This window comes from Leucopleurus acutus, assembly GCF_964270905.1.
Source record: "Leucopleurus acutus genome assembly, chromosome: 8".
Taxonomy (NCBI): Eukaryota; Metazoa; Chordata; class Mammalia; order Artiodactyla; family Delphinidae; genus Leucopleurus; species Leucopleurus acutus.
The window spans coordinates 102,706,517-102,839,727 of NC_139151.1; the positions used below are offsets into that span (position 1 = coordinate 102,706,517).

Here is a 133,211-nt window from a genome sequence, read left to right on the forward strand (position 1 = left end):
ATAAATTTCCCTCTAAGCACTGCTTTGGCTGCATCCCATAAGTTTTGATATGTTTTGTCTTCATTTTTTTTTTTTATTAATTTATTTTTTAGTTTTGGCTGTGTTGGGTCTTCGTTTCTGTGCGAGGGCTTTCTCTAGTTGTGGCAAGTGGGGGCCACTCTTAATCGTGGTGCACGGGCCTCTCACTAACGCGGCCTCTCTTGTTGCGGAGCACAGGCTCCAGACGCGCAGGCTCAGTAGTTGTGGCTCACGGGCCTAGTCGCTCTGCGGCATGTGGGATCTTCCCAGACCAGGGCTCGAACCCATGTCCCCTGCATTAGCAGGCAGATTCTCAACTACTGCACCACCAGGGAAGCCCTGTCTTCATTTTTATTCATCTCAAAATATTTTCTAGTTTCCCTTTTGATTCTTCCTTATTTAGGAGTTTGTTAGTTTTAATTTCCACATATTTAAGTTTCCAAAAGTTCTCTCTGTAACTCATTTCTAATTTCATTTGATTGTGTTCAGAGAACACACTTTATTTTTTTTATTTTATTTTTTCAGAGAACACACTTTATATTATTTACATACTTTTAAATTTATCGAGGCTTATTTTTCAGCCTAGCATATACTTTATTCTGAACACTGTGCCATGTATGTTTGAGAAGAATATATATTCTGCTGCATTGTATTTCTTTAATTTCAAAGACTCTTGTGATTACACTGGGCCCACCAGGAAAATCTAGCATAATCTATCCTTTTTTTTTTTTTTAACATCTTTATTGGGGTATAATTGCTTTACAATGGTGGGTTAGTTTCTGCTTTATAACAAAGTGAATCAGTTATACATATACATATGTTCCCATATCTCTTCCCTCTTGCGTCTCCCTCCCTCCCACCCTCCCTATCCCACCCCTCCAGGCGGATATCCCTGTGCCATGCAGCTGCTTCCCACTAGCTATCCACCTTACTAGCATAATCTATCTTAAGGTCAGGTGATTAGTAAGCTTAATTCCATCTACAACCTTAATTCCCCCTTGGTCAAGTAACATATTCACAGGTTTTGAGGATTAGGATATGGACATTTTTAGGGGGTCATTATTCTGCCTGCCACAACAGGCCAGAATCATGAACAGCTTCTTTTTTTAAAGCATTGTATTTACTAAACAAACAAGCATAAAAACAAAACAAAAACCAGAGAACAATTTTTTGAAATGTAATAGTAATGAAGGCAAAGTAACTTTTACCTTAAAGTTATTCTCATACAATTTTGCAGACTTTTAAATTTTTACTTTTTTTTTTTTTTTTGACCACATCACGCAGCTTGCAGGATCTTTAGTTCCTCAACCAAGGATTGAACCCCAGCCCACAGCAGTGAAAGCGCCAAGTCCTAACCACTGGACCACCAGGGAATTCCCTAAATGTTTCTTTAATTATCAATTTTTAGACTTAGACTTAATTCTAAAATTAAATTTGGGTAACTGCCACATAAGATCCACCATTGTTTAATAGCAGTTTTTCTGTTTTCACGACTAAATCTCCTAAAATAAGTAGAAAAAACACAACTGATCATTTTATCCAGTGGTAAGTCATCAAGAAACAAAGCATGGACCACTAGCAAGTGGCTTTCAGAATCTTGCAGTGAGTTGAACAAGAAATATTTTTCCCTGAAGTCTTTGGAGCCCTGATAGCTAAAGTTAAAGTTTTTATTTTATTGTAGGGAAATATACCTCAACTGGCAAAAGACAGGTGGAGGGGGGATTTTCCAAAGCATTCATACATGCATACATAATATGTACATTTATATTATATATATGTTTTTATAATGAAAAATATATAATTACACATATATAATGCAATTACACATATACATATGTATGTGTGTAAGTATATATATACATATATATTTTCCTGTTTACAAAAGGAATTCACTTATTGTGAAAACTTCAAACATCACATCAAAGAAATAAATATTATGTTGAACTGTATGAATTTACCAATATTTCGCTATTTTTGACATATAAAGACAGCAATTTCATACTGTTCAATCTAATAATACAGCAAGGAGAACTCCCTGTAATCCCCATGTCCTTGAGGAAACCACTGCCGTTCGGTATGTATTCCTTCATGCTGGAGAGTATGTCTGTGCATATTTATGGTTAGTGGAGTTATTACCACAATGACATAACATGGATAATTTTGCAATCGGCTTTCTAAGCACTTTGTAGAGCAAAGCAAATCCTAGCACTGGTTGTGCTGCTTCCCCTCTACGGAGCCTCAGTTTTCTCACCTGCAAAAGTGAAACTAATGATTCTGTGCCAGTTATTAATTTATTGACTCTCAGCTCCAAATTCATCATGTTTGCCCGCTTTGTGAATATGAATCCGGGCCCTTTAAATAATTTTCCTTTGCCAGATGGCACAATGTTAAATTTTACCAGTAGAGGGCGCTAACAGACACTGCTTGATGAAGGTTTTACTTCCGGGTTTGAAGGCGTTCCTCTCGGCGGGCTTCTGCAGCGCGGCCAATTTCTCGACTCACCTCCCCAGGGCAGCTTTTCTAGCAACGGGTTCCTGCAGCGCAGGTGGCCAGCAGCCCTCAGTCCCCACCGTAGAAGTGGACCGCTTCTAGTGAGTCACTTCCCCATGAACAGCTTTCCCCAGCACCCTAGAGGGTGGTTTTCCAGCAAGTTCCATGGGGTGTGCACAGCACTTGAGCAACTTCTCTACTATCCACTGAGCCCCAGCCATTCCCTCTCCAGCCAAATCTGGATCTCAGACTTGGGGCAGGAGGCGGGCTCTATCTCAGCCCTAGGGTTGGGGGCTGCTCCGTATACTTGTTATTCCTGTATTCTTAGAGTTCTGTCTCTCTCTCTCTCTCTTTTTTTTTTTTTATACATCTTCTTCTTTTCTTTAAAAAATTTTTATTTATTTATTTTTATACAGCAGGTTCTTATTCGTTATCTATTTTATACATACTGGTGTATATATGTCAATCCCAATCTCCCAATCTTTTTTTCTTTTTTTTTTTTGTTTTTTCTCTTTTGGCCTCGCCATGGGGCATGCGGGACCTTAGTTCCCTGACCAGGGTTGGAATGCGTGCCCCCTACAATGGAAGTGTGGAGTCTTAACCACTGGACCACCAGGGAAGCCCCTAGAGTTCTCTGTACTTCTTACTAGCCAATTCCTTGTTATTCCAATCCTGTTACAGTTAATAATTCTTTACATTAGACTTTCCTTGTTCAAATCACTTTGTGGTTTCTCTCTGACTGGCGCAGAGCCCCCATATTGTTATGAAGATCAGACAAGATCCTGTAGGGAGAGCACCTAGCTCAGTGCCTGCCATGCAGGGGGCACTCAGAAAACAGCTGTGGTATCTCTACCATAATCATCATTTCTCCATGTCAGAAGCTGTAGAGAAGCCTCTTTCTTACCAACTGTTGTTGTGGTTCCATAGTATGGATGGAATTTTGAATCACTCCATTCCTGATGGACATTTGGATTTTTCTAGTTTTCCATGATTATGAACAGCCCTACGATCCACAGAAGAGATGTCATTTATTGAACACTTGCTGCATCCTAGGCACTGAAGCAATTACATATACTAACTCACGAGTCCTCGCAACATGCCTAGTGTATTAGCTCCTACGGCTGCTCTAACAAGTTGCCACAAACTTTGTGGCTTAAAACAACACACATTCGTTACCTTACAGGCTGGATGTCAGAAGTCGAAAACGAAGGTGGCAGCAGGGCTGTGTCCTTCTGGAGGCTGCAGGGGAGAAGCTGTTTCCTTGTCTTTTTCAGCTTCTAGAGGCCACCTGCATTCCTTGGCTCATGACCCCTTCCTCCCATCATTCCACCCTCTTGCTCCCATTGTCCACCTCCTACTACTCACTGTGATCTTCCTGTCTTCCTCTTACAAGGACCCTTGTAACTACATCAGGCCCATCCAGATAATCCAGGATAATCTCCCCATTTCAAGACCCTTAATTTAATCAAAACAGTAAAGACCCTTTTACTATGTAAGGTAACATAGTCACAGGTTCCAGGGATTAGGATGTGGATATCTTTGAGCATACCACACCTATGAACTAGATACTATTATTCCACCCATTTTACAGGTAAGAAAACTGAGGCACAAAGAGAGTAAGTAACTTGCCCAAAGTCACACAGCTCATAAGCAGAGAGCTAGGATACAGGAGGTCTGGCTTGATAATCCAGGCTCTAACAATTACATTGCTTTGTATAAATCTTTGCATACCTGAATGAGGGTTTGTGTAGGATACATTTCTAGAAGTGGAATGACTGGGGGAAACTGCTTAACAGGTATTGCCAACTTGTCCTTCACTACAGCTGTGCCAATTAATTCCCAGCAGCAGTGCCTGAAATCCCAAATTCTTCCTCATCCCAACTCTTGATGCTCTGAGGGCAGAATGTTACGTGAATACAAAGGATTTGTATTCAGAACCAAAGGATTTTTACTGCTTATCAACGTAGGAACTGAAAAATGTTTCTCTTCGTGAAATGAGAGGAACATTACTTACCTAATAATAAACAAAAAATTACAGTTGTAATAAAGAGCCATCAGTTTCCTGGAGAAAATAAAATCATTTCATTACCTTAATGTACTGCAAGACTGAAAACACTGGCCTAGCACTGACCGTGATTCCAGCTTCCTTTCCTCACCGAGACTTGTTGTCGGAGGCAACACTTCTGAGAGTTTTATTGATATTTTCCGCCTCCATGGGTTGTTTTCATCTCCCATGTCATCTCCTGAAGATCTCTGGTTAATAAATCACTTCCATCTTTGAGCCTTTCCAATCACCCTCTCTTCTTCTTGCATCCATGCCACAATTGTTGTTTACAGCTTCCTTTTCAAGGCTTTCCATTTCCCTTCCCAGTGTGCTATTTATATGGGGCCGAATACTTCTACTCACCACAGTGGCAAACACTTACATAGTTACTTTTATAATCTTCATTTTACACATGAGGAAAAGAAGTGAAGTGACTGGCCCAAGATCTCACAGATATGGGATTCGAACTGAGGCATCTGCCTACAGGTTCTCCTGCTTGACATCCTACTGTATCTCCTCTGGAGCAACGGGCCTCCTGATGCACCCGTGAACCCCAGGCCTGCCTGCCCTGGGGCCTCCTAGGGTCATGGCAGGGCTGCAGGGCTGTGTGCGCTCGTCCTGGCAGGTGAGGGAAGCAGCCAGCAGCACTCAGGCACTGCCACTTCCTACTGCGTAAGCCTTCAGAGCCTCAGTTTCCTCATCTGTAAGGTGGGAACAACATTGGTCCCCCACATAGGGCAGTGATGAGGAACTGGTATTATCCTCATTTTCTAGTTGATGAAATGGAGGGCTCACAATGTGAGGACAGGCTCAAAGTGAGAACTTGGGAAAGGGATGCTGTTCCTTCCTAGGCTGCCAGCCTCTCTGCGCCAAGCTTTGCTGGAGAAGCAGGCTACTTAGAGAATCTGGGAGGCAAATCCCTTTCTGGCTCTTCATTTGTAACTATGCTTCCTGTTGTCTTCTGCCCAGTCTGTTTTACCTCCTCGCTGTTCTTCTGTGCACTGGGACTCCACGATCTCCCCCCAGCCCAGTGGCCCTGCCCTTCCTGCACTGGTTTCCTCTCCAGATGAGGCGCCCTGCATGGCACAGGCCTAACATTTGGCAGGTGCATAGAGAATGTGCCACTAACTAAACACTACCACGTGAACCCTGTGTTCTTAAACCCTCCCCTCCAACCGTGATCTCTACCCCAAAGCATCACCCCGCCCCAGCCTGCCATGTTCCATCATTCCACACTCACAAACTCATAGCTCAGCCTTCGGTAGGGTAAAGTTCCAAACTCTGGGACTTCCCTGGCGGCCCGGTGGTTAAGACTCCACGCTTCCAGTACAGGGGGCACGGGTTCAATCCCTGGTCGGGGAACTAAGATCCCACAGGCCACGCGGTGAGGCCAAAAAGTAAAAAAAACCAGAAAAACAGTTTCAGACTCTGTATTCTGGCATTCAAGCCCTCTGCTTGCCCCCCTCCCATGACAAGATGCTCCCCACGCTCCAACCTTGCAAATTCCATATTCACAGTGTTGGCAGCATCTTCCTAGCGAAGCCGCAGAAGAACCTCTAGTTACTATTTCTATTTGGCCCCGAGCAGCCAACACTGTGTCTGATCCTCCCTCTGAGTGTCCTGCACAGGTACTTGGACAAGAAAAGGGAGACTAAGTCTCCGCTGAGCAGCTGTTTTATCTTAGGTGAGGCACCCCAATTTATAGATGGAGGAACTGAGGCTCCCAGGTAAGGTGAGTTCTCACAGCTGGTGAGGGGGGCTGGGCTGGGATTCAAACCCAGCTCTACTGACTTTGGCATCCCTGCCCTTGAATCCACTCCCAAAGGCATCCCCACCAGACGTTTCATAATCAGTCCCAGAATCTATCCATGCTCCGTAGGGTGTGGTTGCGGGTCTGTCCCCAACCCTGGGTCCCCTGAGACCTTACCTGCAGAGGAGCCATTGCCAGCCCAGCCGCTTCTGGACATTGGGCTCTGTCCAGCTAAGGGGCTGGGTCTCCATCAGTAGGAATGGCATTTGAGCTTCTGACACCACTTTGCCACAGACAGCCCCTATCTGCACAGGCAACTGGGGGACCTGGAGGAGATTCTGGCCCTGAAGACCAGACAGCCAAGTCTGCTGGGCCCAGGAGAGCAGGGGCCCCTCCTGGCCCCCTGGCTTCTTCTAGACTTGCTGGGCTGTTCCTCCTCTATCCTTCTCCTTTCCTGGGGTCACTGCTTTTTCCCTCCCCCAGGTCCCCTCCTCCATCCCAGGGTTCCTAGACTTTCCCAGGGCCTTTGCTTCACTCTCTGCTCCCCAACCACGCTCATTTTCCGGGGCTCTGCTTCCTTGTGCCTCTCTCCCCTGGTCACTTCCTCATTCCACCAACACGATGCCTCATCGGATCCTGGAGGTGCCCACTGGCTGGTGGGACAGAGAGTCTGGCTTGGGTACAATCGCCCTCCCTAAGCCTTTTCCCCACTGAACAGTGCACCCCCTTCATGTCTGTCTGTCGACTTCGTCTTCCAGCTGTCTCCCTATCTCTCAGCTTCCTTGCCTCGGTTTCCCCATCCTCAGCCCCTTCTCAAGCTCTAATCCTTATATAACGCTGGGAGGTGGACTCTATTACCACCCACATTTTAGATTTAAGGACACAGAGGCGCTGAGAGTTTGGGTGACCTGCCAGGGCGCCAAAGCTGGTAACTGGCGGCTCCCAGCCAGCGCGCTCTATCTAGGCCCGGTGGCCAGCCGAGGGGTGGTCTCCCGGCTCCCCTCCGCCCCTGCTTCGCCCATAGGCTCCGCCCCCACCGACCGTAGCCCCGCCCCGCCCCGGCCCCGCCCTCGCCCCGCCCCGCCCCGGCTCGGGCCGCCGGAGGACCAGGAGCTGAGGACCCCGATCCCGCGGCGGCGGCGGGGACGATGTGGTTCTTTGCTCGGGACCCGGTCCGGGATTTCCCGTTTGAGCTCAGCCCGGAACTCCCCGAGGGCGGCCCTCCCGGGCCCTGGGTCCTGCACCGCGGCCGTAAGAAGGTAAGAGCGACCCCGCTCCGCAGGCCGCAGCGGACCTCGGTCTCGCCTAGTCAGCGCCGCCGGCTCCGCCGCGTCGCGCCCGCCTGACGTGGCTGCGGAGCCTCTAGGGCTACGGGCCGGGCGGGGGGACGGGCAGTGCCGACGTGGCGGGCGGAAGGACCGAGGGACCGACAGGCGGACCCAACCAGGGTTACGTGGGCCCGACTCTGTCCCCAAGGGTTGACTTGGGGAGAGACCAGGCCGGCGGCCCTTCCTTTCCGGCACTGGACCAGCTCCGAGGACCATCTCGGAGGTGGAGTGGTCTGCCCAGGACCCGGCCCACACACCTGAGGCCGCTCCGCCCTCCCACAGGCCACAGGCAGCCCGGTGTCCATCTTCGTGTATGACGTGAAGCCCGGCGTCGAAGAGCAGACCCAGGTGGCCAAAGCTGCCTTCAAGCGCCTCAAAACTCTCCGGCACCCCAACATCCTGGCCTACATCGATGGGCTGGAGGTACCTACCTGCTGCTCAGTCTGCCCCGTCTCTGCCCCTCACCTTTTCCCAGTCTCCCACTCCTGGCTTCTGCCTTCCTGCCAGTTTCCAGCCCTTCTGCCCCAGCGCCCCCCAGATTTGACTTCCTCTTCTCCACCCCTCTCCCCATCATGTCTCTCATCTCGCCTTCCTCTCGCCCCATGCCTCCCTGATCCCCCGTGTCCCCTTCAGACAGACAGATGCCTCCACATAGTGACAGAGGCTGTGACTCCGCTGGGAGCGTACCTCAAGGCGCGAGCAGAGGCTGGTGACCTGAGGGAACTGGAGCTCTCCTGGGGGCTACACCAGATTGTGGTGAGGTGGGGGGCAGTGGTGATGAGAGCAGGGATGGGGGGCTGCAGCTACTGGGCTGTGATGGCTCCTTCTGCCCCCAGAAAGCCCTCAGCTTCCTGGTCAACGACTGCAGCCTCATCCACAACAATGTCTGCATGGCCGCTGTGTTCGTGGACCGCGCTGGCGAGTGGAAGCTTGGGGGCCTGGACTACATGTATTCCGCCCAGGGCAATGGCGGGGGACCTCCCCGCAAGGGGATCCCCGAGCTTGAGCAGTACGATCCCCCGGAGTTGGCCGATGGCAGTGGCAGAGCGGTCAGAGAGAAGTGGTGGGTGACTGCGGGGGGGTGGTGGTGGCATGCCCCACCCTGCCCTATTCTGGAAGCCCCTGCAGCCTCAGGACCCCTAGATTAGCTGGTACTCCCCTATCCCCTGCCACCTGACTGAGGAGGAAACTAGGGTCCTCAGGATGGGGCCCACTCCTTGCTCCCAGGATCCTCGGGGAGGTAGGGCAGGATAAACACAGGCTTTGGGGTCAGGTGGTTCTGAATTTTAAAGTTGTGTGACCTGGGGTGGATGTCCTTGCTCTTCTGAGCCTCAGTTTCCTTATCTGTCAAATGGGGCTAATGAAACGTGCTTCTCGGGGCTGATGGGAGGATTAGCTGAGGAACACAGCCCAGGGTTTGCCATGCAGTGAGTGCCTAGTGCCCAGGGTAGATTGGAGGCCTATGCTGGCAGGTGGCAGGGCCTTGAGCAGCTCTGGTCACTGCCTCAGGTCAGCTGACATGTGGCGCTTGGGCTGCCTCATCTGGGAAGTCTTCAACGGGCCCCTACCTCGTGCAGCCGCCCTACGAAACCCTGGGAAGGTGAGTGTCTGACCCCACCCGGCCCCTCTCCACCAGCCAGCCAGCCCCTGCCCTGACCCTGACGCTTCTCCCACAGATCCCCAAGTCACTGGTGCCCCATTACTGTGAGCTGGTTGGAGCCAACCCCAAGGTACGTCCCAACCCAGCCCGCTTCCTGCAGAACTGCCGGGCACCTGGTGGCTTCATGAACAACCGCTTTGTGGAGACCAACCTCTTCCTGGAAGAGATTCAGGTGAGTCCCCTGCCCCACCCTGGGCTCTGGCCCTACCTTCCTCACCCCTGTGTCCCGTCCCCACTTTATAGGCTCCCTGATCATTAGACCCCAGGAGACAAGCACAGACTGTGGAGCTAGGCTGTCTGGGTTCAAACCCTGCCTCCAACTGTCATTTATGTGTGACTTCTCTTGGCTGAAGTTCAGTCCTAATAACAGAACCTACTTCAAAGGAGCAGGGTGAGGAGTCAGTGAGTTTGACTTGCACAGTGTAGTTTCTGGCACATAGTGGGGCTTAGTGACTGCTCCGGGCACTCTGTTAACGGGCACTGGCCCTGAATGTTGGGCTGTGGTGTGGGTAGCAGGGTGGGGAGGGAGAGTCAGACCCAGATCCCTGCTCTCAAGGATCTAGTGGGGGGTAAATGGACCAGGCCCCCAGCCTTGGGGACTCTCACTGGGGGAAAGGGACAGAAAAACCCATAAATGAGGAAAGCTGTGCTTCCTGGAATGTGGATAAGTGCCGGGAAGGAAAACACTGAGGGTTGGGTGTTTAGGGAAGGGCTCTCTCAAGGGTGATGTTTGAGCTGTGACCTGAAGGGTGTGAAGGTGGGAGTCATGGGGATGGTAACTGGTGAAGAATGTTCCAGGCAGAGGGAACAGCAAATGGAAAGATGGTAAGGAGGGACCCCTCAGCTTAACCTCATTGAACCTCAGTTTCCATATCTGCCCAGTGAGAATAACTATAGTATCTGCTGACCCATAGCACTGTTGTAGGGAATGAAGGAGGGAGGCTCTGCCCTGGACACCCGTTCTGACCCGGCCTTGTGTGGGGCACACAGAGAGGTGACTGAGAATCCGGAATGGGGGAGGAGTGACAGACACTTCCACAGACCTCGATGGTCTGTGGAATCTTGACTCAGATAGGGGCTGGGAGGCCTTCCGAGGATGGGAACATGAGCTGAAGAAGGTGCTGGAAACGCTGAGCCCTGTTGCCTCCTGGGCAGTGTAGGGACAGCAGGAGCTCTGTTACGTGGAGTTCTTCTTCTCACATGGCTGGCTCTGCCGGGCTGCCCTTCTCCGTAATATGTGCCCCACAGGAAATAGGCTGTTTCTGGCAGGTCCCGATGAGAGCGTGGGAGGGCAGTGTCCAGTGGCCCCTCTTCCCATCATTGAGCGCAGCGGTGGAGAGAGCCCGGCTGTGACTCTCAGTGTGCGACCTTGGATGCGGTTTGGCCTCTCTCTGGGCCTTTGCTCCCCTGAACCCTGTCGTCAGAGCACCAAGCCTGCCTCCCACACTAGATTGAGCTGCTCAAGGGCCAACCAGGTCCTCCCCAACCCCAGTTAGAGATCACCTCTTCTGGCCCAGGCAGCAGCTCTGGCGGTGCGGGTACAGCAGAGAGCACAGGGACTTTGGAAGCGTACAGGACAGGGTTATAATCCATGCCCTACCATTCCTGCCTGGTGACCTTGAGCCTCAGTCTCCTCCTTTGTAAATGGGGGAATGACAGCACTTCTTCACAGCCTGTAGCACAGCAGAGGTGCCACACCACCGGGTCATACCCTTCCTTGACGGCTTCTTAGCTGTGTAACTTTGGACAGGCTCCTTGCCCTCTCTGTGCCTCAGCTTCCTCATTGGATTATTTCATCTGAGTAAAGGTTTTAGCATGTAACCTGCCTGGCACGTAGTTTGTGCTCAGGAAGTGTGAGTTGTGGGTATTACAGCCTCGGGGAGGTTAGGAGGACTGAAGGAGACCATCGAGCTGACAGCCTGGCCTGTTTGGGCCCAGTGGGAGGACGAGCTCTGGGGGTACACTGCACCTCATCCCTGCCTTTCCACAGCCTGCCACGACCTCCACCCACGGAGCTGCAGGTGTGCCCAACCCAGCCAGGCCCAGGGTGCCAGAGTGAGCCCCTTGGCCTCACTAAGCCTGTTTTCTCGTCTGTGCTTTGGGGTTAATGGTACTCACACCTTGTGTCGTCCTGAGGAGCAGAGGCAACGCTGATAAAGGGCTTGATCCCCCTAGTGGCTGCTTTCACAGCAGCAGGCCAGGTGGCAGTGACAATAATGACGGTCACTGACTGAGCGCCCCCAGTGTGCCGGGCAGCTTTCATGTGCGTTTTCTGGTTGAATCCTCGGCACAGTTCTGTGAGACAGTACAGTTACTACCCCATTTTACAGGTGGGGGAACTCGCCTAAGGTCACACGGCTAATAAATGGGAGAGTTGGGATTTGAACCCAGCCCATCTGGCACCCCAAGCTTAAGTTTACCTTCGGGTTGGAGGTGACCCCCGTCCTTGCCCGTGGCTGAGAGACCGTGACCAGGCTGATTTCCCATTCCCTGCATCCTGTCCCTGCTCCAGATCAAAGAGCCAGCCGAGAAGCAAAAGTTCTTCCAAGAGCTGAGCAAGAGCCTAGACTCGTTCCCTGAGGATTTCTGCCGCCACAAGGTGCTGCCCCAGCTGTTGACCGCCTTCGAGTTTGGCAGCGCAGGGGCTGTTGTCCTCACGCCCCTGTTCAAGGTGAGTGGGGCCTGGAGCCTCAGGAACTGTGGGCCCAGAGACTGGCTGAGTAGGTCTGAAGGGCAGAAGAGAGGCCAAGGGCGTGGCCAGCCTCGCTGGTGTCCTGGCAGGGGCAGCCTGGTCAGGGAGATCCAAGCCCACGTGACGGGGAGCTTTTTTTTAATATATGTACTTTTTTTTTTTAAATTTTATTTATTTTGGCTGTGTTGGGTCTTTGCTGCTGCGCGCGGGCTTTCTCTAGTTGCGGTGAGCGGGGGCTACTCTTCGTTGCGGTGCGCGGGCTTCTCACTGTGGTGTCTTCTCTTGTTGGGGAGCACGGGCTCTAGGCACACGGGCTTCAGTGGTGTGGCTCGCGGGCTCTAGAGCGCAGGCTCAGTAGTTGTGGTGCACACGGGCTCTAGAGCGCAGGCTCAGTAGTTGTGGCGCACGGGCTTAGTTGCTCCACGGTATGTGGGATCCTCCCGGACAGGGCTCGAACCCATGTCCCCTGTATTGGCAGGCGGATTCTTAACTGCTTCCCACCAGGGAGGTCCGAGGAGGAGCTTTGACATCCAGTGGTTCAGCAAGTCAGGGTCACCTGACCAGCTGTCAGGGAGGTGGTGGGGACTTCTTGTCCCTGGGGAAGGGACACCCTGTGCCTCCAAAATTCTTTTTCCAAACACTCCTTCCTTCAGAGCCTATAGCCCTTCCTCCATTTCCTCAAGACAGCCTCCCTGGTCTGACCTGGGCACTCTGGCTCCCAGGGCCCAGGGGATCACCTGCTCACCACCTCACTTTCCTTCCTCCTTCCTGACCACTCAGCGCTTAGCTCTCTTGCTTCTAGGGGCTGGATCCTCTCCCCCTCCTCAGACCCCAGCCCACTGTTACTGGGGCGCCTGCCATTTCCCGCTCGGTGGGAGAACCCTTTCCCCAAACGAACTTGGAATGCGGGAAGCGGGGAAGACGGCAAGTGAATCTTGTGGAGCTGAGAACCCCCAGAAATCACAGGCAGAATTCTGTGTGCATGTGGTGTCTAGGTGCTTGATTATACGGAAGGGCACAGAGCCTTTGTGAGCCTCCTAAGAAAGGCCTTGACGCAGAAGGGTTAAGGGCAGCGCTGACTGAGACGGAGTACGGGCAGAGGGGCTGCTGGGGATGTGCCTGCCCCACCCCACCGCCCTCACCCCGTTCCCACCCTGGGAAATCAGCAGGGAGCCTGAGGGAGTTAAATGAGCCCAGTGAAGTCATCTCAGTCCTGTGGACGGAGCTGAGCCCCTCTTCCCGCGCCTTCTCTCAGGTGGGTAAGTTCCTCGGCGCTGCGGAATATCAGCGGAAGATCATCCCTGTCGTGGTCAAGATGTTCTCATCGACTGACCGGGCCATGCGTATCCGCCTCTTACAACAGGTAGGGGCCATGGCACACCCTGCCTGCTTCCACCCCACCCGGACCCCACCCTGGCTGCACGGGAGGCCCCCTCCTCACCTCCAGCCCCAGGCAGGTAGCTCAAGCCCCTGCGCCGGCTACACAGGGACCCCAGAAACCCCTCCCTGAAACATACACACCGGTGAGGAACAAGCGGGGCTGTGCTCTTAGGAAGTCAAGATAATCACAGGGCTCGTTGGCAGCTTTGGGAATGCCCCGTCCGCCCGGGCTGCAGGGCTTAAATGCCTCCCCCTGCGCCGCCCAATCTCCTGGCTCGGTCCCCTCTAGAGTGGGGATAATGTCTCTCTTGCCAACCCCAGGGCAGCTGGGAGCATCATACAGGACTGATGGGATCGAGGGTGGGGGCCACCCGTGCTTCCAGGCAACATTCCCTCTCCGGTGCTCAACACACCAGCCTTCCTCACAGCGCTTCTCTGGGCGGGGGTTGCACTCCTTTTTATAGACAGGTGGTGGAGGCTCTAAGAGGGGGTGTGACCAGTTAGCCTGCTGAGCAGGACCAGAGGCCAGGCCCTCCACCTCCCATTCCCAGGCTCTTCTCAGCACCCTCCTTGCAGCCTCACCAGTCCACGTGGGCCTGAGGCCAGATGCGAGGTGGGGGCCTCAGGAGACTCCCCTGGCCAGCCAGTGCCTGCCAGGTGGAGAAACCATGTTAAGGCTGATCCCATGTCTCTGGTGAGGGGTAGAAGGGCTGACTGCCTTCTCATGCCCCAACCCGGACCACAGATGGAGCAGTTCATCCAGTACCTTGATGAGCCAACAGTCAACACCCAGATCTTTCCCCATGTCGTGCATGGCTTCCTGGACACCAACCCTGCCATCCGGGAGCAGACAGTCAAGGTGGGTGTAACCAGGCCCAGAGGGGCCACCCCTGGTTTTCTGAGGCTTAGAGGGGGCTCATCAGAGGACACACAGGCCTTGGTTTTGGCCTGTGGGTCGAGCAGGTTATGGGAGGGGCAAGCACTGTTCTGCATGTAGTTCCAGGCTGTGGGTACAGCTCGGCAGGTGGTGGGGGCAACAGGATGGGCATGACCAATAGTCCTCCATTCAGCAGACACGCTTTGTGCCCGGCCCTGTGTCCCATGCTGGGGTGCAGTATGCACAGGCAGACCAAGCTCCCTGCCTTCTTGGAGCTTCTTTTCGAGGAGAGGGGGAGGGGGCTTGGCAGACAATAAACAGAATTAGAAAAAAGTATATTATGTTAGAAAGCGATGGAGAGTGTGAAGAGTTTGCAGTTCTAAAAACAGTGATCAGGGAAGACCTTGCAGAGGAGATGTTGTTTAAGGAAAAAAGGTGAAAAGGGGTGAAGGAGGAGATTTGGAGGAAATATGTTGCCTGCAGAAGGAACAACATGTGCAAAGGTCCTGAGGCTGGCGTGTACCTGGAGTGTAGGAGTAGCAGCAAGAGGTTCAGCATGGCTGAAGGGGCATGATTGTGGGCAGTGTAGTCTGAGAGGTCATGGTAGGGCCAGGGCCTCGTAGGGCATGGCAGGGACCTGTTGCATTCATGGGAGTGAGACAGGAACCCTGGGGGATTGAGCAGAGCACTGACCTGATCTGACCTGTTGCAAAACACTGTGTTGCTGTGTGGAGAACTAACTGTCAGGGCAAGGGTGGAAGCTGGGACACTGTTAAGTGCTATTACAGTGGCCCAAATGAAAGATGACAGTAGCTCAGACCTGAGTGGTAGCAGCAGGTGGAGAGAAGGGGCAGCATTGTGAAGGTGGAGCTGACAGTATTTGGTGATGGGTAGATATGGAGTCAAGGATGGCTCCAAGGTTTCTGGCCTGAGCAACTGGAAGGTTCAGTTGCCATTTACTGAGAAGACTGGGAGGAACAGTTTTTTTGTTTTGTTTCGTTTCGTTTTCTAAATACTTATTTATTTGGCTGTGTCGGGTCTTAGTTGTAGCATGTGGGATCTTTCGTTGCGGCGCGTGGGCTTCTCTCTAGCTGTGGTGCGCGGGCTCCAGAGTTCACAGGCTCAGTAGTTGTGGCTTTCGGGCTTAGTTGCCCTGCGGCATGTGGGATCTTAGTTCTCCGACCAGTGATGGAACCCGCGTCCCCTGCATTGGAAGGCAGATTCTTAACCACTGGACCACCAGGGAAGTCCCTGGGAGGAACAGTTTTGCGGGAGGAGGTCAGGCCCAGTCTTGGCATGTCTGTTAGCCAGGTGGACATGCACTGGTTATGTGTGTGTGAGGTTTAGGGGAGAAGTCTGGGCTGCAGGTGCGCATCTGGGCACGGTCAGCTAACAAGGGCATTCGAAGCCGTGAGATGGGTGAGCTCGCCTAGGCTGAGGTGTAAAAGATACGAGGCTTGAGGAGTAGCTCTGGGGTGTCTGAACAGTAAGATCTCAGCAAAAGGAGACTGAGAAGCAGCAGTAGGTGAGGTCAGAGAACCAGGAGAGGGCGGTGTCCTGGAAGAACAAGAGACCAAAGTTGCGAGGAGGAGGGAGAATTCGGGGCTGTCAAAGCTGCTGAGGGGTCAAGTTTGGTGAGGATGGAGAATTGTCCTTTGGATTTAGCAACATGGAGATCATTGGTGACCTCAACCCAAGCTAATTGGTAGAGAGTGTATGTGGAGGTGTTTTTGTGAAAGTCTGAGTAGAGTGCACGCAACAGAGAGCTGACGGAGAGGGATGGGAGACAGGAGTGCAAAGCAGTGGGGGTCACCTTCCTCAGCATTCTGGGTAGGGGCCAGGACCAGGTTGGGGGTCGGTTGGGGAGGGCTTTGGCGGGCTTTGTCTCCTCAGTGCCCAGGGCCACTGGTGGCCTCCAGAGTATGCCCGCTCCAGCCCACACTTTCCGCCGTCTCCCGCCCTGCAGTCCATGCTGCTCCTGGCCCCGAAGCTGAACGAGACCAACCTCAACGTGGAGCTGATGAAGCACTTCGCGCGGCTGCAGGCTAAGGATGAGCAGGGCCCCATCCGCTGCAACACCACCGTCTGCCTGGGCAAAATCGGCTCCTACCTCAGTGCCGGCGTGAGTGCCCTGCACAAGTGCCGGGAGCTCTGTCACCGTCACGGGACCACAGCCAGGTCCCCCAGAGCCAGGTCTCCTTGTGTGGGGCCTGTCATCCTCCCAGAGACCTAGGCCCTGGGTGCTCCAGCCCAGTGTCTGAGGGTGGAGTGAGTTGAACCGGGTCACACCGCCAGTAGGTGGTGGGTCTGGGAACCAAACCCAGGCCTGCTTGCCTCCACGGCCTTGCATCCCCTCCCCTCAGCCAGGGCCTGTGAATGCAGACGCCTGCAGCTCCCAAGCCCTTAACAGGAATGAATGAGTCGGTCTGCGGTGCAGGTGGGGAGGGAGGCACTGGCCTCAGCCCTGAGGCAGCTGCTGCTCTGGCCCCTGTCACTCTGAGGCAGCGTGAGCCCAGTGATTTGGGAGGAGAAGCCAAGGTCTAGAGTTTTAAGTAAATTCTCCCCATTTGTTAGTGATTAACTCCCATTTCTTAGACTCTGGAGACCCCGTGGATGGCCTCTGTTCTGGGAAGTAAGGCCTGTCAGTTCTGGGCCCCGCACTGATCCTATACTCAGGAGCCCTCTTCCCGCCCCACCCCAGACCAGACACAGGGTCCTCACCTCCGCCTTTAGCCGGGCCACTAAGGACCCGTTTGCACCATCCCGGGTCGCGGGTGTTTTGGGCTTCGCCGCTACCCACAACCTCTACTCGATGACTGATTGCGCCCACAAGATCCTGCCTGTGCTCTGCAGCCTCACCGTGGATCCTGAGAGATCCGTGCGGGACCAGGTAGGGCACAGCTGGGGCTGGGCCCTGGAGCTGGGGCTCTGGGGGATACCTGGGCCCTAGCTGGCCTGGCAGGCTCACGGGAACCTTGGAGGCCCCAGCTCTGCCCCTTGCTACCCCACAGGCCTTCAAGGCCATTCGAAGCTTCCTGTCCAAACTGGAGTCTGTGTCGGAGGACCCCACCCAGCTGGCTGAAGCCGGTGAGTGGCCCACACTCGTGTTCCCTGTGACTCTTGCCACATTCTTAACTGTCACCCGTCATGGTCCCCTTCTACCTCATTGGAGCGTCCGAAAGCTGGAAGAACCCTAGAGGACAGACTGTACATCACTCCCCCACCCCCATCTCACAGTTGGGAGAACACAGTACCTGGAGAAGGGGGACGCCCACTGCAGGTTGCTCTGTTTCAGTTCTTGCCCTCCTACCACCCTCCCCATGGAAGCCTGAGGTGTCCATACCTGTCTCTCCTGTCACTGCCCAGAGAAGGACGTCCATGCAGCCTCCAGCCCTGGAATGGGAGGAGCCGCAGCCAGCTGGGCAGGCTGGGCCGTGACAGGGGTCTCCTCACTCACCTCTAAGCTGATCCGTGCACACCCCACGGCTGCCCCAGCTGAGACCAACGTTCCCCAGAGACCCGTGCCTGAGGGTGAGTGTCCCAGATCGGCTGTATCGGTGACTGAGAGGGCCTGGGGTTGCTGGCACCTAGGACCTGTTACTGATCGACTTCCCCCCGGGATGGTGATGGGGACATAGGAGACGGTACGGTCTAGTCCCCTTGTGAGCTTCCACTCTACACACCCCCAGCAACCTCGGCCCTGCTCTGAGACCTTCCTGGGGCCCAGTGTGTGGCAACTCAGTGAGACTCTGCTCCCCAGGACTTCCTGCCCCAGCCCCAGCCCCTGTCCCTGCCACACCCACGACCTCAGACCACTGGGAGACACAAGAGGAGAGCAAGGACGCAGAAGAGGACAGCACTGCTGCCGACAGATGGGATGATGAAGACTGGGGTAGCTTGGAGGTAAGTGGGGCTGAGGAGGCCTACCCGGGCGACCCCAGCTTCAAGGTCACAGGCTCCCCTGCCATTCAAGGAACTCATGTGGGCTTGGCTGGAGTCAGACCTGTCCTCATCTGCACAGCATCCTGGGCAAGTAGGTGTCATGGAGCAGCCGTTGCGGGTTAGAGCTGACAGCTGAGCCCCCACTCAACTCCAGAGGCCAGGCTGCTGGTGATTGGCTCAGCCCACTGACCCTCCTTCCTCTCCTCCACTCCCCGTCCCTCCTATACCTGTTCTAGGGCCCACCCCACCCTGTGACCAGCAAGGAGAAGTCACTCCCAGGCCTGCAACCAACCAGTCCTCCCTGGGGCTGGGCTCAGCATGGGCTGAGGTTGGAGTGGGGCTGTTCTGAAGGGAATGGGGGCAGAGCTCTGGGTGAGACCCCTGAGGCCACAGGCAGGGGTGTGGAACTCTAGATCTCATTACCCAGCTTCATAGAGGAGTGATGACAGGCCAGGTTCAGCGTGTCCACTTTACTGATGGGAGACAGGGCCTAAGGAGAAAACGAGAGGGAAGGCAAAAGAAGAAAGGGTGGAGCCCATGGCTGGGCAGGGGCTAGGGGGCTTCCTTGCCCTTTTGGGTGGAGTACAGGGGGCCCTATGGTCATGCTCTCCTCCCCACACTGCAGCAGGAGGCCGAATCTGTGTTGGCCCAGCAGGACAACTGGAGTACTGGGGGCCAAGCCAGCTGGGCTGGGCAGGTGAGCTGGGTGGGACAGGGTACATGTATGTGGGGTGGAGCCCTGCCCCTCCCTCCCTGCCCCTCCCTCCCTTTCTCTGGCACTATCTCCTCTTTCTCTTTGCAGACCAGCAACCCTGGTCACAAATCCCAGGAGTCAGACTGGAGCAGCTGGGAAGCCGAGGACGCATGGGAGCAGGGCTGGCAGGAGCCAAGCCCCCCGGAGCCACCCCCTGAGGGCACACGGCTGGCCAGCGAGTATAACTGGGGTGGACCGGAGCCTAGTGACAAAGGCGACCCCTTTGCTGCCCTGTCAGTGCGTCGGGAGGCTGGTGCCCAGGTACTCGGCACCTGTCCAGTGGGAGGGTGCAGGCCTGGGGTGGACCTCAACTGAGAGTAGGCCTCCACTCCAGCCCACACTTCCCTTTCCAGCCGAGGCGGGACTCGTGGGGTGATGACAACTGGGAGGGCCTGGAGGCCGAGAGCCGTAAGTGCTTCCCCTGGGCTGGCTGGCTGATGGGCTAGGGCTACCCTCCTCTGGGGCAGGCATGGGCTGGGAAGCTGAGACTCAGGTTGTCCTGACGCCGTAGCCCTCCTCCCCTTCTTGTTCCCAGGACAGGCCAAGGCAGAGCTAGCCCGGAAGAAGCGCGAGGAGCGTAGGCGGGAGATGGAGGCGAAACGCGCTGAGAAAAAGACAGCCAAGGGCCCCATGAAGCTGGGAACCCGGAAGCTGGACTGAACCGCGGGTGTGGGCGCTTCCCAGCCTCGGAGAGCAGGCCCCGCAGATGTATTTATTGTACAAACCCTGGGAGCCCGGCCAGCCTGGCCAGGCACATTTCACATATACATAATCAGAGCCACAATAAATTCTATTTCGCACCCCCTGTGCTGGGCTCAGTCTAGCCCCTCCAAGGAGGCTGGGGTCTGGTGCTGCCCTTCGGAGACTGCGCCCACCACGGACATGAACATCAATTTACTTCGAAAACCCAGAGTAAAGAGGCACGATCTGATTTATCAGTTTCTGGGAAACGCCCTCTGGAAGGAAGGCCGGCAGCGCCAGAGAGACCCAACATCTGCCTATGAACCGGGTGGAGCTGGTATGGGCACCCTTGGAACACGGGGCTCGGGGAAGGGGTCTGCGGGCCCCGAAGGGTCCCTGGGTCCGAGCCCCGAGTCAGGGCACAAGCGAGAGGCGGAGCTCGCCCCAAGTGTCGGTCAGAAACTCGTCGGTGATTGCCGAGGTCCAGACCGAGGGTGGTGTCAGCGGCGGCGCTGGGGCACGCAAGCTCCATGTGGGCGGCTGCGCGCGAAGCCAGCTTTGCAGACGCAGCGGAAGGAACCGCTCGTGTTCACGCAGCGCTCGCTCTTGCATAGTAGCCCGCGCTGGTTCAGCTCTCGGCACTCGTCGATGTCTGGGTGTGGGGGTTAACAGGTGCGGACTTCGCGACGGAGCCGGAGCCGCGCGGCGCGCTGGGCTTCCGGTCCAGGCGGGGTTCTGCAGGGCCCCGCCCCGCCCGCCCGCCTCTGGCCCCGCCCCTCCGCTGCCCCGCCTCTCGGCCCAGCTCACCGACGCAGCGCGCGCGGGAGGCGTCTAGCTGGAAGCCACCAGGACATTCGCACACTGCGCCGCCCGGCCGAGGCACACAGCGGCCGCTCACGCAGCGGCACTCGTCTGAATCCTCCTCCGAGCTGTCCTCTTCTGCGCCGGGAGAATGCAGACGTCAACACCAATCCCAGCGATGGCCGCGGACCCCGCCTCTGTCCCTCCCTTTACACTCACCTCGCGGGGGCTTTCCCAGCAGCAGGGGACTCGCGTCCCAGAAGGAATTGCTCTCACTCTGCGACGTCGGGCAGTGGGACCCTGAGAGGGCAGGGGGCGGTCAGACGTCTGCGGCGTCGATTCACCCCGGCTCCCGCCCCAAACTCCGTCCCGGGCAACCCCTCCCGGGCCGGCTCACCGGCGCCGCGCGGCGGGCACGGGCGGCACTGGGCTCCCCAACCTCGGCCCTGGCGACAGCAGCAGTCGTCGAAGGTGAGGGCGGGCCCGGCCAGGGGGCCCGCACACATGCCGTCCTCTCCGCGCTGGCTCCAGCACACGTCCCGCCGCTCCGGGGCACGCTCTGCGGAGGGGGACCCGGCGTCAGGGAGGAGCGCCCTCCCCCGCTCCAACCCACCCTCGGGGGAACCGCTGCCCCGGGTCTCCAGGCGGCGGACAGGGCTCTGGAGAGCCCAAGATGACCCTTGCCCTCACCGGCCGGGCTCTCGGGGAGCTGGCAGTCGCGGCCAGAGGGCCCGGGCACCCAGGGCGGGCGGCACTCGCAGCGGTAGGAGCCCGGCAGGTTGACGCAGCGGCCAGGGCGGCAGGCTGCGGGGTCCTGGCACTCGTCCACGTCTACGGGCAGCGAGGGGATGATGGGTGTGTAGGGGTGGAAGTCACAGCTCGGCTCGGCCAGCCTCCCTCCTGTTTCCCCAGCTGGCCGACCCGAGCCTCACCCATCTCCTCTGGGCTCAGACACTGGCGCTGCGCCGGGCTGTACTCGGCCGGGGGCGTGCAGGCGCAGCGGTAGCCACCGCGCGTGTTCTCACACACTCCATTCCGGCAGTTAGACTCGTCCAAGCACTCGTCCACGTCTGAGGGGAGGAAAAGCGCGAGTGGTAGGAACCGGCCCCGAGTCGGGTGGTTGTGCGTGTCTCCCGGCTGCTTTCCCGCGGCCACGGGGGCCGGCTGCACTCACCCACGCATTCCAGCAGGTTCCCGTCGTAGTAGAAGCCTTGCTTGCAATAGCACTCGTAGCCGGGCTGCGTGTTCACGCACTTGCCCTCCTTGCAGATCTCCGCCCCAAACAATATGCATTCGTCGATGTCTGCGGAGAGACAGGCCGTGGGCGCCCTCGCCCTCTACCTGCGGGGCCACTTAGGCCCCGCAGCAGAGAACGTGTGGGTGGGGCTTACGGTGGAAGGGACGAAAACTCTGTACGAGGGGCTTTTCCGAACGCTGACGTAAGAGTGGTGGGGCGGGGCTTTGTGGAGGGGCGGGGCAGTCGGTGAGGGAGTGGACGGGCCTTACCCCACTACCCGCCACTGACAAGCACTGGCGGGATCGGGGCAGTCCAAACCTCGGCGGGCGGAGCAGGGCATGCCAGGTGGGCGGAGCCGTGTTGGGGCTTACCGCGGTGGGTTGGGATGCCGTAGTTGACAATGTTGTTGTCCTGGGTGTAGCCCTTCCCGTCCGGGCAAAGGCTGTGGAACTCAGCTACAGCGAGATAGTGGCCGTGGGGAAGGAAGGAGGCAGGATTGAGCGCGTGTGTGCTGGCTGTCGGGCACAGGTCAGAGCTCTCGCCTCATTTCCCACCTACCCAGGGAGGGGCTCTCTCCCCCAGTCCGTTTCCAAATGAAGAAACTAAGGCTCAGAAAAAGGAAAGGGCCTGCCCGGCTCCTGACCTGAGCTGTAGACTGGGCAGGGATAGATCTCGCAGTGGTCTCCCCAGCCAGCCCCCAGGGAGCAGCAGCACTCCTGCTGGGTGACATTGGTGGCCAGTACACTGTCGCAGAACACGGTGTCATCGAAGTTAAGGTAGCACTCCTTCTTGTGGTGGGGCTGCTCCACCTCTGAGGGGAGGGGAGAGCAGAATGTCTTTGCCTGTCCATGCTGCCCACCAACCTCATCCCTCTATTCCCCCACATCCCCTGGCTCCCCTTAGCTGCACTGTGAAAGCCAAGCTCCATCCTCAATGTGGCATTCAGGGCCCTCCTGCGAGGTCTGGCCCCACCGGGCTCTCCCAGGCAAAAAGAGATTTCTTCCTGTTCACCACATTCCAGAGGGTGGGACCAGGATGCAACTCTGAGCCCCAGCTGCAGCTCAAGGGAGTTGTCTAGATTGAGGAGGAATCCGAGAGGGCACTCACCCTCACAGCCGTGCTGGTCCTGGGTGGGCATGAAGCCTTCATCGCAGACGCAAACGTAGGAGCCCTGCAGGTTCTCACAGGCCCCATGGGGAAGGCACAGACCCGGGTCCTGGCTGCACTCATCTATGTCTTCAGGGAGTGAGGTGAGCAGAAAGAATCACTCAGAGGGAAATGAGCCCCTCTTTCCCCGGGAGTATGCCTCAAGGGCCTCACACAAGATCAGAACCTGAATTTCCACTGTGACTTCAAAGTACACATGACAGGAAATCCACTCGCCTCTGTCTGTGCATGTGGGTAGTTGTGTGCACGCTCGATGTATTTTTCTTCATAAAACCTAACAGAATGAAGTCCTAACTCTCAGCTCAGCATTTGGGGACTTTCAGTTTGGTCTCCCAATATCTTTAAGTCTCATCACCCTTTACTCTAAACCACCAACACCCTCAGCTCTGTGTTTAGGGCATAGGTGTCTACTCTCCCTTAAAACACAACTAGTTTCTTCCGGATCTCTGTGCTTTGCAAATACTGTTCTTTGGGCCTGGAATACCATCCCATGCTTTTCTCTGCTTAGGGAATCTATTTATGCTTTAGGAAACCCTATTTATGCTTCAAGTTCCAATTCAACTGTTGGAATAAATCACTAGTCCAGACCTCTTTTGGCATCCAGCACCCTGAACTGTAAGAATCAATTTACGTGTCAGTCTCCCCTAGCTGGGAGCCCTGGGTCATTGCTCAATACCTAGGATATAGCACAGAACCTGGAAAATATTAGCTGCTCAGTAAACTCTTGTTGGATGAATGCATATAGAGGTGATTTGGCACATAGTAATAAGCACCGTTAATTACTGTCGTTATCACTGTTGTTATTTTCAGTGAAAGAGTAGAAGGATGAGTGAGTGGATGGATGGATGGAAAGACAGATCAATAGTGTGTCTAGGAGATTACTGCTGCCTGCCATGGCTCCTCGGGAGCTCTCAGCCAATCCCCCCATACCTTGGCACTTCCGGCCGCCTACCAGCCGATGCCCCTGGGGACAGAGACATCGATAGGAGCCATTGGTGTTGATGCAATCACCCCCAATGCAGGCTGCGGGAAAGTCACACTCATCAATGTCTGTAGGGAATCAAAGAGGGGGAGAATCTCAGGGGCTAAGCCCAATCACACACAGCCTGAGGCTTCCAAGGCTTCCCAAAGAGCCCTGGGTAGGGCCCACACCCCAGGCCTCATCTTGCATCTGGATGGGGGCTGGCCATGGGAGTGCCTGGCTTGTTTACAGGTAGCCCCTGGGCTTGGGGCCTGGGCAGTGGAGGTCTTGGGGTAGGGAGGAACAGGTCAGCCCCCCAACTCAAGGGCCCCCTCACCCTCACAGTGGCTCCGGTCCCTTGACAGATGGTAGCCAGAGAGGCACTGACACTGGAAGGAGCCTGGCGTGTTGGTGCAGATGCCGTTGTCACACACGTCCCCAGCCTCACACTCATCCACATCTATGGGGCACAGGGGCTGTCAGAGGGCCAGGATGGGACGGTCTTGGGCCTCTGCTACCCTTTTCCCACTCCTGCCCATGGCCTGGAGCACCAGAGCTGAGGTGAGTGGAGCTGGAGAAAAGCATGGGACCCTCACTCTGCCCCTGTGTGGCACACTATGCCCTAACGACCAGACCAGGTGCTGCCAGGAACCCTGGGCCACGTATGATTTCAAAGAACTCAGGCCTCCCCACCCCTCATCTGTCCTCACCAAACAATCCCACTCTGCCCTGGGCTTCCTTTTGCCCCAACTGCTCTCACAGCTGCTCTTGCCCTTCCCCCACCTGCCATGGCTGCCTTCCTTCCCATGTAAATAAGCTCCCCTATATCTTTGGTCTCACAGAATAAACTTGTTCTGCTTGTGCAGTAAAGGGACTTGGCTCTGAGAGCATGCTTCTCTGCAGTCCTTTCTGGTGGAAGCTGGTCGTTGCCCACACCCCAGACCCCTTTCAAACCACACTCTTCCTCTGAGGTGCACTTGGCCCCCAAGCCAGCCTCTCTATTGCTGTCAGCACCCACCTTCCTAGCCCCTCTCCCTCTCTCTTCCTCCCCATCCTACGAGTTTTCAACGTCCATTTGGACAGCCAGGCCCAGCCTCTGACCTTACAGTCCTTCATCCCTCAGTTTCTGTGACCTTCACCTCAATGCCAGCCACTCACTCTCGGTCCAAGGGGCTGGGATCTGCCCCCTCTTGGACACCTCAGATGCAGCTTCCTTCCCGCTGCCTCCGCTGTTCTCAAGCCCCCAACTCTACCTCCTCTAGCAAGGGCCCATGAACACCTCTCCTTCCTCCTCACTGGCCTGGCAAAGTCAGAGCCCTAGCCTGCTTCTCGGGATCCTGGGTACTGAGCGGGGCTGGAGCCAGCCACCAAGCTGAGCACCCTGGGCCACTCCACTCCCTCTGGCCTCCAGCCCAGCCAGATCCTCAGCATGGCTAGCGCTACCCTCTCCTCCTCCTCTCAAGCCTTGACACTCGAAAGCCCCTAGGTAGCCCCCGTGCTCTTGGGCAGTTCCAAACCTCTACTGTTCTCCTCAGCCTACAGCCTACACCCCACTCTGGTGATCCCAGGTCTCACTCCTCCTCACTTGCTGCCTGCATCTTCTGGCCTCCCGTCATGCCACGGAAGCTCCCCTGCCAAGGCCACCAAGGACCTTCTCGTCTCCGCAGCTAGTCCTTATTTTACAAGAAGCTCTCTGTTGCATTTACCTCATCCTCCTCTTCCCTGCATGCCTCCGCTCCCCAGCTTCTCAGCTAGTGCTCCCTGGGCCCTCCCACCACCTCTGCTCCGCCACCTCCTGCTCCGATTCCCCTGCCTTCTACCGACGTGGCAGTACCCACAAGGCTCTGTCAAGGCTCCCCTCACCGGACCCACCATCCTTGACTGCACCCCAAGGCTCCACAGCTCTCCCCAGTGCCTACCCCGAGGCTCCATACACCCCCAGTGACACCTCAAGTCTCCGCAGCTCCTCCCAGGGCACACCCCCAAGGCTTCACACCCTCCCAGTGACACCCCAAGGATCCACACCCCCACAATACACAGTTCCAGTTGGGTGTGTCTGGCCCAAGGTTTCCAATCAGTATGGCCCACCCTCTGCTGGCATTGCCAGCTGAAAGGCCCACAGGGACCACCTGCTCAACTGTCCAACATGAAACTTAATGTCTTCCTTCTCAAACATGCCCCACCCCAGGGGACCCTATCCCGGTAAGCAGAACCCACTGACTCACCCAAACTGGAAACCTAAGGATCCCTTACTCCCCTCTCTCCTTCACCTTGACATCCAGTTCACAAGCAGCCCAGGTAACGCGTTCTAATATTTCTCTAATATCACATAACCTCATGACCATCCTTAGGCCTCTATTCTCATCAGGTCCACCACTGTCTCTGTCCTGAGTCCCCACCAGACCTCCAGCCACTCTCCACAATGGGCATCAGGGAACTTTCTAAAACAAATGGCCAGTCTTGCCATTCTTCCCCTTAAAATGCTTCAGGTGCCTCCTAATAACCTCAGGGTGAAGCTCAACCTCCTGGGCAGGGCTTAGGTGGGCCCTTCAGGGCGTGGGGACCTGCCGCTCACCGGCAGCCTCAGCCCCCATCCCCTGCTTACACCTTACATTCCCTGTACACTCCGTGCTGGTGTTTGCCTCTGACTTCGCTGGCGCTGCGCCTGGCATGCTCTTCCCTCTCACCTTTCTTCGCTTGGTTAACTCCTGTTGATCCTTTAAGAGCACTCAGACCTCCCCTTCTCCCAGCCCTGCTGAGGTTTCCCAGGAACACCCAAACTCCATCCAGTCCTACAGCCCTGCGCTCTACAGTTGGTGTCTACTGTTCTCCAGTTTCTCTGAATCCCAGCCCTCAGCCTTCCTCCTGATACATAAGAAATATTAGTGTCGGGGGGACTACTAACATCCCCTTTCTTTTATATCTTTTTCCCCCCCTCAAATTTAAGTAACGTGCTTTGCAAACGCAGCTTCAAGCTTTGCCTCCTAAGATCCTTCCTACGTAGAAATTCTGGTCGCCCCCTCCTCCGCCAGGTCCGCTGAGGAAAGTAGTGAGTGGATCAGTGAAGTGGCGGTGTCTGTGAATTAGCTACCTCCTGCCCACCCGTCCGACAGACGGGGTGACCCAGTCCCCAGCTTCGGCGTGTGAATGGGTGGCGGGTAGCAGGGCGGGGAGGGCTGGAGCTCACCCAGGCAACTGCGGCCGTCCGGCGCGGGCGCATAGCCCTGGGCGCACGTGCAGCGGAAGGAGCCCGGGAGGTTCTCGCACCAGCCGGGAGAGCAGGGGCTGCCCTCGGCGCACTCGTTCACGTCTGCAGCGGAGAAGGTTCGCCTCGGATTCCGCCCCACCGGATGATGCACTGTGAGGGGGTGGGAGCCCCCTCCGCCCGGGATGGGGGGGGTCCTCTACTCCCAGGAAGGACGCCCAGTCTGGAGGTGACTTCCACCGCCATTACCCCCGCTCCATCACAGGGGCGACTCCCGAAGGGCCCCGCCCATTTGCTTTCGAGGCCCCGCCCCCTACCCTACCCCGAACCATGCCTCGCCCTTACCGCGGCAGGCCCCGCCCCCCTGGCTGCGGTAGCCAGGCAGACAGGCAATGCACTTGAAGCTCCCAGGTTTGTTCTCGCATTTGCCATCTGGGCAGGAACTAGGGTCTCGGCACTCGTCGATGTCTGCACAGTAGGGAGGAATAGGACTCGTTTGGGGACAACGTGGCCGGCCAGGCGCTCAGCGTCCTCGGCAGGGCCTCCCTTCGTCACAAATCGACAAGGCGAAGCAGGCCCTCTGGGCTCCGGACCGAAACCTCTGAGAGGCCCAGAGCTGGGCAGAGACGGGGGTGAGGCCCTCCGCCCCCACCCCAGGCCGAGGGACCGCTGAGGACCCCCGGCGGTCTGGATGGGGTCGTCCCCACCTTCGCACACGGGCGGTCGAGAGGTTTTGAGCCGGTAGCCGGAGTAGCAGTTGCACTTGTAGTGACCGGGAAAGTTGATGCAGAAGCCGCCGTCGCCGCACAGGTGGGGCTTGGCACACTCGTTCAGGTCTGAGCGGGAGGAAGGGGGCGCGAGGGGAGTGCAAGGTGGCGGAGGGGATTACATGCGGTCGGGAGAGCCCCCCAGGTCCACCTAGCCCCAGCGCCACCCCCGGCCCGGCCGCGCTCACCCACGCACGAGCGCCCCCCGGCGCCGACGTGCAGGCGGTAGCCGCGGTTGCAGTGGCAGTTGTAGGAGCCGCCGGTGTTCATGCAGATTCCCCTCCCGGCGCCGCACGGCTCCGCCTCGCACTCGTTCACGTCTGAGAAGGGCGCGCGGGCGGGGAGGCGTCAGAGGTCTGTCGGGAGCCAGGGCCGCCCCCGCGCCACCCACTCGCCACGCTCACCCACGCAGTAGCGGTGCTGCGGATGCGACCGGTAGCCGGGGTTACAATGGCAGGAATAGTCCGAGGGTCCCGGGACGCACTCCCCGTGGCCACAGATGTTCTGGTTCAGTCGGCACTCGTCCGTCTCTGCCGGGGTTGGGGGGTGGGGCGGTAGGTCAGGGGTCCAGGCAGGGAGCATTCACTTTCTGCCACGTCCCCAGGGAGGACCTGGATAGCCCATTACTAACGACCCGGATACCTGGGCCGGGTCGCACCCTAAGCTCGGGTGCTCCAATCCTAGGACTCCCTACACCTCCATCACAGATAACCCCAACATCACAACCTCCGGCAGCCCCAAACCATGACCCCAGGTCCCTGACATCCCTATCTCCTCAACTCCAGGAAACCTTGATACTTCTCTCCCCACTTATGATACCCTGACCCCAGTAACCTCAATACCTCAAACCCTGCAGCCTCACCCACACAAACATCCTCTAGATCAGTGAACCAACACCCTTTGCCTTAGGGACCTGCCCCCCCCCCCATTCCAGAACAGTGGTTTTCCTCCCCCTCCCAAGGCAGACAGGAGCTGGTTTCCTGGGAATCCTGGCTCGCACATGGTTGTGCATAAGTGGTCAGATCCAGGAATCCTCCTCACCCTATTTCCTACGATTCCTAGTACTTCGTGCCTCCACCTCTCCCCGTTGTGGTCCCTCCCCTGAGCCCTGCCCCATGCAGCCCAGGCCTTGATGCTGAACTCTACCCGTTCCCAAACACACCTGGCCAGTGGGCTCTTGCAGGCTGTTCTCTTTGAGATGCCTCTCCCTAGGCATCCTTAACACGCCCTCCTCTGAGAAACCTCAGCATGTGTCTCTTCCTCCATATTCCCACAGCCCCCCGACTGTCCCTGGGTGGTTCCTAGCCTGTGCAGACTTCCAGGGCAGTCACCTTCCACCAGGAGCTCATCTAACCTCCGGTTTTCAACCAGGCTGGTGGCTTCCTTGTGGCTTTGGAGTCCACAGAGACATGGGCTTGAATCTGGCTCAGCTGTGTGACCTGGGACCAGTCCCTGAACCTCCCTTAGCCGCAATTTTCTCATCTGGAAAACGAGGCTGACAGTGCCCACTTCACAGAGTATGAGAAGGTAAACGGTATTTAGCATGTAAAACTCTTCAGTCAGTGCCTGGCCCAGGGCAACTGTTCAGCCATAACTAGCAATTATTACGATGCCCAAAACCCTGCAGACACTTCCCACAGCCTTTGGGATCAAACCCAAGCCTCTTAACAAGGCTCCCTGAGCCAGTCCTCCCCTAGTTCAGAAACACTGATGTGTGTGTGTGGTTTCTCCCTGCTCCATGAAACCAGGGTTTCATGTTTCCATGCCTTTGCCCAAACTTCTGCCCAAACTGGAATGTCCTTTTTCCCAACCCGCCCATTTCTTTCCCACTTCTCGTTGTTAATTTCTAACAATCTTTAAAGCCCTGCTCAGAAAGCCTTCTCTCATTGCCACCGTGCATATTATCACCCGCACCCCCTCTGCCCAGACTTCCTTCCTTCTCTATTTTTTTTTCATAGCATTTATGAGACATACCAGATTTGGACTCATTGATCTGTTTGTTGTCTGTCTACTCCACGAGGATAGGGAACTTTTGTCTGTTTTGCTTATTACTGTATCCCCAGCACTTAAACAGTGCCTACACATAGTAGGTGCTCAATAAATAGTTGTAGAATATATGAATAAATGCCTTTGGCCTGGGCTGACCACCATAATACCCGGATCAGTTGAGGGCAGAGTGGGATCTCTGCTGCACACCGAGGCTTCCACAGCGCCCAGCCCAGGGCCTGGCACACAGTAAACCCTGGATGTTTTAGTGCTCGGGAATGATTGAAGGGGGTAAGGGAGGAGAAAAACTGTTAGGGGCGTGGCTTACCTCGGGCGTGGCCTAGGTGGGCGGGTCTTACCTGTGACCTGAGTAGGGGCGATCTCTACCGCACTTCGGGACGGGGGCAAGTCGGGCAGGAACCAGGGCGGCGAGGGCCGGGAGATCAGCTCTGCGGGCAGCAGGGCACACTCGTCAGCTGGTGAGGAAGCTGAGAGCGCCACCCCTCTCTCCGCAGGTCACCGGCTGGGAACTTCACACCCAGCTTCACCGCCCCCTGGTGCCTAGACTGTGAACTTCCCTGGCAGTGACAGCCCCTGAGGACTGGTTCCTACGGTGTCCAGCTCACCAGGGTAGGGCCGGGCAGGAGATGTGGTGACAGTCAGGTGGCTCTGCTGCGAGGACTGCTCTTCGATCACTGGCTGCGGGTGACAGCAACATGAGCCCTCTGTGTCTCCTTGGCCTCCCTGCCCCTCCCACCTGGGCTCTCCTACTCACTGAGTCTGTGCTCACCCCTAGAAGGGAAGAAGATGGGGCCATTAAGTGTTGGGCTGGGAGAAGGGAGTCAGATCTGGGATTGGCACTTGGGTATTTGTGGTCGGGGTCCCTAAGAGTTTAGCGATCATGTCTGGATCAAGCATCAAGGGTTAGATCCTGAGGTCAAGGAGTGTTTCCATCACAGGTCAGTGAAGCAATGGTTGGACAAGGTCCTTGGCTTGGGAGGTTATGGCCAGGGTCAAATCCCTGGGGCAGCGGTCAGAAGGTCAGATCTAGGGGCAGCATTTGAGCTGCATTAGTGCCCTGGTCTGGAAATCAAAGGGGTCCTGGAGTCAGAGGATTGAATCTGGAGGGCAATAAATAGTCAAATTCTGTTGATCAGGGGTTAATTCTGGGGTTAGTTACAACATTGGTTAGGGGTCAGAGTATCAGCTCTGGGGGTCAGTGCTGGTCTGGGACTAGGACTTAGACGTTAGACTCAGGTCATATCTGTGGATCAAGGGTCAAGGTGTCAGACCTAGGGGCTCAGCAACTGTCAGGTAACAGGAGGGGTCAGGCCAGACCTCTCTCTTCCTCTGTGTCCTCAGGTGGTGGTGCCCGGCTGGGGCTCTCAGGGAGCTGCTGGGGCTTGGGTGGCCCATCGGGGTGCAGGAAAAGGGAGAAGTCACTTTCACCCTGAATGGTGAGCGTCTGGTGGGAGGTGAGGATGTGGTACCCCTTCCCAGCTGGACAGATCTCCTTGAAGGCAGCTGCGGCCAGAGCAAGGGGCAGAGAAGTGAGCATTTCCTGGATAGGCACACAGACAGCCCCCCAGCCACAAATGCCCCAGGCTCACCAGTGCCATCAGCTGGGCAGCGCTGGCACCTGGTGCCCCAGGCCTTGCCAACACTGCAGCAGCAGAGTTGGCGGGTGAGGCGCGTGGTCAGCGGGTGCTGGCACTGGTGCTCAGGGCTGACCAGGCGGAAACATAGGCTCTTCTCCTCTGGCTTGTCCGCTGCAGGGGCCAGTGGTGGGCATGGGCATCTGGGCCTGAACACTGCCCACATCCCCCTTCCCGTCTGCTCCAGACCTTGCCTCTCTGGCCCAGACAACGCTTAATCCTCACGTGGCCCCTGATCGCACGTGACCCTGAATTCATATGACCCCTGAAACCTGTGTTATTCTGACCTCATGTAACACCTGAAACTTCGGTGACCACTGACCCCATTGACCCCTGATTCTAGCTGCTCTAGACTTTATTCCTCCCACTCATCAAGCCCATGGTCTCATATGACCTTGACTCCATATAATCCCTGACCCCATGCGACCTCTAACCCCAGATCTCATGCAACTCCTGAACCCACTGATCCCTGACCCTATCTGCTCTGGGCCTTGTTTCACCTGCAGTCAGCCCTTGACCTCACTCTGACTTCTGTGACCTCTGATCCTTACTGTTTGGAGGCTTAACCTCCCACCCATGCTTTGTGACCTCCAAGGATCCCCCAGTCTCACCAATGCACTGTGTGCGGGAGGGGCCCAAGCTATGGCCAGGTGGGCAGACACAGCGATAGGAGCCGGGGTTGTTGAGGCAGTCACCATGGCGACACATGCCTGGCATCGCGCACTCATTGATGTCTGTGGTTAAGTGAGAGTTTGGTCCCTCCAGTCTGGGGCCATAGGGTGACAGCAAGATGCTCCAAGAACCTCAGGGTTCTGCCCCTGCCCCACCCCCCCCGTCCACCGCAGGGCCTCCCCCAGTTACCCCTCCAGCCCACAGAGTCTCCAGCCGGCTGTACCCTGGCAGTGTGTGCTGTTGAGCCTCTTGTAGCCCTGGGGGCAGTCAGTGCCCACCTCGCCACGTACAGGCCCTGGCTTCTGCACCCCTGTGTCTGCAGAGAGAGGAGAGCATGGCAGGAGAGGACCTTGGGGGGCCTGCAGAGAGGGAAGGGAGGGCACTGGAGACAGGCAGGGTGGGACGCTGAGGGGAATTGGATGGGCAGTGAGAGGCTCAGGCTGCTTGGACTGGAGTCTCCCACTGCAGGGCTGAGAGGGGTGTGGGCGGAACCACCCTGTGGGGAGTGGGAGGGAGGTCTCACTGAGCCAAGGCACTCACACTGCAGCTGGGGGCACTTGTGGCACTTGCTCTGGCCCCAGGCTGTGCCGATGCTTCCACAGCAGTCTTCCTGCTTGGTGAGGCCGGGGAGGGGATTGCTGCCACACTAGGGAGAGGAGTGTGGACAGGGGTCACAGGGTGCCCAGCCCCGACCTGGCCTCCCTCCTGAGGCCCTTTTCCTCCTCCACTCAACCTGCAGGACACCCCCAGTTTTGAGCAATCCGGGTGGGTTGGAACAGGGCAGCCCTGAGAGACTGAAGGGCCGGTCCAGCGGCGACTGTGGATTCACTCACGGGTTGCTTGGGCAGCGTGTCCTGGAAGCAGCGGCCCAGGGGCTTCTGGGTGGGTGGCCGAGGATGCGGGGGCTTGGGGTGCGGCAGCAGGTGCTGGGAGGGGGCTGGGCCCTCGGCGTTGGGCCCTTCGATGCGGTGCACTTGGACGGAGGCCTCGGGCGGGTGGTGGACGCGCACGTTCACCACAGGGGGTGGGGCCTGCACTGGGGGGCGGGGCACAGCGGCTTCAGGGCTGCCCCGCAGGGCAGGTTGGCAGTGTGGCGGTCCTCCAGGGCTGGCTTCCGCCCGGGACCTGCCACCCTACTGCCCGCCCGCCTCGGCCTACCGGGGTCTGCCCGTTGCCTGGTACCTTCCGCTGAGATCTGTCCTGGCCCGAGGGGCACCAGGAAGGCTGCATGCTGGGCAGGGGGCCCCTCCCCGGGCCCCGGCGGATCGGCGATCACCTGGACCGCGTAGATGGCGTGCTTGCTGGCCACAGACTCGCCTTCCTGAGCCAGGGGAGGCAGCGCGCCTGTGGACAGGGCCCCAGCCCGACCAAGCCCAGGACCTGAGCCGCCAGTGCCCCCGCCGGTTCCTCCAGCGGGCACCTGGCAGAAGCGACCGGTGAAGTCCGGAGGACACAGGCACTGGTTTCGGGAGGAGCACTGGCCGCCGTTCATGCAGGGCAGAGGGCACACCACTGGGGAGGAAAGGCGGATCAGGGCCCAGGCAGACCCCTGTCCCAGCCCCCAGGCCCAGTCCCTCACCCACATCCTGTCTCTTCCCCTCCTCCCTGCTTCCTTGCCACCCACCAGTTCTGTCCTCCCTGGGAAGCTGGTTTTTGTAACACATCACACACACACACACACACACACACACACACACACACACACACACACACACACACTACCCTGTAAGTCCCCCAACATCCTTATACCCATGGGGCCACTGGAGTCTTAAGTCTTGGACTTAAATCCTAGATAGGAGGCCATGTGCCAACTGTGTGGCCCTGAGCAACTTACTTCCCCTCTCTGTGCCTCAGTGTCCTCATCTGTAGGACTGTCCTGTCTATTGAATGGGGCGATGCTTAGCGTAGTGCCTAATACACAGTGGGTCCTTAATAAGTAGTAGCAAATGATGATGATGATGATGATGATGACGGAATAGCCTTTCCCTCCCTTAGGCCTTTCCTGGAAATCCAATCTCTCTCTGGTGCTTCCTCCTTCTCACCCCTAAATTCTTCCCCTGATTCAGCCCTCTCTGGGCTCTCTCTCCCTCTCTTTGTCTTGCCATCCCAGGGCCCACACCTCACCATTGCCAACTTGAGCTATCCCTCTCCAGGACCTCTCTTAAGCACCTCCACCCAGGGGACTCTGTCAGAAATCAGCATCTTGCCTCCCCACCTCCACTTGGCCTTGAACAACCACTGGGAATCCCCACCTGCCCAGTCACTCATAACTGAGCCTTGATACTCCATCTCTCCTGCTCCCACTCAGGCCAGTTCTGGCCTCTGTAACATCTCATAATCCATCTTCCCTCCTCCCCATGCCCTCTGCCACTCCCCTGCCTGTCAACATCCCAAGCGCCCCCAGAGAAACTTGCTTCAGGCAAAGCTCTGGCACAGTCACACCCCTGCTCACAGCTTGCTTCCTTGCTCTCCCGTGGCCCAGAAGGAACCTTCTTTCAGCCCATCCCCCCCTGCTCTTTCCATGTGCACCCTATGCTCCAGGACTCATCTCCCGTCCCCTACAAATGTACCACATCTTCTGCCTCCCTGACTTTAATCATGCCTTTCCCGCCCCCTCAGAGCCTTGTCCCCCATCTCTGCATATTCACATCTTATCCTTCCAGGCTCAGCTCCTCCCCCAGGAAGAGAGCCTTTCCTCAGATCCTACCCACCCTCTGCCTCAGCTCTGGGTGCCAGAGGAGGTGCTGGGGAATGAATGAAGGAGTGGCTCAGTGAGAGGATGGGATCTCTGTCTTTCTGTCACACACTCATATCTGAAATCCAGCCTTGGGGACCTGAGCTCACACACCAGGCCCAGCCCCTCTCCTGCCTGCCACATAGCTGCCCTCACTTCCCAGGATGGGAAGGTGGGGCTGAGGCTCTCTGGACACCTCAAGGGCCTCAGAGGGATGGCCCACATGCATGGCCATCGGGGCCTGGCTAAGAGCATCCCAGCCCAGCCCAGCCCATCCTGCCCGGCCTCTTGGGGCCAGTCTCTCAGGGCAGAAGGGGTGTGCCCTGGGCCGGGGGAGGCAGGATCCTCTCCTTCCTGCCTCCCAGTGAGTCACCCATAGCGGTGAGGGTGACCTCCCTGTGACACCCGCCCACTGTGGCCTGGGCGCCGAGCCTGGGGGATGTGGGCAGCACGGATGGAGACAGCAGCCTGGGCAGGATGGCCAGGGGGCTTGGGAGGCCGGGCCCATGTATACTCACATGCACAGCCATCTCATCACACACACATGCACAGACTCATTCTGACACCAACACAGGCTTACATAAACACTCCCATAGTGATTGCAGACATGCACCCCAGACAACACAAAGAAACAAGTACTTGATCCCAGTGTGCCACTCCAAAGCCGGGCATACCCCCGTGGGTGTGTCACGTGCAAGCACGCACGTGCACACTCACACACAGACAGACACACATGCACGTCTCATGAGAACCCCACATCTGTGGGGTTCCTCAGGTCTGAGTGGGTACATGAGTATAGGAATGTGTAAGAGGGGCTGTTTTGCTGGTACCATCCTAGGCCTGGCCTAATTACCCTGTCCGGGAGGGTAATTACTGCTGGGACACCTCCCCCAGCCTGGCCCACAGGGCCCTGAGGGAGGAGAGCTGAGCCCAGGCCTGGCCCTCTGCAGAGAGACGTTGGGGAAGGGGTGGACTCCAGGTGGAACTGGGAAGTTATCACGGCTTGTTGGGGGGAGACTCTGAGGCAGAGCTGTTAAGATTTATGGGGGAAGCATAGATGGGGCATCAGGAAGAGGAGAGGCTGAGGACCCAAACCAGCCCCTACCTCCAGCCCTGCTCCCCACTTGTTAGGCCTCAACACCCCTCCCCTCTAAGACCTTGCCAGTAACTAATTCCCAGCCCTGATCTCAGCTCCTCCTCCCAGAGAACGCAGGTGTCCACCACTGGCAGGCCCTACTTTAGATAGTTTTTAAAGACTTTTCCTGTTTCTTCCAGCAAGACTGTTTCTCGGGGGAATACTTATCCCTTCTCTGAGACCTCCTGCCCCCGGCTCACATCCCTCAAAAGCCCCTGCTGCAGGCCCTGGCTCCCTCTCAGGACCCAGCACTTTCCTAGAGGCCTGTGTCATCCAGGACCCCAGCATCACCCCACACCTTAGGCCTCAACGCCAACCCACAGCCGTAAAGTCCAGGCTTCCATGCAGCCCTCCCAACTCTGGCCCCAGCACTCCAGCCTCCCAAGCCCCCTGAAGCCCCTGGGGCCCCAGGCCCTCAGGCTCAGCTCTCTCAACCCACGACCCCCAGGGTCACGTGGCCTACGTGGCTTACGCTGCCATGTACCCCGCATTTGTCCAGGTGCCTGCCTTCCCCGCTCCCCCTGCCCGTGTCCCCGGCCCTCACCCACGCGGAAGCCGGAGCCCGTGAGCGTATCGGTGCTGTGGCCGTTCTCTCCGATGAGCGTCATGTTGGAGCCCTGCTGACAACTGTCCCGACACTGGCCCTTGAGACAGGTCCGCTTGCAGATCACCGGCGCAAAGACCACCTTGAAGCGCTCGCGGGCCAGCGCCCCGCCCCCGCCAGCGCCCCTCTCGCCCGCCGGCCCCCCCTCGGCCCCGCCGCCCGGGCCCAGCAGCAGTAGCAGCAGCAGCAGCAGCAGCAGCGCCAGCAGCCCCGCCGCCCCGGCCCCGCGCATCTCAGGGGCCAGGCCGCCAGCAGCCCCACGGGGCCCGGGCATCCGGGGCCGCAGAACCCGGGGGGCGCGCCCGGGCAGGGGCGATGGTCCCGGCGCCCGAGGGCAACAGCAAGCCGGGAGCCCCGGGAGAGGAGTAGAGAGGGCAGCGAGGGAGAGGATGGGAGGAAGCGCGCGGGGAGGGGACAGCAGGCGCGGGCGCGGGCCCAGTGAGAGGCAAAGAGATGGAGGCTGGACTGCGGGGAGCCCAGAAACTTCCACCGCCCCGGGAAGGAGCCCAGCCACGAGACGGGGCCGAGGGCCTGCGGAGGCCCCAACCTGAGGCCGGAGCGAGGAGGCCGGAGCAAGTTGAAGCGGAGAGGAGGAGCGAGGGGAGAGGAAGGCCGGGCGGCCGGCCCGCTCCGCGCCTCCCCCGGCCGGGCTGGGCTCCCGCGGCCGCCGGGAAGCAGGGAGCGCGCGGGGCGGACTCAGGGAGAAGTGAGCAGTTGTTTTCCCTGGCTGGAGCACGGCGCGGCGGCGGCGAGGGGGGCTGGGATGCTGGCCCCGAGCCAGGGAGACAGTTTTTTTCTGTTTAAAGCGTCGTCGCTGCCGCCTGGGGGAGCGAGGGTGTGCGGGCGGGTGGAGGCTGGGGGGCGGTCCCCGCCCCAGATGCCCGCCCCGCCGGAACCCGCCGCCGCCGCCGCGCTGGGCCCGCTCCAGAGAGCCCTCACCTGGGACCGCTGGCCGCCCCGCCGGATTCCTCCGGGCGGGGCTGGAAGGCCCGCGCCCACCTCCGCCCGGCAGCATCAAAGTGGGAAACCGAGGCTGGGGTAGGAAGATGGGCCTTGCCCCAGGGTCGCGCGGATAGTGGGAGCAGGTGGGGCTGGAACCCACGCCCCTCAGCCCTGGCGCAGCCTCCCTTGCACATGTTGGGGTCTCACCACCCCGAAGTCACTTCTCATTAGTACTGGTCCACTCCCCCTGGAGGAGAGGACTCGAGGAGGGGGCACCCCTTAGTCAGGGCCCCAGCGGGGTCCCAGGAAGAAGCCCGCGGGGTCCAGAAAAGGAGCAGATGGAACAAAGCTTGAAATGCAGGTCCCCTGCCAGCCCCCCTCTAAATGGCTTCCTGATGCCCACCCCGCCCCCGCCCCTTCGCCTTGTCTGGCCGGGCTGGCGGGGCTGGCTCTGGGCCTCAGACACTCTGGAATCGCCAAGGTCTGAGCTCAGGGCCTGGCCCCCTTCCCAGGCTAACAGCCGGGAGGAGGGGGGTGATGCTTGAGGGCCCCAGGGCTGGGGAGGGGCACAGCAGGGCCCCAGGGCAGGGGTTGGCAGGGGCTGGCGGGGGGCCTTGAGTTTGGTCAGGGCTGGAGAGGAGCCAGGCCTGTCCGCTAGTCTGGAAGGGAGGCCCTTGAGGGCTGCAGTGCCCTGGGGCCCAGGCCATATCCCGGGCACCTAGCCAGGAGACCCCAGGATTCAGTCTCTGACTCACAGAATTCAGCAGGGGGTGGGTGTGACCAGGGCACAACCAGAGTGGGACACAGCCAAGTCAGGGTGACACTCTCTCTCCGAGGGGAACGGGGGCTGCAGGCTGACTGAGGGAAAGGGGGTTCAGGGACTTGCCTCCAGGCACACCCGTGCAAGGAACTCATGGTTTTCACTTTGAGGGTGGGCTCATTTGGGGGAACTGAGGGAGACTCTTTGGTGGACCCCTGCCCGAATTGCTCAGTGGGCTCAGGCCCTGTTCACATAGACAGGTATTGCAGAGGTAGGATGGGGGCAATCCCATGTCCCCAGGGGGGCTGGGAGGGTGTGTAAGGGCTGCCCACACACTCCCTCGGGGCTCTGGTCCCACACTGAGGCAGGGAGTAGTACTGAGTGCTCACCACTTGCCACGTGTAGGGCTGAGCATTTTCTAGTCATTTTTCCCCCATACTCATCTGAACTTGGCCCTTGGAACACAGCATAAACAGACCAGGGTTAGAGTCCTAATCTCTCTGAGTCTCAGTTTTCTCACCTGTGAAATGGGGATCTATTCACTCAACAGACCAGGAACTTCCCGCGTGCTCCTGCTAACAAGTAGGACGAATCTCTGCCCTGCCGGAGCTTCTGTACTAGAGGAGACAGACATCTGACACATCAATTCATACGTGGCTGAGGCTGGGACAGAGACGACTAAGGAGCTGGGAACAAGAGAGGTGGTGGGACCTGGAGGTCCAGGAAGCCCTTCTGACGAAGGGACTTTTTTTTTTTTTTTTTGCGGTACGCGGGCCTCTCACTGCTGCGGCCTTTCCCATTGCGGAGCACAGGCTCCGGGCGCGCAGGCTCAGCGGCCATGGCTCACGGGCCCAGCCGCTCCGCGGCATATGGGATCCTCCCGGACCGTGGCACAAACCCATGTCCCCTGCATCGGCAGGCGGACTCTCAACCACTGCGCCACCAGGGAAGCCCGAAGGGGCTTTTGAGCCAGGAGCTGGAGAAGGAGCAGGAGTTAACAGCCAGGCGGTGGGGAGAGCCTGTAGGACGCCCGAGGAGTCGAGGGGCCTGTGTTGAGGAGACAATTTACACAGGGGCATGCGGGGTGAAGGGTAGGAAAGAGATTCATTTCTTCTAGGAGCTGAGAGAAGGCCAGCGGAGCAACGGGGTGGGGAGGTGGAGAGAGGGCATCCGGAGGCGGAGGCGGGAGGCCACGGTGAGGAATCTGAGTTTTATTTTCATTGCCATGGGGCTGTATCAGAGCAAGAGGGGATGCTGATGCCATCGTCCGAGGAGAGAGGACTCGGCTTGGACGCGGTGGAGATGTGTTTGGGGAGTGGAATCTAGAGACTAGGTAAAGTGGAGGGTGCACAAGAGGCTGGTGGTGTGAATGGCTCCCAGGTGTTTGGCCTGAGCCCCTGGGTGGGTGAGGAAGGCGGCAGAAGAGAGGGAGACCTGGGGGAGAGTGTGGGGCTCTGTTTGCAACTTGCCGAGTTTGAGATGCTTGTGTCATCCACGTGGAGACGTCTCAATCCAGGGGTCTGGAGCTCAAACAGAATGTCTGCCCTGGAGACACAGACTTGGGGTCCTCTGCCTACAGAGGCATTTATGGCCATGGGAAAGGGTGGGCTCGGCTGGGGAGAGAAGAGGGCCCAAGACGAACCAGGGAGGTCACCACTCCCAGATCAGAAAGAAGAGGCAGCGTCAGAAGTGACTTAGAAGGAGCAGCTGGAGGGAGCAGAGAGGAAAACCAGGAGTGTGATGCAGGAAGAACCCAGAGGAGCGAGTGTCTTGGGAGGAGGGCACGGCCAAGGCTGTCTGATGCTGCTGAGAGTAGGATGCGGGGAAGGCAGCCCTTGCTGGGGGGCTGTTGAGGGGACTGAGCCGCCGGGAGCCGTGAGGGCAAGCGGCACACAGTGAGTGCTCCTTGAGTTTACCTACTGTCGGTACCAAACTCCTCAGCTCATCAGGACCCCAGCAGTGGGCACCCTCCCACGGGTGATGAACATTAACCTAAGTCTGCAGCCACGGGAGCTGGAGCCGGAAGGGGGGCAGCCCTGGGGAGCGGCGGTCTTTAGCACAATCCGGTGGGACCTGTCCTCGTGCAGCCTGCGGGGAGGGAGCTGCGGAAATAAATATTACCCCCGGTCTCTTCCTGTCCAGCTGGGCCCCCCAGGGGCCGAACCCCAAAGGAAACCTGCGGGCAGGGGGGGCTGGGGAGGGAACACAGCAGGCAAGGTGAGCCTCGGGGCATGAGGCAGGGCGGACAAGGATGCAGAGTGGATCCGCAGGGCTACTGCGACAGTCCAACGCAGGTAGTGTCCGTGGCCTGTGCACCTTTTCCCTCCGCATCTCCTGTGTCACCACACCCAGCCACCCCATCTTCCTTGAATCGACCAGCATGCCTCCTAGATGTAAGTTCTCCTGCAAGTCCAAGGAGACCATGACCTCTGTGGTCAGTCCAGATCACTTCTGTTGCCTAACGGGTCTCCCCATTGCCATTTCTGCCTGGTCCTGTCCCTCCTCCACCTGGTGCCAGAGTCACCTCTTAAAACCTAATTCCAGGGCTTCCCTGGTGGCGCAGGGGTTAAGAATCCACCTGCCAATGCAGGGGACACGGGTTCGATCCCTCGTCCGGGAAGATCCCACATGCCGCAGAGCAACTAAGCCTGTGCGCCACAACTACTGAGCCTGCACACCTAGAGCCCATGCTCCGCAGCAAGAGAAGCCACTGCAATGAGAAACCCGCGCAGCGCAACGAAGGGTAGCCCCCGCTCGCTGCAACTAGAGAAAGCCTGCGTGCAGCAACAAAGACCCAATGCAGCCAAAAATAAAAACAAACAAACAACCCCCCTTAATTCCAGGGACTTCTCTGGTGACCCCCCCCCCTTAATTCCAGGGACTTCTCTGGTGGGGCAGTGGTTAAGACTCCGCACTCTCAATGCAGGGGGCCTGGGTTGGATCCCTGTTCAGGGAACTAGATTTCACATGCCACAACCAAGGAGCCCACCTGCTGCAACTATGAGCCAGCGCAACCAAATAAATAAATTAATTTAAAAAAACAACAACAAAAACCTAATTCCAACCTTGATCCTTCTTGGCTTATAAAACCTCCAACAATTAATTTAAAAACAAAACAAAACAACAACAACAAAACCGTCCAGCAGCTTCTGTGTGCTCACCTGGGCCTGCAAGGTCCTCGGCGTGGCCTGATCCTTCATGTCTTGGGGTCCTGCCTCCAGAAGGCATTTCTCTAAAACAGCCGTCCCCGGCCCTTTGGGTCACATCCCCGCTTTGTCTCCTGCTGGTCTTCAGCACAGCCTGAAACATTCTTCTTTGTGGGCTTGGTTACTTACGGTGCGTCTCACCGCCCTCTCAGGGAGGTACAACCTTGCCTCCAGATCCTAGTACAGGGCCTGGCAGGCAGAGGGTGCTGAAGTTGGCTGATTGACTGATGGACTGAGACCACGGAACTCTGAAAGACGGAACAATTAGACTTGCATCATCTGGTGAGTAAGATGTGGGGATTGAACTTAAGCCGGCCTGATCCAAAACCTACACAGTGCTCCTGGGAGGGAGGAATGAGAGGGGTCCCACAAATGTCCTAAAGATAGGAGGGCAATGAGGGGCTTTGCTAGAATGTGGCAAGGAAGAGCCCTGGGACCCCAGCCCCGGGGAATGATCAGACGGCTTAAATGTTAGGGAAGGGTTCCTTTGTGCAGAGGGGTTCTTGAGGCTCAGAGATGGCAAGGGACTTGGCCAAGGTTGCATGGCTGGTTAACGGCAGAGCCAGAACCCAAACCCAGGGCTCCCGATGCCTCCTTAGGGGAACTGGCTGGACGAGGCGGCAGCAGCCTGCGTAAGGGACGTTTCATTTCAGGAGGCAGCATAACATGGTGGTGGTTTTCTGGCATTCGATCTTCCTGCACCAGCTGTGTGCATTGGGGAAATTCTTCATCTCCTCTAGGCCTCCTTTCCTCATTTTTAGACAACGAAGCAAAGGAGTTAACATTCATGAAGCCTTGTTGGATGCTGGGCACATTGGCAAGTCCTCAGTGTATGTTAGCTCTTTTCACCATTATCTGGGTCTGGGGTCCACAGTGGGCTGTGGGTGGGAGCTGGCTGCCTGTGGGGAGGGGGAGAATAACATTGAAAGAGGGCTGACCATGCGCCAGGCTCTGTGTCACCTCTCTGAGTTCTGAATGTCTTTGGGAAGCTTCTAGACTCTGAAGAAAGAAATGGCTCTAAGGGTTGTAGGTTCTAAAGATGACGGTTGGAAGTTTCAGAAGCCTGGAGGGGACCATTCTGCCCTGAAGCATTTCTCTCCAAAAACACTTTACTGAAAGTGACTGTCACTGAGCCCCTCTGATGTGCCCCTGCTGTGATGAAGGGCACTGAGAGATGGGATTGGAAAACGCAATGAACCAGTCTTCATGCTTGATCAGTCAGAGAGGATCTTCAGCCCTGCCCCTCGTCTCCACCTTCCGAACCCAGGAAAAGTCCACTGGTGGGAATCCAGCTCTGGACGTGCGCTGACCAGATGGGGTCACAGCCCTGCCACATCCCAGCAGGGTGACTGTGACTAAATCTCTTAACCTGTCCAGGCTTCAGCTTCTCCATCTGCACATTGGGAGACATAACTCACAGACTGGTCCTGAGGATTAAAGGAGATAATTCAAGCTCTTAGTATAGTGCCCGGCCCCAAGAAAAAATACACCAAAAGTTGAGTATTATTATTATTTTGTTGCTGTTTCTTTTTTTTTTTGCGGTACGCGGGCCTCTCACTGTTGTGGCCTCTCCCGTTGCGGAGCACAGGCTCCGGACGCGCAGGCTCAGCGGCCATGGCTCACGGGCCCAGCCGCTCCGCGGCATGTGGGATCTTCCCGGACCGGGGCACGAACACGTGTCCCCTGCATCGGCAGGCGGACGCTCAACCACTGCGCCACCAGGGAAGCCCGAGTATTATTATTTTTGCTACTGTATCATCTAGTCCTTTCTTGTTTCCCAGAAACGTCAGGTCAATTCACATTGCAGTGAAAGACAAGAAGAAAAGTCGACCCCTTCCGGAGGCCTGTTGCCGTGATGATAAAATAATGCCAGTTACGATTTTCAGAGCCTCGGCTACACAGCATAGGCCACTCGTTGTCACGTGAACCTGATTCACCAGATGAGGCAGTCAAGTGGGACCTGTAACTGAGCTGTGTGTGAATATGCTGCCGTGGGGTGTGCTGTTACTCAGGGACAGGCCTAACTACTGCCACGTCCACTGTGCCACAGGTAGGGACAGATGTTGGGCTGGCTCACATGAGGGTAGGGAAGGGTCCCACACTTCCCAAACGGCTAGTCTACCCGCCGTTCCTGGTCTGAATGGGCTTTACCACCAGCACTTCCGAGACCTTCTATGTGCTTTTTGCTCCCTTGTCAAGGACTATGATGGGTCTGAGGTTTTTTGTTTAATTTTTTACATATTTATTTGGTTGCGCCAGGTCTTAGTTGCAGGAGGCAGGCTCCTTAGTTGTGGCTTGTGGGCTCCTTAGTTGCAGCATGGGAACTCTTAGTTGCGACATGCATGTGGGATCTAGTTCCCCGACCAGCGATCGAACCCGGGCCCCCTGCATTAGGAGTGTGGAGTTTTGTTTTTTTTTTAATTAATTTATTTTGGCTGCGTTGGATCTTCGTTGCTGTGCACGGGCTTTCTCAGTTGCGGAAAGCGGGGACTACCCTTCGTTGCGGTGCGCTGACTTCTCATTGCGGTGGCTTCTCTTTGTTGCGGAGCACAGGCTCTAGGCACATAGGCTTCAGTAGTTGAGGCATACGGGCTCAATAGTTGTGGCACAGGGGCTTAGTTGCTCCGTGGCATGTGGGATCTTCCTGGACCAGGGCTCGAACCTGTATCCCCTGCATTGGCAGGTGGATTCTTAACCACTGCGCCACCAGGGAAGTCCCGGGTCTGAGGTTTTACCTTACTTGCAAACACAAGTGAGCCTGCCACAGGTTCGTGCATGCTGGCAGAAGACAGGAGATTCCTGGGTCAGAGACAAAGGACCATTATTCATGGCACAGTAAATAGCATGATCATCAGCATATTAACATCAGTCCTCTTGTCCCCAGGTCCCGTGGGGGTGGCACCAATGACCTAGATAGACTCCTGCACACAGTGGACTGTGGTATGGAAGAGGATGCTAAACTTAAGAACGCAAGTCTTTTCTAATGACTGCCCTTTGCACTGGAGGGAGATTCTGTCTCGATCTTCCATGGCTATTCACTGTACCAATATCCTTGAGAAGAGAGTCCAGGACAAAGGCAGTCAGTTGCCTCGCTTGCAAAATGCTCAGAAACTCAAGAGATCCCTGGAGAATTGTCTTACAGTAATATCCACCCCTCATTTCTACACTATCTTGGCTTTGGGCGAATTTTCCCATGAGTTCACCACTCTGTTGGCAAATCTGATCGACAGAGGCTAGGACCAAATCTGTTCAATTTGTGTCATACAGCATTTAATTAAAGCTACTACCAACAGAACTACAAGCAGCAGGATGAAGCCAAGTTGCAGTACTGACCTCAACTATGCCTCCCAGATGAACAAATCCATAGAGCATCATGTCTACCTTAGAAAGCCAGGTGGCTCGCTCCTTAGTTCTCTGCATCAACCTTTCCACCTTGGCTCAGAAGGCATTCAGGAGAGCCTCAATTCACTGACCAAGGTTGCTATGGGTGATGGATTTCTCCTGTACTTCTTCCTTGCAGACTAGAGTCTGTGCAATCAATATATCTGCTGTACCTGGATTAATGCTTCCAGCCATGAGTAAGAAGGTCCTTTTTCTCTGACCCAGGAGTCTCCTATCTTCTGCCAGCATGCCTGAACCTGTGGCAGGCTCATGTGTTAGTTTGCAAGTAGGCTAAAGTCAAGGATAAATTTCAAGTCTCTCTGTTTTCTAGAGAGAGACAAGTTAATGTGTGACTTCCACGTCAATCATGCAGTCTCAAGGGTACTAGTGGTGCTTCTGGGAAAAAACATGGCGCCCCCAAGTGGGACTTACATCAGCTAAAGGGGGCCCAGGTTGACAGTGCCTCCCTTCAAGTCCATAGGCCTTAGGGCTTCCAGCCCAATCCAAATAATTAAGTCTAGTCCTCGTTTTTGGAGGGCTTGGCTAAGGGCAGTTAGTCCTGTTTGCCATGCCACCAGCCAGATGCCATTCATCTACTCCATGGCATGACTGAGTGGTGATAGCTTCAGGATTGGGCCTGGGATCTGTATCTGGAGGTGATGTTGTTGACAGGTATTTTATGTAGGAGGTACAGGAGCTGAGGCTACCCGCTGCTGCTTCCAATCCCTTGGTAAGGTTAAGCAGAATGGCAATGAAACCCAGGTCAGAACTGTCTAGTGGAGCATGGCAGACTCAGCAGTCAGTTAAATTTAAGTCACTTGAAATAGTTTGGGCGAGTTGGACCAAGATGTTGTCCTCAGTGAAGAAGGCTCCAAGTGGTTTGGAAAGACAAAGACTATAAGTGTCTTTCTTTCCCCCATTTCTCCCAGGGTCTGAGGTGTCCCCTCCCCAAGTGCCAAGGTTGTTATTCTCCCTCCAGTGTCACAAAATCGATGTGTTCTATTCTAGTAGTTAGAACTTCACCTTTTTTCCAATCACCTCCTACTTACACTTTTCATCTGGAAGGGTCAGGTGCAAGAAGGACAAGGACATTTTTATAAAACATACAGGAGCCCACTATGTCCCCCACTCTACGTGTAGGCCACTGTTCGGGGACTCAGAGAGAGAGGTGTGCGTGCCAAGCGCTCCAGGTATTCTCATGATCTGGGACCGTGTCAGTCAAATAAGAGAATCCAGGTGGTTGAGAATCCCCTAGGCCCCTTTCTGACTGGGCTGTCTCCTGGAGTTGCACCAATCAGGCTGACCTGGGGTTGCTGTTAAGGGAAAGAGAGAAGCATTATGTCCAGGAATGGTGAACGTGGAACCCTAAATTTTCAAAACTGGTCTATATAAACCCCACCCCTCTCATCTCAATCATTATGAAGGACATGGCCTAGATGAGATGGTCCCATCCTGGGGACAGCCACATTCAGTTATTGAACTGCTGTACTAAGGTGTGTGGACCAGGAGGGAGAGCCAGAAATCTCTTTGAGCTAATTTTTGAGGAGCTATTTCAGTGCTCAACAGTACCACATGCTTGTGGATGACAGGGAGGATAGAAGGATCACCAAATACCTAGACTATCAGCCCATTGTTGAGTGGCCTGAGATGAAAGGTGCACCATTGTTAGACTTCAATTGGTCCAGAAAGCCAAAAACATTACACAGATTCGTCTCAAGAACCACAATGGGGTGACCAAAGTTGGCTGATTGGCCTGAAACAGTACCACTGTAACCTGAAAAAGTGTGAGACACCATCCATAGCCCCAGGAAGGAGTCGAAGGTCCCATGCATTCAATCTCTCAGGAGTGGGCAGGGGCAATGCCACATACACTGTAGCCTCCTCTTCACAGGACAAACAGATGAACTTTTGACCGGGATCACAAATCTGGCATGGAGTGGTGGCTTCTGCATCAGCAGCATAGAGTCCTTCACTTTGTGCCCACTCCGTGATGGTGGACGTGTTGCCATATCTCGTATCATGATAGGTCCAGGCAGAAATGGAGACAATCTGGGCAGGCTCGAACAACAGCTTGATTCATGTCAGTCTCATCAGAGAATGGGCCTTTAGCATGGGCATCTGCATAAGTGATCTAGAGAGTTTGATCAGCCACGATTTGTTTCCACAGTTAGCTGAGAACATTGCCGTCCAAAGCCCTCTATTAGGCGGCAGGGCCCTGACATTATCTATCTCACATTTGGGGACTCCTTGACTCAGCAACCACAGCAACATTGCTTTCCAGCTGGAGCGGCAAGGTTCACACCCTTTGGCTGACCTGGGCTTGAGTTGGTCAGTCTTGCTAATGGTTTGGCAATTTTGTTGATCTTCTAAAGAACTAACTTGTAGGTGAGTTGATTTTCTCTAATCTATTCTAGTCTTCCTTCTGCTTGCTTTGGGTTTAGTTTGCTCTTTTTTTCTAGTTTCTTAAGGCGGAAGATTAGGTTACTGAATTGAGACTTTTTTTTTCTTTTAAATATAAGAATATACAACTATAAATTGCCCTCTAAGCACTGCTTTGGCTGTATCTCACAAGTTTTGTTATGCTGTGTTTTCATTAATCTCCAAGCAGTTTCTAATTTCCCATGTGTTTTCTTCTATGACCCATTAGTTATTTAAGAGGGTGTTGTCTAATTTCCACATATTTGTGAATTTCCCAAATTTCCTTCTTTTACTGATTGCTAATTTCATTCCACTGTGATCTGAGAACATACTTTGTATTATTTCAACCATTTTAAGTGTGTTGGGACTTGCTTTATGGTCTAACATATGGTTAGACCATGTATATTTGAGAAGACCATGTATATTTGAGAAGAATATGACCTGCTGTTGTTGGGTGGAGCGTTCTATAGATGTCTGTCAGGACTTGGGCTTGACTTGCACAGCCGTGACTTTTATTAAAAGGAGACTACCTTGATAGAGGGTATTTCTGTCCCCCTGTCATAATAATGTCTCATTTTTGCCTTGTTTTAATAGAAGGGCTAGGAGAGTTTTCTAGGGCAGTGGAGCTATCACAAGAATTCATCTCGATTTCTTTGGGGCACCTGTGGCAGTACTGTAAACCTGGAGTAAGACAATAGGAGCCCAAAGAGTAATAAGTACCTCATCTATGGTTTCCTATGGGAGTTTGTCTCAAGGAAATTTCCCGGAAGAGGGACAAAGCTCCCTTATAGCAGCCAAGACCCATTAGGGGGGAAAAGCTGAGACCTTTTACTGTCATCTCAGAATAGATATAAGATTCGCATGATAGCCTGTAGAAAGGGCTGAGCTGTAAGATGACCCAGCTATTGCCATTCTTCCTTACCAAGCATCACATGCCCTGCCCCTCCTCTCCCAAGTGAGCCAGCAAAGTTCTAATGATTCATCTATTTTCTTGTCCATAGCAGTAATGAATTTCCCTCCATTCATGTTTAATATGTGTGTGCATCTCTGTAAATGCTGCCTGAAAGGAGGTGGAAACTTCTGTACTCCCAGGATGAGTTTTTTTTTTTTTTTCTTCTTTTGGCTGCATTGGGTCTTTGTTGCTGCACGTCAGGATGAGTCATTGGTTGTTACAATGGGGCAGACCTGGACTGTGAGGCGCTACCTTTCCACTCCCAAACCCCACCCAGAAGAGAGTAGTTGTCATGAGGAATAAATGAAAGGGAGTAAATGGGAGGATGAGTGTAAGGATCTTAGTTGGTGTCAGACAGGATAAGCTGCTGAGTGGATATGGGCCATTATGATGACACAGAAGGGTGCATCGAGAAATTCGGTGGGGGGTGGGGCGTGCTGGGAGCTGAAGATAGTAAGGACCCGAAGGGTCTGTGCATATAGGCTAGAGGCCAAGAGTGCCTAGTCATTTTGGCAGAACTGACCTGGTGTCAGGCCCTGAGTCAGGTACACTGCTGCCCAAGAGGCTGCTGGTAGATGGACAGAGTGACGTGGGGCACAGGGCTCTCCAAGGAAGCAGGAGGCAGGAAGAGTCAGAAAATGTAAGTTCCAGGGAGTCTATGTAGGAGGAAGATGGGGCCAGGAGGAGGGTGCTCTATCTTCAGGTAAAACTGAAAGCATGTGCTGCCAGTCAGAGAAGGAGATTGCCGATGAGATTACGGGACTCTAAGTCCTAGCTCCTCAACTGACCTGGTGTACTGCCTTGAGGCACTGCAGGCTGCACATCTGGGGACTGCTGCCTGCTCCACCTGGCTTCTTCAAACCTACTAAGGGAGAGGAGGTGTATGGAAAAAGAACAAAGAGAAAAAAAAAAACCCACCAAGGCCAATAGTCAGGGAGCACTAGTAATTTTAACAGCAACGCACTCAAGAAGAGCATAACGGTCACAGGCATGTGTAATAAACCCCTCATCCCCACCCTCCAGCATGTATCACTCAGTTGCGGCTGGAACCGAAACTGCGCATGCCCAGCACAGCAATTTCCACCCCCACCCGCGGTCAGCTGGCTTTTCGAGGGTTCAAACTTCAACAGAACAAAATGTCTTCTTAAGGGCTGACTTTGAATCAGTCCCAGGCCTTTGGGTGGGGAAGATAGGGGGTGGGCAGACTGTAACACCGAACGTGCAGAAGGGGAGGGGTCTTGAAATAAGCTGAAAGGCAGCGAGAACGATCGCCGCCTGGCCTGCCTTGCCAGTTGAAGTGAGAAGGGAAGGACTGAGGCCCAAGGAGGCTCCACGCACGCGTAAGGGGCCGTTTGTTATCAAGGGTGTTGTGATGTTGCCACTGTCCCGCCTGCCCCGGGTCCTGCCAGTGCGGAAAGGGAAACTCCAGGGGAGGCGGAGGCCAGCGGAGATTTCTCAAGCCAACCGGTCCCCTCCCTCCGCGGCGGGCAGGAAGAGCGACTCTGAGCAGCCACTTCCGGGCCCTGCGACTTTGAGCGGCATTATCACGGAGACGCCCCTCCTGAGGCCCGGCCAGTCGAAAATTCTTGTCCACAGGCTCCCACCGAGGGGCGCACCAATGGGACAGGGTCTAGTCTGCGGTAGACACGCCCCACTCTGGGCATCGCGACGTCGGAGCACACAGAGCGTTATTTCCGCCCTCATCCTCGGCCCCACACGGAGGGGGCGGAGCCAAGAGGAAGGCGCGCGGCTTGTGCGTCACTTCCGGTGAGTCTAGCGGCGACAACGGTAACATGGCCCTGAACGGCTCTGGTGAGGACTTGGGCTGCGGGGGTTTGTGGCTGCGGGTTGCGGGATGCAGCCTGCTTCGGCAAGACCCCCTGGCTCCTTGTGCCTCTCTTCCCCCAGAAGTCGACGACTTTTCCTGGGAGCCCCCGACCGAAGCGGAGACGAAGGTGCTGCAAGCGCGGCGGGAGCGTCAGGATCGCATCTCCCGGCTCATGGGCGACTACCTGCTGCGTGGTTACCGCATGCTGGGCGAGACGTGCGCGGACTGCGGGGTGAGGAGAGACTCGGGACGTGGGATCCAGGATGGGGCCGCGGACCAGGCCACACGGCCCTTGACCAGCGCTCCCCTCTGGACCCCATCGCCCGGCGTCTCACCCCTGCCCCGTGTGCTTTCTGGCCCCTAGACGATCCTCCTCCAAGACAAACAGCGGAAAATTTACTGCGTGGCTTGCCAGGAGCTCGACTCAGACGTGGACAAAGATAATCCGGGTAAGGTGTCGAGTGTGCTTGGTGAAGAAGTGTGGTGAGAGAGGCTCAGGAACAGTAGGTGGGAGGTGACAGTGGTATTTGTGGGTGAGGCGGGGGTGACTTGCTTTCTTCTTTCAGCTCTGGAAAGGACCATTCATTCAGTAAGAGCACCAAGCACCTACCGTGTGCCAGAAATCATGGAGGGTCTAGCTTATCAGGCATAGTTCTGATGAGAGAGATGAAGCAAGGGCATAAATAACTCTGATACAAAGAAGAAAATGGATAAATTGCCTTATACTGGGGCAGGGAAAACATCTCAACTAGAGAGAGAGCAGAACAGTAAAGAGTAGGGAAGTGGCTCAGGGCTGAGGTGAGCCAGGTATCCTGACCATTCCACCGGCTTTTTCCTCTTTTAGCTCTGAATGCCCAGGCTGCCCTCTCCCAAGCTCGGGAGCACCAGCTCGCCTCTGCTTCGGAGCCCCCCTTGGGCTCTCGGCCTGCCCCTCAGCCCCCAGTACCCCGTCCAGAGCACTGTGAGGGAGCTGCAGCAGGGCTCAAGGCAGTCCAGGGGCCGCCCCCTCCTGCTGTGCCTCCAAATGCAGATGTCGTGGTCTGCACACAAGAGGCTCTCCTGCAGAAACTGACCTGGGCCTCAGCAGAGCTGGGCTCTAGCACCTCCCTGGAGACTAGCATCCAGCTGTGTAGCCTTATCCGGGCTTGTGCTGAAGCTCTGCGCAGCCTGCAGCAGCTGCAACACTAAAGAACCCCTCCTGAGAAAATCCCTGTAGAAAAACAGCTGTTCCTCTTGTGTGATTTTTTTCTTTTCTTGTTTCTGAGTGTGCATGTAAGCCCCAGCTCTGCTCGTCTTTTTCCTACTTTTGGCCTCTCATGCTGTCACAGTCTGGTCTCCTTGATGCCCTGAGAGATGAGTTGGGCTTGTTTCTGCTCAGTTTCCCCACTCAAAGGATGAGGCGGGAGAGGACTATGTGATACTTTTATTCTGATGAGGAGGCCACAGCCTCCTCAAAAGCAGAAACAGGCGTCGCTCTCTAAAGGAACCCTGCAACCTCCTCAGCCATCCAGGGCTCATTCCCCACCCTTGAGTGAGATTTAGGGTTCCAGTCCCCTTGGTAGCTTCCCCTCCTTCCCCCGAGCATCGCGACACCATCATCCTATCCCACCTCAGGCCCAGACCAGGTACTCAGATACTGACAGGGTGTCAGTCAATTAGGGATCAATTATGGACTTATCCTCAGTCTCCTGACCACCCCCCCCCCTTTTTAGATCCTTGAGACTTATAATAAGGCAGAATAAATAAAGTGTTGTGTGTGGGGGTGGAGAACCGCGAAAGAACCGCACGCTCCGCTTTTGCCCTCTTCCCTCACCCCTTTTTCCTGTTCCCCTTCTATTGGTGGCCAATTGCCTGTTCTCTGCTCTCTGCGACCTGGGGCAACGTGGGCGCATCAGCCGTTGCCCTTTTAAGAGAGGCCCTGCCCACACGGAGGGGTGGGCAGGGGGCGGAGTCGGAGGAATCGGGTAGGAACAAAGCACTCCCTGCGGGCGGCGGCTGGGCTCGGCTGGCGGGGCCGCGGGGTGCGGGGCCTGCGGGCGGCGGCCCGGGCGGAGCGTTGGAGGGAAGGAGGCGGCATCCTCCTCTGCCGGTCCGGCCATGAATGGGCTGCCTTCGGCCGAGGCGCCAAGCGGCGCGGGCTGCGCCCTGACCGGTCTTCCGCCGTTACCGCGCGGCCTCAGCGGTCTTCTCAACGCGAGCGGGGGCTCGTGGAGGGAGCTGGAGCGCGTCTACAGCCAGCGCAGCCGCATCCACGATGAGCTGAGCCGGGCCGCCCGCGTACCGGACGGGCCCCGTAACGCCGCCGGCGCCGCCAACGCGGGAACTGCCGCGGGTCCCCCCGGCCCGCGTCGCCCTGTTAACCTCGACTCGGCGCTAGCGGCGCTGCGCAAGGAGATGGTGAGTAGCCCTGCCTCGGTCAGCTGGGCGTTGCGGGGTGATGGGGGCTGCCGCCGAGCTTGAGGGTCCTGGGGCGGGGCGGAGTACATAAGGCAGCGCGCTACGTGGGTCTAGAGGATTGGCAGAAGCCGGTTGGGTCAGAGGGGATATGGTAACAATAATTAGTTACCGTTTATGGTAATAGTTACTATGTATTTTTAAATGCCTTACTAGTGTTATTTCATTCTATTCTGCTAGATAACTGTTGTCCCCATCTTGCAGATGAGGGTCAGTGGCTTTGCCTACAGATTCACAGCTTGTAGATGGCATCTGATGTCCACAAAAACCTGTGCTTGGGAAGACTGGCTAGGGGGGTGGCTTCGACCCCAACCCCAGCCCACTCTCAGTCTTTTGCAGGTGGGCCTGCGGCAGCTGGACATGTCCCTGCTGTGCCAGCTGTGGGGCCTGTATGAGTCGATCCAGGACTATAAGCACCTGTGCCAAGACTTGAGCCTGTGCCAGGACCTGTCATCCTCCCTGCATTCAGACAGTTCCTACCCACCTGATGCTGGCCTATCTGATGATGACGAGCCTCCTGATGCTAGCCTGCCCCCAGACCCGCCACCCCTCACTGTGCCCCAGACGCACAATGCCCGAGACCAGTGGCTGCAGGATGCCTTCCACATCAGCCTCTGAAGAGCTAGGGTGGTAGGGGGCATGTACCCATGCAAAAGGCTCAGAAACTCACCCCTCAGCAAGTATTCAGACTATAGTGCCTGCTTTCCCCCATACCACCTCACCTCACAGGAGGAGGGCAAGGCCTGGGCCCCTTGGGAGCAAAACTGCCTACCCTCTCTCTCCTGTCTTGGGTTAGCTGGCACTGGGGCAGGTACCTGCGCTACAGCCTCTGCCCATGGCACTGGACCTTCACTCCTCCAGCTTGGCCGACCTTCAGTCTGGCGGTGGGGTCCAAAGCATCTAGCACTCCCCTTGGCATCTCTGTGACTGGGATGAGTGCCTGGCTCCTGTCTCTTCACCTTTTGCTGCTATTGGCAGCTGCTGGCTCAGGGGCGTCCCACCTTTGGTCCCTGAGTTCCACGGCCCTAGACAAGGGCTCTCCAGGACCCATTCCTGCACCACCCACGGCCGGAAGGGCCAAGGCTCCGCGCTGGATATTTAAGTTTAGGGGCCAGCCTCCTGGGCGCATAGATAAATAAATAACTGTCTCAGCATTGTTGTGTTTTGACTGCCTGGCTCAGGGGCGGGAAGATAAGCGGTAATTCTGTAAAGTGCTGCCCCGCGCTCCGCCAGCAGGTGGTGCCCGAGACCCCGAGTTGGAAGAGGCTCGGCGGTGCCAGGGTGCGAACCCTCGTTACCCGGGCAGAGTCGCCGATCTGCCGATCGTTCCAAGCTGCCCCAGCTTGGTCCCGCGGTTGGTTGTGTGAGTGCGGGCGAGTCACTTCCCCTCTCTGGCCGGAGGCCTGGAGCTCAACGCCCCTCCCCACTCGCTTTGGGCTTTCCTGGCCGGCCGGGAAGGAAAGAGAAGGAGCCGCCCTTCTCGAGGAGAGAAACTTTCCACCCCGAGTGGGGGCGGGGTTGGGGCGGCACAGGAAATGGGTGGGCCTGGGCTGGCGGGCCGGGCCGAGGGGCCCTAGGCGAGAGAGGGGAGGGCGCCTCCTGGAAGGGCCTGGGACGAATGAGTGACCTATAGGTGGGAGAAAAGAGTTGCAGAGGCAGAAGGGGGGTGAAGTCGCAGTGCTCCAGGCCTCCCCAGAGGCCAGACAAGCCCCGGAGGGGAGATGGGGGCAAGCCTCTGGGCTTGGATGCATGAGACTCCCAGCGGCGTCAACACCCTCATTCTATGCCTGGCTTCCCCTCAACAGCACCTGGGACCTTCAGGGTTGTATGTAAAAGGCTTTCTCTTACAGAGGAAACGGAGAACCGCGATGCTGGGTCTAGGAGCTAAACCCGGTGTCAGGTTCCCTCCCCTCCCCCAAAGAAGCCTGAACATTTGCGAATGGTGGGTGCTAAGGCTTCCACACACACGCACAATACCCCACAGCTTCCTGAAACGAAGAGAAGAGGAGAGGACCTCAAAGTTGCGCACTTAGGCTTACCGGCTGCTCATCCCCATGCCTCCTGGACACAACTCAACTGACACTCCTGGCAGATCAGACGTCCTGTTCAAACCGAGTATTTATCAAGGACCAGGCTTCTGTCCATTCACAAAACTAGCAGAGCGTTCACACTGGCAGACGGAACAGGCTGATGTGCTGCTCTATGGCAGTTCTTGTAACTCTGCGCCTGACACCTGCAGCGGCTCATTACCAAGCAGGCAGCCGGGCGGGCTGGCGATAAGGGCTCTAATCTAGGTGTGAACAGAGCGGTTAACGCCCCGGGGCAGGCTTCCCAGGGGAGGGAGAGTAAACACACACACACTCCCGTCCATGATAACGGATTTCAATAAAACCGGCAAAATCAGCCAGGTTCTACACTAATGCTTTCCAAGCTTTCATTCTCAATGATGTTGTAAAAGATGGAACTATAATTATCCCTATTTCACTGAGCTGAAAACTGAGGCTCAGAGCGTTAGTACTTTGCCCAAGGTCACACGCTTGTTGGAAGTCATCTGCTTGTGGGATGTTGGGACCACCTTCCCACTTGACAGCTGGAGAGTCAGGTTCTGAAACTGGCAAGTGGGTGCTGCCCACAGGTAAGGCTACCCGGGTTGGCCGCTGACCCTGCTCCTTCCTGCTCTGGTTAATTCGTGGGTGGCAGCAGGAGTCTGCCTCTCCCCAGTGTTGAGGCCAGTTGGCTCTGGCTCAGCGCACTGTGATCCTTCACGTTTCTTCTCCTTTCTGGGTCTCTCTTTCCCCAGCCTGTGAAATGGGGCCACCAGTACGTACCTCCCAGGGCTGCGGTCAGGAAGGGAGGCGGCCGGGGCAGGGCTCGCGAGGGCGGTACCAATTGCTGGTGGCTCCCTGCCCCGGCCCGCGCGCCCCCCACCCGGCCCGCGCCTCCACACCGCCTCGGCGCGCAACAAGCGGGCGCTGCGGTCCAGGCGCCCCCGTCGCCCCTCTCTCTCCCTCCCGCGCGAGGCCCCGGAAGCCGGGCCGCCCCGCCCCCGCGCTCTCACCCCGGCCCCCGCCCCCCGCCGGAGCCCCGCCCGCCTTCCGACGGGGGTGCAGCTCCAGGAAACGGCGCGCTCGCCGCTCAGCGCTCCAGCGACACGACGCGCCCCGGACGACCCCGCCGACGCAGCCAGACCACCCAGCGGGCCCCAGCGGCGGCGGCGGCAAGAGCGGCTCCGGGTCCCGCGCCTCGGACCCCTCCCCACGGACGGGGCGGGCGGTGCCGATAGGAGCCCGGAGGCCATGGGGACCTGGGCCAGGCCAGCGATCGCGGGCCAGCGGGAGCCCCGGGTCTGAGGAACGGGCGGCGGAGGCGGCAGGGCCATGACCTCGGTGTGGAAGCGCTTGCAGCGCGTGGGCAAGCGGGCCGCCAAGTTCCAGTTTGTGGCCTGTTACCACGAGCTGGTGGTGGAGTGCACCAAGAAATGGTGAGTGGGAGGGAGGCCTGGGGCACTCCCCAGACTGGCGGGGACCCCATCCGGCCTTGGGGCCTGAGAATCCTGCCCCCAGTCCAGTGACCAAAGACGCCGCCTACCCCAGCTTAGGCCCTGGTGACCCGGGCACAGAGAAGTGCCGCTGCAGCTGTGGCATCCCCGGAGCTGAGGGTGTGGGCAGCCTTTGGGGAGCGGAGGGCAGGACTTGCGACCGGAGAATCTGTCTGGGCCCACACTTGCCTCAACTGCACTCAGGGCTGGGGGAAGGGAGGCCTCCTGGTTTTGGCCAGAGGGATGGTTCAAGGTGGCATCAGAAAAGGGAGCAAGTTTTGCCGGTCTTCGGGTGGAGGGGCTGGGACGGCAAACACCATGGCCCTAGTCCAGCTCAGAACAAGGATGTTGCCCCTTCCTCCGCTGCCCATTTGTTGAACCAGAGGAACCACCCGCCCCTTCAGCCGGAGTGGGCGCTGGGAGGCTGGATCCGGCTCCACAATATCCTTAAAAGGGGAAACTGAGCGCTGGGAGGGATGAGGAGGGAGGCGGGGAGCAGCTTAAAAGGGCCTGAGGACTTAGGAGGTTGTGGGTCGTGGAGGAGAGAGCCTGGGGAAGGCAAGGTGGTGGGGTGCAGGGAGGTAGGTGAGGGGGTGCAGGACCCCCCAGCCCAGACTGCCAAAGGACCCGGGGCATCTCGTTCACATTCCCCCACCCGCAGCTGCCTGGGCCCCTGCGTCACACCCTAAATATACGTGCTTGCTAGTGTCAGCTTCCCCTGGCTGGATTAGGGCACAGCTGTGGGGGCCTCAGCCGCCAGGCGGGGCTAAATTTAGGCTCCCAAGTGAAAGCACAGGAAGGGACCAGGGGGTCCAAAGGGAGGGGAGTGAGCAGGAGGCCTGGGGTCCTTTGGGCAGCTGTCATATCCCTGATGTTGCCTGGGCCAGCCAGAGGGTGGTTCACACCACTCAGCAAGGCCCAGAAAGGACGGGCCGGCTGGGGTAACACAGCACAGGGCTGGAACTTGAACTCTGGCCTATGGCTTCTGCCTTCTGCCACAGCATCCTGGGTGAAGACAGGGGGACGCTGGGCACGGTCCGGAGAGGTGGCTGAGGGTGTGGGCACTGTCAACGTGTCTGAGTCACAGGCGGCGGGCAGGGCCTCCTGAGCTTTTTCGCCTGGAGCCCCGGCTAGGAAGCTGCCTCTGCCCAGGTCACGGCTCCCCAGGAGGGCGTGCCCAGCCTGAGTCAGGCTGCCTAGCCAGGCCCTGCCCTCCCTAGGCTCTCACTGTCTTCTTCCCCTTTCTGGGAAGTCCCCATGGCTGCCCTTAGCCATCGCCTGCAGTCTGGGGTCCAGGAGAGGCACTTGGCTCCAGGCTGGAGGGCTCTAGACTCAGCTGTGTGCCCTTGCCTGGCCCCTAACCTCTCTGGGTCTCGGCATCCTCAGGGGCTGACAGGAGAGCCAGTTATCCTGGCTCGGCCTCCAGAGGGGCAGTGCGCTGGGTGAACCTGAGCGTCCTGGCAAGGGACAGGGTACAGGCAAGGAGGGCTCTTACGCTGCCATCTGCCTGATGATCCTCTAACCATCCCCACCCTCCTGGGCAGCAGTCGGCCCCTCCAACGCAAAGGGGCCCTCTTCCTTCCAGGCCCAGCCACGTGTCTGGGACTCGGCCCCGCGCAGCTGACACTCTCCTCTCGCTTTGTCTCTGTCTCCCCTCATCTCTGCCTCTCCTCTGAGTCTGCCCTGGCATATGCTGTTTCGGCTTAGATGCCACCTTCTAGAAGTCTTCCCTGGTGCCCCTTGCGAGAATTGGGGGCCCTGCAAAGCAAAGGGCTGGGCGTGGAAGGTCCTGGGAGGGTATCGAATGACAAGCTGACCCTATGCCTCTCTGCCTACTTCCCAACCTCTGCCCTCCCCTCCCGACCTTACACCCACACCCCCATCCTGGGACCCTGGCACTTGCCATCCTCTCTGCCTGGAGCCTTCCTTCTCCAGACCCTCCTGACATGACCCATTCCCTGCCCCAGAAAGGTCTTGCCTCTCCTTTGCTTGGCTCTGCCCCCAGATTGGGCTGGGGTAATAGTATGCACTCTACAAATATTTGTGAGTGAATGGGCTTCTTTTACTCTGAGGCTGTCTCTCTGTGTCTCTGAGTCTGTGTTTCTTGCAGGGTACTTGTGTTTCTGTTTGTCTCTGTGTGTGCCTGTCTCTCTGTATGACTTTCTTCATACTTCCTGCTGACCCACAGGCCTTTGCCCTCTGGCCCAGGCCTCACCCTGCCTCAGCAGCCCCACCCTACTCCCTGTGGCCCCAGATAAGGGGCTGTCTGGGCCCTGTCCTGGGGGAGGGGGATGTGGGCAGAAGGGAGACTGGAGGAGATAGAAAGGCCGGGTGGGCCTGACTGAGTAGCCCCCTCTCCCCGCTCCGCCTCCCAGGCAACCGGATAAGCTGGTGGTAGTGTGGACCCGGCGGAACCGACGCATCTGCTCCAAGGTGAGGGAGGATGTCAGCTGGGGGTCCAGGTTGGGGGTGGGGCCAGTTGGGGGGGGTAAGTGGGTCAGGGCTGAGGGGTGAGTGGAGTCAGGTTCAGGTTCAGATCAGAATCCATAGAAGGGAGAGAAAGATGGGGTCAAGGTTGGAGATAAGGGCAAGGGGTGAGGGGGAGAGTTAGGATTGGGGGCAGGACTCAGACTGCTCATTGTAGGCCCACAGCTGGCAGCCGGGCATCCAGAACCCATACCGGGGCACCGTGTTGTGGATGGTACCTGAGAATGTGGACATCTCTGTGACCCTATACAGGGTAAGTCTCTAGCCCTCCTGCACAGATGGGAATGAGCCGGTGATTGCAACCCTGGGCAGCCACAGGAGGCCCCTGGTGCGTTATCCATCCAAATAGAAAAGAACAGAGGGGTGAGACCAAGAATCATGGCAGGGGGCCTATTCAGTGTGAGTGGCCCAGGAGGTCTCCTTGGAGGAGGTAGCATTTAGCCACCACATGAAGAGAGCTGGGATCAGGAGAAGCCGGGGAGCATACCTGCCAGGAGGGCTCAACATGTGTGAAGGCCCCACACAATCACCTCCTGAGCCAGCACAGGCTCTTCTCCCTGCCCTGTCCCCGCCGCAGCAGCCTCTGTACTCACCGGTGCCCCCTTTTCCCAGGACCCACACGTGGACCAGTATGAGGCCAAAGAGTGGACGTTTGTTATTGAGAATGTGAGTGGCTGGGGCGGGCTGGAGCCTGGGGTCTCGGGGACTCTGGGGCAGCACTGATGCTCCTTCTTCCTGCCCCCAGGAGTCCAAGGGGCAGCGTAAGGTGCTGGCCACAGCCGAGGTGGACCTGGCCCGCCATGCAGGGCCTGTGCCTGCCCAAGCCTCACTGCGGCTGCGGCTGAAGCCCAAGTCGGTGAAGGTGGTGCAGGCCGAGCTGAGCCTCACTCTCTCTGGGGTGCTGCTGCGGGAGGGCCGCGCCACGTGAGTGTCCAACTGCCCTCCTGGGCCCTAGTCTATAACCTCTGACCGTAGCCCTCACCCCTGATTTCTGACCCCCAGGGATGATGACATGCAGAGTCTTGCGAGCCTCATGAGCATGAAGCCTAGTGACGTGGGCAACTTGGGAGACTTTGCTGAGAGTGATGAGGAGGATGCTAATGGTCCAGGGGACCCGGACGCGAGGGTTCGTGTCCTCCAGCCAGGTGGGCTCACAGCTGTGGACTGAGATCGCCAAGACCTAGGGAGGGTGGAGGATGACCCGGGCCAAAACCCACTTGCTCTTTTGGGGCAGGGCCAGCTTGTGCACGCCCAGTGGTCGGAGCGCATTGCCAGGTGGTCCCAACCTGCCCAGCAGCCCTGATTGTCCTGCAGAATGGGTTTCCAGTACCTCCCTGTGCCCCTGGCCCTCTCCTCACCCCTGAGTACCTGCCTGCCCACGTACCTGCCCCGAGACAGCTGGGCCAAAAGCGCAGAGAGGGGCTGCAGTCCAGGCTTGCCACCCCTCACTACCCAACCTCGTCCCTCCCTTTTGCTTGTTAAGGCTTTTTTTCCCATCTGTCCTTGTTGGTCCTGTCTCTCTTTTCCTCTGCACCTGTGGGCCTGTCTCTTCTCGTAGGCCGGGGCGGTTCCCTGAGGCTGGGGCGTTTCCCAGGTAGGCCCAGCATTCTAGTTGTGGGCAGGGGGTCAGACCTGCAGGGCCCTTCCCTGGGCTGACCTGCCCCCAACGCCCCACCCCCAGATACTTCTCGGGAGCTGAAGACACTCTGTGAGGAGGAGGAAGAAGGCCGATTTCGGCCCCGGCAGGCAGGTGAGGCCCAGGCTGGGGTTGGGACGGTGGAGACTGGACCTCCAGTCACAGGGCCCAGGCCTCAGCATCCCCCTTCCTTCCCCCCAGCTGCCAGCCCTTCTAGTGCCGAGGATACCAGCCCAGCCCCTGTGAGTGCCCCTGCGCCCCCAGCCAGGGCCTGCCGGGGCCAGGGGTCAGAACCAGCTCCTGTAGCAGGGGGCCAGGTGGGGCCCAAGGCCCCAAGGCCCCCCGGAACCCCACCAGAGACAAGGTGAGCTTTGGGGTCAGCCCCAGTGCCCCCCCCCGTCTACTCTTAAGAAGTTGCACACCCCTTGCCAACCTGCCTTTCCAGGGTCCCAGCAATCTGAGAGGTGGGGGGCGCTGAGAGCGGGGGGCCAAACGAGCCCCTGCAACGCACCCTCCTGCTCTCTCCTCAGGTCCTCAAGACAGCCAGGCCAGGACGCAGCCCCCAGCCCGGCCCCTCGGCTCCGGAAAGGCTCTGATGCCCCCTGGCCCCCAGTCCCCCAAGGGGGACATGAGGCCCCCAACGCCTCAGGAGCTCCCCCAGCAGGCGTGAATTCTGCTGTGGAGACCCAGGCCTGGGCAAGCCCTCAGAAAGGGACAGAGGCCCAGGGAACCGGGCTGGGCCCAGGCATTGAGGACAGAGATTCCAGCAACTCTTTGGAAGGGCAGAAACCCAAGGTTGAAGAGGGGGGCATTGGGGACAGGCCAGAGGCTAGTGGGGTGGACACTGAGCATGGGTCAGGAGTCAGAGAGGTGAACAGTAAGAGGTCAGAGGTCAGAGCTGGGGAGGCTGAAGAGAGTTTAGAAGTTGGTCAGGTGGATGCTGAGCAGAGGTCAAAGGTGAGACATGTGGACACTAAGGGACCAGAGGCTACAGGGGTGACATCTGAGGCAAGCTTCAAGGGAACTCCTGAGGCTCCTCCAAGGGGCTCTCAGGGGAGGACAGGGGTCAGGACCAGGGAAGAGGCTCCCACTATCCTGAGCCCACCCCCAGCAGAGCCGGCAGGGCAATCCAGGCATCTCAGTGACCTCAAGGGGGCCAGGGCTGCTGCGGGCCAGGAGAGAGAGGGTGCAGAGGTGAGGGGTGGAGCCCCTGGTGTTGGGGGGACAGGCCTGGAGCAGGGCCCCTCTGCTGGAGCAGCAAGCGCCAGGCCCCAGGTGAGCCAGTACCAGGTGGCCCCACCAGCAGCTGACCAGGGGGTGATGTCCAGGGATATGAGGGTCTGGGAAGTAGAAACTGGGGATTTGAGGGACCTGGGAACAGAAACTGGTGTGACAGAATCAGAGTTATTGGGGACCCAGAGAACAGAAGTGGGTGGGTCAGGGTTCCCCGAGATAGAGACTGAGACAGCAGAAGTGGAGATACTGGGGACCCAGGAGACAGAGGCAGTGAGATCAGGGGTCCTGGAGTCAGAGGCTGCTGAGATGGCAGAGTCTGAGGAACTAGGGACCCAGAAAACAGAAGTCAGCGTTTTAGGGGTCCCAGGGGCAGAGGCCGGGATGGCAGAGTGTGAGGTACTGGGGACCCAGGAGACAGAGGCTGTGGGTACAGGAGTTCTGGGGACGAAGACTAGGATATCAGAGATTGAGATACTAGGGATCCAGGAGATATCTGGGGGTTCACGGGTACTGAAGATAGAAGCTGATACAGCAGAATCTGAAATATTGGGGGCCCAGGAGACAGAGATGGGGTGTTCAGGGGTCTCAGAGATAAAATTTAAGATAACAGGGATGCAGGAGACAGAGTTATGGGGTTCTGAGGTCCCAGGGATCGAGACTGAGACGGCAGAAGCTGAGATACTGGAGACCCAGGAGATGGCAGCTGGGGGTTCACGGGTCCCAGGGATGGAGACTGAGACACTGGGGACCCAGGAGACAGAGGTTGGGGGTTCAGGGGCCCCAGGGACAGAGACTGAGACATTGGGGACCCAGGAGACAGAGGTAGGGGGTTCAGGGGCCCCAGAGACTGAGACATTGGGGACCCAGGAGACAGAGGTGGAAGAGTCACAGTTCTCAGGGCCAGAGGCTAGAATGGCAAAGGCTCAGGCTTCTGGGGCCCAGAGAGCAGAGACTGGACTCTGGGAGACCCTCAGATATGAGGCTTTAGGGGCCCCAGTCACAAAGCATGGAATTTTAGGGTCCCAGGGAGCAGAGGCAGAAACTACAGTTTTGAGGGGCCAGGAGGTGGAGGCTGGGACTTTGGGAGTTTCAGAGGCCATGTCTGGGGTTTGGGGGGCCGAGGAAGCAGAGACGGAGGTTTCAGGGGCTTCAGAGAACCAATCTGGTATTTTTGAGGCCCAGGAAGCAGAGGCTGGGGTCTCAGGAACCGAGAAGGGAAAAGAAGCTGAGGGAAACCTCCCAGAGGCCAGCCTGATGGAGGCGCAGGTGGCCAGTGGGGCAGGGGCTGGGGTGCCCAGGCCCTCGGGGGCCTCTTCCCCAGAGGAGCCTGAAGAGGACAGGAGGCTGCCGGGCAGCCAGGTAGGGATGGGGGCCGCCGAGGGCCCAGTCTGCTGCTTCCCACTAACCTGGGCTGAGCTAACGGCGGCTCTGCATGGACCCACCTGGCCGACTGGGGTGGGGTGGGACAGGAGCTCAGCTTCAAGGAGCCCCTCACCCCCTCCTCTCTGAGGGTGCCCTGGCTCCCCCGCCCTGTCTTCCCTGGGTTGCGTGGAGCGGGATGCCCCGAAAGCTGAGTTTCTGGGCTGACCTTGAGGTGTGGCTGCTGGGGGGCCTCTGATATTGCCTGGGGGCCACTGACCTTTTAGGTGACCTTGGTAGATAACACTGGAGCTGGAAACCCTTTTGCCTGACCCTAAGGCCCTGGCCAGTGGTCCGTGGTGACTCCTGCAAACCCAGAGCTGGAGCTGTTTTGTGCCCAAGGGGCAGAGGGCACAAGTCCCACGTCCACGTTCCCTAAGCCCATCCCTGTGTCCCCAGGCACCACCCGCCCCGGTCAGCTTCAGTCAGTCCCTGCTGGAGTGGTGCCAGGAAGTCACCGCCGGCTACCGTGGCGTCCGCATCACCAACTTCACGACATCCTGGCGCAACGGCTTGGCCTTCTGTGCCGTCCTGCACCGATTCCACCCGGACAAGATGTGAGCTGCCAGAGGGAGTGGAAATGAATGGGGGAGGCTGCCAGGAGGGGAGGGTGGTGTGAATCCAGCCTCTGATCGGCGCTCTCTCTGCAGCGACTTTGCCTCCCTGGACCCACTCAACATCAAACAGAACAACAAGCAGGTGAGACAGGGTGGGAGTGGTGCCTGGAGGGAAGGAGGATCCAGAGCCAGGCCTAAGCTAAGATTTAGGTTCCTTGTCCCGTCTGTGTGTAGGAGAGGAATCTGTGGGCTTCATGGCCCCAGCTGTGGCTTTTGGAAGTTCTGCCACTTAGTTACCCTTTTGGTCTTTATATTTTTCGTTTTCCTGAGTTTAGCTTTGTTTTTTTAAAGCATATTTCCACCAGATGGTTTTTCCCAAAAGCACCCCGTTTGGTGTGCAGTTGCTGGGTAACGCAGGGGCGGGCCATGTTGCTAGATTTCCCCCAATAGGAAGGTGAAGGCGTTGTTGGCAAACCCAGGCGTGCCAGTCGCAGGGACCTCCTCGTCGTTCCGGGGCGGGGCGGCAGGGTCGCTGGCTGACCGCCGCCGTTGACCCGAACGAACGCACCGTCCCTAGGCCTTTGATGGCTTCGCGGCCCTGGGCGTGTCGCGGCTTCTGGAGCCGGCGGACATGGTGCTGCTGTCGGTGCCCGACAAGCTCATCGTCATGACGTACCTGTGCCAGATCCGCGCCTTCTGCACGGGGCAGGAGCTGCAGCTGGTGCAGCTGGAGGGCGGCGGCGGCGCCGGCACGTACCGCGTGGCCAGCTCCCAGCCGAGCCCGCCCGACGAACTGGACACCGGCGGCCTGGCGCAGCGGCTGCGCGAGCACTGGGCCCAGGAGCCCCAGGAGGCCGCGACCCGCGCGGACGGGACGGCCCCCGAGGCGGCCTCCAAGGACCGCGGGGCCGAGGCGGCCTCCAAGGACCGCGGGGCCGAGGCCGCCCAGGAGGCGCGCTCCGTGGAGGCCCCGGCAGACGGCCCTGGAGCCCGGGCATCCGTGCCCCCGACAGAGGGGCTGGTGAACGGGATGGAGGCGCCGGGCGCCGCGGGCGGCGTGAGGCTGCGGCGGCCGTCGGTCAACGCGGAGGCCGGGCCCGTGCCCCCGCCCCGCGCGCACGGCTCCTTCTCCCACGTGCGCGACGCTGACCTGCTGAAGAAGAGGCGCTCGCGGCTGCGGAACAGCAGCTCCTTCTCGGGGGACGACCCGGACTCGGGAGCTGCCGGAGCGGCGGCGGTGAGTGCCCTCCAGCGGCGCGGGGGTCGGGGGAGCAGGGCAGAGCAGGGGCGGGTCTTGAGGGACCCCAAGGGCAGGGCTGGCGCGGGGCGGGGGGCGGTGGCTTCAGGGCGGCCGGCCTCTGCAAGATGCGGGTAGGCGTCTGATTTGAGGCACCGGTGCTGCGGAAGTCCCGCTCGAGGACGAGATAGCTCTGCCAACTCCTCAGCGGGGGCGCCAGTGCCCAGGCCGGCGGCCCGGCGCCAATCTTTTTTTTTTTTTTTAATGAATTTGTCTATTTATTTATTTTTGGCTGAGTTGGGTTTTTGTTGCTGCGCGTGGGAGCAGTGCGCGAGCTTCTCATTGCGGTGGCTTCTCTTGCTGCGGAGCACGGGCTTCAGTAGTTGTGGCTCGCGCGCTCTAGAGCGCAGGCTCAGTAGTTGTGGCGCACGGGCTTAGTTGCTACGTGGCACGTGGGATCTTCCTGGACCTGGGCTCGAACCTGTGTGCCCTACCTTGGCAGGCGGATTCTTAACCACTGCGCCACCAGGGAAGTCCTGCCGCTGGCTTTTGCTGACAGCCTTGGCCAAGATGCAGGCTAGTGATTTTTAACGCACGGCAACCAGTTAGTGGAATCAGGCTGTAACAGGAAGTTCCCAGAAGGTTCCGTGTAGTCAGCGCTCTTTATGGACTGTTAAGTGGGTTGGGGCGTTTCTTTCCCTGCTGGTGGTGCGGGGTCTACCGGCAGCCACCACTTTCCTGTAAGCTGGGAACAGGGTTTCTATACTCAAGGGAGCTCTCCAGGGCCTTCCAACCCCAAGATACTCTGACTTGGATCCTTCACTCCAGACACTGGAAACCAGTTTCCTCTCTTCTCTGATAATGTAAAGTTGGAGATGGGAGACTCTGCTGGGTGCCCATGTTCCCCCATCCCTTGCAGGTCTCAGGTCAGCCTCCCAGGGTGTCTCATGGTCAATACACTAAAGAGGAGATGGTTCCAGAGAGGGCAGGGATTTGCTCAAGGACTCACAGCCACTGAAGTCCCGGCCATGGGCTTTCCAGCAGCACCGTCCTGGACAGCAGGGGCAGCTCTGTCAGGCTGCTTCAAGCCTTCAGCTGTCCAGGCATGACCCCTAAGTTCTAAGGAAAAGAGGGAATAAATTGGGAGAGGCTTTTTGGAAGAAGCAGCCACTTGAGCCAGGCTGATAAGACGGGCAGCTTTTCCCAGGTGAAGAATCGGAGGGCTGGTTCTCAAGAGGTGGGACCTCACAAGTAAAAATGTGGCAGCAGGAAAGCTCAGGTCTCATTTAGGGAACTGCCAGCCACCTCCCTTAAGGTCCGCAGGCGGTGATGAGGCTGGCCTGGAGAGCGGGACCCCTGAGTGCAGGGTCAGAGGTGCAGCATTGAGCCTATGAATGAGAAACAGGAAGGGCATTAGAGGCACCCATAGGAGCTGTGCTCTCCTGGCCTGTGTTGGCCTCTGGCCAAAGCTGCCTTAATGTGTCTCAGTGGCTCTTTATATGTTAAAACAGGAGGCTCCATCTTTCTGGGCCCAAGTCCCAGCGTCTGGTCCTTCCAAGCCAGGCCCCCCTCCAACCCTTGTCCCACAGGAGATATATGACCCATGGGGCTGGAGGGGATGCTTCCTCATTGGCCACTCCCATCCCCCATGCGTACAGTAGGAGGACGTAGGGCCTGCCCCTGGCCTTGTGAGCTCCCAGAGACCTGGATGGGATGAAGTCAGTCACCTTGAAGCTGGAGCAGGGCTGAAGCAATGCCATGAGGAGGGCAGGGTGCCTCTGCTGTGGCCCAGCAAGGCTTCCTGGAGGAGGGGCCGCACATGAGGGTGTAGAAAGGGGAATTTGGGTCAGACATGAGGAAGCGTTGGAATTCCCATCAAGGCTGCCATGAGTAAGCTTAGTTGCTGCTGAGGTTGGGGCTTCTCCACTCCTGCATCCGCCTGCCCTATTGGTTGAGCACTTGCTTCATGCCTGGTCTGCCCCCTCAACCCCTCAGCAACTGCTCCTTCTAGGAAGGAACAGTTACCCCCTTTTGCAGGTGGGAATGTTGAGGCTCAGGGATATGAAAAGATAAAGGGAGGTGATACTGGTGTGAACCCCGGTTCCGACACTGAACTCTAAAATGGCGCCCTCTACTGGGCCCAGCACTATGAACTGGCTGTGTGACCTTGGACGAGCCACTTAATCTCTCTGTGCTCTTTTCCTGAGGATGAGAAGTAAAGACATGAAAGCTTTTTGCAAAGTGGCATTGAGGTACTCCTGCAGTGTGTTGTCAAAAGAGGGGAACTGTGAGGGACTTCCCTGGCAGTCCAGTAGTTAAGAATCCGCACTTCCACGGCAGGGGGCCCGGGTTCGATCCCTGATCGGGGAACTAAGATCCCACATGCCGCACGGTGCAGCCGAAACAAACAAACAGACAAACAAACAAGCAAACAACAAAAAAGAGGGGTACCCCAACCTGAGTGTACTCTGTTAAAAAATTTTGTTTTAAAAAGGGCGGGGGGGGACTGTGTTTTTCCCCAGATGTCTTTCTGGAGCCCTGTGTCCTTTACGTACAAGGACACAGGCCCAGTGCGTGTGACTGGGCCAGAGGCAAACAGCAAATTGGTGGCCAAGCTTGGGAACAAACTTTTGGATTAGACAGCCCTAGGCCTGGGCCGGCCCTGTTTGAGTGTCATTTCTGACCCTCTGTTTCCTCATCCGTAAAGTGGGGATGGTAACCTTCCCCGCCTCACAGTGTTCTTGGGAAAACTAAATGAGTCGATGCACGTACAGCACCCAACACACAAATAGATGCTTAATGCGTATCAGCCGTTACAGTTAACCGGTGCGCCCTGAGTGCATTCTCTGGACCCCAACCTGTCTGCAGGGGCCGCTGCTGCTTAGGGAGACAGGCGTAACCCACAGCTGTGACGAGGGAGGCCCTGGGGGCTAGGGTGGGAGTCGGGGAGGCTTCAGGAGGCCTGAAAGTTAGGGAGGGAGGAAGAAAACCCTGTGAAGGGGCCCCTGGAGGAGGTGGGGCCGAGCTGGGTCAGGAAGGTCGACTTGGCGTCCAGCTGCCCAAGACAGAGCCCGCTCCAGGCTGAGGAAACAATTTGGGGAAGCGAAAGTCCACCACTGGGGCCGGAGGGTGGCATCTGGGTGGGGCCCGGGGCAGTAGGAGTTGAGGCTGGATCTGCCACCAGGTCGTGGCAACGAGGCTGGGGGCTGAGAGTGGGTGTGAAGAGAGTGACGCCATCGGGGGCGAAGGTTTAGGGAGACCCTTCAGTTGTGGCTTGAGGGTAAAGTCAGCAGGCAGGGCGTGGGGGGAGGCTGGTGAAGAGGCCGCCACCTACCCAGGCCAGAGAGGAGGGCCCCTGAGCAGGGGACGTCCAGGGCTGCCTCTCAGAGTTGTAGGGTGGGGTGGACTCAACACTTTCTCCCCACCTCGTGACCTGGAAAGGTGGCCAGAGCAGAGCCATCAAGGGGGCCTGGCTATTAGCTGAGCTGAAACTTGGGGGCCCCCAGGGCTGACAGTGCCAGCAAGTTGCCAGGGGCGGGGCACATGAGGGGCCAGCGCTGCCCTTCCCGGCTGAAATTGGTAGGTGCAGCTGCCTGTTCTGTTCCAAGTGTTATTCGGCGAGCACAGCATTCTCTAGGTGTGGGGACTGAGAAGGTGGGAGGGTGCCCCGTTTGGCCAGGAGACGGAGGTACTGGTTGCCACGTCAGCTCAGCTCAGTGTCACTGTGCGGGGCCCTGGCCATGATGGAGATGCTGGCACTAGGTGACAGAGTCTGAGGTGACCTGAGGGAGATTCATGGGGGAGGGGGCAGAAGGGGGAAGGAGAGGCCCCAGCTGGGCCCCTCACAGCCTTTCACCCCCGACTCACAAAAGCCCTGTGAGGCCCCAGAAACGAGGACTGTGAGGCTCGGCCAGTGGGAGAGGACTGGCCCAGGACCACAGGGCCAGGGGTGGTGAAGGCCTTTGCTCTAGGAGGTGCTTCCCCAGAAGGGATGGAAGTAGAGTTCTGTGCATGCAGGACCTCGAAGCTGCAGGGCCTGGAACTGAGGTCCCCCCCTCCCCTGTGTGAGTGGGGCTCCGGCTGGCCCCAGGGCAGGCTGTTGGGGAGCCTCCAAGCCCTTACTGGCCTCCTCCTCCACAGGAAGTCGTGAGCCCTGACCCCAGCCCTGCCCCACAGCAGGCCCCTGGTGAGTAGTTTTGAAGGGGTGGCGACTCAGCTGAACTCAGGCTGCTCACAGATCCTGAGCTGGGGACCTTCTGGGGACAGATGTCAGTTGGGGGTGCCTTAGCCTGGTATCTGTCCACAGGTGGGAGTCCCCCATCGGAGGAGCTACCCCCAAGCCCAGCGGAGGAGGCTGGGCTGGTAAGGAGGGCTGAGGTGGGAGGAGTGACGGGTGGGCTTCCTAGGCAGGGCTTGGGCTCAGCCCACCCTGTCCCTTGCCCCTGCTTTCCACCCCAGCAACGGTTCCAGGACACAAGTCAGTATGTGTGCGCAGAGCTACAGGCCCTGGAGCAGGAACAGAGGCAGATAGATGGGCGGGCGGCCGAGGTGGAGACGCAGCTGAGGAGCCTCATGGAATCAGGTGGGGCGGGCATCTGGAGTCCACACCCCAGCACGTGCCACCACGGCTACCCCACCCTGCAGCTCTTTCTGACCCTGGGAGGAGTGGGAGGAGACAAGGCTGGGGTCATCTCCCCATTTACAGCCGGGCACCCTGAGGCCCCCCGGCCGGGAAGCAGCTTGCTGGAGGCGCACAGCTCAGGTTTCTGAGATGCCACAAGGGAGCAGACACCATCCCCCACCCCCAGCCTCCCTGCTGCTGACACAGGGGTCAGTGGCAGGCCTGGTGACTGCCCTGGCCCGATTCAGGTGCCAACAGGCTGCAGGAGGAGGTACTGATCCAGGAGTGGTTCACACTGGTCAACAAGAAGAACGCTCTCATCCGGAGGCAGGACCAGCTGCAGCTGCTGTGAGTGTTGGTGCTTCCCCGTCCAGGCCCCACCCCTGCCCACCCAGGGCCGGCAGAGCAGATGGAAACTTAACTACTCCAATTAGAACTGTTCACTGCTCTCTTCTTTCTCTGAATTTTTTTTTTTGAAGAAATTGCTCAACCATCTTAATTTTTTCCCTAATTTCCTGTATAAAGTGTATACTTCTTAAATTGGTACTATTTTTATGAATGAGAAAATCGAGGCCCAAAGAAAAATGTGGCAGGTCGGTGCTGAGTGCCCCAGTTGGACCCTGTTCCTTTACAGGAAGGAACACTGAGCCTGAGAGACAGCTGAGCTGCTCTCCTGAGTGGCTCAGGAGCAGTTCTGGGCTTCATGGCCTTTATAGCCCCGCGTGGTGGAAGTGGTTTTGCCTCCCTTTTACATCTTGGGTCACTTTTCAGAATAATTTTAGTCCAATACTTGCTGCTTATGAATAATATCCATCTGAATAATCCTTCTGGGTTGTTTCTTATTTGTTGAAAAGGGGGTGGGATGAGGGGAGGAGACAATATAAACTCCCAGCAGCTGGGGAACAGGTGAAACAAGAGGGACTTCCCTAGCGGTCCAGTGGTTAGGACTCCGTGCTTCCACTGCAGCGGGCCGGGCCGGGGTCTGATCCCTGTTGAGGGAACTAAGATCCCGCATGCTGCCCAAAAACCAAAAACAGAAGAGATGATTCCAAGCTGGGACTAGGGTATAGCTCTGACCTCCGTCCAGCCATCTATGGGAACTGGCGGTGAGGTGGGGGGCGGGGGTGCCAGGGAGCGTTCCGAACCCTGGGTGCTCCCTGCCATTCCTCTCTCCCTGACCTGGCACCCCACCCCCCCCAGCATCGAAGAGCAGGACTTGGAGCGGAGGTTCGAGCTGCTGAGCCGGGAGCTACGGGCCATGTTGGCCATTGAAGGTGGGAGATGGGGCCCGGAGGCCGGGGACCAGGACCGGGCAGGGGCTGGCGCCTCCTGACCCTCAGCCTCCTCTGCCCTCAGACTGTTTGAAAACGGCCGCGCAGCAGCACCGGGAGCAGCTCCTGCTGGAGGAGCTGGTGTCGCTGGTGAACCAGCGCGACGAGCTGGTCCGGAACCTGGACCAGAAGGAGCGGACGTGAGTGGGGCCGGGATGCGCTGGGAGCTGGGAGGCTCCAGGGGGGCTCTCGGAGGCGTGCTCGGTCTGGACCCCGGGGGTGGCCTGCCTGTGGAGCCCGACGCTGGGGCTGACTTGAACCCGGTCCCTCCCAGCGCCCTGGAGGAGGACGAGCGCCTGGAGCGCGGCCTGGAGCAGCGGCGCCGCAAGCTGAGCCGGCAGCTGAGCCGGCGCGAACGCTGTGTGCTGAGCTGAGGCCGCGAGGGCCCGGACGTTTTCGCCCCTCCCGGTCCGTCCAGACCGCAGCTTTTCTCCCCGTCGCGCCCGGTCGCCGCTTCGGGCCTGCGCTCCGGAGGACCGGACCCTCCCCGATGCCGCGCGTGGCCAGTAGGGGCCGTCGTCACCCTTTACCAGGAGGGGACGCGCGGCCCTTCAGGCCGCGACGGACAGGGGCGGCTGGGCGTATTTATTAGTCCGTGTGAGTGTGTGTGCGTGTGTTCGTGCTGGGCTGCGGGGTCCCAGGCACGCCCCCCAGAGCCCCTGCCCGAGGGCAGGACCCGGCCGGCCAGCACCGAGGGAGAGGGACGGCTCTTGAACTGCCACATCCCCGCCCTCCCCCGTCTTCCTGTTCCTCGCGAGCAATAAAGTTAGAAAGGCCAAGCCAGTGCTCCGGGGCTTTCTCAGGGCGACTGGGGCTTTCAATAGACGGAAGGGGGTGGGGTCTCGGCGGATAAGATTGTCTGCGATCCTTACTGGGGCTGTGTGGAGTTGAGGTTCTCAGATGCTGGAGGAGGCGAGACCAGAGGCTTGAACTCTGCCTTCGAAGGGTGATGGGGTTTGGGTTGTTGATCACTGTAGGGAAGTCCCATTTCGAAAGGAGACGAAAACAGTCGGCGGTGTTGCCCGTTTTATTTTTTATTAACACATTCCCTGAGGTCCTCACATCCATCCCTTCCCCTCCCACCCCCAGAGGCTTCCCCAGCCACTCCCGATGGCTTCCTCCTCAGGCTTCTCCACCTGAAAGGAGCTCAACTCCATCACTGACATCTGTCAGCAAGCTGGGGCCCGTTCTGGGGCTGCCGCTGAGGGTGGCAGGGTGCTCAGAGCCAGTTCATCCTGGCCTAGGATGCCACCTTCGTCCTCAGCGTTCAGAGGGCCCCTGGACCTGAAGAACTTCACCATGGCACGGACCTGGGGCAGCTCCAAGAATGTCTCCACGGTCAGCAGCATGGCCAGGAGCCCCAGGAGCAAGTACCCTGGGGAGGAGAGGTTACTAGGGCGGCGCTCAGGGTGCGGACGATGCTCCCCACTCCCCTCCCAGAAAGTGACCAGCCCTCACAATTCTCTTAGCACTTGGGACTAAACCTCCCCACCCTGCCCTGGGGCAGGGTCCTTCCAACCCGTGAGGCTCAACCTCCCCAGTGGCTTATGGGAGTTGTAGTCCAGGCTCCTCTTCCCTCCTCTCCTCCCTGTCACGCTCCTTGGCAGCTGGACTCACCCAGAAGTGCGAACTGGCCAAGGTAGTAAAACACTGGATGCAGGCCATGGTCATGGCCAGGCAGCAGGTCCCCCAGGCCGATGGTGCTGAGTGAGCTGAAGCAGAAGTAGATGGCCTCCAGCAGGCTGCAGTCGCCCTGCAGACCCCACAGCACCAGTGCTGGCAGCAGCACGAAGATACCAGCCACTAGCAGGCCCAGCCCAGATGCCTGCAGTAGCGCAGCCCTGGCCGGCGTCAGCTGCCAATGGATGGCTACCCAGGCACCCGGGCGGCTGAGCAGAGGCAGCAGGCAGTGGCGCAGTGCAGCCACAAGTGCTAAGGAGGCTGGCAGCCCCAGGGCCGTGTAGACCACACAGAAGGCCTTTCCACCTGCCGATAGTGGGGCCATGTGGCCATAACCTGGAGAGGAGAGAGACAAGGGTAAAGAGCACCTGAGTGGGATGCCTGCCGGGTACCCACTTCCTCCAGCCTCCCTCCGGTAGAAGGCTGCCCTCTGGTGGCTGAGATTGCTGGAACTGTTCAGGCAGGGGCTCTGTCTGCCTCTGCTCTTCATTCACTTGGGGTCTTACTCAAGTCCCTTAACCTCTCCGGGCCACTCTTTTATTTTCTGGAACAAGAAAGGATTAAAAGAGACGGTCCCCTCAGGCCTCTTGTAGCTGGGACAGTTCTGAGAGCTGCTGTCCTACCCCAAGGCAGCCTGGCTTCCTGAGAGATTCCTCAGCTCTGCCCTTGACTCCCACTTCCAAACCCACCAGGTGAAATGTTACCCCTTCTTTCATTCCCCAAAGGTATATCAAGTTATCCTGGGTGCCAGGTCTTGTGCTGGAATCAGAGTCTGCCCAGGCTCCAGTGGGGAAGGCAGGCAGGAAAAACAGTCAGGACACCTGACACGAAGGGCTGCAAAAGAGGCAGCGCACATGAGAGAAGGCATTCAAGGCTGGAAAAGTGTGTGCAAAGGCAGGGAGAGGTGAAAGAGCGGGGCATGCTGGGGGAACAGGGTCGGCTGGTCCAGGGCTGTAAACACAAATACCTAGAGGAGTCAGAAGTAAGACAAAAGGGAGTGGTGGGGACTGGGGTGGGCTGGAGAGCATGTGCTCTGCCCCCAGGGCAGGCCCTGTTCTACTCCACAAGGATTCTGGCTCAGTGCAAATAGGTTTCCCAATTTTTCCAAAAGAAGATAGAAAATGGGGCTTCCCTGGTGGCTCAATGGTTAAGAGTCCTCCTGCCAATGCAGGGGACACAGGTTTGAGCCCTGGTCTGGGAAGATCCCACATGCTGCGGAGCAACTAAGCCCATGCACCACAACTACTGAGCCTGTGCTCTAGAGCCCATGAGCCAGAGCTACTGAGCCCACGTGCCACAACTACTGAAGCTCACACGCCTAGAGCCCGTGCTCTGCAGCAAGAGAAGCCACCGCAGTGAGAAGCCTGCACCCCACAATGAAGAGTAGCCCCCGCTTGCTGCAATTAGAGAAAGCCTGCGCACGGCCAACGAAGATCCAACGCAGCCAAAAATAAATAAATTTTTTAAAAAGATGGAAAATGGCCTTTAAAAAATATTCAGACACTTTGCAGGACAAATCCCCCCAGGGCTGTGGGTCCCATTGCTTTATTCCTCTGGGCCCTCACACATGCTGTTCCCTCTGCCAGGAATTCCTTCGTGTCTATCTCTGTGCCCTCTTGCCTTGGCTACCATCTCATGGGGACTTCCTCCCCCGGGAGCCTTCCCTCACACTCCTTCTGGGATGGTGGTCCTGTATCCCCTGCGTTCACTCCATTTCCCTCCATCCAAGAATCCATCCCATAATTCATGTTCCCAGACTTGCCTCAGGCCCGCAGGGTCTGGGCACCTCTCCTGGGTCTCAAAGGGTGCCTGGGGCTGGGACTGAGGAGCCCACACCCCTCCTGGCAGTTGAAGTTGAGGCACTAGTTGGGGTGTGTTGGTGTGGGGAGCCCCAGCTGTGATGACAGGCCTAATGAGGCCTGGGCTCTGTCTAGCACTTTGGGGCTGGGGGAAGGGCTGCACCCCCAGGGACCCCAGGTAGCAATGGCCTCAAGCGCCCCTTCCTGCCCGGCCTCCTGGCGGCCTTACCTGTGGTGGTGAGGAGGCTGGCAGTGAAGAGTAGGGCTGAGGGCAGATCCCAGTTCCTGGCCTGGGAGCCATTGCCTAGGCTGGAAACCCCGTGGGCCTGGGCTGCCAGGGCGGTGCCCAGCAGCTCTTCCAGTGCCCTGGGTGGCAGGCAGGCCCTGTACTCCGCCTGGAAAGTGGCCAGCTCGGCCCTGAGGTTGGCCTGGAGCTGGAGTGCTGGAGGCCCCTCCAGGGCCTGGAGCACTGCAGCCCCAAGCCCCAGGGCTAGCAGGTGGGCCACAACCAGTAGCCCGTATCGGGCCCAGGGCCTCAGAGCCCCCATGGTGTGCCGCCCAGAGTCCATCAGAGGTGCCCTGGGAGCCGACTGCTCCACCACAGGCACCTGGGAGGGGCCGGGCAGGGTGGGGCTGGGAGGAGGTGCAGCGTGGGTGGCTGGCGAGGGAGGGAAGCCTGGGACAGCAGCTGGGGTGAGTGGGGCTGGGAGGGCGAGGCGAGGCGGTGAGCTGGATAACTCCTCCCAATTTCTGGGGCAAGAAGTTTTTTGCCCAGTTCGCCAAAGCTGGGTGGTCGGGTGGTGGGTGGTCCGGGGGGGGATGGAGGAAGGCGAGACCCCAAGAGGTAACTTGACCGGCTCCCAGTCACACTGTGGTGGTTTATTCAGGGATGAGCTCACTCAGGCACAGACCCCATTCACCCGCTCAGCAGGTGCCCGGACCCAGAGGACGTTAGGGGAGAGGACAGACCAGGTCCCTGCCCTCCTGGTGTTCCCACAAGAAGCCTGTTGGCAAGGACGCAGGACAAGTTCACATCATCACAAGCTCCCTGAAGGAAACGCCCCGGGTGATGGGGGAGAGTTCTGGGGGAGCATCACCTGGGAAACTCCTCTGAGGAGCGGCATCTCAGCTGGGGGGAGAAGAGGCCAGGCCAGGTGGGAAAGAGCTAGGGTGGTGAGAGAAACAGAGGCCTGCTGGGGTGGGGCGGAGTTGGGGGTCAGGACACAGGGCCTTGAGGACAAGTGGCTCAGGGGACCTATGGAGGGGCTAGTGCAGGCATCCCGGATGGAAAGGTGGCGGCCTGGGCTGTGGAGTGGGAGAGGGCAGGTGGGGCAGGGTGGCGAGGCGAGGACAGGAGTGGGGGATGCCCGGAGCTCCCTGGACGGATGATGCCCCCTCCACTCCCAGTGCTTCCTGAGAGCCCTTCACGCCCAGCCCTCCTGAGTCCCCACCCTGGTGAACGCTGGAGCCACAGTAGGTCTGGCTGCCATGGAGTGCGCAGGGGACGGGGAAAGGGAGCCCGGACCCCGCCTCCCATAAACCATGGAGGGGCTGAGCCCAGGGTCCCCTGCCCTAGGGCGTGGTGTGGGAGGGGTAGTCCGCAGAACCCCATGGCATTAAGAGAAGCTTGAGCGGAGCCAGGTGTCAGGGTGGGGGCCCCCTCTTGTATCCAGACCATGGGATAGAAACAAACCCAGGACAAACCACCAAGAGGCCACCCAGAGGGCTGTGGGCTCCTGAGTTCAGCGAGCTGCCTGGGGTGGGAGCAGCATGGCCGGGAGGGCATCCCGGGGGAGGTGATGTTGTTGCTGGGCCTTAAGGATGAGCCGGGACCACCCAGCAACAGGAAGAATCAGAGCAAACACAGTTGCTTGAAATGGTGGGAAAGGCTTAGTGAGGGTGGGAGAAGATGGGTGAGGCCCGAGCGTGTGGGTGCCAGGGAGGCTGAGAAGGGCCTTGAATGCCTGGTGATGAAGCGGACTTGATCCCAGGAGAGGGATGTGGTGCAGAGCATCCCAGCCTAGGCCCATGCTGAGGGCATGAGGTCCCCAGGGTCATGTGACGGTTTGGATCCCCTGGTTACCTCCAAGAAAGTGACAGGCTGTGCTTGGGGAGACAGCTTGGGGAGTTTATTTGGCTTCATTGGATCCCGAGGCCATGGCCCCAACCCTGGCCGGGGCAGCAGGAAGGCACCCAGAGAGCCCCGGCCCCAAATGACCCCCGGGGCAGGGGGGCCCAGGCACGAAGCCCTGGGGCAGGGGCCACAGTAGCAGGACTTGGTCAAAAGTGCTGGTGACAGCTAAGGCCGGCCCCTCTCCCCTGCACCTCCCCTCCTCCCTGCACCACCCCTGGGGGCAATTCCCTGAGTCAGGCTCTGGTCCTCCCAACCAGCTGGGTACAGTGTTGGGCCCCAGTGGGGCGGGTAAGTCGGGGGACCTGCACGTTGCAGGTGTGGAGGGGTGCAGGCCCCCCGTCCAGTGTGAAGGCTTCCTGTGCAGTGTAGTGTTCCTGACCCCCAGGGGGGGCGGGGTCCCTGGGCGAAACCAAGGCAGCTACAGAGGCATGACCGGCTTCTATTCCAGTGTATGCTGAGGCTCCTGGAGGGCGGTGGGCGCGTGGGGAGCAGCCCGGCCCACTCAGGGCCCTGCCTCTGGCGCCCACGGGGCCTGGGCACCCACGTCTTTGGTCTGCGCCCTGCAGTCCTGAGGGCCCCCTCGGAAGGGGTTGGCGGGTGGAGAGTCCCAGAAGGGGTCTGAGTCTGGGAACAAGGTCCAGGGTGCCCGGCGGGGTGCAGGCTGTGGCGAGGGCAGGGGTGAAGGCCGTGGCCCGGCTGACACAAAGCTCCATGGGTCGATGCGGCTGCGAAGGGGTGAGGGCCGAGGTCGACTGATGAGGCCCAGAGGCGGTGAGCGTGGGGTACCTGGGGTGCCAGGAGCGGAGCGTGATATCCCTGGTGGGGGCGAGACGGCGCTTCCTATGAAGGGAGGGGGAGAGGGCCGAGGTCAGGCAGTCACCAACTCCTGGGTGTCCCCGGGAGGCACTGCCCTGCTCTGGGCCTCAGCTTCCTCATCTGTACAGTGAGTTACGGGACTCATAGCTTCCACGGCCCTTCATGCTTGGGGGCGCATCTGTTTACTACGTAGCAGTTAAGAGTGAGGAGTCCTCTGGAGCAGAGGGACCTGGGCTTGGATCCCAGCTCGGCCACTTACTAGTGGGAGCCTGGAGTCCCTTGATATTTCATCTGAAAAACAGGTATAACCAGAGTACCTAGTTCACAGCCTTGTTTCCGTAACTGAATGAGGCAACCTCTGTAAAGCACTAGCAACAGTGCCTGGCACTAGTTCGCTAGCGTCATCATCTTCGTTATTTCTATTATCTCACAACTGGCCTGGCCTGGCCCCTGCCCCCCCCCCCCCCCATGGATGGCTGAACAGGGAACTCAGTTCTCTATGGTGCATCCTCATTGCCCTGAGGGGGCGGTCTGGGGTCCAGCAGACAGCTGTGGCCCCGGCTGTACTGCCCTGCGCGTCCCCACCAGCCCCTCCTCCCCTCTGTCACCAGGCAGAGGCCACTCACCGCGCCTCTCCTCTTCGCGCCGGGGACTCTTGGCTGACGGCTGGCCGGCGGGGACACCCAGTTCCAGCAGCAGGGGCGCGGGGGAGGGCGAGCCGGGGGCGTCGGGGCTCAGCGGGGAGGCCTGGGCGTCCGGCATCTCGGGGGAGAAGCGGATGAGCGGGGAGGGGGGCGGCTCGGCGGGGGACGGCGTGGGCAGCGGGGCGCGGGGCGTTGGCGGGGGCTCCCCGCGCTCGCGGCCCGGTCCACCCGGGGGCTGCAGGTCGCGGCCGAGGCCCAGCGAGGCGAGCAGGGCGGTGCCGCGCAGCAACGCGCGCTGGATCAGCTTGGGCGTCCCGGAGCCGCTGCCGCGCTCCGCCGGGCCCGGCCGCCGCGGCTCCTCGGGCTCCGGGCTCGGCCGCGGGGGGTTACCTGGTGGCGGGTACACAGGTTAGGCCGACTTCGGGGGGACCCCTCGGCGGCCCTGGAGCAAGGACTGGCTTCTGCTCCCCTCTGACGGCCAGCCCAACTCCTCCCAGGCCGCCGCGCCTCCCCCAGCAGACACACTTTCTGGCCTTTCAGAAGGGGCGGGGCCGGGCAGGGTGGGGTGGGCATCGCAGTCGGAGGAACCAGCAGGAGCCAAAAGCCTGGGAGGCAACCAGGTGCCCTGGAGCCCAGAGATGGAGGGTGGGCTGGAGGGCAGGCAGGGGATCCACCAGCAAGCAAGCTGAGGCCACATCGGGGCCTCAGTGGATATCTGGAAGGGTCCGGGGACAGGTCTGGGACCCGTGCTCTGTGCCCACCTCCTTCCTGGCTGGGCAGCCCTGGTCCTTCTGCTCGCCCGCCCCCCTCCAGCGGGAGCACACAGGTCAATTCCAATGTACACAACAGCCCTGAGAGGCACGCATCACTGTCCCTATTCCAGAAATGAGGAAGTTGAGGCTCAGAGAGATGAGCTGTTTGCGTCAGGCCTGAGCTGAATGATTTAGGGGCATTATGTTGTCTGATCCTCATGGCCCAGGCTTGGAGAGGTTAAGGGCTCAGCTAAGCCTGAACTGCCCTGGATTTCGGGACATCTGTGTCCTAACCTGTGGGCCTAGGGTTGGCCCGACTCCATTCTAGACCACCTGGGGTGGGTCTGGGGAACCTGTCATTGAGGACATAGGGCAGTCTGTGATGGCTTCCCACAAACCCCAATTTTGTCAGGTCCTCCTTAGCTCTAGAACCTGCCATGGCTTTCCACTGCCACTAGAAGAAAGTCTAAGCTCCTTGTCTGGGTTTCAAAGCCTTCTCTCTCTTCCTTGGGCCTGCCTGGAGTGGAGCGCTGGGCTGGGTGTCCAGAGGAAGAAATGCAAAGCTGGGAAAAGTGAGTTTCTGCTATGAACCAGGACTTTGCTTGGGGTCCCTGTCCTCAACCACAACCCTTACCCCATCTTTCTCTATTTTTTTTTTTGGCCACACCAGGCGGTGTGCGGGATCTTAGTTCCCTAACCAGGGACTGAACCCGCGCCCTTGCCAGTGAGAGCACAGGGGTCCTAACCACTGGACCGCCAGGGAATTCCCCCCATCTCTCTGACTCTTATACCCCCACCCCACCCCACCCCTGCAGTGACCACTGCCTTCTAAAATGCAAATCTGCTAAAGACAAGTCTGCTTCAAAAGTCCCCCATCAATTTCCAGGCCCTTCCTGAACTGGCTCCTGCCTGCCTTTCCACCTTCACTCATTCATTCAACAAACATCTGCTGCCCCATGTGCTGGGGCTGCACTGGGCTCCACAGACCGAGGGGATGCAGGCCTGAACCCCACTTGCTGCTTCAGGCCTGTGAGTCCCTGGCTCTCAGCTCTCCCTCTGAGTTCCAACCTGGATTCCTCTTCCTCAGGTGTGGTGGGCCCCACGGCTGTGCACACACTATTCCCTCCGCTCAGCACACCTTCCCCACCTCGGCTCTCAGTGATCCCTTATTTACCATTCAAGACCCAGCTGAGATGTCACATCCTCTGTGAAGCTATGACATTCTGATTTATAAAAAAGCATATATCTTGTCTTCATCTCATACCTGGTACAGAACTCCCCAAACCCTCGGAATTTCCTAAGTGTTAGAATGATAAAGGTGAAAGGAGCGCCTTTTGTTATTCATAAGGAGCTCTTTTAACCACATCTGAGTTCATACTGATGCAGTCATTTTTGGAAAGCTCCTAAGGATGGGGTCTGGTTGCCAAGGGAACGAACTATATGACTAGAGGGTTAGAACTTTCAGCCTCCACCGGCACTGGGAAGGGGAGGAGCTGGAGATTGAATCCCATCACCAATGGCCAAGAATTTAAGCAATCAATCGTGTCCATGTAATGAGGCCTCCATAAAAACCCAGCCAAAGGGTTCCAAGAACTTCTGGGTGGTGAACCGGTGGAGGCGCTGGGGAGGTAGCGTGCCTGGAGAGGGCGTGGACACTCTGTGTCCTCCCACATACTCTGCCCTACACATCTCTTCCATCTGGTTGTTCTTGACCTGTAACCTTTTTAATAGACTGGTAATCTAGTAAGTAAATGGCTTTCCTGAGCTTTGTGAGCTGTTCTAGCAAATCATCAGATCTGAGGAGGGGGTTGTGGGGCCCTCTGATTTATAGCTGGTTGGTGGGGAGCACAGGTGACAACCCGAACGTACAACTGGTGTCTGAAGTGGGGAGGAGCAGTCCTGTGGGCCTGAACCCTTAACCTGTGGGGTCTGACACAAACTAACTCCAGGTAGGCAGTGTTAGAATTGCATTGGATTGTAGGACCCCCAGCTGGTGTCCCAGAATTGGTCAGTGTGGGGAAAACCCCCAGGCATCTAGTGTCAGAAGTGAAATGAGTAGAATGGAGAGGAAAACAAGAGGTTTTTCCTCGTTTAGAAGCTTTGCCAGAATCCCCTGTAGCCTGTGCGGTTCTTGCTCGCGTTATGCCTTGTACAGCCCTCGCCCCACCACGTACTACTCCCTACTGTCCTTGTCTATTTCTGAGTCTGCTTTTCCACCAGACTAGGCCCTCCCCAAGGTCAGGGCAGTGTTGATCTCTAGCACATCGATGCCTGGCTCATAATACATGTCAATACATGTTTGATGGAAGAGTCCATTCTTACAATCCTTGTGACAACCATGTAAGGTGACTGCTGTTACGCTACTTTACAGGTGAGGAAACTGATCATTTACAGTGAGTTTAAACAGAACAGGGAAAAACATGTTTAAAACAGGCAAGAAAAATGGAACAAAGTGCAGTGAAGCTGGAGGTCAGCACACAAACTAAGAATGGAAGGAAGTTCCTGAGGCCGATATTCTGAGAAACCGAGGTTCCCAAAAGTAAGCGACTTGCCCCAGGTAACTCGGCAAGGATTTTAATTTGCCTCTAAGCTCCCTGGCAGTAAGAGTTGGCAACCCTGTTGTTAAGGAGAAAGAGAAAAAACATGCTTGACCCAGAGACGAAGGTGAAATCGCTTCTGTGGGACCTCACAGAGAGGACACGGCCACGTGGTAGTTAGCGGCTCCAGGGCAACAAGCTTCAGGCGGCAGTTGCTCTCAGTGCAGGCTGACTGCGCCCACCAATCTGCCACTCATTGCAACCGGTTCCCCAGGGGCCAGAACACCCAGGTGCGGACAAGGGGTGGGAGCTGGGGCTCCCCGGTGGTGTGGCTAATGCCTGGGACAGTCTCACAGGGTCTTTGATTCTTAGCCAGGTTTTTCACTCTGTGGGTGGTTGGGAGGTCAAGGTCATGCACTCATAGGTGGGCCCAAGATGGCTGGAGGGTGGGCTTGCACCAGGGGAACCAAGTGCTCAGCCAGCAGCTGGGCTGGGACAGGTGATATCCTTTTAGGTAAGAGGGCAAGCCAGAGAAAGATGGGGTCCAGGCCATTGTGTCGCTGCTCCTGGGAGCTCAGGGAGAGTAAGGCCAAATGGATCTGCAGAATATGGTCAGGGGCTCCTTCAGACTACACACCCAGGTTGACAAGGACCTCAAGTTCTCCATTGACCCTTCTGGCCTGGGGCATTCTAGAGCAGGTGACTACAAGCAGCCCCCTTGGCCTTCCAATTCTCAGTTCAGTGCCTGCAGCACAGCTAGCTTGGGGCAATGCAACTGCTGGAGCAGAAAATGGTGTGGCAGACGGGGCTCCAGGGCCCTGCCTCTGGAGTCAGACCTGGGCTCAAATCCCTGTTCTGCTGTATGCCCTATTTCAAACCACTTAACCTCTCTGTGCCTCAGTTTCCTCCTCTATAAAATGGCACACAGGAAGGACCCAATAAACGTTTGCTGTTATTGTTACTGCGAAATGTAGCTCAGGTAATGGTGGAGGTGACGCGCTGGGTGGGGTGAGAGGCGTGAGTCTAACTTGTTTGCTGAATAGGACTCTGGTCTGATGACAGTTGAGCCAGGTCCTATATTCTGGCTGCGAGAAGCAGGTACAGCTGGGGGCTCTAAAGGGACCCACGGGCAAGGGAGGCTGCAACTTTCTAGTCCCTGCCAATGCTGGGCAGTGCTGAGCTGAGCCCTTGTCCCTCTGACACAGGAGCCCCAGTTTCTGCTAACCCCCTAGCTTCCCAAGTAGTTTGTATGTGAGAAACCCTTTCTTCAAGTGAAAGTTTCTGGGAAAGCTCACTACGAGCATGAGAGTCAAAGTCTCCCTGGGTTCAAATCCTTAGCTGGGGGATTTAGGCAGATTACTTTACCTCTCAGAGCCTCTGTTTTCTCATCTCTCAAATGGGTATAATAATCCCTCGTGAGATTGTTGCTTGGATGGAATGCCTGACACACAGTAAGTGCTATTGCCATTATTTAAAACAGAAAAGTCCAGAACTGCCCCAGATGCAGTGAGTCGGCCCTAGATCCCCACCCGTTCAGATTTCTTATCCTCTTCTCCACCTACAGGCTCCCCAGAAGGGACTCTGAGAAGCACAGTGTGGCAGCCACTTTTCTAGCTCCACCCCACATGCACAGTTTCCTTCTCTTGTCTCGGCCCAGCTTCCCCTGGGTCCCAAATGCGGGGCACCGTTCCTTGTTTTCCTGTCTTCCCTAGAGCTTGCTGAGGGCACAGCAGCTGCCACAGGGCCAGGGGAGAGCCCTCTTGCAGGCCAGCCCTGAATAGGGTCCCTGAGGCCTAGGCTGGATCCAGCTCAGTTGTGGGCTGATGGGTCAGACCTGGGTTCTAGGAATGGCTTGCCTTGCAGGCTGGCTTCTTGTAGCCTGCCCATAGGACCCACAGGAGTGCAGCAACAGTCTGCTGGGGGGAGACAAGGCCACTCACCATTGAGCATGGGGGGTGTGGAAGGAGATCCTAAGGGGGATGAGTCATCTGAATCCAGGTACCACGTGGCTTCGTCCATGCGGGACCTTCTCCTGGTGAGGGGACGAGAGGGGAGTTGTGCTTCGTGAATCTCAGGACTGTTGGGAGGCAGAAGACACTCGGTGGGTGGCACTCAGGCACTCACCTCCCGTTCTGGGCTTCTCCGGGCTTGGGGGAACTGGGCCCCCAGGCCCAGCATGCTCGCCGCTCTCCATTGCTTGAGTCCTCTAGACGTCTTGGGGACTGTCGGCCCCATGCCTGGCCTGGTTCTGCAGGCTCCACTGTGGCGGGCAGGGGGAGGGGGGAATGGAAGGAGTCTGAGCTGAGGTCAAGAACCCTGATCCTTGTCCTCCCATCATGAGAATCAAGCTCCAGGGGCAACTTCTTGGAGGATTGGGGTGGAGTGTGGGTCAGGCTGGGCCCCATCCCATTCCCAGGGTGAGCTTTGGGCCACAGAGAATCTGAACAGAACTGGGGTAGGTGGGTGTGGGGTCCTGGGACTGGCAGTGAGGCATCTCATCTAGTCCTTCTTCACCCGGCATTTGCTGCTTAGTAGTTAGTACAGCCACTACAGCAAACTGCGTGGGTTTGAATTCTGACTCTGCCACTTGCTAGCTGTGCAACATTAGGCAGTTACTTTTCTCACTTTTCTCATCAGTATAACTTATATAATAACAAGGACATCTACCTCACAGGGTCTTCGTGAGGAATTAATATTAGCAAAGTGTTTAGGAAAATGAATGGGACATAGTGTCATACAATTGCTAGACTGAAAAAAGTTGTAAAATGCATGCTGCTTGGGGAACTTAGAGGTTACCAGTTTAGACAGATAGGGGAGGGCGCCTGGGAGCAGGGGGGAAGAGGAGGAGACAGTGTGTGGGATCTACTTCCAAGGATAAGGTTTGACTGACAAAAGGATAAGGTCTGGGGGTAAGGGCATGGGCAAGGGGAGGCGAAGTTTCTTACACTGGATGGCCCGGAACCGGGGGAAGGTGGGCGAGTCCCCAGCCCCGACCTCGAAGACGTTTCTCCTCCTGTCCAGGCCGGGAGAGGCCTGCACGGTGATGCGGTGTTTGAAGTCTGGGGTTGGGGGGGAAGCAGGGCGCATGTTTGTGGTGAAGGAGAGACTGGATCCTAACCTGCAGGGCCCCTCGGCAGTTCCCAGGCCACGCAGGCAGTGCTGGAACAGGGCCTGGCATAGTGGCTGGGTGACTGGGGTCGGCCTCACTGCCTTGCTGGGGCCCAGGCTCTCCGTAAGGAAAGCAGACCTCTTACGCGGAGAAGCGCAGCGGAGTCGGAGATTCCCAGGAGGCGGCCCACCCCACTCCCTCGGCTTTCTCAGAACTTTCATGAGCCCCGCCCCTTCCCGGCCGTAGCCATTCCCAGGCCGACATGCAAATATTCCCGCCAAAACCCGCCCACAAACGAAAACACACTCCTGGCCCCTCCCCTTCCAGCCTCGTCTTACAGGCCCACCCACCAACGCCCTAGACCAATCCCGGTGTGGCCAGCACACCCGCCTGACCCCACCCCTCCGCCCACGAAGCCAATGGCGGGCGGCGTGCTGGGACCCGCCCCTTACCGAGCGGCATGCTGATGCGCTCGCCGCCGTCGCGCGCGCGGAGTTTGCTGCGCTTGAAGGTTCCGCGGCGGCGGCGAACGTGTGGCCGTTCGCGATCAACTTGCTGCAATAGAAGCGTCAACTCGCGCTCGAACACCTCCAGCTCCCACTGGGCCAGCAGGTGCTCGCGCCGCCGCAGCTGCTCTGCCTGTGACCGCTGCTCACGCGCCGCGCGGGTCAGCTCCTCCTCGCGGCTCAGTAGTTCCTGTGCCCGGGACAATGGAGGCGGTGGAGTCAGTCGGGTACGGTCTCAGACGCTCACCCCCACCTTCTGCCCCATGGAAACCGGGGAGACATTCCTTCCCGGCGTCCCCTTCCAACCCTGGGACCCCGACTCCTCCCACCTTTTCTTTGGCCCGCAGCTCGTCAAAGAGGCCTTGGATCTCGCGCTTCCAGCCTTCCTGCATGGAATGGAAGGAGTCCCGCGGCATTTCCCGCAGGACCTGCGCCTCTAGTGCCTCCAACTGCTGAAGGATGGAGGCGAAGTCGGGCCTGCGGTGGGGATCCTGCGCCCAGCAATCTGGGGAAACGGAGTGGAGGGGGGACAGGATAAGAAGGGGTCTGTGAGTGGATATGTCCTGGGCCAAGGAGCTCTGCCCCTCACCCTCCTGCCCCATCCCCTTACCGGCCATGAGCTGTGCGAAGGGCTCGGGGCAGGTGGATGGGATGGGCAGTGTGAGCTTGTTAACGGCCACTCCATAGGCTACAGCAAGGCAGTCGATGCCACGGTAGGGCACCTCCCCAGTCAGCAGTTCCCACAGGAGCACCCCAAAACTGTGGGTGAGACAAAGGGTCTATGTCCCCTCCTCTACTTATTCGTTGCCATTTCATCCCAAGGCAACCAAGAGCTCAGTGGTCTGTGTCCCTCCCTCTGGGCTCTGCTTGTCTGCCCAGCCCTAGATTTTGGCGGCCACCTCTGCCCTCTGCAGCCCCATATCTGTCCAGCCTCCACCCAGCCGCACCTCCAGACATCGCTGCCCTTAGAGAAGGTGGAGGCCTTGATAACCTCAGGAGCCATCCAGGCATAGGTGCCTGCAGCACTCATTTGCGTGGTTTTGTGCCACTCGCGGGCCAGGCCGAAGTCAGTGATCTTCAGGGTCTTGTGCTCCATGTCGTCACCTTCAATGGGCTGCAGCAGCAGAACTGGGGAAGAGAGGAAGGGCTGTGGTGCTCCAGGCTCAGGTGGTGGGGACAAGGGAGGAGCTGGGAGCAAACTGTCATCTGACAGACATCCTGGCTGGGTACTGGGGGCACCGAGGTGAACTGGTCTCAATCTTGCCCTGGAGAGCTCATAGCTGGGGTTGGGGTAGAATCAGACAATAAGCACAAGGCTGGGAAACATTTACCAAGGGGTTACCAGAGGCCAGGCATTTTACACTCAGCATTAGCACTCACACAAAAAAAAGTCTATGAGGTAGACATCATTATCCCCATTTTGCAGAAGAGGAAACTGAGCAATAATTTGATTTAGCCTAGGGCATATGCAAATAAAGCAGATGCCACGACCTGGTCCGTGTGCTTCCAAAGCCAGTGCTCTAGCTTTCTCCTAACCCTGCACGGAATAGAAATGGGCACTATGGGGACCTTCCTGGTGGTCCAGTGGTTAGGACTCCACACTTCCACTGCACAAGGCACGGTTCAATCCCTGGTTGGGGAACTAATATCCCGCATGCCATGGTGTGGCCAAAAAAAAAAAAGAAAGAAAGAAGTGGGCAATATGGCAGCCTCTCAGCATTTGTAACTTTGATTTCAAGAGAAACCTGTGTCTTGTCATTTTGCTGAGGCAGGAGTGTGAATCAGAACCTGCCTCGGGGTGGGGAGCAGGAGGGAACCCCCTCGTGAGAAAGGAAGCCCAGCAGGCACTACAGACCCCTGGTGTCCATGTCCCATTGTGGCTAGCGCACCCGCTCCCAGGGGAAAGATTCCAAAAGATATCCACTGATGCAGCTGGATGTGAAGAGAGAGAAGGGGGTATAAGAAAGTGGTGGTTCTTGGCTAGAAAGGAGTTTGGGACAAATGTAGTAGTGGACAGACGTGGCAAGGGCTGATGGCTTTGTCCCAAATGGGGCCACCATACTCTGTACAGAGAGGAGAAGCAGCAGCTTGCAAATCTCTCACCAGGAAAAGCATGGCTCAAAGGAGAGAAGTTTTAGAGGAATAAAAAGAGGACAAAATTATAGAATTTTCAAGGTTCTGAAGAGGCCTCTCTACTTTTCTGGTTATAGCCAACTGCATTGTAGAGAAGTGACATCCAAACCAATGACATTTCTGAACACACGTCCTTTCAGGGCACACCTCTCAGCAATCCTGCCCAGAGTGACAGCACCATAGTGGGGGCAGAGGACATGGGCACCTAATACAGCCCGGCGAGTCAGGGAAGACTTCTCAGAGGAGGTGACAGAAGCAGGGTATTCGCTTTTCTAGGTCTAAAGCCACAACTCCTGATCCTGCTGCTGGCCGAGCTCTCTGGGCCTCCTGGGGGCATCTGGCACTGCTGCTCAACCCCTCCCTGCTGTCCTTGGCTCCCAGGACCTCTGGCTGCTTTTGCTGTTTCCTTCAGGGCCTCCCCACCCTTAGCCTTTTCAATGCTGGCGTTCCTCAGAGCCTGGCCTCCCCTTGACCTTGGCCCACTGCCCCCAGGCTGTCCTGGACTCTCCCAGGTGCCAGCTGCCCCCTCCTCACTGGCATCTCCCACATTGGGAGCTCCAGTTCAGAAGTCGATCCAGCTGCCTATCAGCTGCCCTACCTGACGTCTTTATGCCCTCAACAACCACCTTCATCCTTCCACCATGCCTGGCAAATCTTCCCACAATTTCTCAAAATTCAGAGAATGATCCTGCAATCTACCCTCTCCTCTTAGCCAAACCGGGGCTGAGTACTGAACAGTTAAAGCTAGGCATGGCGACCAAACCCACCTCAGAGGGTCATCATGAGTATTAAACAAGATCACCTATTTTTTTTTTTTGGCGGCACCAAGCGGCATGTGGGAACCTAGTTCCCCAGCCAGGGATGGAACCCGTGCCACCTGTAGAGAGGAAGCGCAGAATCTTAACCACTGAGCCGCCAGGCAAGTCCAGCGAGATCACGCTTCTCAAAGCTTTAGCGCGGGATCTGACAGTTGTCCTAAAGATTCTGCTGCTAATCTCTCTCAGATTGACTTTCTCCTCCAACCTCTAACATCTTACTCCCAGCTTCACAACAGCCTCCGGCCCGGCTGCTGAAGACTCAGAACTGGACCATTCAGTAAGCTCTGCGAAAGTTCATTCCAGAGAAGAGCCGCAGCAGGCTGGGGCAGGCAGCTGGAGAGGGACCAGGCAAAGGGATCCATGTACTGGGGCTGGGGGCAGGGACTCCCGCCTCCTCTGGTGCCAGGACCCACCCATCCTCTTGACGGCTGCTTTTCAGTCGGGTCTCTAGCCACTTGTGGTACCTCACAGACTGGTGAATCACCTTCTGCGCCAGTATCTCAAGCTGGGAGGCCAGCCTCCCTTTTTCAGTCAGGTAATCTGAAGTCCAGAGAGGGGCAGCAACTCACTCAAAGTCTCAGGACTTCTTTCTATTGGTGGCCTTTCTGCCGCCTCCTACCCCCCAGCTTGACCTGACACCTGTGAAGCCTTATCCTCACCTCCGTGTCCCCTGCTTTTCTCCAAGTGCCTTGAATTTGTTCCAACCCAAGTTGCTCTTCTGGTGTCTGATGTAGACCTTGGGGATGGGGCGGTCAGGGGTCACTCAGAGGAGAAGGGGCTAGAGATCCCCCTCCCAGCATCCCCTTAGGGCTCCCTGGCCTCTGAAAGGGACCTGGCCCCCAGCCCCCTTCCTGGGCTGCCTCTGTGAAGCTTGGGAGTGGCCTAGGCAGCTTACGCCTCTTCCGCTTCCCTCCCATGGTCCCTACTTCTCCTTTCTGGGAGGCCTGGCTCAGGTCTCCAATGGGGGCGGGGGTCCTTTGGTGGAGAATTGGGGGAGGTCAGGCCCAGGCTGGGCTGGCTGGTCAGTCCTGTGACTCGTGGGCCTAGAGAATTCCCCCTCCTCTCCCTGCCAGGCTTCCTCACAAGGCCCCCATTGTCCAGGAAAATCACGCCATTGTTTCCTGCCTGTGCCCCCCCCATCCCAGGGACTCCCCCCGCCAATGCCGCAGACAGCAGCCCGGGCCTAGAACTGGGGTCTGCGAGGTGGGAGGCCAGGCTCAGCAAGGCTAAGGGCACCCTGCCTGCCTTTCACCACCACCCAGACTCTGGGAGGGAACTGGGGGGGAGTAGGGGCGCAATCCCTGGCTCCTTCCTCTCCCACAAACCCCCTACCCCCAGCTCTTTCCTCCCCTGCAGGCAGCTGGGCTGGGGAGAGAGCAGAGGCTGGAGCAGGGGCAGGAAGCACGCTCAGGGGCAGCAGGAAACGCAGGAAGCGGTGGGGAGGGTGGGGAGCAGGAGCCTGGGCTATTGTTCCATTTTTTCTGGAAAGAAAACTGGAGGAAAAACAGAAGACGGGAGTCCCCTCCCCCCAGGCCTTCGGGGAATCCCCCTCAGGCTGGGGCAGGGAGTGGGGGTCCCTAGATGGCTAGGGCCCAGGGAGGGAGGCTGAGAGGTGGGATCTGCCCCCTACTGTGGATGAGAGGAGTGGGTGGGGTCGCTGGCAGGCCTCCCCAGGCCCCTCTGGCCCTGGCAAGGACTTGGATATCACTGGGCCCTGGTGTTCTGCTCCCCACAAGCTGCTTATCCATGCTCAGCCCAGGCCAGGAGGCTCAAAATATCCATGCTCACCCCTCCAAGAGCCACCCGTGCCTCTCCAGTGACCTCACCGGCCCTTCCTTTTGCTCTACAGCTGCACCTCAGCCCCCAGCAGGCCCAGCCCAGGTACCCACTACCGTGCTGCGGCCTGCCTCCTTGCCTTTGCTCTTGTCAGGCCCTGCATCCAACTGGGTACCTTTCTGAACACTTCCTGCTTTGGGCTTGGTGTGAAGCTCGTCTGCTTCAGAAAGCCCTCCCAACCTGCCACTTGCTTGTCTTGGGCCCAGGCTGGGCAGCGTGTAGGACCTGAAATGGCTGGAGATGGAGTGCCTTACCGCTTGAGTCTTTCTTAGCCCCGCCACGCCCACTCCCAAGTGCTGATTCCAGGCAAAGCCCTCTTGGTGATCCAGCCTTCAAACATCCACACCCATGGCTGAGGATCCACTGTGTGCCGGGCATCGGATGCCCAGCCTGTTAAGCCGTTTCACCCTCCCGATCACTCCCTTTTTACAGAGTCTGAAATCGAGGTTCTGAGTTGAAATAACCAGCTAGAGATCATACAGCCAGGGGGGGAGGGGTGGGGCCAGAATTCCATCCCTGGCCCCAGCTTTGACCACCACGGGGCAGGGGAAGAGGGTGGTTTTTCCCCCTTTGAGATTTCTGTTCTGGAGGAGCTGCCCACCACAAGTGGAGGGGGGAGGAGGCACCAACAGGACAACGGTGAACATCAGGGGAGTTCCCTGCAGATGAGGGGGCGCCAGCACCCAGCACTCCTCCTTCCTTGAGGTAGTGGCCAAGGTTAGGCAAGCTGCTTACGGCCCACGTGAGAGGTTCCAATTTTTTTAACTTGGCAGCTGTGAGCTGCGATCAAGGACTCTTTTTGGGGATGGGGCGTGAAGGACTCTGTGGGGTGCCTGGAACTCCTGCTTTGGGGCTAGTGTGAGCCCACGGGCACCCCGGTCAACTCAGATTCCCCTAGGGGAGGAACTCCTGCCTCTAGTAGATCCCCAGGTAGGCTCAGCTAAGCGTTGTTAGCAGGTGTGTACTTGGGCCATGCCAACCTCCACCCATGCTCCCCCAAACTCACTGTTGTTAGACTTGAGGTCGCGGTGGATGACAGGCACCAGGGCCTCGCAGTGCAGGTAGTGCATCCCACGAGCAATTTGCACGGCCCAGTTGACGAGCACATGGGGGGGCACACGCCGCCCAGCCAGGGCACGGCTGAGGGGCCCGCCGGCAGCATACTCCATCACCAGGCACAGGTTGGGCTCCTCCAGGCACACGGCCTTGAGGGCAATGATGTTGGGGTGTGCCAGCATGGCGAAAAGCCGGGCCTCCTGTCGCACGCTCTCAGCTGTCACGCTGATGTCTTCATCGGGGTCCTGGCGAGCTGCCTTCACAGCCACCAGCTCGCCTCGCCAGCTGCCGCGGTAGACCTTGCCGAAGCCACCGATGCCGATCACCTCCTCCAGCCGCAGCTCCTGGAAGCTGGCCATCTCGCAGGGGGGCGGACCGCCGCCCCGAGACACATAGTTGGACGGAAAGATGCCCACCTGGCCTCCCACCTGGCCCGCCCACCAGCCCTCATCGCCTGAGATAGCTGCATCCCGGGACAGCACCTCCACACGGTCGCCCTTCCGCAGGGCCAGCTCGTCCTGCCCATTGGGCTCGTAGTCAAACAGGGCTGTCCACACAGGGTTGGCATAAGCTGCCGCCTTCGGGGATCCCTCTGGCCAACCTCCGCCGCCGCCCCCACTGCCCCCACTGCCACCGCTGTTCCATGACCCCAGCGGGCTCTTGAGGAAGAGGTTCTTCAAGGGCTCCATGACTGGGAGCTGGCGTTGGTGGGTGTGGGGGACCTTCCCTGGGTGCCCCTGGTCCCCACCCTTGCTGACTGCCGAGGCCCTAGTCCCGGAACCTGGGCATCCGGGCCCTGGCCCTCAGCCCCAGACCCACGCCTCTCTGGGGAGCCAGGAGTGTCGCCTCCCGGCCCCCCGCATCTCGGGCTTCCGGGGGAAGGCGACCTAGGGCAGTGTGGTCAGGCTCGGGGGGTGGGCCCCCGGGGCCTCCGGCGTCTCACCATCGCTGGCACAGAGGGGCCCGGGCGTCCCTCAGTCTGGAGCAGTCCTGGGAGTCTGGCTCCGGCACCCGCCAAGTGTAAGGTGGGGCCAGCAAGGGGCAGCGCCTGGACTCCGGTTGGGTCTCTTTGCGCAGGGGGTGGCTGGAGTGTCTCTAGCTGGGCCAAGCTGCCTCTTCCCGGCTGGGCTCTCTCAACCCGATGGCTCCAACCCCGTTCCCTTCTTCCTCCTCCCTTTGTACTTTGGCCCCGGGGGCGGGAGGCAGAGGTGGAGGGTGGAGTTTCACTTTTTTCCGCTGTTCTCCCTCCTGCAGGAAACAGCATCAGATGACGCGGGCGGGTAGCACCGCTCCCCTCCCAGAGGCTGCGGGGCGACTGGGCCTGGGAGTTCCCGGGTAGGCGGGCAATGAGAGGCAGAAGGTGGTGAAGGGTAGCCCCGATCCCCCATGACAGCAGGTTTAGGGTCCAAGTTGGTTTCTACTAAGGACGGGCCATCCCCACTCTCTACATCCGCATCAGCAAAATTGGGGCAAAGAACCGGGCTCGGGAGAGGGGCAAACCCGAGTTTGGTCTTGGCTCCGAAGTTGCAGGGCTGTGTGACCCATCCTCTCTGCGCCTCATTCTCTTCGTATGTGAAACTGGGGCCTGAAGCTCAGCTTTGCAGAGCTAGTGGGATGGCGGTGCGTAAGACAAGGAGGACGGAACTGGCTGCACCTCGAGCTCTTGGAACGAGTTGTCTAAGGCTCTCCTCTTTCCCTCACCTGGGAAACAATCCACTTATTCATGCCTCTTCCCCATGAAGGGGCGGAAACCTGAAACTGCGGTCAAGAAATTTGCTCAGTGATTGGATTCAGAATAGCTAAACCGCCCTCGTAACTGCTGGATTGACCCCAATTGCCTTGAGCCTGTCACTTTAAGAAAAACGACGCTATCCTACTTCGACTATTCCTGCCTGTTCTTGGAGGATCGCTCTCTACAATCTTAAGTCTCAGCTCTGACCTGGAAGTAGAGGTAGCACGTGAGGTTTCAGGTCTATCGCTAAAAAGGGCGGACCTAGAGGGGCGTGCTCCCGTAGCGAACTGTCGCTTTAGCCAAGGGAGATCCGCGCCTCCATCCTCTACCCCGCCTCTTGTAACTCACTGGGAGAATTTTGCGCCAGTTAACTCCGCCGTTACTCGATGGCCCCTCAACTATCCCTTGGGTTCCGCCCAGTGGTCTCCGCTAGATTGGCAACGTTTAGGTGTGCGCATGCGCCCAAGCGCTTCTGCCTTTCGGACCGTCCCTTCCCTTAGACCTGAACTTTGCGCACGCCCAAAGGACTCTCCCGCTTCTTAGCGCGCCACCACTTCCCTGCGCTTGCGCATTCAAGCCGCCAGGTTTTCCTTTTCCGGGTCCCAACTGGGCTCGTTGGGCGCATGCGCCACTGCAGGTTGGCGGCTCGCGGCTCCTTTTTCCGGCCTCCCCCTTGGGCCGGCTCCCGCAGAAGCGGGGCGAGCGCGGAGCCCAAAACGAGTGACCTGTGACCCCGGAAGTGGACCTCAGGGTACCAGGGCTTTCCCCGGGCCGGAACCGAGGGAGCCGTCGCCTGCACCCCCAGAGCATCCACCCCACGCCCACCTCTGGATGCCGCCGACGGGTGCCCGGCCCTTGCCCTGCGCCTGCCTGCCGGCCCGGCCCTTGGGAGCAGATCTGGGCCGGGGGTGGGGGCCCGGACCCCGCCTCTGATGCGTCTCCACCCCCGCGCCTGGGTCTCGCACCGCTGACTGCCCGGGCCGGCCCCGCCCCCTGCTCGCACCCTAGCCCCACCGACCTCTCTCCTCCGCTGGGGGAGGCCATGGCGTGAGCGCGAGGCCGGGCCCCGGGGCCCTCGGGCGCCACGCGGGGCATGGGCCGGGGGCCGCCCCCATGAGGGTCCCGGGAGGAGGGCGCGCGCAGCAGCGGCGGGGCCATGGGGTCGCAGGTATTGCAGATCCTGCGCCAGGGAGTGTGGGCTTCGCTCACCGGCGGTTGGTTCTTCGACCCGCACCAGAGCACCTTCTCCAACTGCTTCCACCTCTATGTCTGGATCTTCCTGCTCACCTTTCCTTTCTTGCTGTACATGGTGAGACGCTGCCACCACCTGTAACTCCCGCCGGGGAAAGGGAGGGCAGATGTCACGGAGGGGTGCAACCTGGCAGGGATTCTGGGCTGTGGCTTGGGCACTAGGATGTAGGAAGAGGACTCAGTGCAGAGTTTGGAGTGTGTGGAGGAGAGGCCAAAATTTTCTGGCTTGGGTGACCTTGAGACCCTCACTTCGTTTCTCTCCAGTTAGAAAGAAGACAGGGCCCTCTGCCAGGGCTTTCTTACTAGTTGTATGCAGGGGCGATGAAGTCCTGTTGTGAATTTGTGAATCCTAGTTTTGACTGTGGCGTTAGGTCCACCCCACGGGGGCAGGGCTGTGTGAAGAGGGACCTGACTTGCTGCCACCTCCAGGTCCTGCCCCCCAGCTTGATGGTGGCTGGTGTGTACTGCCTTGTGGTGGCTGTCATCTTCGCTGCCATCAAGACTGTGAACTATCGGCTGCATGCTATGTTCGACCAGGGCGAGATTGTGGAGAAGCGCAGCTCTACCATGGGGGAGCCAGAGGAAGAGCCTGCCCAGGGGGACGGCAGTCTGCCCAGGTGGGGCGAGGCAGGGCCTGTGTTGGAAATGGAGGGTCCTTGGTGCCTGGGCCTGAGCGCTGGAGGATGGAGAAGGGGCTTAGGGAACATTGGGTCCAAGAACGGTTGAACGTTCTATGGTTGGCCCTGGATTCATCAGGGGGATCTGTGTGGAGAGTAGAGCGATGGGGATGTTGGGAGAAGTACTACATGAAGAGGGAGGGTTAGCTGAAAGCTACTGTTCTTCTCCACTGCTAGGGATCCTGGAGTGGAGATGACAGTATTTCGAAAAGTGAGTTCCACACCCCCCGTACGCTGTAGTTCTCAGCATTCCGTGTTTGGCTTCAACCAGGTCTCGGTGAGTGGTCCTGGCCCTCTCCCTTCCCCACTCCTCTCCTGAGAGCCTGTCCCCAACATGGGTATGTCCTGAACCTACTTTTTGCCCTGTTTGCTCCTTCGTACTTTTTTTTCCTATTGCTCAGGAGTTGCTGCCCCGGCTGGAGGACTCTGGGCCCCTCAGAGGTAGGTGGCTGCTGTTCAGAGCTGAAGGTGGTGGTGTGGAGTAGGGGATGGCGCGTGGAGGCCTTGAGGTCCTGCTGACGCTTCTGGGGCTGTGGTTGCAGACATCAAGGAGCTGGTGCGGGAGCAGGGCAGCAACAACGTGATCATGACCTCTGCCGATCGAGAGATGCTGAAGCTAAGCTCACAGGAGAAGCTGAGTGAGTGGGCATGTTGGCAAGAGCCTGGGGAGAAGACTAGCTGCCTTGTCTTTGAGTCACCCCAACTTTTACTTCCCTGGGCTCTCTGTGTTCTCTCAGATTGGACCTCCTCAGTGTCCTGCCCCACTGGGTTCTCAGAAGGTGGGGCCATAGGATCCCCTCAGCCACCGGTCCCTTTTGTAGAATGCCATTCTGTCGTCTTCTGTCTTCTTGTGTTCTGATAGTTGGAGACTTCCCCCAGACGCCTCCAGGGGCTGCCCCAGACCCATCTCTCCCCAGCACGGACTCCTCAGAACGTTCTCCCCTGGCTGGAGATGGCGCCCCCTGGAGTGGGAGCAGCGTGGCTGACACTCCCATGAGCCCCCTGCTGAAGGGGAGCCTCAGCCAGGAGCTGAGCAAGAGCTTCCTGACGCTGACCCGGCCCGACCGGGCCCTGGTGAGGACCAGCAGTCGACGGGAACACCGCCGCGGAGCGAGTGGCTACCAGCCCCTGGACCGGCGGGGCTCGGGTGAGCCCACACCCCAGAAAGCTGGCTCCTCAGATTCCTGCTTCAGTGGCACTGACAGGGAAACGTTGAGCAGCTTCAAGAGCGAGAAGACCAACTCGACCCACCTGGACAGCCCCCCCGGTGGGCAAGCCCCCGAGGGCAGCGACACAGACCCACCCTCGGAGGCAGAGCTGCCCGCTTCACCAGATGCTGGGGTCCCGTCAGATGACACACTGCGTTCCTTTGACACAGTCGTAGGAGCAGGGACGCCTCCGGGCCCGGCTGAGCCGCTCCTGGTTGTACGGCCCAAGGACTTGGCCCTGCTGCGGCCTAGCAAACGGCGGCCACCTGTGAGAAGACACTCCCCCGCTGGCCGTGCCCCTCGGCGGCCGCTGCTGGAAGGCGGGGGCTTCTTCGAGGACGATGACACCAGCGAGGGCAGTGAACTGAGCCCGGCCTCCAGCCTCCGGTCCCAGCGCCGCTACAGCACCGACAGCTCCTCGTCCACTTCCTGCTATTCCCCTGAGAGTTCTCGGGGTGCGGCGGGGGGGCCCCGGAAACGACGGGCCCCCCACGGGGCTGAGGAGGGGACGGCTGTGCCTCCCAAGCGGCCCTATGGGACCCAGCGGACGCCTAGTACCGCCAGCGCCAAAACGCACGCCCGCGTGCTGAGCATGGACGGGGCAGGGGGTGATGGCCTGAGGGGCCCCCTGGCTGGCTCCAAGGCTGAGCTGGAGGTCCAGGCGGGGGTGGAGCTGGCAGCCGGTGAGCCCGCTGTGCTGCCCGCCGAGGCCCGCCGGGGACCTGCGGCCAACCAGCCTGGCTGGCGGGGGGAGCTGCAGGAGGATGGTGCTGTGGGGGGAGGTGAGTGCCGGCTCCAGAGCTGGGGGGAGGCGAGCTCGGTAGGGACGTGGGTTTGGGCCAGGGGCAGCTGGAGTGGACCTCTGTCTCAGGCAGCAGATGGACAAGGACGCAGCGACCTAGTGACGTTGGCTGCCAGGCGCCTCAGATGAGCAAGGCTGGAGTGGTGAGGAGACCGAGGCAGAGACCTCAGGCACCTGGCTCCAGGTCCTGCAGGTAGCACCTGGGCCTCTGCTCTTTGAGGACTCTGAGTAGCCACGCTCATTCTCCTGGGTCGCCAGTGGGGCAGAGCAGATCATGTCCTTGTTTCCGCATGTGGAAACTGAGGCCCGCGTGGTTAGGTGACCTGGCTGGGCCACAGAGGCGGGATACGGTTGGACTAGGCCTGACCTTTAGCTCCATCCATGCAGGGGCATCTGTCTCCCTCCCTCCCCCAACCCTCCCTCAGGCTCTGTCCAAGCCTCTGTCACTTATGCTCGGGGGGCCTCTCTCTCTGGTCAGCTGCCGAGGAGACTGGCAAGCGGGACCGCTCAAGCAGCGTGAGGCGGGCACAGGCCATCCGGAGGCGTCACAATGCCGGCAGCAACCCTACCCCCCCCGCCTCGCTCATGGGCTCGCCGCCCAGGTGAGCACCTGCCGGCTGCTTGGACGGGAGTGGGGGCCGGCTGGTTCTAAGGGGTGCTGACCATGAGCCGACCCCTCCCCAGCAGCCTGCAGGAAGCTCAGCGGGGCCGGGCTGCCTCCCATTCCCGGGCGCTGACGCTGCCCTCTGCCCTGCACTTCGCCTCCTCGCTGCTGCTCACTCGGGCCGGCGCCAACGTGCACGAGGCCTGCACCTTTGACGACACTTCCGAGGGTGCTGTGCACTACTTCTATGATGAGAGCGGTGAGCCCCTCCCCCGGTCCCTGGCCAAGCCTCTTTCTCTTCCGCTGAGGGTCGTGGTCCCAGCAGCTGTGCTCTTGGTGCCCAGGGGCTGGGCTGCCATCCAGGGGAACCCAGCAGAGGGTGCTGGGTTGGTGCCCACGTGGGTTGGGCCTCGGTGCTCCTGTCCCTGACAGGCTGCCTTGTGTCCCACACTTGTGCCCCAGGCGTGCGGCGTTCCTACACCTTTGGCCTGGCTGGAGGCGGCTACGAGAACCCTGTAGGGCAGCAGGGGGAGCAGGCAGCCAATGGTGCCTGGTGAGTCTCCAAGCTTGGGCTCTCCCGACCCAGCAGCCGATGGGCTGCCATTTCTGGGGAACTTTCTGTATTCCTTCTTTGGGCTGGGCAGGGGCAGCTCAGACCTCTAGGAGGAGAGGAGGGTGGGCAGCGGTGAAGGGTGGACCTGCAGGGATCCCTGAGGTCTCTGGTTCCGTGGCACTTCCAAGCAGGAGGCTTCCAGGGTCTTCCAGGACCTGGGAGGGAGGCACTTCTGCCACCTGACTCCTCTGGACACCCCTGCGCTCCTGGGTATTGGAGCAGCTCCCTTCCCCCAGTCATGGCCTGGCCTTGGCCTCGACCCCATTCCATTCCCAGCCTCACCCATAGCCCTGACCCTCACGGCCGCTGTTCCCACAGGGACCGCCACTCGCATTCCTCCAGCTTCCACTCAGCTGATGTCCCAGAGGCGACAGGTGGCTTGAACCTGCTACAGCCGCGGCCCGTGGTCCTGCAGGGCATGCAGGTGCGCCGAGTGCCCCTGGAGATCCCAGAGGTGAGGAGCCAGCATCGGGGAAGGAGCTGCAGGGGGCGGGGTGCAGACCACCAAGCATCCACCCAGGCACCAGGAGGGACAGGTCACCCTGAGTGAGGGCTCCAGGGGCCCTGAGATAGCTGTCTTGACCTTTGATGGCCAGCACAGGGTGCACAGGTCCTGGACCTGAATGGCTCAAGGAGTCGCTTATTTATTTACTCGTTCAACGTACATGCCTGGAATAGTTTTGTTTGCCCTGGAGGGGCCCACAGTTAGTGGGGATGGTGGGTGCTAGCAGTGGCACTTGCAGAAGGGGCAGTTGAGCTCGCCTGGCAGTGGCAGTGCTGCCTCCTGTGCTGGGCGCCTGACGTGGGGTGTCTTGAGGCATGCTGTTGGAGCTTGTCCGTCTCAGCAGAGCTAGCAAGAGCGCCACCTTTCGTTCCTGAAAGCGTCCTGAGTGGGCAATAACTGATGTGGTTGGCCAGGGAATAACAGAAGTACTAGGGATGTATGAGACACAGACTCAGAGTTAAACGACAGTCGTGAAAGTAGCACCCACACACCCAGGGCCACAGAGAGGCCACGGGCAGCGCCCAGAAGCCCCACGTGCCCCTTCCTGACGCGATTATTCTCCTGACGGTCACGTGGGATAGCAGTGTTATCCTTCCACAGCCGAGGGTCTCCACCAGAGGCAGGGGCCCTGCTGCTGGGCTCTCCAGAGCCCAGCACAGGGACAGGCTCGTAGTTGTATCCCGTAAACACTTGTTGAATTAAAGACACGAGAAGCCCAAAGAGATTAAGTAGTTGGTCCAGGGCCTCGCAGTGCTGGCACCGGCACCGAGGCCCGTCCTCAGGGCTGGCGCTCCGTGTGCTCCAGGGTAGGGGGGTCTGAGTGACCCTGAGGGCTCTGTCTGGGAGGAGAGTAGTGTTTGTGCTGGCTCCTGAAGGATAAGGTGGATTTCTCTGAGCCCAGGAAGAGACGGGAGATGCTGCCTGAGTGGGGAAGACAGACGCAGGAGCTAGTAATCCTGGCGTCCAGCAGCCCTGGAAGCCCCCACGGCCACTGAGCCCCGTCCTGGGAAGCTGGAGGAAGGAGTAGGCCCTTGGATGGAGGGTCAGGGCAGGCCGCGGGGCTGCTACATGGTGGGGACTTTCTGTGGTGACCAGCCAGTGTGTGCTGGGGGGTGGCAGTGGACCACGGGGGCGGGGGGTGCGGGGCTGATGGCCGCGGCCATGGGGACCGCAGTTTGACCTGCTGGACCAGGACTCCCTGCACGAATCCCAGGAGCAGACACTGATGGAGGAGGCGCCGCCCCGGGCCCAGCACAGCTACAAGTACTGGCTTCTTCCCGGCCGCTGGACCTCTGTGCGCTACGAGCGGCTCGCCCTGCTGGCCCTGCTGGACCGGTGAGCACCCACCCCCTCATCCCCCAGTCCTTGATCGTCCCTGGCCCCTGGCCTTCCAGACTTTGAACGTGTGGAGGCTGTCATGGCAACAGAGAACCTACCTGCTGGGGTCGCTGAGGGTGCGTGGAGAGCTGGAGTCTGCAGTGGGGTTTCTTCAGGTGCTTCTGGGTGCAGAGGGGCGGCCGAGGGGGTGGTGCTCTGGTCGCTCCTCTCCCAGAGCTTTGCTGGAGACGTTGTTCCTGTTCAATGTGTTGTTTTTTATTTGCTTCTGGGTGAGTGTCAAGTAAATTGAATCCTGTACCCTGAAAGAGCTAACGAACCATCTGTCTTAGCTTTCCGTGTTTTCGGGAGGAAACTGAGGCCCAGAAAGCGAGAGAGATCAGATGGCGTTTGTTGTCGGGGTGGATCGTTTGGGCCTGGAACCTGTCCTGGCTCCCCGTGTTCTGGGTTTCTCCCGGCGCTGTGGCCGGTGTTTGGGGGGCATCGTCTGTGTGCGTAGCATAGCAAGTGGGAGCCGGAGATGGGCAGATGCCAGAGTGGTGGCACCTGAGGCCTCAGGGTCTAGAGGGGGCAAAGACTGGGATCGGGATGCAGGGTAGCAGTGGAGTGGCTTCCTGGAGCGGGTGCCGCCTGGCCCTGGCCCTGAGAGGGCACAGCTTCACATACTCAGGATGGCGGCTGGCGTGGACACTGGCCTGAACATGGGCCTCTGTGGCTGGCTCCTGTTTCCCCCATCCCCTAACCCCTTGCCCCACCAGCAGGTGAGGGGGTGGGTGTGCTCTGACCCTGCTGTCTCTCCAGGACACGGGGGCTGGTGGAGAACATTCTCGGCGTCGGCCTCAGCAGCCTCGTCGCCTTCCTGGGCTACCTGCTTTTGCTCAAGGGCTTCTTCACCGACATCTGGGTCTTCCAGTTCTGCCTGGTCATCGCCTCCTGCCAGTATTCCCTGCTGAAGGTCAGGCCTGGCTTCCTGGGTCTCTTCCCTGCCATCTCTTCCCAGATGCACCCCCCTTCCCAGGACCCCTCTTGAGCGGGTTGAGCTCGAAACCCGCTCGAAAGCAGCTACGATGCTTCAGATCCCCTGTAGCCACCCCCCATCCTACAAATGAGAGAACTGAAGCTCAGGACGGTTCAGGGGCCTGCCCTGGTCATTCATAAGGGCCCAGAAGTGGAATCAAACAGATCCTGGGGCCTCTGACCCTCCCGTGGGCGCTGGCTCTCATCACCAGTGTAGCTCTTGTCTCTTCCAGAGCGTCCAGCCTGACGCAGCATCCCCCATGCACGTGAGTACCAGCAGAGCAGCACCTTTCCCCGCCAGGCTCAGGCCTGGGTCCTGGGCGGGACTGAGACCAGGTGGGGAGGGGGTCGGTGGGGGAGAGGCAGGGCTCCCTCAACCACCCCCATCACCCCTAGCTCCTTGGTCCTTCTGCCCCCAGCATGCCAAGCTTTCTATCTTGGACCCAGGGCCAGGCACGGGACACGTGAGCGTGTGTGTGTGCACGTACAAGTAGGGTGTTCAGTGGGGGAGGCCTGGCTCCTCACAGGCCCCCCTCCCCAGGGCCACAACTGGGTGATCGCATACAGCCGGCCTGTCTACTTCTGTATCTGCTGTCTGCTCATCTGGCTGCTGGACGCCCTGGCCTCAGCTCAGCCTTTCCCGCCCGTCTCCCTCTACGGCCTCACGCTCTTCTCCGCCTCTTTCTTCTTCTGCGCCCGTGATGTAGCCACTGGTAAGGCCGGGCAGGGTTGAGGTTGCCCAGGGAGCGAGGCCCCAAGGGTGGGCCGAGGGGCAGCCTGCAAGCTGACCGGGCCTCCGCTTCCCCTCCCCGCCAGTGTTCACCTTGTGCTTCCCGTTCGTCTTCCTCCTGGGCCTCCTGCCCCAGGTGAACACCTGTCTCATGTACCTGCTGGAGCAGATAGATATGCACGGCTTTGGGGGCACAGGTATGGGGCCCACGGGTGGCTCGGGGGTGTGGGGGCCGTGCGGGGCCCAGGAGGGGCTGTGGATTGTGGCTGCGGCTCTGGCCGCTCACTGAGCCTTCTCCCGCGGCGACATGGTAGATTCTGAGAGCCCATCTCTTCCCCTCCCCTCCCCTCCCCTCCTGTCTCCTCCGCAGGCAAGTGGTTTAAACCCAAGAATGCCAGGGGTTCCGAAGGCCTCTCCGGGCTGGGGGGAGCCGAGAACAGTGGGCTGGGGACGGGGTCTGGGGGAGTTGAGGGGCAGCGGGGGGCGGTGGGGTGGGCGGCCGGCAGGTGGGAGCTGGGCTTTACTAAAGGCTGTCGCTCACCTCGCAGCCGCCACCAGCCCCCTCACTGCGGTCTTCAGCCTCTCGCGCAGCTTGCTGGCTGCTGCCCTGCTCTACGGCTTCTGCCTCGGAGCCATCAAGGTAGGGATGGCCTGTCGGTGGCGGGCATACTGGAGCCCAGGGGGTTGTTGGGACAGGGCTGTGAACTGGGCTCAGCAGTGGCTTCTCCCACGGTTGGGGGACCACCCTCCGCCACCATGCTTATCCTCATCCCCTCTGACCAGCATGGGTTCTCTTCCCAGACTCCTTGGCCAGAACAGCACGTCCCCGTCCTTTTCTCTGTCTTCTGTGGCCTCCTGGTGGCGCTGTCCTACCACCTAAGCCGGCAGAGCAGTGACCCCACCGTGCTCTGGTGGGTGCCCACATGTACCTGTCCGTGTGCGCACGTGTATACCTGTTTGCGTGTGTTTGTACGTGTGTGTCTGTGCATGTGCCTGTCACCACCTGACATGGCAGGGGTTGGGGGGGGTGTCTGTGGGAGGAGGGGCAGCCTCCCCAGACCCAGGCCCCTGACTCTTCTCATGCCCCCCAGGTCTCTGATCCGGAGCAGGCTCTTCCCTGAGCTGGAGGAGCGGAGCTTGGAGACGGCCCGCGCCGAGCCCCCAGACCCACTGCCAGACAAGATGCGTCAGTCAGTGGTGAGGACCGGCAGTGTCAGGGTCTAGTCTTGGGGTGCGGGGGTGTGGTCAGCCACTGGGTGGCGGGGACACCCAAGCTGGTGTTTCCTGCCCCTGCAGCGCGAGGTCCTGCACTCTGACCTAGTGATGTGTGTGGTGATTGCTGTGCTCACCTTTGCCATCAGCGCCAGCACCGTCTTCATTGCCCTGAAGGTTCGTGTGGCGCAGGCCACCCCTCCCCCTCCCCCACCTCGGTTTCCGCCCCTGAGGGCCTGGGCAGCCGTGGCTTCACGTCCTTCTCTGCCCCGGCTGGCCTGCACCAGGTGGCTCCGTGGCCCTGTGGCCTGGTTCCCTTGGCTGAGCCTTCCGCCTCTCCCTCTTGCAGTCCGTGCTGGGTTTTGTGTTGTATGCGCTGGCTGGGGCCGTGGGCTTCTTCACCCATTACCTGCTGCCGCAACTCCGCAAACAGCTGCCCTGGTTCTGCCTGTCACAGCCCGTGCTGAAGCCGCTGGAGTACAGCCAGTATGAAGTGCGCGGTGAGTGCCCCCCGCCCCGGGCTGGGACCCCTCCACCCCTCCTGCCCTGATTTCCAGGCGGACCTGCAGCCTGATGGGAGCACAGGCCTCGCAGCTCAGAGTGCCAGCAGGGGGCAGCCTCTGCCCACACCTCCCCGTCCGCTCTGGCACTGCCCTGCGGCCCCTTCACTGCCCTCTGTACCCGCTCCTGCGCCCGCTTCAGCCCATGCCTCACTTTCACCCTGCCTGCTTTGCCCTTTTCCTACCTGCCTCGCAGTCTCTGAGGAGATGGGAGAAGTAGAACTCCAGGACCTTAAAGGGACACGTTGTCGAGAATTACAAGCTGGCTACCAACGAACTCCATCAGCCTGGCATGCGTTTTTACTTGGATTCTGCAACACAAACATCCCTGAGCCTATATTTAAACACCTGGATTTGTTTACTCTTTTCTTTTCTTCTTTAATATTTATTTGTGTATTATTTTGGCTGCTCCGGGTCTTAGTCGGCGCACGGGATCTTCATTGCAGCTTGTGGGATCTTTAGTTGCAGCATGCAGACTCTTAGTTGCGGCATGCATGTGGGATCTAGTTACCCGACCAGGGATCAAACCTGGGCCCCCTGCATTGGGAGCGCAGAGTCTTACCCACTGGACCGACAGGGAAGGCCATAAACATCTGGATTTGTTATGCAAAGGTCCACGTGCCTTTGTTTTCATAGACAATGAAGGAATTTGCCCACTGGGCCAGCATCTCCATGTGGCTGAAGTCAGCTCGAGCCAAGTGGCAGGGGCCCCTTCAGAAGGGCCCTGAGGCTGAGGATCACTGTGCACTTGGGCCTCACCCTGCCCGCCCTGGCTCCGGTGGGCACCTGGGGTGTCGTCATCAGCCTTTATTTCACAGACAGCCGACTGGGCAGAGCACCTGCCCTGAGCCCCCAACACACCTGACCTGGGCCTCATCGGCCTCGTTGCCCTCTTCTGGGCTGCCAGAGATCAACCACCTGCCCTGCAACCGCTCAGAGTCTTTAGGGACCCAGAATGCCACATCCCCACGTCCTGGGGTTTGCCGTCTGTCCAGGTTCCTTTGGAGAGCACACCTATCCTGCCCTGTGGTTGGAGGGGAATGCGGAGGACCCGCTGCTAGACAGCAGTCCCACCTTTCCACCTTTCGTTGCAGGTGCTGCCCAGGTGATGTGGTTTGAGAAGCTGTACGCCGGCCTGCAGTGTGTGGAGAAGTACCTCATCTACCCTGCTGTGGTGCTCAACGCCCTCACAGTGGACGCCCACACGGTCGTCAGCCACCCGGACAAGTTCTGTCTCTAGTGAGGACCGCCAGCCCCCTGCCATCCCACCGTCTACATCTCTGTGTGACACAGGGGGAAACTGAGGCCCAGAGAGGGAAGAACACCTGCCTCAGTTGCCCAGCAAGCTTAAGTAGGCCCCCAGCTCCTGACACCCTTGCCAGTGAAGCAGCTGCCTCTTCAAGAGCAGATGTATCTCTCCAGTGTGTCTGAAGGGGGTGATCTCTTTAGAGAGCAGAGACGAAGAGGCACCGGCCCAGAAGAGCAGGGGCCTGCCCAGCAGAGCCCAGGCCAGGGCCAGCAAGGGATGGGCACCCACACCCACTGTGCCGAGTCTCCGCCCAGTGCCTAACGCCCACCCCTCGCCCACAGCTGCCGGGCGCTGCTGATGACCGTGGCTGGGCTGAAGCTGCTGCGCTCGGCTTTCTGCTGCCCACCCCAGCAGTACCTGACCCTGGCCTTCACTGTCCTGCTGTTCCACTTCGACTACCCGCGCCTCTCCCAGGGCTTCCTGCTCGACTACTTCCTCATGTCCCTGCTCTGCAGCAAGGTGAGACTGTGCAGCAAGACTCCAGGCTGTGCAGCGGGAGCAGGCCTCTCGTGCCTCGGTGCGGGAGACCTTCCCCAGTCCACGTTAGCCACACTGGGGGCCTTCGCAGTGGTTCCTGGCGGGGCAGCGAGCATGCTGAGGTTTAAAGTGGGTAAGTGATTTGCCTCAGGTCTCCTGGAGCATTGGTGGTCAGCTGGGATTTGAAAAGGACCGTTCCCCGGCTCTGTGCTGGAGTCTGCAGTGGTGCCTGCAGGGCGACCCCAGTGCAGGCCTGAGCTTTCAGCTCAGTCATGTGGGCATTCTAGTCTGGTTTCTGGCCTGGCCCAGGATGGTGGCGATCCAGACTGTGTCCCCCTCTGAGGGCAGGGCTTGTGACTGGCTCTTAACTCTTGGTACCACAGTTGAGGCCCAGCCTCATCGCTGAGAGTGGCGTGGCCTGAGCAAGTCTGCTCTACCTTCTCGAATGTCAGTTTTCCCATCTGAGAAATGGGACAGCAGTAGGGGGCTCCCAGAGTGGTTCTACGAATTAAACGGCTAACGCCCCCTTGGTTGCTTTGTCTGGAGCTGCTGATGGTATCAGGGGCTTCGAGGCAGGTCCAGAGTGTAAGAGCTGGGAGTGATCTTGAGCTTGACTCCCATGTAGGCAGCAAGTGGCGTAGCCCCAAGGCTCTGAGTGGGTACTTGGTGGCCCCCCTCTCTGTGAGTGATCTGCGCATCTTTTACCTTCCCCCCTTCCAACCCTGCAGCTGTGGGACCTGCTGTACAAGCTGCGTTTTGTGCTGACCTACATCGCGCCCTGGCAGATCACGTGGGGCTCGGCTTTCCACGCTTTTGCCCAGCCATTCGCCGTGCCACGTACCCAGCCTGCCGCCTGCTGCCTGGGCGCGGGTGTGCAGGGAGGACCGTGGCCTGGATGGGGCTGGGGGCCGCCAGGCGGGTTGGCACGGGGTGGGGGGCTAGTGAGGGAGGCCGGGGAGGGTCCTGCGTGCCTGCCACCTCCTTGACTCGTGCCCAGACTCGGCCATGCTGTTCGTTCAGGCCCTGCTCTCCGCGCTCTTCTCCACGCCGCTCAACCCCCTGCTGGGTAGCGCCGTCTTCATCATGTCCTACGCGCGGCCCCTCAAGTTCTGGGAGCGCGACTACAAGTGAGTCTCGGCCACAGAAGCGAGTCCCGGGGGCGTCCCTGAGAGGGACTTGACAGAGGAGCGGGATGGCTGCACCGGGGGGCAGGTCGCTGGGAGACGGGAAGGAGTTTGGAGCCCAGGCTGGGTGGGGCGCTGTGGGCTTCGGCGAGGTGGCTGACCCACAAGAGGCAAAACTCGAGCCAGGCCGAGGCCTCGGGTTCACACCCTGCTTCCTGGCTGTGTGGTCCCGGGTGAGTCCCCTCATGTCCCTGAGCCTCAGCCTTCCCCTCTGTCATGGGGCTGTCGTGGTGTCTGCCTCAGGGTGCAGGGGTGCGGGTTCGGGGGGGAGGTGCTTGGGGCTGGCGGGAGCAGTCGTTAGCCCTGGGCAGCGTCGCCCTCTCGGCCACCCGTGGTGTCGCTCTCTCTGAACAGCACTAAACGTGTGGATCATTCCAACACCCGCCTGGTCACACAGCTGGACCGGAACCCTGGTGTGTACCCGGCCGTCGGGGGCTTTCGGGCGGGGCCTTCCTGGAGGGAGCCTTGCTCACGTGTCACGGTGTCCATCTGTCCGTCCATTCTGGGTTCCAGGAGCTGATGACAACAACCTCAACTCGATCTTCTACGAGCACTTGACTCGCTCGCTGCAGCACACGCTGTGTGGGGACCTGGTGCTGGGCCGCTGGGGCAACTATGGCCCCGGTGACTGCTTTGTTCTGGCCTCCGACTACCTCAACGCCCTGGTGCACCTCATCGAGGTGGGCAATGGCCTCGTCACCTTCCAGCTGCGTGGCCTCGAGTTCCGGGGTGAGTCGCGGGGCCGAGTTTGACAGTGTGTTGGGGCTGGACTCTAGCCCTGCTCTGCTCCAGTTTGCTGGGGCCCTTGAGCAAGGGGCTCTCCCCGCCGGGCCTGGGTTTCCTAGTCCGAGCAGTGAGGCAGCAGGCTCTCTCCGGCCCAGCCCCGTCCCTGCCCTGACTGCGGCAGGTCTGTAGCGACCAGGCTGCTCTGATGAAAGCTCGGACCTGGAGCTTCCGCTGGCCTGCTCTGCGGTCTCAGGCCAGGACCAGGTGGGGGGCCACACGTAAGCCCTGGTGAGTGAGCCGGCTCCTTGCCCTCAGGAAGCTGTGCCTGGAAGATGCCAGCTTCAGAGGGGCTCACAGATGCACAGGGGCTCTAGGCACAGCTCGGGAGCAACACGAGCCTGAGCTTCAGTCTTTGCGTCTATAGATGAGGAACCAGACCCTGTCCCCTCCCCCCAACGCTCAACGCCCCAGTTCCACCCATCGCGGCCACTGGGAGTCAGGAGGAGAGAGGGGCTTGTTTGTTAATCGGTTCACTTAATAATGGTTACTTGCGTTGCATCCCGGGGAGGTGCCTGGGCACTGTCTGGGGAGGAGGTAGGCTGGGGTGTCCCTGTGGCCCCCTGACTGGAGCCCCCCCTTCCCCGCAGGTACGTACTGCCAGCAGCGTGAGGTGGAGGCCATCACAGAGGGCGTGGAGGAGGATGAGGGCTGCTGCTGCTGCGAGCCTGGCCACCTGCCGAGGGTCCTGTCCTTCAATGCCGCCTTCGGGCAGCGCTGGCTGGCCTGGGAAGTGACGGCCAGCAAGTACGTGCTGGAGGGCTACAGCATCAGCGACAACAACGCTGCCTCCATGCTGCAGGTCTTCGACCTCCGCAAGATCCTCATCACCTACTACGTCAGGGTACGGGGGCAGGTGGCTGGGGGGCAGGGATCCCCGCCGGTGACTGCCCACTGGCCAGGAGCATCCCGAAGGCCATCCTCTGGATCCTTGGGGGCCTGTTTTGCCCAAGGGAAGCAGAGGCCTCAGAGAGTTTAATCAGCCTCCAAAGTGTCAGTGTTGGACAGCGGGCCTCAGAGGCCCATGTGACTCTCTGACGGTGGGGAGCCCGGGGCGGCGGGCCCCCTGTCACCCTCGTCCAGGAGGCTCACGTGGGGTGGTGAGTCCTGGGGGCCGGTGGGCAGCACGTGCACAGATCCTCTCTCTGGGAGGGGCATTGCTGATGCCAGCCTTCTAGACCACCAGCCCCGCCCCACGCCCCCCCAGTACAGAGTGACGATAACAGGAGCAGCGGTGGCGGGAACGACAGTCGTAGGAGCAGCCGCCAAGCAGCGGTGCTCACTGAGGGCTGGGCTCTGCCCGGCACCTCTCCTGGGCTGCGTGGAGCCCGCCACACCCTCCAGGAGAGGTCCCGCTGCCTCAGGTGCGGACAGCGACTTGCCTGAGGCCCTAGAATCAGGAGAAAGTGCCAGAGCTAGGCTTAGCCCAGGCCTGGTCCTCGCTGTCTCAGCCTGGGCACGCCAAGCCAGGCCTGAGGGTCTCGAGGCCTATGGTGACGTGGCAGGGGGTTGGTGAGGCATGGTGTGGGGTCTGAAGGCAGCCGTGGATTGGGTTCTGGGAAGCTTAAGGTATCGCCTTCTTTGCTGTGCCTGTCAACCCCCTTGAGAAGTGGGGATTCTCCCAGTTCTGTGAGGTGGCAGGGATGATGAGGGCGCTACAGGAGTGGGGTGAGTAGGGGGCTCACAGGTCCCCTCACACTCTCTTAGCATCTTCCCTGGGGCTTGTCGTGGGCCCAGACGGGGTGGCCTGTTGGAGTCCAGGTGAGCCTGCCCACCTGAGGTTCTCTCTAGGGCAGTCCTGTGCATCCCCTAGCTGTCCTTCACTGCCAGTGGGCACCCCATTTGTGTCGCTTGTCAGAGAAACTGCACTTTCTCTGCTGTGGATGTTTCCACCTGTCCACTCCTAGGGAAGGGCTTGTGAGCCTGCCCCATACTTATCGTCACCAAGAAAGAGGCTGTGGTCCAGAAAAAGGCATTCCCAGCCGCAGGTCACCCAGGGGTTACGGTCCTGTCCACCTTCCTCTCCCCGTCTCCTGAGAGGTGCTCCTGCCCAGGTCTCCCCACTTCCTCCCTCTCGGCCAGTGTAGGCTTCTCGTGGGGGTGCAGCAGACCCCAGCCAGGCCCCCGGCTAGCAGGCTGAGATGAGCGCCGCCCCTGTCCAGCTTCTTGAGGGGAAGCCGACTTGCCGCAGCTGCCTCAAAGGCTGGGCAGAATCACGGCCGTGTGGAGGCGCCTGGAGGACCCAGGGAAGGCTCTGCCCAGGATGGAGTGTGGGCTGAAGTTTGGAAGGATGAATGGGGGCTGCTGAGGCGGGGCCTGGGGGGAGGCAGGTGTGCAGGGCAGCCCCACGGGCCTGGGGCAGTTCAGGGATGTGTCCCATCCAGCCCTGGGCTTGGCAGACCAGGCGGAGCCTTCCTGTGCCGATTTAGCCCCCCTTGGCGCCTCCTACCCCTTGTCCTTCGTGGAAGTCACTGAGTGCAGTTGCGTGAGAGATTCAGTGCAACTCTCGTGGCCACGGAGACACTGGCCCTCACATCCACCTGCAGCCAAGCCTTGGGGTGCTCTTAGCATTTCCAAGCCCAGGCACATTCATTCTGCTGTTTGATTCTTTTTTTTTTTTTTTTTTTTTGCGGTACGCGGGCCTCTCACTGTTGTGGCCTCTCCCGTTGCGGAGCACAGGCTCCGGACGCGCAGGCTCAGCGGCCATGGCTCACGGGCCCAGCCGCTCCACGGCATGTGGGATCTTCCCGGACTGGGGCACGAACCCGTGTCCCCTGCATCGGCAGGCGGACTCCCAACCGCTGCGCCACCAGGGAAGCCCCTGTTTGATTCTTTTAGTAACTCTTGGAAGAGGCAAGGTCAGTGTAATAGGCCACTTTCACAGTTGAGAAAACTGAGGCTCACAGACCCATCCTTGCAGTTAGGTGGGATGAAGGCAGAAAAGGTGCCGCAGTCGTGATGCTTATGAGGATTCAGTGAGCTGCCCCACGTGAAACACGGAGCAGAGCCACTGAGCTGCCAGCAAATGCTTGCAGGCGGGCGCTGCTACTCCTGAGAACCACCCTCAGGGCTGGGCCCCAGGATTGCTGGTTCCGTAGAACACCACGTGGTTGTGCAAGTGAATGGAGCACTTCTGTGTGCCAGGCCAGCTCCTCCCCCAGTCCCCAAAGGTTTTTTTTCTGGTTCTTCTTGGGGGCTGCGGAGATGCCCTCTGAGCAAGAAGGTCAGTCTGGAGCCAGTCTGCCTGGAGCCCAAGCTGCCCCACAGCCCTCCTGCCCCCATTCACCCCATTAGGCTCCTGGTGCCCCTTCCTCTTGGTAAGGGGGCCACCCAGCCTTCCCCAGACTGCCCACTCACCTGTCACAGCCGAGGCAATGCTGGGGCCAGGCTCCCAGCTACCAGGCAAGCTGCTGTATGCCGGGAACCTATAGCCAATGGCCTCCAGGTGTCCCCACCATCACCACCCAGGGAGCTATCTGAGGCCCTTGGCTCTTCCTGGCTTGTACTGTGGCCGTTTTGCCCAGGCTCTTAGCCTTTCCATGTCCTGCCAGAGCCACCCTGCTGGACTCCCCTACTGCCTAGGTGCCCTCTGTTCATGGCCAGCTGCGCCAGCCTCCCCAGCTCTGGACTTCCCACCCTTTCCCCAGGCAGAAGCCCATCCCGTTGGCTCCATCCCAGGGCAGCACACAGAATCCCAGTAACCTCACTGGCTGCCAGCTGCCGGCCTCACACTGCCCATCCATGCTGGCTGTGTCAGCTGCCTACTTCCAAGAGCTCCTCTGCATTTGCCCAAACCCCTGCTTAGAAGCCAGCAGAATCTCTTAAAGGGTCCAGGAGCCCCGGACTTTGGGCACAGATGCCGTGCCTCTGGCTTTTTTCTGAGGGGAAGCCCTGTGGCTGTCACACTTAAGCTGCCTCAAGGGGCCCAAGACCTAGGGGCACTTAGGCCCCACTGGCCTGCAGGCAGCCCCACGACCTTAGTCTGACCTTCCGGGACCTCTGAGGTCTGGATGCCACAGCATCGTGGTATTGTGGTGCTGGCCAGCTCACCCTGCCCTGCTGTGTAATTGCGGGCAAGTCTGTCTGGGCCTCAGTTCCCCTTACAAACAGGGCAGGAGGGAAGGGCAAGCGTCCGAGCACTTGCCACAGTGCACCACCCTCCAGGGGATGCTTCGTGAGGAGGACTGCTTCCTGTCAGCTTTCCCCTTCCCCCTCCCCCCTCCCTGGCCGAGAGAAGGGCAGCAGACTTGCCTGTGGGTCTTCAGGGAGCTGAGATGGGACACAGGATGGGCGTCCCGGGAAGCTGACTTCAGCTCAGTCTAAGGGACAAACCTCTTTTTTTTTTGGCCACTCCGCATGCCTTCTGGGGTCCTGATTCCCTGACCCGAGATCGAACCCCTGGCTTTGGCAGCGAAAGGATGGAGCCCTAATCACTGGACCACCAGGGAATTCCCACGGAGAAGCCTCTCCACCCTGACGCTGTCTCCTGCAGTGGCCAGGGCCAGGGCGCTCCCCAGGCACTGACCCCAGCCCTCTCCTCCCAGAGTATCATCTACTATGTGAGCCGCTCGCCAAAGCTGGACGCCTGGCTGAGCCACGAGGGCATCGCGACAGCCCTGCGTCCTGTGCGGGCCCCTGGCTATGCTGACTCAGACCCCACCTTCTCCCTGAGCGTGGATGAGGACTACGACCTTCGCCTCTCTGGCCTCTCGCTGCCCTCCTTCTGCGCCGTGCACCTGGAGTGGATCCAGTACTGCGCTTCTCGGCGCGGCCAGGTCCGGCCACCGCTACCCTGGGGCTGCCTTCTCCCCTCGGCCTCCCCCCTCCCCGTGCAGGTTCTTCTCACCCTCAGCCTCCCTTGGCCTGGGCCCCAGCCCCCACCCCAAGTTCCCTGTCCCAGGTCTGAGCTGGGCTCTGGGGACGGGGGTCCTTGTGCCGCAGCCTGTGGACCAGGATTGGAACTCGCCGCTGGTCACGCTGTGTTTTGGCCTGTGTGTGCTGGGCCGCCGGGCCCTGGGGACAGCTTCGCACAGCATGTCGGCCAGGTGAGTGCCCGCAAGTCCAGCCGGGCCTGTCGCTCTCCCCTCCTCTACCTCCATGAAGAGCTCTGGGCCTCTGGCCTCAGCCCCCAGGGGCCGCATCAGTCCTTCCTTCAGTGGCTCTTTTACCCATGGTGACTTCGCTTGCTCCTCACCGCCCTGTGAGGGACATGGGCAGAGGTTGACCTCGTCAAGATGGCGAAACCAAGGCCCAGCATAAAGAGCCGTCTCCGCTCTGACCACTGCACATAGAGGCAGAGCTCAGGAAGCCAGGAGCCCCCTGTGCATTCACCTCCCCCCCTCCTCTTCCCCAGCCTGGAGCCCTTCCTCTACGGCCTGCATGCCCTGTTTAAGGGGGACTTCCGTATCACCTCCCCGCGCGACGAGTGGGTCTTTGCCGACATGGACCTGCTTCACCGCGTGGTGGCACCTGGGGTTCGCATGGCCCTCAAGCTTCACCAGGTAGGGAGAGGTGTGCCCAGGCAGGGTGGGGCGAGGTCTCTGCCCAGGCCAGGGGCCGCCAGCCTCAGCCCTCCGTCCTCCCTGCAGGACCACTTCACGTCCCCAGATGAGTATGAGGAGCCAGCCGCTCTGTATGACGCCATCGCAGCCAACGAGGAGCGGCTGGTCATCTCACACGAAGGCGACCCGGCCTGGCGCAGCGCCATCCTCAGCAACACGCCCTCGCTCTTGGCGCTGCGGCACGTCTTGGACGACGCCTCCGACGAGTACAAGATCATCATGCTCAACCGGCGCCACCTCAGCTTCCGTGTCATCAAGGTGGGGACGGCCGCTCGCCCGACCCGGTCCCCTTCCTGGCGCGGCCTCCTGACCCCCGCGTGTGGCCTCCGCAGGTGAACCGCGAGTGCGTGCGCGGCCTGTGGGCTGGGCAGCAGCAGGAGCTGGTGTTCCTGCGCAACCGCAACCCCGAGCGAGGCAGCATCCAGAACGCCAAGCAGGCGCTCCGCAACATGATCAACTCCTCCTGCGACCAGCCGCTGGGCTACCCCATCTACGTGTCGCCCCTCACCACCTCGCTGGCCGGCAGCCACCCCCAGCTGCGGGCATTGTGGGGCGGCCCCATCAGCCTGGGCGCCATCGCCCGCTGGCTTCTGCGCAGCTGGGAGAGGTGAGCTCCCACCCCCCGCCTCTAGCCCGCAAGGCCGGGGTCACGGGGCAGGAAGCCGGGGCTCGGAGAGAGGAAGCGGCTCTCTCCGGGGTCTGACTGAGGAAGTGCTGGAGCCAGGATTGAGCCCCGAGAGCTGACCCCTTCCCCGAGCTGACCCCTTCCCTGAGCTGACCCAACCGCACACCCCGCCCCCTCAGCCAGAGCTGAATGTGGCCTTTAGCCTGAAGCACCGTTGATGATGCTTCCCTTTTTTTTTTTTTTAAGGTTTATTTATTATTTATTTTATTTGTCTTTGGCTGTGTCGGGTCTTAGTTGTGGCATGTGCGATCTTCGTTGAGGAATGCGGGATCTTTTGTTGCAGCGTGTGGGCTTCTCTGTAGTTGTGGCGAGCGGGTTTTTCTTCTCTAGTTGTGGCGCGCAGGCTCCGGGGCCCATGGGCTCTGTAGTTTGCAGCACTCGGGCTCTAGTTGAGGCGGGCGAGCTCAGTAGTTGTGGCACATGGGCTTAGTCGCCCTGCGGCATGTGGGATCTTAGTTCCCTGACCAGGGATCGAACCCGTGTCCCCTGCGTTGTAAGGTGGAATCTTTCCTACTGAACCATCAGGGGAGTCCCCGATAAGCCCTCCCTTAAAAGCCCTGTAGGGACTTTCCTGGTGGTTCAGTGGTTAAGACTCTGTGCTTCCGCTGCAGGCGGTGCGGGTTCGATCCCTGGTCAGGGAATTAAGATCCCACATGCCACACAGTACAGCCTTAAGGGGAAAAAAAAAAAAAAAGCCCTGTGAAGTAGATGGCAAAAACCTTTTAGAAATAGGACTCTGGGTTCTGATATGGTAGGTGACCTGTCTTGGGTTGGGGACTTGTGCTTGTGAGGTCTTTGTATCTCCCACCCCCTACCAACCTCTTGTCCGCCTCCCATCCCCCAGGCTTCATAAGGGCTGTGGTGCCGGCTGCAACAGCGGCGGGAACGTGGATGACTCGGACTGTGGTGGAGGCGGAGGCTTGACTTCCCTCAGCAATAACCCCCCCTTGGCACACCCCACACCTGAGAACACAGCAGGTGAGCAGGCAGGGCTGCGCTGAACCGCTGAGTGGAGAGGGCAGCCTAGCCGACTGAAGTCTCTGCCCTCTTATCTGTCTCCCACAGGCGGTGGTGACCAGCCCCTCCCACCAGGCCCTGCCTGGGGCCCGAGGCCCTCCCTGAGTGGCTCTGGTGATGGGCGCCCCCCTCCTCTGCTGCAGTGGCCACCCCCTCGGCTCCCTGGACCATCCCCCGCTTCTCCTGCCCCCACTGAGGGTCCCAGACCCTCAAGGCCCCCTGGCCCTGGCCTCCTTAGTTCTGAGGGTCCCAGTGGGAAGTGGAGCCTGGGGGGTCGGAAGGGTCTAGGGGGATCCGAGGGGGAGCCAGCCTCAGGGAGCCCTAAAGGAAGCACCCCCAAATCTCAGGTACGGTTCTTATGGGAAGGTCGGGTCCTGGGCAGCTCAGGTCTGCTCTCCTACCAACCTATCTCCCCTCCCTCAGGTGCCCCTAGACCTCAGCCTCAGCCCGGACATCAGCACCGATGCCTCGCCTCCCAGAGCAGTGCAGGATATTCCGTGCTTGGACAGCAGTGCTCCTGAGAGTGGCACGCCCACTGGGGCCCTGGGCGACTGGCCTGCCCCCGCTGAAGAGCGTGAGAGCCCAGCTGCCCAGCCCCTGCTGGAGCATCAGTACTGAGTGGCCTGGTGCCCTCTGGGTCCCAGCCCAGGATTCAGAAACTTGGACCCCCAGCCTTTGGCCCTTTCTGCTGGACCACAGAACTGAGTGGCTTTGGCTCCCACATGTGAACCCTGACCTCTGGCTGCCTTAGCCAGAGCACCAGAACTGAGTATCCCAGACCTCTGACCTTGGCCCCTGATCTCTCATCCTAATTCAGGGCCTGGGCTCCCCAAACTGAGGCAGGCAGCCTCCCAGCTGGGCCCTAAGAGTCAAACCCATGGGCTGGTCCTGCTTCAAGCCCATGGCCAGGACTGACTTGGCCCCTCGGCCTGCACTGCCTGCTGGGGTAGCCCCTTGACCTTGGACTTGGGGCTGAAATGTGGGGAGGGGGGTTTCTTTTTCTTTTTTTTCTTTTTCTTTTTTTTTTTCGTGCTTCGGAGACACCAGAATTAATAACACTATTTTTGATTTTGGTTGGTAGTTTCTTCCATCTGGGGGTGTTTGGGTGGAGGGTATATGAGCACAGAGAGGGGAATGGGCTATGATGAAGATCAAGGTTAGACCAGGGTGGGGTTCAAGTAGGACTGGATCCTCTTTCTCACAAGCCTGTTGCCTTTTCTAGCCTTGATCCGAGGTTTGCAGTTGTTCCGTTTCTCACACCCAAGTGCTCAAAGACTTCTAGCTCCAGTGGCAGGTTCCTACAATTGTTAACCTTGACCTTGGCCAAAGCCTTTCTCTGAACCTCAGTTTCTCCAGTTATAAGTAAGAGGTGATACCTGTCTAAGGTGTTCTAAGAATACACGAGAGCGTGTGTAGGGCAGGGCCCAGTGCTTACGAGCAGAGTGCTTGTGAATAGCGGCACTTCCTGAGCACTTGCTCTGTTCCGGGATGGAGCTGAGCACTAGTTGTCCCGGTCTAGCCCTCCCAGTTGGTTGGGAAGGCAGGTACATTTGTTCCTGTTTCTCAGCCAAGGACTGGAGGCCCGACAGTTTACTGGGCTGGGCCGGGCCTGTCGTGGGGCAGCCCTTCAGACTGCCCGCCGCCAGGCTTCCAGTCCCCGCCCGCTGCGCTTCCCGCCGACGGAGACTCCCGGGCCGGCCCCGCCCCCTCCGCTGCAGTTCCGCCCCCGGCATAGCCCCACCCCCAGGCGGAGCCGGCGCCCGGAGCTGTAGCGGGAGAGCAGGCAGCTGGATCCCATCGCGGGAGGAGGCGGCAGAGGTACCGGCGGGAGAGGGGGGAGCGGAGGCACCGCGGTCGGGCGGAACAGGGAAGAAAGTGGCCTGGCGTGGGCCTGGGTGGTGTGTGGGTGGGAGGGGTCCTCGCCGCGCTCGCCGTCTGCACGCTCCCAACCTCCCGTTGGGCTCCAATCTCAAGTCAGCACGTCCAGTCCCCTGCCTCTGGCCGGTGCTGCCCCCTACCTCCTTTGCGGGACGGCCTGGCCCGCCCGGTGTGCGGGTGAGCGGATGCGGTGCCTCCCGACTCCCCTCAGCGGCACTGGCGACTGCCCTTCTGCCTGTCGGCTGTGTGCTCCCCTTATTCTGGGTCTCCCCTTCTCCCTGGGCGGCCTCCAACCCAGCCTTTGCACACCGTCCCCTGGTCCCGGGCCTGGCCTGGGAGGAAACATCTGTCGCGCCCCCTGGCAGCAGAAACGGGGTCATGACCTCCAGATGTGCTGGGAAGCGTCCAGCGCCTCCTCCTGGGGCAGCCAGGCCTTCCGGATCTGTGGGAGCGGGCCGGCCCCCTCCTCCCCAGTGACACAGGCCGTGAGGAATGTCCCGGCCTCAATGGACCCTGTGTGAAGCTGCCGGGTGGGGGGCAGAGCCCAAGAACATCCCCCAAGGCAGGCCAGAGCCCGGCACTGGGCCAGAGCAAGAGGCAGCCCGTGGGCTGTGCACGCACAGATACACAGAGCTCAACCCACACGGAGCAGGGGTCTGCGCAGACCTCATGTCCCCTGTCACCCCCATCACACACACTTCACACACACCACAGCCGAGGCCCTGGAGCTTGGCACATGGAGCCAGGGCCTGCATCTGACACCACACACTTAACACAAGGCCAGCTCCGCTCGCTTCACCTTCCTGTCGGTCTTCCAGCAGTGTTGGGAGGGGACAGGGATGGTTAACCCCATTTTAGAGGTGAAAGAACAGAGACTCAGGGTCAGTGTCACGAACTTGTCCTAGGAGAAGCCAAGGGAGGAGGCACTCTGAGCCTTGTCCTGGAGCTTTAGCTGAGGGGTGCAGAGCCTCTGCCTCCATCCCCTCCTAGCCCAGCCCTACACAGTGTCACCGGATGATGCACAAAGACTCACCAGCAGGTGCCTGCACCCCTAGTGGGTCACCCACATCCCTGTCCCAGCCACCCACTCCATCCTGGGTTCACCTGAGGGTGACTCCCCTTTGCACCTGCCCCTGGTCTCGACACATTTTTCGCACTTAAGCAGGTCCCTGCGGCCTTGGGTGTCTCACTCTTACATCCTGTGAGACCTCGAGCCTTAGCCCAACCCCCCACCTGCCCCACACCTACTCACACAGTGTTAGGAGTGGGGAGGTACAGCACTGTTTAGGCCCTGGAGATTGGCAGGCCCAGGTTCAAATCCTAGCTGATATGGAATTGCTTCAGTCAAGAGCATCCCCTTATCTGGACCTCAGTTTGTTTGTCATATGGGGTTCAGATTCTCCTCTCAGCATCAGTGGGGCCAGGTAGGCAGAAGTCCCCATGGGTCCCAGTTCCAGCAAAGGGGCCTGGTCAGCATGACTCCCTCCCGTACCCCCAGGTATGGCTACAGAGGCCTGCAAGAGAGTGAGCCCAGGCCTGTCCTTCAGGTTAGGTTGACTTAGGTCCCATGACTGAGCTAATGTGATCCCAGCACCTTCCTCAGGATGTGGGGCCGGGCAGGGGGCTGGGCCCAGAGTTGGGGCCACTTCCCGTGCTGAAGGAAGTGCTCTTGCTGTTCCTGCTGCCCCGCCAGTGCCCCCTGGGAACCCCTGTGTCCTTGAGGTACTGAGGCCGTGAGGGCCAGGGCATTGAGACCCAGCCTCTGGGTGCTCAGCTCCTCTGGGATCCTGGAGGAAGTGGGAGGAGCAGGGAGGAAGGTCTCTGGGGACAGGACGTCCTCCCTTTGTCAAGTGGACAGGACCCAGACACCAGTAGCCCCATGGGTTTTCCGTCGGAGCGGAGACAAATCATCTGTCCGGTTGGGCCAGGTCTTGGTGGGGACTCTCACTCTGGGCCCAGACCAAAGCCAAGGTGTGTGAGTGGGGACTGGGGAGCCCTGGCAGTCCCAGGGCCGCCCAGGCTCCAAGACCCTCAGGGCCAAGGCCCCGACAGCCCTGCCCAGCACTAAGCTGGAGGAGGGGGCTGGAAACTTCAGCCCCAGGCAGACGAGGAAGTGGCCAGGAAAGCGGAAGCGGCTTTGATGGTCGTGGAGGGGGCCGGAAGTCAACCCGCATGGTGGACCAGGCTGGGGGCCCGGGTTCCTGTTTTCTTCCCAGGCTCCTCTGAGCAGACCCCTCCTCCCTCAGGGCAGGAACCGGCCTGCCGGCTGGGCACCAACCACCCGTGCCTGCCAATGCGGCCCGGCACCCGGAGAGCCAAGTCCCCAGGTCCGAGGCACGCCCATGTGGGCCGGCGGCGTGGGGAGTCCTCGGCGGGGCCCAGCCCCTGAGCCCACCGATGACCTCTTCGCCCGCAAGCTGCGCCAGCCGGCGCGGCCCCCGCTGACGCCACACACCTTCGAGCCCAGGCCAGCCCGCGGCCCGCTCCTGCGCAGCGGCAGCGATGCGGGCGAGGCCCGGCCCCCGACACCGGCCAGCCCTCGCGCCCGTGCCCACAGCCACGAGGAGACCGGCCGCCCCCCCGCGCCCCCCGCCCGCTTCTTCTCCGACCCGCTGGCGCTGCTGGGGCTGCCGGTCGAGGAGCCGGAGCCCGAGTTCCCGCCCGTGCCCGAGCCCCGCTGGTTCGCCCACTATGACGTGCAGAGCCTGCTCTTTGACTGGGCTCCGAGGCCCCGGGGAACGGGGGGCCACGCAGAGGCGGGCTCTGGGACCCCCGCCTCGTCTCAGGACCAGACTGCCCGCTCCGACCTGCTGCTTGAGGCGCCTGGCTTCGTGAGTGAGCTCGGGGGTGAGGGCGAGCTGGGACTGGGTGGACTGGTGTCTCCACCTGTGCCCCCCTCGCTGCCCAACGCGGCCGTGTCCGTCCTGGAGGAGCCACAGAACCGAACCTCGGCCTACAGCCTGGAGCATGCAGACCTGGGCGCTGGCTACTACCGCAAGTACTTCTACGGCAAAGGTGAGGGGAGGGCCGCTGGGGAGGGGCCCAGGTCCCTGTCACCTGTGGTGAGCTGTCCTTTCCCTGTCAACTCCCTGGCCACTTGAAGGGTCAGGCTCTGTCTCTGGGCCGAGGCTGCCCAGCTTTACCCACCTCCCTAAGACCAAGCCCAGCCTCCACCCAGCCAGGCATGCTCCGCTGCCCCCATCTGGTTCATCCTTTTGCTCCTCCCGGCTGGGGAGAGATTTCCTATGGACATTTCTGTGAGGTGAAAACTGAACCCCTGCACCCGGGAACCTTATTCTCATCAGTGCCCACAAGGGAGGGCCCCAGACATCCTGGGGAAGAATATGGGCATGGTGGGCGAGGCCATGCAGGATCTAGGTTTTGGAGCAGGCAGGCATGGCCCCCCTGGGTCTGGGGCAAGATATATCATCGGTGAGGCTGCAGAAGGGGTGAGGCCTAGGGCCAAGGGTATAGGTGCCGACAGGAGTCAGGATCTGGGTTGGTAAAACGTGGGCAGGGCTGACGAGGGGACTGGACTTAATCTAGGATCTGAACTAGTGTTGTGGTGGGACCTGGAGCGGGGACTTTGGTGGACATGGTCGAGCGAGGGTGGGACTGCTCAGGGGGGTGGATCTGGTCACCCACCGCCTGCTTCCCCCAGAACACCAGAACTTCTTCGGACTGGACGAGGTGCTGGGCCCGGTGGCAGTGAGCCTGCGGCGGGAGGAGAAGGAGAGCAGCGGAGGGGGCACTCTGCACAGCTACCGCATCATCGTGCGGACCACGCAGGTAGGCCAAGGTCATGGGAATTAGACCGTGGATTGCCTTCTGAACGGCCTGCACGTATCCTGAGCGCCCCTATATCCCCTCCTTAGCTCCGGACCCTCCGTGGCACCATCTCGGAGGACGCGCTGCCGCCAGGGCCCCCGAGAGGCCTGTCCCCAAGGAAGCTTCTAGAGCACGTGGCATCGCGGCTGAGCCCGACTTGCCTGCGCCTGGGCTCAGCTTCACCGAAGGTGCCCCGCACGCTGCTTACGCTGGACGAGCAAGTGGTAAGTGGGTGGGACAGCCCTGCCCTACAGCTAGACCTGGTCTGAACCCAGCCTGCCCAGCTCCTAGCCACCTAGCCTTGACCCTGATCCTGGGCTGGACGGGGACCCCAGGAGAGCTGCCTTTTCAAAAGGAGGGCATCAGAGGTCATCTGGAGCCTTGCCTCTCAAAGTAAGGTCTGTAGACCAGCAACGTCCATATCATCTGGGAGCTTGTTAGAAATGCAGATTCTCGGGCTCCACCCCAGACCTACTGAATCTCAGAGCCCACACTTTAAGAAGATCCCAAGGTAATTCCTATGTGCATTTCAGCTGAGGAGCGCTGATCTGACTGCCACCCCCTCTTCCTGCAAGTCCCTCTCCTTCCCTGTCAGTTTTCCCTGCAATGCCCTGCTTGGTCTCCTGCCAGTCTGGGGTGCTCACTCCTTCCTGGGGCTGCCCATTCCACTGTGGGACCACTCAAGCCCGCTGAAGGTCCTTCCCTACCCTGTGCTGAAAGCTGCCTATGGGCCCCGATTCTCCTCCTCTGTCATTCAGTCTGTTAGTCATTCAACAAACATTTCCTCATACCTTGGTACCAGGCCCCAGACTGGATGCTGGAGACCTGTCTAGACCAGATGCTGTCCTTGAGTAGCTCACAGACAAGTGTGGGAGAGAGACTGCAGAGAATCATGGATAATGATGGAGCAGGATAACAGGGACAGGGCAATGTTGAGGGCTCTATGGGGCACCAAGGTAGCGCTGACAGCCCTTCCTTGGTTCAGCATCACGGAGGAAATGCAAGAGCCCAAACCAGGAAGAGCAGGCATTTTCTGGACAGAAGGAACAACTTGGGTGAAGCTTAGAGACTGAAAACTGTCACGTCAGGGTCCTGTGGGCAGTTCAGCATGACTGGAGTAGGACTTGGGGGGAAGGGGTGGGAAAGGCTGGCCTTTGGTCCTGAGGGCACCGTGGAGCTGTGGAAGATCTGAGAGGTTGAGCAGTCCTCTGGCTGCAGTGTGGGGGCTAGACTGGAGGCCAGGCTGAAGGCTGAAGGCTGTCACAGTGATCCCAGCCAGACGTGGTGGTGACGATGGCAGAGGTGAAGAGGAGGTGACAGTCCAGGGACAGAGTGGATAGCGTTCGTGGCAGACTGGAACGGTGGGGGTGTTGTGAGATTGCCCTGCTTCTCGGCCGCTGGGAGCGGTAGTTTATGGAGGCAGGGACCCTGGAGGACGAGTGGTGTGGGGGGGGAGTCATAGTGAGGAGGTGAGGTGCCAGGGGCTGGAAGGACATCTGGGCAGCTGGAGCTCGGGAGAGGGGTCTGGGCTGGAGGCAGAGTTGGGGGTATCATTCCGTGGAGATGGCTGCTGTGGCCACTGAAGGTGAAGAGCGCGGGTGGGGAAGAGGCCCAGACATGAGAGGGTGAGGTCCCTGGGGTCTCAGGCAGAATGAAGTTCCAGTTGTCCCAAGTGCCAACTAAGGTGAGAGGGTGCCAGGATGAGGCCGTGCCCGTGGCCGTAAGAGGGGCTTGGGGTTTAGGAGCTGGGGTGGAAGTGGGGCTGTAGTGTGAGGAGGGATGAAATGGAAGTGGGGACTGTGGGTGTAGACGCGCTTAGCAGGAAGACGGGAGGCCAGAGCTGGAGGGGCCCTGGGCTTGTTTGTGTGGTGGCAGAGCGCCCTGTGCACAGAGCGATCCTGTGCACAGTTAACCCCAGATGCAAAGGAGCCACAGGAGCCGGGGGCAGAGAGTAAGCAGAGGTGGTGCAGGGCTCCAGGCCTCCAGAGGCTGGGCTCAGGGTGCCTGGCATTTGAGGGAGGGGAGGACAGGCTGGCCTTGAGATAAGGAGGATGACAATGTGGCCATTAATTGGGATCGAGCGCACTCTGTGCAGGGTCCTTTCCGTGAATCACGTCCTCTGTGGTCATATGACAACCAGCCCCCTCCCGGTTCCTTCTCACCTTGATCTCCTCTGCCCTCCTGAGCGCTGGGAGCAGGAGAGACAGAACCCACTTGATAAGCGAGGCCACAGAAGTGGCTTAGAGAGGGCAGAGCTCAGGCCACACACGGAGGCAGGTCTGCCCCCAGGCCAGTGTCCCGGTCCATTCCCCAAGGCCCAGGGGTGCTGCTGGGCGACTGAGGCCTGTGCCTTCTGCCTGTGCCCTCCCCCGCAGCTGAGCTTCCAGCGCAAGGTGGGCATCCTGTACTGCCGGGCGGGCCAGGGCTCGGAGGAGGAGATGTACAACAACCAGGACGCAGGACCCTCCTTCATGCAGTTCCTCACCCTGCTGGGTGACGTGGTGCGGCTCAAAGGCTTTGAGAGCTACAGGGCCCAGCTGGACACCAAAAGTGAGGCCCAGGGGGCCCGGGGTGGGGGCAGACCCATGCTGAGGGGCAGGCTGCCTTGGTGAAAACCAGCTGCCTGCTCGCTTTTCTATCCCATCTTGTCCCGGGTCTGGGGCCGGGGGTGGAGAGTTCTTTGGGTAGGCTGAGGACGTGGGTCTGGGGCTGCAAAGGCCAAGCCATGGCTGGGAGGAGGGGCTGGGACTATCCCCCAAGGCCCCGGTGCCCTACTGCCTGAGCGGGGTCAAGGGGGTTTGTAGGCACCACCCTCGCCATCAAACACACATATTCCACCAGCGCAGACCCTGCCTCCCTGGTTGGAAAGGTCCCAGGGTCCCTGGAAGGTGTTTTTATCCAGCACCTCCTGCCTGCCTTCCACTCTCTCAGCTGCTCCACACATGCTGGTGCCTGGGCCAACATCTGTCTTCTCCTGGGACATCCGCCCCCGACTCCCTGTTAGCAGGCCATTTCTCATTTCTGTCTTCATTCTATCTCAGCATCCCCCCATCCCAATCCCAGGCTGGAGGCTGGATTCTGTGGGGGGAGGGGAAGGGGAGCAGCCAAGGCTGAGGCCCTTGGAGCTCATGGCCTGGACCTTGGCTGGTGGCGGAAAGGGGTTGTCCACCTGCTGGCTGGGGGTACAGAGGCTCCAGACTGCAAGCAGGATGGCAGGTTCGAGCCATCCAGATTTCCCTTGCTCTCCCTCGGTGTCCCCAATTAACTGGCCACAGCGGATTCCACGGGCACGCACTCCCTCTACACCACGTACCAGGACCATGAGATCATGTTCCACGTGTCCACGATGCTGCCTTACACCCCCAATAACCAGCAGCAGGTGTGAGGGGGCCCTGGGGATGTGAGCTGGGTATGGGCTTCTGGGGACCATGGAGGGGTGCTTTGTGGGTGGCAGTGTTTGAACCTTGGTCTGAACTCTGCTGACCCCTAACTACGCTCCAGGCTAGTGTCCCTCCCCAAAGACAAACACCCCAGGCCTTCACCAGGGGCAGGTGGGGGGAGCCACTGGTGCCCAGGCTCTTAGGTCTCACTCACATCCCCCACCTTCTAACCCCCAGCTCCTGCGGAAGCGCCACATTGGCAACAACATTGTGACCATCGTGTTCCAGGAACCCGGCAGCAAGCCCTTCTGCCCCACCACCATACGCTCGCACTTCCAGCACGTATTCCTAGTCGTGCGGGCCCACGCGCCCTGCACTCCGCACACCTCCTACAGGTGGGCGCCCGGAGTTCCAGTTCTGCCAAGGGTAGGTCTTCCTGGGCCCTCCCTTTGCCCCTGACTACCGCCTCCTTCCCCATAGGGTGGCTGTGAGCCGCACCCAGGACACCCCGGCCTTTGGGCCAGCTCTGCCCCCTGGCGGAGGTCCCTTTGCAGCCAACGCCGACTTCCGGGCCCTCCTGTTGGCCAAGGCGCTCAATGGCGAGCAGGCGGCGGGCCACGCACGCCAGTTCCACGCCATGGCCACGCGCACGCGCCAGCAGTATCTGCAGGACCTGGCCACCAACGAGGTGACCACCACGTCGCTGGACTCGGCTTCCCGTTTCGGCCTGCCTTCCCTGGGCGGGAGGCGGCGGGCGTCCCCCCGGGGCCCGGGCGCTGAGCTGCAGGCGGCAGGGGCGCTGGTGTGGGGCGTACGCGCGGCGCCCGGGGCACGGGGCGCGACCGGAGCCGAGGAGGGCGGCCCTGACGGCGCAGAGGTGCCATGCCTGCTGGGCATCTCGGCCGAGGCGCTGGTGCTGGTGGCGCCGCGCGACGGCCGTGTAGTCTTCAACTGCGCCTGTCGCGACGTGCTGGCCTGGACCTTCTCCGAGCAGCAGCTCGACCTGTACCACGGCCGCGGGGAGGCGATCATGCTGCGGTTCGACGGGCCCCCCGGCCAAGCCGTTGGCGAGGTCGTGACGCGCCTGCAGGTGAGGCGCGGGAGTAAGGTTGGGGTGCAAGGTCCCGGCGCGCGCGCGCAGCGGGGAAGGAGCCTGCTTTGGAATCCCTCGTTCCCGCCGCCTCTCCTGCGAAAGGGGAAGTCGGGGTGGTGGGGCACACCGGGAGCCTCGCAGGGATGGAACTGGGGGTCCCCAGGCCCTCTTTTGCGGGGTGGGTGGCTAATACCCTCCTTGGGCGTGTGGAAGGGCCCATGTGACCTGGGACGGTCCCTGGGGCTGGCGCTGGGGCGGCCCCTCCTCCGTTAGCCCCCGCTCACTCCCCGCCCCGCCCCGCCCCGCACCAGCTGGTGAGCCGCGGCTGCGAGACCCGCGAGCTGGCGCTGCCCCGCGACGGCCAAGGCCGCCTGGGCTTCGAGGTGGACGCCGAGGGCTTCGTCACGCACGTGGAGCGCTTCACGTTCGCGGAGACGACGGGGCTGCGGCCCGGGGCGCGCCTGCTGCGCGTGTGCGGCCAGACGCTGCCCAGTCTCGGCCCGGAGGCCGCTGCCCAGCTGCTGCGCTCGGCGCCCAAGGTCTGCGTCACCGTCCTGACCCCCGACGAGAGCGGCCGGCCCCGCAGGTCAGGACGTTGGGACGCAGGGAGGTGGGAGGACCGGGCAGCTGGCCACCACCTAGCCCGTGCCTCCCGTGTGGCCATTAGCGACAGGAACCTCGCGGGGAGGCCTTTCCTTCTTGAGAGAATCCCGCGTCTCTTAATCTCTCTGAACTGCACTATCCTTATGGGTAGAATGAAGACTATTAAGCTCGCGTCTTCACCGCCCAAAAGATCCAAGAGCAGCCCCCGCTGTATTTCTCACAGACACCCAATACACACTATTGGTTACTTACTGCATTAAACCAGGGATGTGTGGACTTTTTATGTGAAGAGCCAGAGAGTAAATATTTCGGGTTTTCTGGGCTATCTGGTCTCTGCTGCAGCCACTCGGCTCCGTCACGGTAGCACAAGAGCATCCAGAGGTGACATTTAAATGATGAGTAGCCTCGTGCCATGAAAACTAGTTATGGACCCTGCAACGTGAATTTTATGTGACTTTCACATGTCATAAAATATTTTTATTTCTTTCAACTGTTTAAGACTGTAAAAGCCAACCTTAGCTTTCAGTACAGAAACAGGCACATCTGCTAAGAAAGAAAAGACAAAGGCAGAGGCTGGATTTGCCCCCAGGCAGTACTTTTTGGATCTCTATGCTAAGTGGTTTTCCCACGTTATTTAAATCCTCACAGCAAACTAGGAGATCAGTACTATTATCCCCATTTCACAGATGGAGAAACTGACATTCAGCGTGATTTGCTTAGGATTCACAAGGGCAGCACTGCGATTTGAACTGAGGTCTGGACAAATGGCCAGTAGCCAGGCAAATATTTTTCAGTGTTGTCAGAGAGTTTGGAGAGCTCTCCTCCTCCTGGAAGCGAGCCTCGGGCACAGCTGGGAGTGGGGCTGGTGATGCTGGTGTTCCTGCCTGACCTACTCCTTCCTCCCCCCAGGAGCTTTTCGGAGCTGTACATGCTGTCTCTGCAGGAGCCCAGCCGGCGGGGGGCTCCCGAGCCAGTGCAGGATGAGGCCCCAGCAGTGGCCCTACTGGCCACCACGAAGCAGCTGCTGCAAGTGTGCCTGAATGATGGCAGTGGTCCTCCAGGGCCCGGGGACCTGGCCGAGGAGAGAACCGAGTTCCTGCACAGCCAGAACCCTCCATCACCCTGCAGGTGCGCCCTCTCGGCCTTCCCTCTCCTCTAGCCCACGAGGCTGGACGGGAAGGCCTCTGCAAGCAGGGTCCACGGGTGGGGGCAGCTTGCAGTGCTGAGCCGTCCCTGCTCTCCCCAGCTCCCTGTCCGACGAGGCCCCAGTCCTGCCCAACACCACCCCGGACCTCCTCCTTGCCACCACAGCCAAGCCGGCAGCACCCAGTGCTGGCAGGGAGACACCCCCCACCCAGGTGAGCAGAAGCAACTCTCTGGAGCCCAACCAGCAGGGGTGGGCACCGTGGTGATGGTGGGCATCACTGCATCTATACCCACTTCTGCCCCCCAGGATGGGCCAGGCAGCCCCAGTGGCTGTGAGGACAGGGGTGACCCAACCCCGGAACTGAGGGCCTCCTTCTTGCCACGAACCTTGTCTCTGAGGAACTCCATCAGCAAAAGTGAGTCTGGAGCAAGGTGGGGGTCTAGGAGCGGGGCAGGAGGAGGCCTGGCCTGCGCTTCCCTAGCTGAGCCCAGCTCCGGTGCCCACAGTCATGTCAGAGGCGGGCAGCGAGACCCTGGAAGATGAGTGGCAGTCCATCTCAGAGATCGCCTCCACCTGCAACACCATCCTGGAGTCGCTCTCCCGGGAGGGTGAGGCCACCAGGGCGCTGCGGGCGGAGCCAGGGTGGGGCTTTCTCCCTTTACCTCCCTGCCCAGACGGTCCCTCTGTCCCCACAGGGCCACCCATCCCAGAGAGCAGAGATGCCAAGGGAACTCCAAAATCTGACGCTGAGTAAGCCTCACATCCGATCTACCCCTTCACCCCATGCCCAGTGTTCGTACCCACCCATTGGAGTGAAGCTCTGTCTCAGGGCTCTGCTGTAATGTACACCCCAGTCAGAAGACAGGGGGTGGGCTCCTCTCAGGCGGGTGGGTCTGGGAACCAGCCCATGGTGCCGCACCCTGCCCTGGTCTCACTGAGTTCTGAATCCCATGTTCTCAGGCCAGAACCCGGGAGCCTGTCTGAGAAGGTCTCTCACCTGGAGTCCATGCTCAGGAAGCTGCAGGATGACCTGCAGAAGGTGACACGGTGGCTGTGGGTCATGGGGAGTCACAGGGCTGCCCACGCTGGCTGGCCACTGACTCCCGCCTCGCTCCACCTCCCCCCAGGAGAAGGCAGACAGGGCGGCCCTGGAGGAGGAGGTGCGGAGCCTGCGACACAACAACCGGCGGCTGCAGGCCGAGTCCGAGAGCGCGGCCACCCGCCTGCTCCTGGCCTCCAAGCAGCTGGGCTCCCCCACCAGCGACCTGGCCTGAAGCTGTCGGGTCCAGCCTCAGCCTGGCTGCGGACCTGCTGGAACTGCCTGGTCGCTCGCTCGGGGCACCTGGGCCATACCAGGCCCTGGGCCCTCCTCAGGGACTATCCCTGCGCGAGGCGCATCTTAGCACTGCCCCCGCTCCCCAGCCCATTATTTGGTGGCATTTTGGTGGCAAAGTTGCCCCTCTACCCCATCCCCGTTTGTAAATATTCTGTGGAGAAAAGGGGACTTCAGGGAATAAAGAAGCCACCGTTATTTGTGTCCACACAGATGTTCATGACGTGATGGGGGAAGGGGCTTTGCCCCCTCAGGCCCCGGCCAAGCTCCTGGGACAGTGGCTCAGGGTTGGGCTGGCACAAACTGAGGGGTTCTCTGAGGCTAGGCCACCCTTGGCTTCTGTCCCACAAACATTGGTTTGGTCTGTTGGGAAGCAGGTGGCCACACCCTGTACCTATTCTGCTTAATCGTTGGAGCCAGGCCCCTGCCCTAGAACCAGACCTGCGGGGCTGAGATCAGAGGCAGAGCCCCTCTGGGCGAGAGAGGAAAGGCGCTTAGGGGCCAAGGGGCACCTGCCCATGCCCTCTTTAAAGGCCCTGTCCCCAGTACAGGCCCCGCTCTCCTCTCTGTAGACACTGAGCCCCCAAGCCTGGCACTCCCTCAGTCACCTGGCCAGATCTGGCAGGCCCCAATTCCAGAGGTAGTAGCTTCTCTGCCTTAGTTGCCTGAGAGATGTTTCCATGTCCCAGAGGAAATCAGCCCTTGACCCACTTCTCTCCTCACCAGCCCATGACCCCTTGTTCCTCAGCAGGCTGGGCCCTTTCCTGTGAGTGGCATCAGCAGGTCCAAACTTGAATCGTGTCTAAACTGTTTTCTGGATCTGAGGCCCAGACAGGGCACTGACTTGCCCAGCATCACATGCCTAGTTCAGCCCTGCTGAGACTCAGGCCCTGGGGTCCATAAACTCAGGCTTTGGCAGGATGAGCTTGGCTCTGAGAAACAGAGCTTCAGGGGCTCAAGCTTCATGGAGGAGGTAACGTGAGGGCTGAGGGTTCTTTTGTTTTTTATCTATTTGTCTGCCCTGGGTCTTAGTTGAGGCACGCGGGATCTTCATTGTGGTGTGTGGGATCTTTAGTTGCGGCATGCAGGATCTCGTTCCCTGACCAGGGATCGAACCCAGGCCCCCTGCATTGGGAACATGGAGTTTTAAACCACTGGACCACCAGTGAAGTCCTGGGGCTGAATTTTAAAGGTTCAATGTGGGGACATTCGATCCCTGGTCAGGGAACTAAGATTCCATGTGCTGCAAGGTGTGGCCAAAATGTAAAAATAAAATCAAGGCTCAGTGTCCTGTTCACCAGGTAGAGAAGGCAAAGGGATCCTGGGTAGAACCAGTCTGGGGGGCCTGTTGGACTGGAGTCAGCCTACGTAGGGACCCAGGGTCAAGGAGGCTGGAGCTGAATCAGAAAGGGCTGTGAATGGGTGCACTAGAGCTCCTGGACTAGCAGTTCCCAGCACTGTGTCCCAGCTTTCACCTGGTGGACTGTAGTGAGGAGCCCTCACAGTGCAGGGTGGAAGGCTCTGGTGTGATAGATGTTCAAAGGGAGGGTGATGTGATTTGGGTGTCAGAGCCCTTCGGCTACAGGGAAGGCAAAGCCAGGGAGGAGGCTGTAGTAGCAGCCCCAGTGGAAGAGGTGGTGGCTGAAACTAGGTGACAGCAGTGGAGATGGGAGGAACTGGGCACATTTGCCAGGACCCAGTGAGGAGGTGGACTCGAGTTGCTAGGGGAGAAGATGCAGAATCCACGGTGGTGGCCAGGTTTCTGGCTGGAGCCCCTGAAGGATGGTAAGGCCAAGGCTGAGACGGGGAGGGGGAAGGGCAGCCTGGGGCTGGCTGGGGTTCTTTGGAACACGGAGAGTTTGAGAGGCCTGCGGGATGTCAGTGTGAGATGTCCAGTGTGCTGGCGCACTGGAGAGAGAAGTCTGGGCTGGAGACAAGGATTTGGGACTGGTGAGCCATGAGCATGATGAGGTCACTCAGGGAGTGTGGGAAGGACCGTGAGAGGGCTTCTGGGGGTCACGGGATGTCACTTCAGGACACTGGGAAAGCGAAGAGCGAGGCACAGCCTGGGCTGGAGGACCTGGGCTCGCTCATTCCCCTCTGGGTCTCAGGTTGGCCACGCTGCGGGCAGCTCTGCCATCAGTTTCCTCTGGTTAGCCTTCTCACCCTGCCAGGTCCCTCCTGGCGCTCGCCCTCGCCCCATTTACAGCGCCGTTGCTCCATCAAGCCCCACCTCCCCAAGCACCGCCCCCCCCCCCCCCCCCCCCGACAGGTTCGCCGGGGTCCTGACCTGGCCACCATGCTCGGGTTCCGCCCCTCGCGCGTAAGTACAGCTTGGCCTGGTCCCAGAGTGGTCCACCTGCTTCAGACCCTGCCCCCTGAACAAGAGCCTGGAGCAAAGCACGATTCGCTCGATGCTTTCCTGTTCGCCAACATTCCGCCGCCAGCTGGCATCTTTCCTCGAAGACACCGTCCATCGGAGTCTGCACCCTGGGCCTATTGTGTTCCCAGGGGACTCGGTAGATTTGCAGCACGTCCCACTGAAACCCGGTTGCTCCTGCCTTCACCCTCCCGCAAAACCCTGCGACGCCACCGGCCTCAAGATGGGTTTTCCTGAAGCGCATTACCTGGCGTCCCTATTGTAGACTGCTATCCTTGCGCATGCGCACTAGCGACGGCAGGTCCTAGCGGGCCACGGCCTCTGGCGACCCTGCTTTACTGCGCGTGCGTCGGGCCAAGCCGGAAGTACGTCCAGTTCTAGTCCCTCTGGAAGTCGATTTGTTTTTGTTCAGGACTCCTGGGCGCGCGCGGTGGTGGAACGGCGGCTTCGGATTTAAGATTTCCTCGATGCTCCCAGGGCAAGGTGTCAAAGCATAGACCTTTACCTGGCACCTCCCCTTCCCCAACACATGCAAACACTCCCTCATCCATTTAAGGGATGAAATCCAAACCTCTTAGCCCCGCGTTCTTTATCTTTCACAGAATGACCCCATCGAAACTTTCAACGTCGTCTCTCTTACCCCGCTCACCTACAAACGCTGGCTAGTCCCTCTGCGAAATCCACCCTCCTCTGTTGATGTAAGACCTGAAGCTAGCGTGGCCTCTGTGAAACCCTTCCTGAAAATGCTCCATCCCCACAGCTGCTGGGCCCTACCGGGCTCTCACTAGGCTGGGACCTCCACCCACTCCCACCCCCTGACTGACTGCTCTCATCCACCGGCTGGTATCCAGGGGTTTCCACAGGCATCCTCGGACTGCAGGCTCCCGGATGGCAACGTATTCATCCAACTCTGTATCACCAACGTCCAGCCTGAAATGACCAGCAAAGAGTGTGCTGTTTGCTGAAAGAAGGCAAATCTCTGGCCAGCTTGGCAATGAATTTATTAGTTCAGAGTAGAAAAAGCAATAGTCTATAAACGCTTTGATTCTTCACTAAAAACTGAGCCTTTTGACTGGAGAGCAGTCAGCCTGCTCTCCCCCTGACCCTCCAAACAACTTGCCCTACTACTAAGGCACTTGAGAAAAGGGGGAACAGAGCAGTCTCAGAGAGAACCTCCCTGGATCCTGGAGAAGGCCAGTGCTATCCCACCAGTTCCCTTCAACCACAGCCCAGCAAGGAAAGAGCTGGCAGAGCCCTCTGCAGGGTAGGAAGGCCAGCCCCTCAAATGCTGGTGGTTTGGCACAAAGAACGCCAGCACCACACAGGGGCTGGTAAGAGGGGCATTATTTTGGCTCAAGGTGTAAGTGAACCCACGATTTGAGGCAGACACTTGGTAATAAGGCTTTGTGGCCTCAAAGGCCATAGCTCCAGCCTGTCCCTCTCTCTAGGAGAGTACTAGAAGCTGGAGGGTGGGGTTGAGGGACCCCAAAATTCCCTATAGAGACTGGAGCTGAATATCAGGATAAGGGAAGGAAGAGTTTGAGTTTTCCCAGCTCTCCCCTTTCCAGAGAAGTTAATGCTTCTGCTTAAGCACCTCCAAAAAGAGAGACACAGCTACTGCCAATAGAAGAATAAAATGCACCCCCCTCCCCAGAAAGACATCACCCAAAGAAGTAGGGGGCAGCTGGAGAACACCCCCCCCCCCCCCCCCGAATCCGTAAGTGCTTGCTTTGGGAGGGCTTGCAACCCAGTGCTCTGGGCAGGGCAGGGCAGGTCCCTGCCCTTTAGGAGCTGATCTGACTCAGAAGGGCTGAGAAGTCCATGTCCGCAATGGAGGAGAAGTCTTCATCCCCTGAGAGGAGGCCGTTGGTGAGGCCAGAGGCTCCCAGGGGAGTGGGAGCTGGGTCAGGGGGCCTCTGGGACCCTGTCACCAGACGAGTTATAGCCTCAGGGTACTCCATCAGCATGGGCTCAGCTGTATGGGGGGCCATGGGTACACCCTGGTTCAGCAGCTGCTGAAACTCAGAGTTGTCGACGGATGCCAGGTCTGTGAACACGGCTGGATCTGTGCTATTGCCGAGCAGGGCCCCCAGGTCTTCATCAGCGTCAAACTGCAGCTGCAGCAGAGCCTCTGTCAGTGTCCCTTCCCCAGCCGGGTTAGTCTTGGGGGCAGGTGGGGTCACAGCCTGAGCAAGGCCTGGGGCTAGGACGGGGCCAGGGGCTGGGGCCTGGGCCAGGGCTGATGCCATGGCTGGGGCAGGGGCTGGGGCCTGGGCCAGGACTAGGGCAGGGGCCGGTGCCAAGGCCGAGGTCTGGCTTGGGATCTGCCCAGAAGGAAAGACCATGGGGGAGAACTCCTCAAAGTTGATGGTGCTGAGAGATGGTGTAAAGGGATAGGGCTGGGGAGCTGGAAAGAGAAACAGAGAGGCAGGGGTCACAGAAAGCCTCAGAGGCCCACCCCAGCCTCTGGACCCCAGCTGCTGTCAAGACTGCTTAGGTCAGTCCTTCTCTGTGCGGTCATGGCCAGCACCCTAGCACCCTCCTCTTAATGCAATCTGCCCTCGCCTGTAAGGTCCAGCTCTAGCCGCAACTCCTTGGAGGTTCCCTGTCTACCCTAGCCCACAAAACTCTCACAGCCTTTCAGAGGAAGGGACGCTTTCAGAGCTGGCGAAACCTCATCATACAGCTGAAAGACCAAGCCCTAAGTGGGCCTGGGCCCAAGCAACACCCAGTAAGCAGGGGGTCGTCATTCTTCTTTGAGCCACGTTTTGCTACTTTAGAGGTGATTTTTTTTGTTGCCCCACTTCAATGGAGAGCTGAGGGCAGAGACTGTGCATTTTTGAAACTTCTGTATCTCAAGGTCTCCAAGGTCTCCAACGTGGGGTTTAACTGGCATAGGGGTTCTCATCCCCAAGAGGTTGCTGGTTCCGGGGCCACACCTCCAGAGCCTCTGATTCCACAGGTCTGTTAGGGGCCCAGGAATCTGCATCTTCACCGCTTCCCTGATGGCTGTGACACAGGCAACTAGGCCTCAGGCCCTGAGAAACAGGAGCCCAACAGAGAGCAGCCTTCAGACGTCTGCTGCTGAGACTGACTGCTCATCTCCCTCCCAGAATGGGTCTAAACCACGCACTGAACAGATTTGAGCCTATAGTTCTGGTGGGGCAACCTTAAGGAAATCCTTACGTGGCTTGGGGACGGAAGTTGAGCTGCGGGAAGGCACAGCGATGCGCCGGGTCGGAGGCCGGTGGTCGGTGGGTCCTGTGAGGCGAAATCTGGGTCAGTTCATGGCACCCAAGGTCCCCCTTCCCCCGCCTTCTCTCTAATTCTCCCACTGCGCCTCTTACCATTGAAAGGGCTCTTTTTCATGATGCTCTTAAAGGTCTCATACGTCCTTTTGCGTTTCTCCTCAATCCGGTGACGATCATCTGGGAAAGTAATGGAGAAAAGCGGGTCTTACTCTCCCCAGTTGGACACCCAAAGCTCTCAAAGGACCCTTGGGAGGTAGGTGACGGGACAAACTTCCTGAAGACCCTTTCTCCAAACCTTCTCAGCCAATGAGAAGAGCTGTGTGACTCTGTGACACTCAACAATTATAAGAATGGGGACTTCCCTGGCGGCGCAGTGGTTAAGAACCCGCCTGCCAATGCAGGGGACACGGGTTTGATCCCAGGTCCGGGAAGATCCCACGTGCTGCGGAGCAACTAAGTGCGTGCCCCACAACTACTGAGCCTGCGCTCTAGAGCCTGTAAGCCACAACTACTGAACCCATGTGCCACAACTACTGAAGCCAGCGTGCTGCCTAGAGCCTGTGCTCCGCAACAAGAGAAGCCACCACAGTGAGAAGCCCGCGCACTGCAATGAAGAGTAGCCCCGGGCTTCCCTGGTGGCGCAGTGGTTGAGTCCGCCTGCTGATGCAGGGGACGCGGGTTCGTGCCCTGGTC

The 133,211-nt window shown here is 59.1% G+C and overlaps 10 protein-coding genes across 18 annotated transcripts in view; 6 read left to right on the forward strand and 4 right to left on the reverse strand.

Moving 5' to 3' along the window:
• The first annotated feature begins 7,396 nt into the window (after positions 1–7,396).
• SCYL1 (SCY1 like pseudokinase 1) lies at positions 7,397–20,086 on the forward strand. The gene is made up of 18 exons (XM_082845652.1): positions 7,397–7,561; positions 7,913–8,053; positions 8,264–8,386; positions 8,467–8,693; positions 9,140–9,230; positions 9,307–9,462; positions 11,803–11,961; positions 13,238–13,345; positions 14,108–14,221; positions 16,206–16,361; positions 16,941–17,129; positions 17,251–17,326; positions 17,606–17,770; positions 18,000–18,142; positions 18,807–18,878; positions 18,984–19,196; positions 19,289–19,343; positions 19,471–20,086. The coding sequence occupies exons 1-18, from the start codon at positions 7,451–7,453 to the stop codon at positions 19,593–19,595; spliced, it is 2,424 nt and encodes an 807-aa protein (XP_082701778.1). The 5' UTR covers positions 7,397–7,450; the 3' UTR covers positions 19,596–20,086.
• A 22-nt stretch (positions 20,087–20,108) lies between these two features.
• LTBP3 (latent transforming growth factor beta binding protein 3) lies at positions 20,109–36,814 on the reverse strand (the record flags this gene model as incomplete). Of its 2 annotated transcripts, XM_082845650.1 has the most annotated exons (28): positions 20,109–20,268; positions 20,424–20,555; positions 20,637–20,717; positions 20,815–20,976; positions 21,108–21,248; positions 21,350–21,487; positions 21,592–21,720; positions 22,026–22,109; positions 22,298–22,465; positions 22,762–22,890; positions 23,752–23,871; positions 24,120–24,242; positions 26,970–27,092; positions 27,333–27,455; positions 27,695–27,823; positions 27,943–28,074; positions 28,159–28,284; positions 30,100–30,189; positions 30,367–30,439; positions 30,516–30,532; positions 31,079–31,264; positions 31,351–31,509; positions 32,007–32,129; positions 32,291–32,383; positions 32,608–32,713; positions 32,901–33,103; positions 33,250–33,579; positions 36,481–36,814. In XM_082845650.1, the coding sequence occupies 28 exons, from the start codon at positions 36,812–36,814 to the stop codon at positions 20,117–20,119; spliced, it is 3,906 nt and encodes a 1,301-aa protein (XP_082701776.1). In that variant the 3' UTR covers positions 20,109–20,116. The 2 variants fall into 2 exon arrangements, with proteins under 2 accessions (XP_082701776.1, XP_082701777.1); XM_082845651.1 differs by lacking the exon at positions 21,108–21,248.
• Positions 36,815–49,962: 13,148 nt separating this feature from the next.
• Positions 49,963–51,219, forward strand: ZNRD2 (zinc ribbon domain containing 2; the record flags this gene model as incomplete). 2 transcript variants are annotated; one of them, XM_082843948.1, is made up of 4 exons in its annotated part: positions 49,963–50,011; positions 50,108–50,259; positions 50,392–50,476; positions 50,872–51,219. In XM_082843948.1, the coding sequence occupies 4 exons, from the start codon at positions 49,993–49,995 to the stop codon at positions 51,213–51,215; spliced, it is 600 nt and encodes a 199-aa protein (XP_082700074.1). In that variant the 3' UTR covers positions 51,216–51,219. The 2 variants fall into 2 exon arrangements, with proteins under 2 accessions (XP_082700074.1, XP_082700073.1); XM_082843947.1 differs by having other exon boundaries at positions 49,993–50,259.
• Positions 51,220–52,115: 896 nt separating this feature from the next.
• Positions 52,116–53,628, forward strand: FAM89B (family with sequence similarity 89 member B). Its single transcript, XM_082843949.1, has 2 exons — positions 52,116–52,424; positions 52,821–53,628. Exons 1-2 carry the CDS (start codon positions 52,125–52,127, stop codon positions 53,097–53,099), a joined length of 579 nt encoding a protein of 192 aa, XP_082700075.1. The 5' UTR covers positions 52,116–52,124; the 3' UTR covers positions 53,100–53,628.
• Positions 53,629–55,525: 1,897 nt separating this feature from the next.
• On the forward strand, positions 55,526–71,057 carry EHBP1L1 (EH domain binding protein 1 like 1). Of its 3 annotated transcripts, none has more exons than XM_082844143.1 (19): positions 55,526–55,962; positions 58,395–58,452; positions 58,664–58,759; positions 59,119–59,172; positions 59,252–59,430; positions 59,509–59,651; positions 60,188–60,256; positions 60,344–60,506; positions 60,673–62,737; positions 63,197–63,354; positions 63,448–63,496; positions 63,932–64,591; positions 68,732–68,777; positions 68,898–68,953; positions 69,050–69,173; positions 69,461–69,560; positions 70,413–70,486; positions 70,569–70,683; positions 70,818–71,057. In XM_082844143.1, exons 1-19 carry the CDS (start codon positions 55,859–55,861, stop codon positions 70,915–70,917), a joined length of 4,413 nt encoding a protein of 1,470 aa, XP_082700269.1. In that variant the 5' UTR covers positions 55,526–55,858; the 3' UTR covers positions 70,918–71,057. The 3 variants fall into 3 exon arrangements, with proteins under 3 accessions (XP_082700269.1, XP_082700270.1, XP_082700271.1); XM_082844144.1 differs by having other exon boundaries at positions 60,673–60,937; XM_082844145.1 differs by lacking the exon at positions 60,673–62,737 and having other exon boundaries at positions 60,344–60,384.
• Positions 71,058–71,712: 655 nt separating this feature from the next.
• KCNK7 (potassium two pore domain channel subfamily K member 7) lies at positions 71,713–74,591 on the reverse strand (the record flags this gene model as incomplete). The annotated part of the gene is made up of 3 exons (XM_082844246.1): positions 71,713–71,918; positions 72,161–72,559; positions 74,252–74,591. The coding sequence occupies 3 exons, from the start codon at positions 74,589–74,591 to the stop codon at positions 71,713–71,715; spliced, it is 945 nt and encodes a 314-aa protein (XP_082700372.1).
• Positions 74,592–76,526: 1,935 nt separating this feature from the next.
• MAP3K11 (mitogen-activated protein kinase kinase kinase 11) lies at positions 76,527–91,524 on the reverse strand. Its single transcript, XM_082845301.1, has 10 exons — positions 90,314–91,524; positions 85,468–85,648; positions 85,131–85,279; positions 84,850–85,025; positions 84,467–84,710; positions 83,851–83,964; positions 83,030–83,165; positions 82,846–82,937; positions 77,599–78,006; positions 76,527–76,996 (listed from the first exon to the last, which is right to left on the reverse strand). Exons 1-10 carry the CDS (start codon positions 91,050–91,052, stop codon positions 76,659–76,661), a joined length of 2,577 nt encoding a protein of 858 aa, XP_082701427.1. The 5' UTR covers positions 91,053–91,524; the 3' UTR covers positions 76,527–76,658.
• Positions 91,525–92,735: 1,211 nt separating this feature from the next.
• On the forward strand, positions 92,736–114,876 carry PCNX3 (pecanex 3). Of its 5 annotated transcripts, none has more exons than XM_082845371.1 (35): positions 92,736–92,846; positions 93,776–93,963; positions 94,201–94,300; positions 94,425–94,464; positions 94,566–94,661; positions 94,886–96,013; positions 96,512–96,635; positions 96,718–96,896; positions 97,100–97,190; positions 97,569–97,704; positions 98,930–99,090; positions 99,892–100,045; positions 100,341–100,373; positions 100,649–100,820; positions 100,924–101,034; positions 101,386–101,477; positions 101,639–101,748; positions 101,929–102,034; positions 102,134–102,226; positions 102,399–102,549; positions 103,704–103,848; positions 104,200–104,377; positions 105,124–105,232; positions 105,393–105,522; positions 105,934–105,992; positions 106,093–106,308; positions 106,953–107,206; positions 110,907–111,137; positions 111,304–111,407; positions 111,716–111,863; positions 111,951–112,181; positions 112,256–112,530; positions 113,453–113,586; positions 113,674–113,972; positions 114,049–114,876. In XM_082845371.1, exons 2-35 carry the CDS (start codon positions 93,794–93,796, stop codon positions 114,241–114,243), a joined length of 5,955 nt encoding a protein of 1,984 aa, XP_082701497.1. In that variant the 5' UTR covers positions 92,736–92,846; positions 93,776–93,793; the 3' UTR covers positions 114,244–114,876. The 5 variants fall into 5 exon arrangements, with proteins under 5 accessions (XP_082701497.1, XP_082701493.1, XP_082701495.1 ...); XM_082845367.1 differs by lacking the exon at positions 92,736–92,846 and adding an exon at positions 93,079–93,404; XM_082845369.1 differs by lacking the exon at positions 92,736–92,846 and adding an exon at positions 93,079–93,404 and having other exon boundaries at positions 98,969–99,090.
• Positions 114,877–117,830: 2,954 nt separating this feature from the next.
• On the forward strand, positions 117,831–126,968 carry SIPA1 (signal-induced proliferation-associated 1). Its single transcript, XM_082844710.1, has 15 exons — positions 117,831–118,518; positions 119,165–119,292; positions 119,379–119,555; positions 121,707–121,881; positions 122,607–122,710; positions 122,949–123,106; positions 123,192–123,801; positions 124,116–124,390; positions 125,317–125,535; positions 125,654–125,765; positions 125,861–125,969; positions 126,061–126,162; positions 126,250–126,304; positions 126,515–126,593; positions 126,682–126,968. The coding sequence occupies exons 1-15, from the start codon at positions 117,846–117,848 to the stop codon at positions 126,826–126,828; spliced, it is 3,123 nt and encodes a 1,040-aa protein (XP_082700836.1). The 5' UTR covers positions 117,831–117,845; the 3' UTR covers positions 126,829–126,968.
• Positions 126,969–130,262: 3,294 nt separating this feature from the next.
• Positions 130,263–133,211, reverse strand: part of RELA (RELA proto-oncogene, NF-kB subunit) — a 9,389-nt gene continuing 6,440 nt past the window's right edge. The window contains exons 9-11 of the mRNA XM_082844247.1: positions 132,615–132,695; positions 132,454–132,528; positions 130,263–131,674 (exon numbers count right to left, since the gene is read on the reverse strand). Of these exons, the coding sequence (XP_082700373.1) occupies positions 131,052–131,674; positions 132,454–132,528; positions 132,615–132,695 (779 nt within the window). The 3' untranslated portion in view covers positions 130,263–131,051. The remainder of the gene's footprint in view (positions 131,675–132,453; positions 132,529–132,614; positions 132,696–133,211) is intronic.

What these genes read in the sequence shown, in the direction of transcription:
- SCYL1 (XM_082845652.1), top strand. Translation starts at nt 7,451, where the DNA reads ATGTGGTTCTTTGCTCGGGACCCGGTCCGGGATTTCCCGTTTGAGCTC. An exon ending in CCTACATCGATGGGCTGGAG is followed by an intron (nt 8,054 to 8,263) that starts GTACCTACCTGC and finishes TGTCCCCTTCAG; the next exon opens with ACAGACAGATGCCTCCACAT. An exon ending in TCCGGGAGCAGACAGTCAAG is followed by an intron (nt 14,222 to 16,205) that starts GTGGGTGTAACC and finishes CCCGCCCTGCAG; the next exon opens with TCCATGCTGCTCCTGGCCCC.
- FAM89B (XM_082843949.1), top strand. Translation starts at nt 52,125, where the DNA reads ATGAATGGGCTGCCTTCGGCCGAGGCGCCAAGCGGCGCGGGCTGCGCC. An exon ending in CGGCGCTGCGCAAGGAGATG is followed by an intron (nt 52,425 to 52,820) that starts GTGAGTAGCCCT and finishes AGTCTTTTGCAG; the next exon opens with GTGGGCCTGCGGCAGCTGGA.
- EHBP1L1 (XM_082844143.1), top strand. Translation starts at nt 55,859, where the DNA reads ATGACCTCGGTGTGGAAGCGCTTGCAGCGCGTGGGCAAGCGGGCCGCC. An exon ending in TCTCTGTGACCCTATACAGG is followed by an intron (nt 58,760 to 59,118) that starts GTAAGTCTCTAG and finishes CCCTTTTCCCAG; the next exon opens with GACCCACACGTGGACCAGTA. An exon ending in GGCCATGTTGGCCATTGAAG is followed by an intron (nt 70,487 to 70,568) that starts GTGGGAGATGGG and finishes CTCTGCCCTCAG; the next exon opens with ACTGTTTGAAAACGGCCGCG.
- MAP3K11 (XM_082845301.1), bottom strand. Translation starts at nt 91,052, where the DNA reads ATGGAGCCCTTGAAGAACCTCTTCCTCAAGAGCCCGCTGGGGTCATGG. An exon ending in CCGGTTCCGGGCCATCCAGT is followed by an intron (nt 83,166 to 83,850) that starts GTAAGAAACTTC and finishes TGCCCGCCACAG; the next exon opens with TGGAGCCTGCAGAACCAGGC. An exon ending in CACACCCCCCATGCTCAATG is followed by an intron (nt 78,007 to 82,845) that starts GTGAGTGGCCTT and finishes ACCCGCCACCAG; the next exon opens with GTAACCCCCCGCGGCCGAGC.
- PCNX3 (XM_082845367.1), top strand. Translation starts at nt 93,252, where the DNA reads ATGGGGTCGCAGGTATTGCAGATCCTGCGCCAGGGAGTGTGGGCTTCG. An exon ending in TTGGCTTCAACCAGGTCTCG is followed by an intron (nt 94,301 to 94,424) that starts GTGAGTGGTCCT and finishes CCTATTGCTCAG; the next exon opens with GAGTTGCTGCCCCGGCTGGA. An exon ending in GCGCTTCTCGGCGCGGCCAG is followed by an intron (nt 111,138 to 111,303) that starts GTCCGGCCACCG and finishes CTTGTGCCGCAG; the next exon opens with CCTGTGGACCAGGATTGGAA.
- SIPA1 (XM_082844710.1), top strand. Translation starts at nt 117,846, where the DNA reads ATGTGGGCCGGCGGCGTGGGGAGTCCTCGGCGGGGCCCAGCCCCTGAG. An exon ending in AGGTCGTGACGCGCCTGCAG is followed by an intron (nt 123,802 to 124,115) that starts GTGAGGCGCGGG and finishes GCCCCGCACCAG; the next exon opens with CTGGTGAGCCGCGGCTGCGA. An exon ending in GAGAGCGGCCGGCCCCGCAG is followed by an intron (nt 124,391 to 125,316) that starts GTCAGGACGTTG and finishes TCCTCCCCCCAG; the next exon opens with GAGCTTTTCGGAGCTGTACA.